Source organism: Hypanus sabinus, unplaced genomic scaffold, assembly GCF_030144855.1.
Source record: "Hypanus sabinus isolate sHypSab1 unplaced genomic scaffold, sHypSab1.hap1 scaffold_140, whole genome shotgun sequence".
Taxonomy (NCBI): domain Eukaryota; kingdom Metazoa; phylum Chordata; class Chondrichthyes; order Myliobatiformes; family Dasyatidae; genus Hypanus; species Hypanus sabinus.
Window position 1 is genome coordinate 228,768 of NW_026779472.1, and position 144,179 is coordinate 372,946.

The following is a 144,179-nucleotide window of genomic DNA, read 5'->3' on the forward strand; positions in this document are numbered from 1 at the left end:
GCTTTCTAATCCTGAGGTCAGCTTCCTGAAGCTTCTTTCTTCCTCTTGACCAGATGTTTCACATTTCTTGTCAACCATGGTACCTTCACCCTACCGTCCTTCCCCTGTCTGAATGGGGAAAACCTCTCCAGAACCCCATGTAAGTGCAGCCTAAAATATATTCACATTTCCGTTGTGTATTTTACAGGACATATCCGTTCCTGATTTATGCTTTGATGTTCCAGCCTAATATCTTCATAATTCCACTTACACAGTTAATTACTTCGGGAAATGACACAGAGCCATAGGACGAGAGTGGATAGAGTGATTAACTTGAACACTGACAAGGGGCAGTGGGCTGAGAGTGAGGCAATGGGATAGTTATGGGGAATAACACGAGGTTGTGGGGACACAGCGGGCCATTCCGATTACTTGATGACTGACGCGGGCTTGTGTCATTAGTATATATAACCCTTTTACGAAAGGAGGGGGCTGGACCCCTTATGATTTGCCTAACGACACAACCGATCCACAGACAGTGCAATAGCCACTGTTCTACACACCGTCCTTACACATCTGGAGAATTGTGCTTATGTAGGAATGCTGTTCTTGGACTCCAACATCATAATCCCCTCCAGGCTCGGCAGGAAGATCAGAGATCTCGTCCTTGAACCTGATTCTCAGTTCGCTAGCAGGTTGTAAGGGTGGGCTCCCTCACCTCCACGCCTCCGACTTTCATCACAGGAGCCCCTCAAGGTCATGTACTGAGAACCGTCCCTTACTCCCATTATACCCATGATGTATCGCTACTCACAGCTCCAATCTGTTAACTAAATTTGCTGACGACACTACATTTATTGACCAAATATCAAAAAATAACGAAGTGGCCTACAGGGTAGAAGTTATCTCTCTGACACAGTGTCGTCAAGTAAACAACCTCTCCGTCAATGTAGCAAAAACGAAGATGGTTGTGGATTTCAGGAGGAATGGAGACGGGCGAACCCCTATTGAAATCAATGAATCTGCGGTTGAGAGGGTAAACAGCTTTAGGTTCCTGCCATTTACATCACCGAGGACCTCACGTGGCCTGTACAGAACAGCGCCTCTTTCACCTCAGACGGTTGAGGAAGTTTGGTATGTCCCAGAAATCCTGAATTTTCTGCAGGGGCACAATTGACAGCATCCTGACTGGCGGCATCACTGCCTGGTATGGGGACAGTACTTCCCTCAATCGCAGGACTCTACGGTGAGTTGTGTGGACAGGACAGCAGATCTGTAGATGTGAACTTACCATGATTCCGGACATTTGCAGGGACAGTTGTGTCAAAAGGACTAGAACGTTCATTGGAGACCCTGGTCAGCACCACCACAATCTATTCCAGCTGCTACCATCCGGGAAGCGGTACCGCAGCATAAAACCCAGGACCAACAGGCTCCGAGACAGCTTCTTCCACCAGGCCATCACAGTGATTAACTCACGCTGATTTGTTTGTACTCTATACTACATTGACTATTCTATTTACTATAAATTATTATAAATTACTATGATTGCACATTTAGATAGAGACGTGACATGAAGATTTTTACTCATGTATGTGAAGGATATAAGAAATCAAGTTAATTTTAATTCATTTCAGACTGAAGCACGATGAAATATTAGTTTTATTATATTTTCTAAAGAGTTCTTTTTTTATTACTGCATAAGTAGTTAAATTGATGTATAGAACTACAGTAAATTAAAAACATCTAAGAGCTCCCACTAGAGGCGTAACCCGGTATTTCCGCGCTCTCGCAACACCCTTCCTTTGACCTCAGGACCGTGGAATCCCCGAGCCTAGGAGCACGAACAAACCCACCAGTGCCGGAACTACGGAGCTTCCAGCTACCGGGTCGCCGCTCCCCCATAGATCAGACCCACAGAGACGAGGAAAGTCCCCAACTTTCGCCCATCATTCCACAGCCCCTTCGGTCTGAAGAGCCTATCGACTCGAAACGCCTCGCAAGCGAGCAGCAGCACCTCACTCTCCGGGGAGAGAAACCCCACCAGCTACGATTGCGCCGGACTGGGAATGGGAGAGAGTCCCGCCCCCTCCTGTATTTAGCAGACTCTGGAGTGGTGGTGGCTGTTCTACTGTGCAGTGACAACTGCACAAATATGGCCTTTATGGAAGAGTCATCAGAAGAAAACTTTTCCTGCGTCCTCGTCACAAAATTCAGCATCAGAAGTTTGCAAAGGAACATCTAAACAAGCCTGAAGCATTTTGGAAACAAGTCCTGTGGACTGATGACGTTAAAGTAGATTTTCTTGCTCTCAATGAGCAAAGGTATGTTTGGGTGCAGAATTTCATGAGCACAGGGGTGGACCGATCACGCTTTAGGCTTGTGTTGTAGGCAAGTGGCACAGGAAACATTTCCCTCTGCCTGAAGGGAAGAACGAATTCAATTAAATACCTGCAAATTCTGGAAGCAAACATCACCCCGTCTGTAACAAAAGTGAAGATGAAAAGAGGATGGCTTCTGCAACAGGATAATGGTTAGAAAGACTTTGGCGGAGGAAGGTTGGTTGGAGAGAGACTGGGAGTGGGTGATAGAGTTATAGAGTGAGTGAGGGGGCAGAGGAAAGAGACTAGGAGAAAAGAGAGACTAGTGGACGAGAGTCTTGCAGAGATGGGGAGAGACACGGGGAGCGAAAGAGAGAAGCGCCGGAAGAAAGAGAGAGACTGGGAGAAAGACGGGAGAGAGGGAGAGATTGAGAAGGAGCGAGTGACAAGTACGGGGCCTGAGACAGGAGGGGGATACGTGTAGAAGGAGAGTGACGAGGAGAGAAACCGGAAGCGTGGCACCCTTGATGGAAGAATGATGGGCGATGACAGACTGATAGGGTTGGAGACGTCACAGTTCAGTCTGAGGTGTACGGACGCTGTGTTGTCCCATATCTTGCCCAGTCCCACAGTGAAACTCTGAGAAGTATCACTTTGTTGAGCGTATTATAAATAAACACAATGTATCCGACGTTTACACTATAGGCGGAACTAATTGCGGAAAACTAGTTAACACCGTCAACACCGTCGGCAGTAGTCATCTTGACTAAAACAGTGGTAAACACCGTCGGCAGGACCTTTCAAAACATCTTGTCCTCTCTGACCACAATCGTAAACTAGACTAATCTTATCTGTTCGCACCGTCTATTTAATTCTATTCTGAGCTTCTCTGAAAAACAAACACCTCCCTCTAAACAGTAGCAGCAAGCTGAAAAAGAGTTTCTTTTCTCCGACCTCATCCCCGGAAACTTGAAAGCGCATTAATCCTTTGCTTGGCTGAAGTAGTGAAATTAACCACAAGATCATCCACACGGCCAGGATAGATTAGTGGCCTAAGTTTTTGTGTTAAGGTCGCAGTTTCCACTGGAGAGGTAGTTTCCAGTCCCGTCCATGACAATTCGGCATTCTTCCTCCCTTTCGTTCTTTGTTTTCTTCATTCTACACCCAGTTTTGTTGAAGGAAAGTTTCTGTCATTGAGAAAATATCCATATCCTGTTGCCCTTCACCATCTTCTCCTTTTCCCCTCGGCTGTCAGCAAGATATGAATCATCCTTTACGCACACTGTCTCATTCCATCTCCATACCAGTTTTTACCCAAACAGCAACATGGTGATGTCATCGGTGATGTTGTGGAATGTGAGAATGTGGATGGTAGATTTTACAGTTCGAATTGGAATCCTCTTGTGAGTACACCGAAAAGAGGTAAATGCAGATAGTAAATTCGGAAGGTGACGTGACATGAGTTCGAAGGTCACGTGACGGAACAATGCTTGTCAGTGAAAGGATAATCAGCAGAATGTTAGACGAACTTGCGAAACACACACAACATGCTGGAGGAACTCAGCGGACCAGACAGCATCGACGTGTGAAAATTTGTCCTGAATAAAGTTCTTATTGTGTGCCGTTTATCAAACGCCTCCGCTGTTCATGGAACAAAATACTTCTGTATACGCGCCTGAATAATTCTAATTATGCACCGTCCACCTGCCGCCGGGACAGGAAATTTCTGAGAAGCATCACCTTATGTGAAAAAACTATGCTTGGAATTTGCGTTTTGAACTAGTGTACTTTGATTGGCTCCTTTCCATTGGCAAATGTATTCTGACGTGCAATACATCAGGGTCAGTTATATTCTTATTTAGACTGAATCAAGTTACGAATATACTTGTAATCTCAAAGGAATACGGGCTCAGCACATTTCGACATCAGACTCTCCTCTCAACAACGGAAAGGACAATGGGTTTTCCACCAATTAAATTTAAATGGCTTCGGAGTTCAGTTGTGACGCAATCTGCGAATGCGGGCTCGTTGGTCTAGTGGTATGATTCTCGCTTCGGGTGGAATAGCACATGCGAGAGGTCCCGGGTTCAAATCCCGGACGAGCCCGCTATTGGAAATTATCAGCGATTTGCTTCACGACTTTTGCATTGACTCTCTGGATAATTGGCAATATCAAACAGAAACACAAGAAGGAATTGGAAATACTTTTCAAGGCAGGTAAGTTTGAAGTGTCACATTTTGGAATGTCAAACCAGCTGAGTATTTATTCGAGGAATGATAGAGCACCGGAGAGTGCCAATCAGCAGGGAGAGAGTGAGGTAAAAGGGCATAGTTTGCTGAAACCCGTCTCATGTGCAGAGAGACTGTGGGAAAGGTGTTCGGCGCGCTGGCCTCAGGAGATCAGTGTAGGAGTTGGGAGACTGTGCTGCTGTTGAACTCTGTTGTGGAAATACGTGTAAAATGGTAACAGCGCAGCAGATTTTGGAAAACGATGGGTCTGCATGTTCATGAGCGCTGTAGACATTAATGCCAAAGAACGAGAAACTGGCAAGTGAACTTACATAGTTTAACCACTTCCCTTTTCCAGACCAGGACACAAGTGCCTCTAACTTGTATACAATATCGGTTTATATATCTCATAGGATAGAATAAACATTGCATACAATATCGGCTTATACATTTCATAGGGTTTCGAATCGGTGCGGGCAGAAATTAGGTGACAAGCGAAACTGCTCACTCCGGTCACGTTGTTGTGCCAAACGCTTGGGATTTCGAGAGCTGGAATCTTCCCACTGAACTCATTTTCTGCTGATCCGGATTGAGAGTCTCAGTTCCGAACTACACCAGCATCTGTCTTACGGATGTGACTTACTTCAGAATCAGAATCAGATTCGGGTTTAATATCTGGAACATTTATCGAGAAAACTGTTAAATTAACGGCAGCAGTACAATCAATACGTGAGAAATATAGAAATAAAAATCAATCAAATATTGAATTAGAGTAAATATATGTATATTAAATTGTTAAATTAAAAATAGAGCAAAAGAGATAAAAGAGTGAGGTAGTGTTCATGGGTTCAATGTCCATTTAGACACTGGATGGCAGAGGGGAAGAATTGGTTCCTGAATCGCTGAGTGTTTGGCTTTAGGCTTCTGTATCTCCTTCCTGACGGTAACAGTGAGAAGAGGCATGCCCAGGTTGATGAAGTCCTTAATGACGTTCGCCGCCTTTCTGAAGCACCGCTCACTGAAGATGACCTGGTCACAACGAAGGCTTGTCCCCAGGGCGGAGCTGACTGATTTCATAACTTACTGCCAGTCTCTGGCCTTTCGGGGCAGCAATGAAGACCCTCCATCCCTGTCAGTCGGCGACGTTCAGGGATTCATTCATCGTGTCAGTAGCTTCCGCTCGGTTTGCGCAATTGCCTGCCAAGTCCCGGGTAGCGATTCAGAAATATCGACAGATACATATGTAGACGGACTCTTGATTTTCGTTTCATTGAAGTTTTCTTTGACCAGTTCAGCTTGTTATCTCTGAGGTAAGCCCCCTAAACTCTAGGGCCGGTGGACAGTCTCCATCTGCCGTCTTCCATTTGACTTGTTTGGCATGAGTGACCGTTCCAAGAGCCAAAGCATTAACTCCTAACTCCAGCCAGCTTCGTACAGCTTCCCCCATCCTCATCACATTCTACAGTGGTTGCATTGAGAGCATTCTGAGCAGCTGCATCACGGCCTGGTTCGAAAATTGCAGCACCTCAGCCCGCAAGTCCCCGCAGCGGATAGAGTGGTCAGCTAAGAAGATCATCGGGGTCTCTCCTCCCGCCATTACGGACATTTACATCACTCGCTGCACCGGCAAAGCAAACAGCATTATGAAGGACCACACACCCCCTTCATACGAACTCTTCTCCCACCCGCCATCTGTGAAAAGGCACCTAAGCATTTGCGCTCTCACGACCAGACTATGTAACAGTTTCTTCCCCCAAGCTATCAGACTCCTCAATACGTAGAACCTGGACTGACGCCTTACTGCCCTATTGTCTTGTTTATTATTTATTGTAATGCCTGCACTGTTTTGTGCACTTTATGCAGCCCTGGGTAGGTCTGTAGTCTAGTGTAGATTGTTTTTCTGTGTTGTTTTTTACGTAGACTTGTCTAGTTTTTGTACTGTGTCTTGTAACACCATGGTCCTGAAAAACGTTGTCTCGTTTTTACTATGAATTGTACCAGCAGTTATTGTCGAAATGACAATTAAGAAGTAACTTGACTTGATATTCTAGAATAGATCCACTCTGAAGGAAGTTAGGCTAAAGAAAGGAAAATTTAAGAAATATAGCCTTACTTCAACGTGTTCAAAAACTCAAAAGATTCAAAGCACATTGAAGATCAAAGACAGTTGAGGAGAAAGATTTGTCAAGAAGATTTGTCAAATAGATCATCGTGTGGTACGGTGATGCACATTGGAAGAAAGGATTAAAAAATTCTCTACATGGGGAAGGCTTCAGAATTCAGAGTTGCAAAGAGACCTTGTGCAATATTACCGAAATGTTTACTTCTAGGCCTAGTCAGTGGTAAAGGAAGGCAAATGCATTGTTAAAATTCAGTCCAGGAGGATTAGAATATAAAACGACAATGTAATGTTGACATATGTTCGTCATTATAGACCAAATTCCGATCCTGTTCTTTATCCCTAATACTGGAAATCTCCTTCATTTATGATACTGACGGCAGTGTTACCCCTCCATACTCCCGTTCTGACCTAACGGTGTTGAAACAAATTCCAGAGCTGTCCAATTATACTATTCGTGTTGGAATAATGATTCACCTTTTCCATTGCTAAACAGAAATCAAGTAAAACCCTCACTTCAGGGGCAGTGCTACGGTGGGTGCTGAACATTGATGCGATGCTGAACATTCTTTAGCTGCGATGGCCGAGTGGTTAAGGCGTTGGACTTGAAATCCAATGGGGATTCCCCGCGCAGATTCGAACCCTGCTCGCAGCGCTCACACCAGCAATCCCACTGCCAATAAAATTTAACACCCTTGATGCTGTCTGAGCGCAGCACCCTCTGTGTTCAGTTGAGAACTGCGTATTTTTACACTCTTCAATACAATTCAATACAATACATTTGTACTCATTGTGCAATGTTAATTTCTATTCCGACTCTGATCAATCCCCTGGAAGCAGCTTAAACTCTCTGCAGTGCGGAATTTTACTGTCTTGTTAAACTAAAAGAATCAAACCCGGAGAACGGATATTTCAGCGTCAGTGTCAAGAAGTGGACATCGTCCTTTCGCTCTACGATTCGCATGGCGACGTATTTTCATCCTCTGTCAGATTCTAATCTCACTCGATTCCTGTGTTATTGTAGTTGTGGCAGAGACCACCGGAGGTCATTATATTCTATATCCTGTAGTGAACAGTTTTAACTTCAGTTGTTCGTCAGAGGATGTAAATTCATCACCGGAGGTGAGTCAGTTCAATTGTTCCGAGCTTCTCCAGTGCTACTGTACCCTTCAGCATATATGGGGAGTGAAATTACCGTCACCGCATCAGAGCCAACCTCAGAAACCTGTACAGATGTATCACAATGTTTCCTCTATTTCTAATTTCCAATCGAGTTGCAATGAACTACAATCTGCAGTGGCCTTCCAAAATACCTGATCCACCCATCGGCTCGCCATCTCTCTTTCGTGAACAGTTTCCTTTGACAGTCTCACCCCAACAGATCGTCCTTTATTTAATACCAATCTCAACGAAGTACATGACCTCACACATTCCAGCAACAAACACTTTTGTCCAGTTTGCGCCCTCACTGAAAGACCCAATTGCAGCCTAAATATTCTCCTTGCAACCCGCTGTCCGGCTACGTCACGTCATCAGCCTGACACAGTAAGGACAGCTCATTAATGAGGGACGATAATAGACCGTCATGACACTGCCGATAAAAATTCCTACAGTCTGCAAAGGAGCAACGTTGACACAGATGGCACCGGATATCAGGTTTGAACCTGGGTGTCTAAGGTTATGAGACAGAAACGCTCTTTCAGCGGTTCAGGAACAGCTTCCTCCCCTCTGCAATAAGAATCACGAATGGACTTTGAAGTTTTGGTCACGACCTCACTTTATTAATATACAGTATTTCTGTTTTTGCATATTTTTCATAATCTATTCAATAGAGGTAATTGATTTTCTTCTGTATTTATTATTATGTTTTATTTCATTTGTTGTTATTATTATTATTTTCTCACTCTGCTAGATTATGTATTGCATTGAATTGCTGCAGCTAAGTTAACACATTTCCCGTCACTTGCCGGTGATAATAAACCTGATTCTAATTCTCTGTTCAACGCGGTACTTTCCCGATTCGATTTTCATTAACGACATGGATTTCGAGGTATTGAGTTCTGGTACCGTATCCAGCACAGATCTGGAACCGGTAACACGTTCTTCAATAAATCCTGTTCCTTCGGCTGAGGAGATTCGAGAATTTGTGGAGTTGACATCCAAGATTTCTGTCAGTTCAATTCTCGCAGCATTTTTAGCTGAGAATATGTACCAGATTAGAAGGCCCTGATTCAGCATTTCAACGCAAAAGTTTGAAAATTTCTTCCACCACAAACCCACACACCCACATATGCTGGTCGACGTCTTGAATTTCTACTACGGGAAAATAACGGACAGTGATTCAATTCATCTGTATCTGGTGACGGATCTAACCGACGGGATCATACATTATACGTAATTGGTGATGACCTCAAAATGAACTCAAATTTATATTTATGCGAACATCTATATGTACACACAAGCGCAATGAAAAATGTACGTGCTGATGGGTGAAAACAGGTGGAAACTAACCAAATCGACAGGCCAATGCAGTTTATTTATCTACAATATTTTTACTTTGCAACCGGGTGTCTATGAATAGATTGTGAGTAGAAACAGGGCGATTGGTGCCGGTGTGTTGTACAACTGTACGGATGCAGAGCGTCTCGCTTCGTTCACCGACGTATTTCCTTAAGTTAGACAGCGGACGATTTATCGCTCGAGGCAGAACCCTTGCATCCAAATCAAAACTAACATTGGAGTTTTAAGAATTAATGACACTAAAATAATGTTAATTGCATTTATAATTGAAGTAACGGAGAATGGCATCAAGCAGTACAGAGTGCTCCCTCTGTTGAATGTGGTCAAGAAAACACTGTAAGGAAAACAGTGGCCGAAAGTGAACATGAAATTGGTAAACTGCCGTGTAACGCTCTCTCTTGAACTGCCTATCAAACTCCACGTTTATCTCGCTTGTCCTGCTACGATGTGACTCTCTTCCCTGCCTCACTTCCATGTCCCGCTCCTTCTCTCTCTCTCTCTCTCTCTCTCTCTCTCTCTCTCTCTCTCTCTCTCTCTCTCTCTCTCTCTCTCTCTCTCTCTCTCTCTCTCTCTCTCTCTCTCTCTCTCTCTCTCTCTCTCTCTCTCTCTCTCTCTCTCTCCAGATCTCCTCACTCCCACACTTTCCTCACAAGTTGAAGCGAACGCTTATCTATCAATATTCGTGTTTAGTGAAAGGACTGCGTGAATGTGGTGGGACATTTATATATTTTCTTTTACTAGACAGCTCGGGTGGAGCGTAAGGGAGTGGGTGTAAACTGTTGCTGAAATGTCGGGGCGAACAGGTAATATGCCATGAAGGAGAACCGATTTTTTAAACAAATCTGCTCCTGGACTTTGGTTCAGTGCTCCACTAAGACACGACCACCATGTGAAATTTCAGTTAGCTGAAAACACTTGAATTTTCCACTGATAAAAATATTTACATATCCGATAAGAAATGTTTTTCAGCTGCGGCTGGAAGAGGGGAGATTGAGATTGTGACTGATTCACTGAAGTGGGCAACATGGTCTCTGAACGCGAAAAGCTTTCGCCGTTTCATATCACTCACTGTACAAACTCCGCATTGCTCTCTGGTCTACCGAGCGACCCCGCCTATTGCCATAGACAAATCGGTTCGCTGACCTTCCGTCAAGATCACCCGCGCCAATTGTCACTGACGTGGTGTAATTGTCTGACATCAACCAATCTCGTCAAATGACGTGCAACCTACATAGCTCCCATTCGTTTATGCAGATGTCAATCCAATGTGTTATCCAATTGCAAAAAGGTTTTCACCCAAGAGCTGTTCCCTCCCATAGACCCTGACTGCTTCTGCCTCCCCAAAGTCCCGTCAATACTGAGCAAAACTCAGAACAATTTCCCATTATATAACATTCATATCCATATGCTTCTGATCGCTGCTGCGGGCGCTGTCACGGCGTCGAAATAAAGGCGGGCGACAGAAGTATATCTCCTCTCACCGGGGGAGACGGTTGAAGATTTAGTGGAGGACAGCGGCCGACTTTTGACCGGCAACTGCAGTTTTGGGCGGAGGAGGATTGAGAAAAATTCTGGGCCAGCCTGATCCTATTGAATGCCAGGGCTGGCTGAAGAGGACTAGAGACTCTCCCTTCTTTCTGTTGCCTGTCTGTTTAAAGAAAATGAATAAACAGGCCTTTCTTGGGTCTGCATGCTACCTCGTGGATATAATAGATCGAAATCTTTGTTATCAGTTTGCCTGAGGAATCATTTCGAAGACTGAAACTGGCACAAGATTTATATCTATCTTTTGTTAATGATGCAGAATTGTACAATTTATGTTCTGCGTACTGTCTGTCTTTTCGAGCCTGCAATGACGCTGCAAGTGTTTCATTGTACCTGTTCCTCACCGTCCCTCTGCACACGGCAATAACCCCGACCGGACCTGACAATACTTACTGAGATTTGAGCAGAGATGACCCCGGGCAGATGAGTCAAGGTGATGTTAGCAAACTGAGTGAGTAGGACCAGAGTCCAATATGGGAAATGTATGGTTACCCTTTTCTACAGAGAGACAGCATCTCTGAGTGGTTTGAGGTACAGTGAGGAGTGAAGAAGATCAAATCTACACTGTATCCATTGAAAGTTATTGTCTGTAAGACCTCGCAAGTTATTTCCAGCTTTATTGAGACTGCAACTGCGATATTTTTTTTCAAAGTCATGTTCTCCTTGTTCATACAGAACAAATAACGAATAACTGCAGAAACAGTGGACAGCGGGTCAGGCAGCATTTGTAGACGGAAAGAGATAGTACAAACAAAGTACACTACAGATGCTGTGGTCAAATCAACACGTACAAACAAGCTGGATGAATTCAGCAGGTCGGGCAGCATCCGTTGAAATGAGTAGACAATGGTTTGATGTTCTTTGGTGAGGTTCTGTTCCTGGGGTAAGTACGAGGAGGTGTCAGAGAGCTGCCGTTTGGCCACAGTGAGGTAGTAGTCCGTCCGCCAACTACTACGGCACCACCTTTGTCTGCAGGTTTGTTGGTGAGGTTAGGATTAGTGCGGAGAGAGTGGAGGGCAGTGCGTTCAGAGGGAGTGAAGTTGGAACATGAGAGAGGAGTGATGACAGTTGTCGCTTTTCACCCGATGCTACCCGACATGCTGAGTTCATTCAGCGTGTTTGTACGTGTTGAAGAAATTCAGAACAATAATCACAAGAGCACGAAGAACAGACAAGGTGGTCGAGAGGATAAGGCGATGGACTATTGATCCATTGTGCTTTGGACGCGTGGGTTCGAATCCCATCCTCGTAGCGAGGTGTTTATCTGGGAGACCATCTTTGAAACGATCACTTTAAAATTTCTGAACCTCCAACTTTTGTCTCAGAGGCGCCAGACAGGTTGGTATGTTGGGGCATGAAAAGCAATATTCACCATTAGTCCCTCATCAAATTTGGCCACAACGCCACAAGATATAGGATTTGAATTAGGCTATTCGCCTCATCTCATCTATCCGCCATTCCATCATGACAGATATATTAACCCTCTCAACCCATTTCTCCTGGCTTCTCCTCGCCAGCTTTGACAAATAACGGCTCGCTGAAGAAACAGTGGACAGCGGGTCAGGTAGCATTTGTGGACGGAGAGTGATAGTACACTTTTCTGATCCACACACTGACGCTGAACAGAACGTGGAGAGCAGATGACCGGTATGGGGAGTTAAGAAATGGGCAAGAGTTGGGCGGGTGCAAGTGAAGATGTGTGGTAGTCAGCTCGATATGGGAGACTTTGCTATGAAACCACTCACCACATGCAGATTTTTCAGTGCGAAAAGAGCAGTAAGTCCTTCTCGGAGATAAAGAGGCTACAGAAGGTTGGGGAATGGAGAAGTAAATGGCAAATGAGATGCAGTGCAGGGAGATATATGGCCAGACACTTTGATATAAGAAATGGAGGAGCAGACTTTTTAAGAGGAGAGAAAATGCACACAAGAAGACGGAGGTGCTAAGAGCCTCGGGAGTCCGTATACAGGACTCCCATTGTGACGTACACACCGACACCATTACGTCCCAAAGGTTATTTTGCAGGTTGAGTCTGTGATGAGGAAGGCAAATGCGATGCTCGCATTTATTTCAGGAAGACCGGAATATAAAGCAAAGATGTGATTCAGAGACTTTATAAAGAACTGGCGAGGCCTCGCTTGGAGTATTGTGAGTAGTTTTAGTTCCCTTACCTGAGAAAGCATGTCTGAAGCTGGAAAGTGTTGAAAGGAGATTCAGAGGAATGATGCTGGGATTTAACGGCTAATGATATGAAGAGCGCTTGATGGCGCTGGGTCTGCATTCACTGGATTTCAGTAGATTGCGCGGGACCTCATTGGAAGCTATCGAATGGGGAAAGGCCTTGACAGGGCAGATGTTGAGAGGATGTTTCCTGTGGTGGGAGAATCTAAGACCAACGGACGCAGCCTCGAGATAGACTAGCATCCTTTTAGAACAGAGATGAGGAGTGAATTGTTCAGTCAGCGAGTGGCGAACCTGTCGACTTCGTTGCCACAGGCCCCTGTGGAGTCCGAGTCTCTTTGCATATTTGTCAGAGATCGATAGATTCCTGATTGATCAGGGCATGACATGATATCAGTAGAAAGCAGGAGAATGGGGCTGAGAGGAAATGTCGTAGCAAACCCGATGGGCCAAACGACCTAATTCTGCTCCTATATTTTGTGGTCCTATGCTGCTGAATCAGGCGGATGCGGGTTAAGCATAGACAGGAATGGGGTGTCTGTGGCAGCAAGTTAATACAGACGAAGATTTAAAATAAACGCATTAAATTACAGCTGACAATATCTTAATTCCCTGACCGGGAATCGAACCCTGGCCGCCGCGGCGGTGAAAGCGCCTAATCCTAACCTCTAGACCACCAGCGAAGCTGATGATGTGCTGTACACAGAAATAGATACTATCAAATCAGAAAAATACAAAACAAAATCAATGGATAAATAATAATAATGAATGAATGTGATAAATAGTGCCACAAATCTGTTTCTTAGCACTTTGTAAATCACTTGTTCATCCAGTGCTTCTGGATATGGAACACTGGACTCTGAATGAATCGATGGGAAACACTTCTTCTCCGGTGTCTTTATAAAGATGGTATCATTCAGATTCTCTTATGAGCCCCGGGTCACATTTGTTTATGTCCATCTCCTCGAAGCAACTCAGCGGTCGGCCCTCCGATTCCCGCGATATCGTTGCCGATACATCTGCAATCTTGTTCCTCCCCATCCGCCTGGATCCCTGGGTAGGCAGTTCCTTGTTTACTGGTCGCGGCACTCAGTACATGGTTTGCTTGCTTAACATCTGCTCTGGCGGTATGTGAAGTGCCGTCCGGATCAATGAGGAGAACCTCTCGGTAAGCAGCACCGACAGAACTCAATCATTGGATGTTGTGATTGGGCGAACAAGGGTGCGACAAGACCGCTATGTACGGAGAGCATGAGGAGTTAGTCATGAAACAACACCGCTGTTCAACATCCACCATCCACCCCACCCCCAGCACCACAATACCGTCTTATCTTCTCCGAACGGTGGATCGAGAAGCCTTCCGGCTGTTCCACCGAACTGAGCCATATCTCCATGAAACAGGGAGGACAGCAGCCCCTCATTTCCTTCCGAAACTGCAATGTTGCGCTTACGTAATGTATCGTGTTTTCAAGTCATTGGCCGTTGGCTAAGAAGATGCCGGGCAGGGGATGCTTCATAGCCCGTCGATTTAGCCTGGCTTGAGGTCTTCCGAACCGACCTCTTTTCCGGCAATGGTAATGGCTGACCTTCGCTGATCGCTGAAAGGTGCCGCACCTGCATTCCCGAGAGTCAAGTCCACCTGGTCTTTCAGCAGCTCGTTACACTGACGATTAATTTAGACAGATCAACAGTACGTTTCTTAAAGGGAAATTATGTGCTTCAGATTGCAGCTACAGTGGGTCAGCAGAAATACATCCAGACATTTTGCGAGCTGTCGGCAATACGCCGCGTGTATCGCCAGTGCCATCGTGGGTCTTTGGATTTATAAAGAAATCTCAAAATTCCTAAAGCCGTATCAATAATGTAGACATCCCGCTCTTCCTCGAGCCTACAAAATGCATCACCTCGCACGTCATCTCTCTCCAGTCTATCCCCCTCCCGCTTTCTACCGACACCAAACACCAGACTCCGATCTCTCTCCCCATCTGAAAATCTTTCACCAACCCAAATCTCTCGCCACACCAGATCCCTCGACTTCCCCGGCGTCCCTCCCCACGGTCTTTCTCTACCCTCCTCTATCTCTCGCTACCTCACCACTCTCTGTCTTCGTTCTTTCTCCGCAGTACCACTACCAGTATCAGGGACTGATACACCCAGTATCACATTATCAGGGAGTGAAGATGGTGTGTGAACCTACGTGTTTTTTTTAGTTGAAATAATATAGATTACTTGTTGGCCAATGCATATTCTCTGTACTTCACTGATCATTATTTCAAGGGGTGATTCTTGTAACAGTGGCGTCCATCATTAAAGTTGCCCACCAACAGGACTCGCCCTCAGCACAGTGTTACCACCGGGATGGAGATACAGAAGGCGGAAAGGTCACGATCAGCGATCAGGAACAGACACACCCTCTCCACCATCTGCAACTCAGGTTTGTTTTCTCTAAATTTATTTATACTTTATTTCATTGTACTGCTGCAGTAAAGTTGACAAATTTCACCACATATACCGATGATAATTAATCCGGTTCTGATTCTGATTCAGATGCAGCAGGGATGTGTTAGTTTGAAATTAAATTAGTTGAAAGGCTGTCAGAACCTTGTGAGACGAAGGGTTGTACTGTGCTGTAATATTCTATGTTCTGTGCTCTATCTAGTGTACCGCATCTCACTATTTAAATCCAATCGATTAATTATTTAAAGCTACGACGCCTTCCTTTTCCAGATTACTTTCAATGCGTCTGATAATACTGCAGGAGAACTTAACAACAATAGGCCATAAATGTGAGTGCCGATCGCTGGATGTTGTCGATAGTTTTGCTTGGAAAGGACTCGTCAGGAACTGCAAAATGAGGAATTGCCCTCGGTGTTCAGACTACGCTGGTCATGGGGTATGAAGGGAAGTATCTGGGCAAACAGGGAAATGAGCGATAGTCAGGATGGGCCAGTGAGTAGTAGGTCATGTCTAGCCAATCTCACAGAGCTTTAGGAGATAGTTACCAGGAATGGTGTTGAAGGCAAGGCGGTGGATGACGTCTAACAGGGACTTCAGCCAGGAATTTCACAAGGTACTGTAGTGGAGGATGCTCGAGAAGGTTCAGTCGCTTGGCTTTCACAATGAGGTTGTAAATTGGATTGGCCATTGGGTTTGTTGGGGAAGCTAAAGTGTGGTAATGGATGGACGTCTCTCTGACTGGGGACCTGTGATGAGTGGAGTGTCCCAGGGATCGAGGCTGTGTCCGTTGTTATTTGTAATCCATATCAGCGATCTGTTTAATAATGTCGTTAGCTTTGCCGATGACAACAACATTGCCCGTGTAGTCGACAGCGAGGAAGACTACCGAAACATGAAACGGGATCTGGGACAGCTGGAGAAATGGGTCAGAAAATGTCAGATCGCATTTAGCATACAAAACTCTGGGCGGACCAGCCAGGGTTGGTCTGACACAATGAGAAATAGGGCACTGAGGAGTACGATAGAACAAACGAATATGGAAATTCAGGTCCACAATTCAATGAAAGTTGCAGCACATTTAGACAGGGTCGTAAAAACAGCTTTTCTTACGTCGGCCTTCATAGACCAAACTGTAGGAGTTGGGATGTTATGTTGCTATGGTTTCAGACTTTATTGGAACCCAAGTTGGAATATTGTGTGCGGTTGGGCTCAACCACCTGCAGGACAGATGCAAATAAGATTGAAAGATTACAGAAAAAAATCTATACGGCTATTGCCGGGACTGGATATTTTGAATTGAAAGGGATGATTACATATGTCAGCACGTTATTCCGTGCGGGTAGAAGACTGAGGGGAGAATTGATAGAGGTATACATCATTATGAGGAGTACAGAGAGTGTAAATGCAAGCGGGCTTTCTCCACTGATGTTGGGCGAGAATACAACTGGAGATCAAGGGTGAAGGGTGAAATGTGAAATGTTTAAGGGAAACATGAGGGAACACTTCTTCACCCAGAGAGTTGTCAGCACAAATGGTAATTGAGATTCCGATGTCAACGTTTCAGAGATGATTGGGGAAGTACACGGATGAGAGGGATATGGATGCCCACCGTCCGGGTGAGGTCGATGGCAGCAGGCAATTTAAATAATTCCTCAATGACCGGATGGGCTGAAGACCCCGTTTTTATTCTGTGGTATCCTATGGCTGACTGACTGCATGTCTGGGTTAGAGCTTTGGTGTCTCACAGCAACGACCAATCTGGAAAGTCGTTGATACTCTTCGATCTCTCCGTCTTTGCACAAACTGAAGAATGGAGACTGAGTTAATGGGTGGTTGCAGCATGAGAAGATGGAAGATTTGGAAGTTGTTTATTCTGTATTCTCCAACTGTCTGCGATGGTTTTCAAGGAAGAGAAGTGCGAGCCCGGATATTTGCTTTGCCTTCGCTGCCTTTTTACTTTGTGTAGTTTTGCATGTTTCATTCATTATTGATTTGGGAGGGAGACAAGGATCCCACACCGGCCATATGGATTCAGGATTAAATTGATCGAAATATGAGCGTATCTACACCCGGTATGATAAAACCACGATTCAGAGGTGAATTGACATTAGGATAATTTGGTGTGTACTTGAATTGGGAATTTGGAATTGGCATTTTGGAAGGCTGGTTCTCTTAATGTGCAGTACAATCTGCTGCAGAACACTTTGAAATGCTGGTTTTAAGTTGTAGAGCTCCATTGGAAAAGATGCTTTGACGTCATTGGAACATTTGCCCTGTAATATGTAAATGAGAGGTCAGTTCAGAAAACGCCCTGGTGTAATCAATCGCTCAGCGATTTGCTTACGTCGTCAGCCCTAATTCTATTAATTATCCAGGTGCTGTTGTGTGATCAGATTAAATCGGTTATTTCCTCAGCCCTATTTCTGATAGCACTGGAAACTGCGGACTCGCAATAGAGTTGTACAGTGTACCAGAGTTTCAACTCTCCATGCGGAACACGGCTGCCCTTGGTCTTCCAGCCAGAATTCACTCTGTCTACCACTTCATCTGCCTTCTGTCAGGAAGCCAATTCTGCTTCAACGCAGCCATCCTTCCGTGGATCCCCTGCCTCCTGACTTTCTGAATGAGTCCACTATAGGGAACTGATCAAACGCCTGAACAAAATTAACATATGCACATCGACTCTTCGGATTCATCTGTTTGTTTTATTTTCACTTTTTCAAATAATTCAGCCTGACTCATAAAGGACAACATGCCACGTTGTCTCCAAGTAGCCAGACTACGTCTCTCCAAGTACTCATAAATTCCTTCTTCAATAATTCCCTCCAGTAGTTTACTCACGACTGACGTAAGACTCCCTGGTCTGTAATTCCAAATAGTATCCCTATTATCTTTCCTCAACAAATGAATAATATTTTCCACCCCACAATCATCTCGTTCTACTTTCGTGGCCAGCGAAGACACAACTATCCTGTCCAAAAGCGTAACAATATCCTCGCTCGCCTTCCAAAATTAACTGGAGTATATCCCTTCCGGTATCAGGGAATCATCTATCATAATGTTTTCAAAGCTTCTATCGCATCCTCTTTCTCAGCGTCGGCACTTTCGAGCATATCTGCCTTTTGACGCTGTGTTCACATTCATCAAATTATTCAGTGAGCAACTTCACCGCCTCCTTGGGCTCCAGATACAGGTTTCCTCTTTTATCTCTGATCTGCCCCAACACTCTAGTCATCTATCATTTCTTCACATCTTAGTGCATCTCTGCTCGCCTTCTAACTTTGAAGTCCATTGTTGAATTCCTTTTTGTCTACATTGCGACTCGCTATAACCGTATCTGATCCTTTCTTCCTGAAACTTAATTATCCTCCTCTTGAAAAGCTGTTCCATATTTCTTGTCAGCAAGGGTTACTATACACTATCACCGTTTGCCTGCCTCAATGAGACAAGCTTATACGAAAACCCCATGTAATTGTTTTCTGAACAATCTGCCCGTACCTGTTGCACAATTCCCCGAATATATCATTTCCATATTTAACTTCCCAAGTTATGGCCAGGTGGCACCACACATCGCAGATCTCCGGTTAAGTACATCCCATGCTCCGTGGTCATATCCCCGTGTAAGGTAAATGTAGGGGAGTTCTGCCCTATTGTTCTGACATGCTGACCCGCGGAGAGATCTGTCACCCGATCCGTTCTCTTTTCTAATATTAGATCCGGTCTGGACTGTTCGCTAGACCGCCTTTCTTTTTATATTTACATGAATCCTTCCAGCACGCAACTGCGAGATTATGCCAGACCTTTTACGCTGGGAACATACCAAAGAATATTGTAGAAGTTTCACTGACCCGTGCCGATACCATTGCACGTGTCCAAGATCCGCTTCCCGATCGGTTACTCACTGTTCCCGTTGCAGATTTTGTTTAGTTAATCTGGTGGGCGGCTGCACAGAATACTCCAAATGGGAGCTTCATGTTTCTGTGTTCGTCTCACAGTCTATTAACAAACGAACGCTCCACGTTGTCCTCCCTTCCCTCTAAAGTCTGTTACCCGGCCCTGTCCATTTTGAAACATCTGAAACCCGAAAAGTCCTGAAGCCATTCCTGCCCTTGTGACAGTCGTGTGTCTGTGATAGTTTGAAACATACTTCAACCAAAGTGACAGTCACACCAGCAGCATTGAGCGTTTGTATTGCTACCTACCTGAACTGTATGTAGCAAGCAATCTTCCGCCAATTCTGCAATTTCCGGATGACCAGACATGTGATTGTTTGAATTTATGACATATTTGGCAAAGCGATTCATTGTAAAACGGCTCTATTTGAAAACTCCGCTGAATTGTATTTGGACATGGGCGTTATCGACACAGATGGCCATTTAATGTAAACACATACTTCATTCCATTCCTCAGTTCTTCTCTGAATTTCCTCTGTGTCAGTGTATAGATACAAGTATTGGTGCACATGCTGAGAAATTGTGACATGAACCCAAGTTGTTGGAGGATGTATACCGGGGAACTCAAATATCTGTCTTGGTAAAGATAGTTTTGCACTTGCCATTTCAGAGAATGGGCTACAATGGGCATCCAAAACAATATGAAATTAGCTGAGATAGAAAACAGCAAAATCATCGATTTTCTCCACCTCGGCATCTTTCTGAATGTCGCTGCTGTGCCGAAGCCTTCTGCGGACTCTATTTGCCACAACGATATGTCTTACAGTTAACCCGTTAAACACCAGGATTAATCCGATTGGTATCAATGGTGTTGAAATGCTCTGCAGTAATGCGTATACTCTCCACACGGGTGAAGTAGCATATTCATATGAGCCGGTGCACCGCCACGGTGTGTTGTCAATGATGACGTACGGTTCAATGGCAAAGTATAACGGGACACATTTCTCGCAGCTCACTATAACCACGGTCACGATAACCACCGTTGCTGTTCTCTCGGTGCAATATCGCTCCCGCAGCTTTCGGCAACATATTGCGATGAAGCGATCGAAGGTAAAACTGACCGTGAACCAAACGAAACAGTCCGTCACTAAACCGACAAATACAAGAGTCAGAGCGCATACAGGAGTGATGAGCAGGGATCTGGAATAAATGTAGATATTGTTGGTCTGTTCCACTAAAGCAACAACGATAACCACCATCAGATCCGTTGTTGCCATTCCAACCAGGTAACGGGTGATGCATTTGGAGAGTCCGCATTTTCACCGAGAAAGGATCACAATCGCCGTTAAATTAACTGCAAGAAATTTGGAAACAAAATAGAAATATTGTCAGCACCCAGAAAGCCCCCATTCTACCAACGCTATGCAGGGTATGGTCTGTTTGGAAGTGGAAAGCGGGAATCCAGTGTGTGCGGTCTCGGTCGCTGCACTCCGGCTGGAGGACAATGACGGATGTGAGTGTCAGTGGACTGGCGACCTTCCCACAGTTTAGAGCGAGGCATCCGAGTTCCACGACTCACGGACCGGTGAGCAGTCGGTCGCTCCTGTAAACAACACCATTTCCATTATTAGAGGTGAACGAACAGACAGGATTATTTGTAGCGGTGTCAAAGTGGCATCCTGGAGATATAAAGCACGAGTTCGCATTTACAGACTTACAGAAGAACAGACCTATGTGTTGAAAATAGACTGGACCGTCATTTAAATAAGCTGCTCCGTTGTTATAAGATCGAAGTGTCTGCACTGATAGAGACTCGGACCTAGAAAAGCAGAGACCAGCATCACTTCAGAAAGCCTAGCGAGGTGAAATTATGAAACATGTCAATATCGGCACCAACTTCATTATCAATAAAAGAGAACACTATGATCAAAGTATGGAAAATGGAAATAAAACCATTAGATGCCTGAATCCTCCATTCCGGAAACACGTTTCAGCATCTGTGCTCAGTAACAGTGCGGATACCGCAGCAGAGTAACGACGGCACCATACATAAAGTAACCAGCTCCGGCATCTTACCGGGGACACCAACCGCTACAAGTTTGGGATAGAAAATGGCCGCGATGTAGTAAATCGCCGGATATCCCATATTCCGTCAGAAGCAGCGTTCAGTTGTACGGAGCGTTTCAGCTGCTCAGATGGACTGTTGTTCGGTTTAGCGGACTTTTATTGAGGTGACAGCAATTCCCCTGAGGCAATTAGCGTGGCTGTCACGTCAGGGACATTAGTGACAACCAACTGCAGAAACATCTACGCTAAACTATTTTTACTCACTGTTCCCGGGTCATTAATTTGACTGCTCAACGGATATTGCAATCTATTTACTGAAATAAAATTTGATGTAGACTTTCCATGGCATTTTTTCATGATACCCGGCTTCTGCTATTTAAATAGGATTTTTTTAATATCTGTGTTGCTGTTAAAGTAAGCATGCATATTGAAGTCGATTTATTTTGTAATATTTGACAGAGCACAATCGCTTCTGAAATTGAGGGAAGAGGTTTCTTCTGGCAGGGGAAATGAAGAACACCTCTTTATTAAAGGCGAACATTCGTTCATCTTTTCTTTCTTTCGTTCCAGTCATTCCGGGCGGTTTGAGTGATGAAAATCACAGTGACAGCTGACATGTGTTACAATAAAATACACTACACATATTCCTCCAAACACTTTAAAAGCGCACTTGCGCAGTTTGGCACGAACCTGGCCTCCAGCAGTGAATGACCTGACCACCTCATACCCGTGACGTGCGGTGCAGCCTGTTTCACTTTTTAGATATTCTCAAACCTGCCACAATTCTACCACTATTTGGCCATCCATTTGCTCTTTGATCAAAAGTAGCAAATGAAATCTCTGAACTCTTCGCAGGTTCCCAGGCTGTTCTATTATTTGCCACGTAGTTGTATTTTTTCTCCTGATTTACTTTCAGATATATTGCCTTTTGAGTGTCACCATATGTATGTGCAGAACAGCGGATGTGCTGAAGCTCATCTTTCAATCACTCTTCATCCTGCTCCTGCAGTGCCTATTGTGGTACTTCCAGCGATGGCTTGTAGACGTCGGTTTATGGGAGAAAGTCTTAATACTCTGTTTCCATTATGAAATCTGTTGTAATTTGCGGCTTAATCGAAAGTATCACCTCTGCTTTCAAGTTTATTCTTCCAAAGTGAATCACTCCGTAATATTCTTGGTTGAACTCCATCGGTAACTTTTCAGCATTGTTCTATGTCCTGCTGTAATCTGTGATAATCTTCTATGCTCTCCATAATTCCACCAAATTCTACATCGTTGCTAATCCAATAAGCCACCATTCCACTTCCTGATTCACATCATTTTTAAAGCACAAAAATCCGGGGGTCTCAGAACAGATCTCTGCAGGACTCCACTGGCACCGGCATCCAGGGAGAAAACGCTCCATCCACAACGATCCCCTGCCTTCTGGGGCGTCAGTCCTGAATGCACAAGACAACTTTCAACAACTTTCACTTGATACCAAGTCTTCTGAAAGGTCCTGTCATGGTTAACCGTAAGTATAACCGTCACATCCTCATAAATTGATCCAGGCTTGTGAGACATGATATGCCCCTCACAAAGCCATACCGATTCTCCAAAATCAGTTACTCCTTCTCTTAAATCCTGTTTCTAAGAATGTTCTCCAATAACTTGCCGGTCACTGAAGTAGGACTCACCGCTTTCCGCAGTCAACCAGGATTCCGCCTGATCACACAAGAGGAATTGTTTATTTTTTCAAACGTTCCAGTACATTTTCTCTCATAACCTCGATATGTTGTCGCACATCGGCCTGTTCAACGCACTCATCACAAATGTCCCTCTGACTGGTGAATACTGAACTAAAGTCTTCTTTCCAGATTTGCCCTTCTTGTCCCGACTTGTTTCATCTTCTATCCCCGACCGGTCCTACACTAATTCTAGTCACCTTTTTCTTCACATACATCTAGAATGGCTTGGGTGTTTTCTTACAGTCACTGCAGACCTTTTGTAGTCGTTTCTAGTTATCATAAATTCCATTCTTCAGTCTGTCCTCGGCGACTTTGTAAATCTACGGTCATGTGTGATCCTTGCTTTCTAACCCTGAGGTCAGCTTCGTGAAACTTCCACTGTTAATAAATTTGGGAACTGACACAGGGCAGTGGGATAAGACCGGATAGAGTGATTAATCTGGACCCGACTTGGGGCAGTGGGCAGAGAGTGGGGCAATGTGATGGGTATGGGGAATGACACGAGGTTATGGGGACACAGCGGGGCATTGAGATTACTTGGTGAATGACCCGGGCCTGTCTGATTAGTGTATGTAACCCTTTTAGGAAAGGAGGTTGCTGAACCCCTTATGATTTGCCTATCGACACAACCGATCGACAGACAGCGCAATAGCCACTGTCTACACCCCGTCCTTACACATGTGGAAAAGAAGGATATTTATGTCAGAATGCTAATCTTGGACTACAATTCAGTATTCAACACCATATTTCCTTCCAGGTTTGACAGGAAACTCACATATCTCGTCATTGACCTTGCCTTTCATCGTCAGTAGGTTGTAAGAGTGGGCCCCCTCACCCCCACCTCTCCAATTTTCAACACATGAGCCCCCTAAGGGCCATATACCGAGTCCCCTCCCTTACTCCGTGTATACCCATGACTGTATCGCCACCCACAGCTCGAATCTGTTAATTACATTTACCGACGACACTACATTGATTGACTTAATCTCAAAAAATAACGAAGTAGCCTGCAGGGAATAAGTTATCTCTCTGACACAGTGGTGGCAAAATAACAACCTTTCCCTCAACGTAACAAAAACAAAAGAGCTAGTTGTGGATTACAGGAGGAAATGTGACGGGCTAACCCCTACTGACATCAATGGATCTGCGGCTGAGAGAGTGAATAGTCTGAAGTTCCTGGAAATCCACATCACCGAGGACCTCATGTGGTCTCCACACACCAGCTGTGAAGTGAAAAAAGGCACAACAGCGCCTCTTTCAGCTCAGACCGTTGAGGAAGTTTGGTATGGGCCCCGAAATCCTAGGAACTTTCTGCAGGGACGCAGGTGAGTGCATCCTGACTGGTTGCGTTGCTGTATGGCATGGGAACTGTACATCCTAACAACTCGAAACGTCACGCAAGCGAGCATGAGCAGCTCCCTCTCCTGGAAACGTAAGTTCAGCGGCTACGGATCTGGCGGACTGGAAGACGGAGAATGTCCCACCCCTTCCTGAAAAGCGTCCGTTACCACTCAAGAATCAGAGGCTGTGAACGCCTAGACCTGACTCTGCCCCTGCGGGGTCCCGAGATGTCCCCGCTCCTATTGGCCTCTTAGCACCTGGGGCAAACCCATGCGGCAGGTCCAAAAGGCCAGGCAGGACATTGAGACACTTTTGGGTCCCAAGACAAGGCTAGGTCCCGGGGTTTCTCCCCTTTGAAGAGGAGGTAGAATTGAGCAGAGTGATTAGTCGGTTCCTCCAAATTATGGGCGGGTTCGTCTCTGGCGTTCTTCCCGCGCAGGGAGGGAACAATTCTTTTCATAACCTCTCGACCTTAAGTCCGACAAGCCTTCACGCTCTCATGAGCTTCCGCTACGACTGGAATGGGGAAGAACAACTAAACAGGAAATAAAGAAAGGGAAGATAGAATATGAAAGTAAATTAGCACAAAATAATAAAAAAAATAGATAACAGAAGTTCTTTGATTCGGAGCAAGAACGCTAATTTCGGGAGCAAAGGCAGTTTTTACTACACGGAGTAAAAGAGAGGCAGGACTGCTCAGCGGCGTGACGTCAACCAGTTGAGCGCGAAGGGTTTAAAGGGATATGGGATCGCCATATCCAGCGGGCAGCGTTGGAGTGAGCAGCGGATTGACAGGCAGCAGAGTGATAGGGCTCTGGCTGAACGGAAGAGTCGAGGTAGGTTTAACTGTGTTACCTGTAAAGGAGGAAGTATGTGTGTGAGGCCGGTTTTCTGTGCTCGGTGTCAGATGTGGAAGGTCCTGGAGTCTCCCAGCCTCCCGGATGGCCATATCTACACCCGGTATGTCGAGCTGCAGCTCCTATGGGAACGTGTTAGGGGAACGGAAATGCAACTCGATTACCTTTTCTTGGTCAGGGAGAGCGAGTAGATGATAGAAAGGAGTTACAGGTAGGTGTTCACACCGGAACCACGGGAGACAGGCAAGTGGTTCACAGTCAGGAGGGGGATGGGGAAGAGTCAGGTACTAGAGAGTACCCCTGTGTCTGTACCCCTTGACAGTAAGTATTCCTGCTTCAGTACTGTTGGTGAGGGATCAGCCTACCTGGGGGAAGCGACAGTGGCCGTGCCTCTACACAGAGTCCGGCACCGTGGCTCAGAAGGTTAGGGAAAGGTAGAGGAAGGTATTAGTGATAGGGGGCTCTCTAGTTTGGGCGTCAGACAGGGGATTCTGTGTACGCAGGAAAGAAACACGGATGGCAGTTTGCCTCCCAGGTGCCAGGGTCCAGGATGTTTTTGATCACGTCCAAGATATCCTGCGTTGGGAGGGAGAAGAGCGAGAGGTCGTGGTACATATTGGTACCAACAACATAGGTAGGAAAACGGAAGAGGTCCTGAAAAATAGACTACAGGGAGTTAGGAAGGAAGTTGAGAAGCAGGATAGCAAATGTAGTAACCAGGGGAACTGTCTGTGCCACGTGACAGTGAAAATAGTAATAGGATGAAGTGGAGGATAAATGTGTGGCTGAGGAATTGGAGCAGGAGGCAGGGATTCAGATCTTTGGATAATTGGGACCTCTTTTGGAGCAGGTGTGACCTGTCCAAAAAGGACAGGTTGCACTTGCATCCCAGGGGTACGAATATCCTGGCGGGGAGGCTAAGGGTAAGGGAAATTTTAAACTAGAATTGTTGGAGGCTGCAAACCAAACTGAGGAGACTGGGAAGAGCAGCTGGCTCACAAAAGGAGACAGCGGGGAGTCAGGAGACAGGGGCTATATGAAGGCATTGGCGGGAAGGATTAAGGAAAACCCCAAGACATTCTACAAGTATGTCAAGAGCACAAGGGTAGGACGTGATAGGGGGGAATTGTTTATGGAACCGGAGGAAATAACAGAGCTACTTAAAGAAAACTTTGCTTCAGTATTCACTATATAAAAGGATCTTGGTGATAGTAGTGATGACCTGCAGCAGACTGACAAGCTTGAACATGTTGATATTAAGAAAGAGGATGTGCTGGAGCTTTTGAAAAGCATCAAGTTGGATAAGTCGCCAGGACCGGATGAGATGTACCCAGGCTACTGTAGGAGGCAGGATGGAGATTGCTGAGCCTCTGGCGATTATGTTTGCATCGTCAATGGGGACGGGAGAGGTTCCGGAGGATTGCGAATGTTGTTCTTTTGTTCAAGAAAGGTAGTAGAGATAGCCCATATAATTATAGACCAGTGGTTGATAACATGATTCGGAACATCTTGAGAGACAGGATTTATGAACACTTGGAGAGGTATAATATTATAAGGAATAATCAACATGAATTTCTCAAGGGTAGGTCGTGCCTTATGAGACCGTTTTTTTGAGGATGTGACTAAGCCCATTGATGAAGAAAGAGTGGTAGATGTATTCTATATATAGATTTCAACAAGACATTTGATAAGATACCCCATGCAAGGCTTATTGAGAAAGTAGGAAGGCATTGGATCCAAGTGGAAATTGCTTTGTAGATCCAGAACTGGCTTGCCCACAGAAGGCAAAGGGTGGTTGCAGATGGGCATATTCTGCATGGAGGCCGGTGACCAGTGGAGTGCCTCAGGGATCTGTTCTAGGACCCTAGTCTTCGTGATTTTTATAAATGACCTGGATGAGGAAGTGAACGGATGGGTTTGTAAGTTTGCTGCTGACACAAAGGTCGGAGTTTATGTGGCTAGTGTGGAGGGATGTCAGAAGTTACAGGGGGACATGGATAGTCTGCAGAACTGGGCTGAGAGTTGGCAGATGGAGTTCAGCCTAGAAAATGTATGAGGTGGTTCATTTTTGTCGGTCAAATATGATGGCAGTATATAGTATTAATGGTAAGTCTTTGGCAGTGTGGAGAATCAGAGTGATCTTGGGGTCCGAGTCCATAGGACTCTTAAAGCAGCTGCGCAGTTTGACTCTGTGGTTAAGAAAGCTTATGGTGTATTGGCCTTCATCAATCGTCGAATTGAATTTAGGAGCCGAGAGGTAATGTTGCAGCCTCATAGGACCCTGGTCAGACCCCAGCTGGAGTACTGTGCTCACTTCTGGTCGCCTCACAACAGGAAGGATATGGAAAGCATAGAAAAGGTGCAGAGGAGATTTACAAGGATGTTGCCTGGATTGAGGAGCATTTCTTATGAGAATAGGTTGAGTGAACTCGGCATTTTCTCCCTGGACCGACGGAGGGTGAGAGGTGACCTGATAGAGGTGTATAAGATGATGACAGGCATTGATCTTGTGGATAGTCAGAGGCTTTCTTTCCAAGGCTGAAATAGTTGCCGCAAGACGGCACAGGTTTAAGGTGCTGGGGAGTAGGTACAGAGGAGCTGTCATGGGCAGGTGTTTTACTCAAAGAGTAGTGAGTACGTGGAATGTGCTGCTGTCAACGGTGGTGGAGCGGATACGATAGGGTCTTTTAAGAGACTTCCGGATTGGAGCTTTAATAAATAGAGGGCATGGGAAGCCTAGTAATTTCTAAGGTAGGGACATGTTCGGCACAACATTGTGGGCCGAAGGGCCTGAATTGTGCTGTAGGTTTTCTATGTTTCTATAAATATATAAAGAGGAAAAGGGTGGCTAAAGTCAACGTAGGTCCCTTGGAAGACGAGAAAGGGAAATTGACATACGGTGGTGAGGAAATGGCTGAGGCATCGAGCGACTATTTTGTGCCAGTCTTCAGGGTGAAGGACATGTCTAATATGTCAAAGGAGGATGTTATAAGCGAAATGGGAGGTGAGGAGCTCGATAAAATGACTTGTCACCAAAGAGATAGTGATGAGCAAACTAGAGGGCCTGAAGGTTGATAAGTCCCCTGGTTCTGATGGGATGCATCGCAGGGTGCCGAGGGAATTGGCGGAGGTTATAGTCGACGTGTTCGTAATAATTTATCAAATCTCTTTGGACTCTGGGCAGTTCCCGGCGGATTGGAAGACAACGAATGTCACGACACCTTTTAAAAAAAGGATGAAGACAAAAGGCGGGCACCTGCAGGCCAGTTAGCTTAACATCTGTTGTCGGGAAAATGCTTGAATTTGTCATTAAGGAAGAAAGAGCGAAAAGAATAGGTTCCATTTGACAGACGCAGCACGGATTCAGAATGGGCAGGTCCTGTTGGACAAACTTGCTGGTGTTCTTTGAGGACGTAATGAGTGCAGAGGTTAGAGGGGAACAGGTGGATGTCGTATAATTGGATTTGCAGAAGGCGTTCCATGAGGTGCCGCACAAGAGACTTGTAAATAAGATACGGATGCATGGAGTCAGAGCAAGTGCATTGGCATGGATAGTAGATTGGTTAACCAATAGAAGGCAGAAAGTTGGTATAAATGGATGTTTCTCCGGTTGGAAGTCTGTGGTGAGTGGGGTGCCGCAGGGGTGGGTACTGGGCCCACAGCTCTTTACCATTTACACTGATGGCTTGGAAGAGGGGCTGAGTGCAGAGTAACAAAATTTGCTGATGACGCTAAATTGAGTGGAAAAGCAAATTGTACAGAGGATGAGGAGTGTCTGCAGAGGCATATAGATGGGTTAAGTGTGTGGGCCAAGGTCCGGCAGATAGAATCCAACGTTGGTCAATGCGAGATCATCTACTTTGGAAGGAATAATAGAAGAACAATATATTATTTAAACGGTGAAAGATTGTAGCGTGTTGTTGTTCGGAGGGACTTGGAAGTGCTTGTGCACGAATTGCAAAAAGTTTGTTTGCATACACAACAGTTAATTAAGAAGCTAAACGGAATTTTGGTCTTCATTGCTAGAGTGATTGAATCCCAGAGCAGGGAGGTCATGCTGCAACTATACAGGGTACTGGTGAGGCCGCACTTGCAGTACCGTGTACTGTAATGATCTTCATACTTGAAGAAGGATATACTGGCATTGGAGGCAGTGCAGGGGATGTTTAGCAGGTTGATTACAGAGATGAAGGATTAATTTATGAGAGAGATTGTATCGCCTGGGGCTATAGTCTCTGGAATTCAGAAGAATGAGAGGGGTTTATTTAGAGCGGGATAGATAAGATTTCCATTTTTGGTGACTCTACATGTAGGGGACATCGGATCAAGATTCAGGGGAGAAAATTTAGGACGGAGATGAGGAGAAACTGTTTTTCCCCCCGGAGAGTGGTGAATCTTTGTAATTCTCTGCCCAAGAAAGCAGCTGAGTTTTTTTTTCACTAAATATAGTTAAAATACAGTTAGATAGATCTTTACCTAATAGTGGAATTAAGGGTTATTCAGAAAAGACAGTTAGATGGAGCTGATTTTGCGGACAGACCAGAATTGATCTTATTAAATGGCGGTGCAGGCTTGATGGGCCGGATGGCCTATTCCTGCTCCTATTTTTTTATTTCTTACGTTCTTCTGTTCTTATGATAGCTGTCTTCCTCAGGGTTCTTTTACGTTAGCTTCCTAATAAGATCTGGATTATTTCACAACACCCAAACTAAGATAGCCTTGTCCCGAGTCGGCTCAAGCACAAGCTGCTCTAGAAAGCTGCTCAGAGGCAGTCAGCATATTCTCTTACGATCCGACACCAACCTGCCTTTCCCAATCTCCTTGCATAGTGAATTCCCCATTACAATGTTATCATTACCCTTCTTACATTTATTGTGCAGCATGTTTTTTTTCTATGTTCTATGTTTCAATGTATCAGTATGTGCTCGTGTGTGTGTGTGTGTGTGTGTGTGTGTGTGTGTGTGTGTGTGTGTGTGTGTGTGTGTGTGTGTGTGTGTGTGTGTTTGTGTGTTTGTGTAACTGGTGCATTGTTGGTAAGAGAGCGTCTAACTATATATCTGCAAAGTAGCTGCTGAATCAAACGCCATGTACAGGAATGTGTTACGTTCTACTTTAAGGGATTCAGCAACATCATGAGCTTAGTTGCGCAGACAACCGAACTCGCAGTGTGCATACCGAACAAACATGAGAAGATTGAACAAGGAATGGGAAGGGCCTTTGGCTGTGGTGAAAATGCCATTCAAGGAGCGAGGGAGATAATAGCAGCAGCCACTCCATGTCATAAACACAATTTCCCACAAAACTGACTGTCCGGATTAGCCCATTGTCTCTGCTTGCTTCTGTCCGGCTGGACTCCTGACCGTACTCCTCGACTTCTTTTACCGCCCTTGGAAAAGTCCCTTCCCATCTACATCCACGATAGGTCATATAATCTCCATCGTTTCAGCAACTGAAAATTCCTGACCCTGATCGCCTCATTTTGCCCAGTCACCTATATATTTCTCTTCCCCATCAAGAACGCTTCTCACCCACACCCAGCCAGGTAGCCTCCAACCACCCTTGGTTTAGAGTCACAGAGAACTACAAAATGCAATCAAACCCAAATCCAACAATTCCGCTGGCAGCTCGTCCCACTCCCGCACCACCCTCAGAGTGAAGAACTTCCCCTTAAATGTCACACCTTTCACCCTTAACATATGACCGCTAGTTCCAGTTTCTCAAGCTCCAATGACATAATTTACATCAGTATTCTGTTTCCTTTGAAGTATATGTTTACAGTGGAAGCACGTTGTAATTGACAAGACACCTTTGACGGCTCAGACACTTCTGTTAGTTCCAATTAATTCACACCTATGGCCGAAAAGCTTTTGAGACCCTAAAACACAGAAGCCCAAGATTACTGCTGTGAGGGTTGACACACGGACAGCCGGGAATGTAGGGAGACTGATCAAGTATTGCTAAGTAGGATACATTTAATATGGAGACATGGATGGGACAGATTGTTGCCCGAAAGGTCTGTTCCTGTGCGTTACCTTTCTCTGTTCTATGTAGGAGGAAGAGAAATAGACGGTCCAACGTTTATTCTCAGCGTATACTTTACTGTCAGCGGTGATGAACGTAGACATATTTTGAACCAGGACAACGTTTGGTACACATCAGACAAACAAGCTGAGAATGGTTGCTGGCAATCGGTAGTGGGAGATAAGGTTACAGTGAGATGCGATGTGATTACAATTGGTGAAGAATCGGAGTGGAGCGGCCGGTTTACTCTCGGCGTGTCTGCTCAACTGATGGACAAAAGTCGAACCGACACGGGATAAGGTGGAGAGCTGGGTCTGATGGTATTTGAAACAATATCCCCACTGCTGGAAGAATGCTTCTCATAATTTACAGCCACTACTACATCACAGTTTCCATTGTTTGCAGTTACACAATTATTTCACTAAATTAATCACAATGTTACACCGCGGGGAATACACCTCTCTGACGTAAGGGTTTGCAAACCTTTATTTTTAAGTCTGTCCCCCTGGAGTCACTAAATGGTAATAAAAATCGCAGGCATCTACCGCCTCAACATTTCATTCCGTGAGATCGCCTGTAGCACACGGCGACACATCACTGAAGAGAGGAGATGTCTACAGTGTTGGATAGATACCTGAGCGTGGATAAAATATTGAATGTCGTCATTTCCTTCACGGGAGTTCTTGGTAAGTGACCAGAGCATTTCATGATTGATATTTCTGTGTGTTAACCGGTGTGAAAACTGTGAAGATCATTTTGCCAGCTTCAAAATTGAGGATCATTACGCAAGTATCGGTCAGTGATATCGATACTTCAGTTGAATATTCTGATTTTTCATTTGATTCATGGGTTTGACTCGAACGTTAATGGTATCTTGTCCACAGTGCTGACAGTGTTGGAGAGAGGTAGCTGTCCGGGAATGTGTGACTGGGACAGTGAGGCAATGGGATGTTGACTGTTTCTGAGTTATTGATCAGAGTGAACACCTGCTCCTTTAGTGACACCTGGACAGACTTGTACCAGTGCTGAACATAGGCAGCTCTCCGGGAAGGTATGTCTGGGATGGGTTTTACATTGTGAACGTCGCTGTTTCTGAGTTATTGATCAGAGTGAACACCTGGTCCTTTAGTGACACCTGCACAGACTTGTACCAGTGCTGAACATAGGCAGCTCTCTGGGAAGGTATGCCTGGGAAGGGTTTTACATTGTGAACGTCGCTGTTTCTGAGTTATTCAACACAGTGAACACGTGGTACTTTAACAACAACATGACCAGTGCTTTCCCAGATCTGGGGACGAGCAGTTCCGGCAAATGAAATTGCGAGGGGACCAACTTGACATTGTTCAGAGTTGTCTCGGATCTCTGGAAAGACAGCTCTCCGGGAAAGTGTGGTGCGCAGGGTATGATGATATATTGATCTGAGTTGCAGTGCTAGAGACAGGCAGGTCTCCGGAAAAGTGAGACTGACAGGGTATTAATGGGAGTTTGCCCAGGTTTGTACCAGCGCTGGGAACAAGCAGGTCTGCGGGAAAGTGAGACTGACAGGGTATTAATGGGAGTTTGTCCAGGTTTGTACCAGCGCTGGGAACAAGCAGGTCTCCGGAAAAGTGAGACTGACAGGGTATTAATGGGAGTTTGTCCAGGTTTGCACCAGCGCTGGGAACAAGCAGGTCTCCGGGAAAGTGAGACTGAAAGGGTATTAATGGGAGTTTGTCCAGGTTTGTACCAGCGCCGGGAACAAGCAGGTCTGCGGGAAAGTGAGACTGACAGGGTATTAATGGGAGTTTGTCCAGGTTTGTACCAGCGCTGGGAACAAGCAGGTCTGCGGGAAAGTGAGACTGACAGGGTATTAATGGGAGTTTGTCCAGGTTTGTACCAGCGCTGGGAACAAGCAGGTCTCCGGGAAAGTGAGACTGACAGGGTATTAATGGGAGTTTGTCCAGGTCTGTACCAGCGCTGGGAACAAGCAGGTCTGCGGGAAAGTGAGACTGACATGGTATTAATGGGAGTTTGTACAGGTTTGTACCAGCGCCGGGAACAAGCAGCTCTGCGGGAAAGTGAGACTGACAGGGTATTAATGGGAGTTTGTACAGGTTTGTACCAGCGCTGGGAACAAGCAGGTCTGCGGGAAAGTGAGACTGACATGGTATTAATGGGAGTTTGTCTAGGTTTGTACCAGCGCTGGGAACAAGCAGGTCTTCGGGAAAGTGAGACTGACAGGGTATTAATGGGAGTTTGTACAGGTCTTGTACCAGTGCTGGGAACAAGCAGGTCTCCGGAAAAGTGAGACTGACAGGGTATTAATGGGAGTTTGTCCAGGTTTGTACCAGCGCTGGGAACAAGCAGGTCTGCGGGAAAGTGAGACTGACAGGGTATTAATGGGAGTTTGTCCAGGTTTGTACCAGCGCTGGGAACAAGCAGGTCTCCGGGAAAGTGAGACTGACAGGGTATTAATGGGAGTTTGTCCAGGTCTGTACCAGCGCTGGGAACAAGCAGGTCTGCGGGAAAGTGAGACTGACAGGGTATTAATGGGAGTTTGTCCAGGTTTGTACCAGCGCCGGGAACAAGCAGGTCTGCGGGAAAGTGAGACTGACAGGGTATTAATGGGAGTTTGTCCAGGTTTGTACCAGCGCTGGGAACAAGCAGGTCTGCGGGAAAGTGAGACTGACAGGGTATTAATGGGAGTTTGTCCAGGTCTGTACCAGCGCTGGGAACAAGCAGGTCTGCGGGAAAGTGAGACTGACATGGTATTAATGGGAGTTTGTTCAGGTTTGTACCAGCGCTGGGAACAAGCAGGTCTGCGGGAAAGTGAGACTGACATGGTATTAATGGGAGTTTGTACAGGTTTGTACCAGCGCTGGGAACAACAGGTCTGCGGGAAAGTGAGACTGACATGGTATTAATGGGAGTTTGTACAGGTTTTTACCAGCGCTGGGAACAAGCAGGTCTCCGGGAAAGGGAGACTCACATGGTATTAATGGGAGTTTGTCCAGGTTTGTACCAGCGCTGGGAACAAGCAGGTCTCCGGAAAAGTGAGACTGACATGGTATTAATGGGAGTTTGTCCAGGTTTGTACCAGCGCTGGGAACAAGCAGGTCTGCGGGAAAGTGAGACTGACAGGGTATTAATGGGAGTTTGTGCAGGTCTGTACCAGCGCTGGGAACAAGCAGGTCTCCGGGAACGTGAGACTGACAGGGTATTAATGGGAGTTTGTCCAGGTTTGTACCAGCGCTGGAGACAAGCAGGTCTGCGGGAAAGTGAGACTGACAGGGTATTAATGGGAGTTTGTCCAGGTCTGTACCAGCGCTGGGAACAAGCAGGACTCCGGAAAAGTGAGACTGACAGGGTATTAATGGGAGTTTGTCCAGGTTTGTACCAGCGCTGGGAACAAGCAGGTCTGCGTGAAAGTGAGACTGACAGGGTATTAATGGGAGTTTGTCCAGGTTTGTACCAGCGCTGGAGACAGGCAGGTCTGCGGGAAAGTGAGACTGACAGGGTATTAATGGGAGTTTGTCCAGGTTTGTACCAGCGCTGGGAACGAGCAGGTCTGCGGGAAAGTGAGACAGACAGGGTATTAATGGGAGTTTGTCCAGGTTTGTACCAGCGCTGGGAACAAGCAGGTCTCCGGGAAAGGGAGACTGACAGGGTATTAATGGGAGTTTGTCCAGGTTTGTACCAGCGCTGGGAACAAGCAGGTCTGCGGGAAAGTGTGATGAGCACTTCCTCACGGGACCTTGTCCAGAGCTTTACCAGTTACCTGGGGGGCAGCCGTCCGGGACTGTAATACTGGCAGACATTTAACAGTACAGGGACAGACTGCCCTCCGGAAAAGTAAGAACGGCAGGTTTTTAATGGAACGTTTTCCAGAGTTGTACGAACGGGGACAGGCAGCACTCCGCGGAAGAAAGACTCGCGGTGTTTAATGGCAGCTTGTCCAGAGATTTTCCGGTGCTGAGAACAGGCATCTCTCCGGGAAAGTGAACGCTGGCGAGGCTTTAATGAGACCTTCTGCTAACCTGCCCCAGTGCTTGGGAAGGCAACTCTGAGTGGAAGGACTGGCAGAGTTTTAATGAGACCTTCTGCTAACCTGCCCCAGTGCTTGGGACAGGCAACTCTGAGTGGAAGAAGGACTGGCAGAGTTTTAATGATACCTGTTGCAGGCTTGTCCCATTGATGGGGTCAGGCAGTTCATCGGGAAAATGAGATTGCCAGGGTTTTTAATGAGACCTTGTCCGAACTCGCCCAGTACTGGAGACAGGATCGCTGCGGGAACATGTGACTGGCAGGGTTTTAATGGGACCTTGTCCGAACTCGCCCAGTACTGGAGACAGGATCTCTGCGGGAACATGTGACTGGAAGGGTTTTAATGAGATCTTGTCCGAACTCGCCCAGTACTGGAGACAGGATCGCTGCGGGAACATGTGACTGGAAGGGTTTTAATGAGATCTTGTCCGAACTCGCCCAGTACTGGAGACAGGATCTCTGCGGGAACATGTGACTGGAAGGGTTTTAATGAGATCTTGTCCGAACTCGCCCAGTACTGGAGACAGGATCTTTGCGGGAAGATGTGACTGGGATGGTTTTAATGGGACCTTGTCCGAACTCGCCCAGTACTGGAGACAGGATCGCTGCGGGAACATGTGACTGGAAGGGTTTTAATGGGATCTTGTCCGAACTCGCCCAGTACTGGAGACAGGATCTCTGCGGGAACATGTGACTGGAAGGGTTTTAATGAGATCTTGTCCGAACTCGCCCAGTACTGGAGACAGGATCGCTGCGGGAACATGTGACTGGAAGGGTTTTAATGAGATCTTGTCCGAACTCGCCCAGTACTGGAGACAGGATCTCTGCGGGAACATGTGACTGGAAGGGTTTTAATGAGATCTTGTCCGAACTCGCCCAGTACTGGAGACAGGATCTTTGCGGGAACATGTGACTGGAAGGGTTTTAATGGGACCTTGTCCCTTGCTGTACCAATGTCAGGGACGGGCATCTTTGCGAGGAAGTGCGTCAGGGAATATTTTAGTAAGTTCACTGTCTCTGAGTTATCAAACAAAGTGAACACGTGCTCCTGTGTTTCACCTTTGACTTTCGAGTTTGCCAACGTCAGATTCCTCGGCTTGTTGGTCAGTAATTGAGCTGGATCACTGGAACCCGTGTCCATGGATCTGCTGACGTGTGTTATCGAGTTGAGCTGCGCTGCAGGATTAATCCATTAGGCGAGCCACCGGGCTTCTGGTTAATAAGTTGACCCTTGCTTTGCTTCTGAGACCTGTCGTAAATTGGAGCACCATTTAGTCCTAACAAAGGCTCTCGCCCCGAAATGTTGTGGCTGTAACTTTCCTTATATGACGCCAGAGCTGCTGATTTTCTCTTGTATTTTCCGTGCGTTGCGTCCCCCTGGATCCCTTCTCAGCTCCAACAGATGCGGATTTTCCAGAGGCCTGATCAGACACGGTTAAATCAGTGAAACCGGCCCCATCAGCGACTGGAATCGGGATCAGCACGGACCGTTCGTCATGCAGATCGTTTCTGTCGCCCACGCTTCCCCACAAATCGTTCTAACACCGCTCTGAAGGTGGCAGGTCAAAGACAGTGTGACCCGTGTCTGATGTTAAATTAGCAGCCGTAACCGACTCTCGCACTCTTGATCACGTGTTAATTGCCGGGGAATGTGTTCAGTAATGCCCAGTGTTTGTTCTCATCTTTACTTCTTTCTCTACAGTAAATTTAGTGGCGATTGTGATCCTGTCCCGGGGGAAGTGCGGCCTCTCTACCTGCACCTCCCGCTACCTGGTGGCCATGGCAGCGGGGGATCTACTGAACGTTGTCATCGAGGTAATTTTGTTTCGAATCAAAGATTATTACTTCCCGTGGAGTTTTCTGAACATTACACCTGTGTGCAGGGTTATCGAGGTACTGAGGTTCATAGCCACATACTGTTCTGTCTGGTTCACCGTCGCTTTCACTGTTGATCGCTTTGTAGCGATTTGCTGCCAGAAGCTGAAAACAAAATACTGCACAGGGGAAACTGCGGCTGTGATTCTAACAACAACTTCCGTACTGTGCTGTCTGAAAAACATTAACCGCTATTTCGCATGGGAACCCAGAGAGACAATCGACAATGTACCGTGGTTCTGTATAATCATGGACTACATTTCCAATGACCCATGGTGGAGAGCAAATGGTTGGCTCGATACGGTTTTAACTCCGTTCATCCCTTTCGCTGTGATTCTGCTGCTCAACGCTCTGACAGTCAGGCACATTTTAGCGGCCAGTCGAGTCCGTAAGGGGCTGAGGTGTCAGAGCAACCAGGAGAATCGTAGTGACCCGGAGATGGAGAGCCGGAGGAGGTCTGTGGTTTTACTCTTCACCCTCTCCGGCAGCTTCATCCTCCTGTGGATGACGAACGTTGTAAATTTCATGTATTATGAGATCAAAGGAATAGGATTCAATTTCAATGATTCTGAATGGATCTTCCACCGCGTCGGAGTTTTGCTGAGGAATTTCAGCTGCTGCACGAACACATTTATTTACGCGGTGACTCAGTCGAAATTCAGGGAGCAGGTGATCAGCGCGGTGAAATATCCGGTGATCGTGGTGCTTCACTTCATGAATAAAGCCAAATCCTGAGCGCAACCCAGATTTACCGCCTGCTCACAGGTGTTTATCCCGGGCGCATCGTCCCATCGATCGGCAGCACCGGGACAGTATGAACAGCGGGGAGACATGAACGCGGTTGCGAGGGAAGACGTGAAATTGTGACTGAATGAGGTGTCGAAACGAGAGTGGGGTACGTGTGGGGATGGTGAGATAGAGAGAACGAGATAGATATTGTGTGTGTGAGTGTGCGTGCGTGTGGGAGAGAGAGAGAGAGAGAGAGAGAGAGAGAGAGAGAGAGAGAGAGAGAGAGAGAGAGAGAGAGAGAGAGAGAGAGAGAGAGAGAGAGAGTGAAAGAGAAATGTCAACCTGGAAAAAATCCATAGGGAGTAGGCAAGGATGGCTCTTTATTTCTTGGAACTTAAGAGAGTGGGAGGGAAACGAATGGAAACGATTAAAACTACCAGAGGTTCAGGTAGTCTCAATTTCACGCTGACTGCTGGAGTCTATTATGCAGCTCCACTGGAGTGACACATCCTGTTTCTAACTTCTACCCACAATCACTGTGCTGCTGGAGGTAAGGGAGGGGAGGAAATTCACATTCATTTTTGTAGTTTTACCGACTGCACTGTGCGACTGCGGTGGCGGGTGGCCCGTCCGGGAGCAGTGCACATTTGCTGTGATTTCGTAGGATTTTGTGAATAGACCGTGGTCGAGTCGTTTTATGTGCTAAATAAAATCTGCAGACCTTTACTTAACTTATGAAGAAATCAAAAACAATCCCCTTACAGTCTCGCCATTATGTCAGGCACTACCTCTTGCGGCGAACACATCATCTTAAAGAAAATGTTTGTGAATTATGAACCATTTGTGCTATTTGCCACCTTTAACATCACCCTACAATTGGATTGTGACAGTGGGGTCTGTGCTGGAGGAATGCAGAATCAGTGTTGCATCGCCATCAGTACTGGGATCATTGCACAGTCACTGTCCAGTCACCTTTTGATTCCAGTCCTCCGGTCCCGGCAGCAAAACTCCTGTCTCATTTCTGTGCCTTTTCAGACTAATCACATCCTCCGTGAGGCGGGCGACCGGATATGCACACAACACTCCAGCTGTGGTCTCAGCAACATCGAACTGTACATCAGGGGACAGGGGAACAGGCCCTTCTGCTCAGTGCGTTGTTGTAAACGACTTGATCCATAATGCATGCCTAACTGAACCAATCCCCTCTGCCTAAACCAGGTCCACACCCTCCATTCTCCACACATTCATGGCGGCTTCTATTTCATCTGGCTCCACCAACACCCCTGGCATTCACGCTGGACACACACCACTATGCGTATGAAAGAAAATCTTGCAATACACATCTCCGTTAATTATTCTGAATCAGATTCAATATTGGTGTCTTATATAACTTGATTCCTACAGTAGCTCTGTAAGGCAAAGAGAAAACATTAGACGAAATTAAACAATACATGAATGGTGGTAAAATGACAAACGATGCAGTGTTCTCCCTTTCACCTGAAATACATGCACTCTGGAATTAGATACTTTCTCTGTAATATCGCAAGTGTATTGATATCTTTCCTGTGTTGGGTGACCAGAGTTGAACAGATTACTCCAGGTATGTCCACGGTAAATCCCTAAACAAGTTCAACATAACATCACAATCTTTGTCCTCAGCCCTTTGATTTATGAAGGCCAATGTCCCAAGAGCCTATCTCGGCATTACGGAACTGTATTCTCAGATCCCTCCGCTCTCCCGCACACCTCATTTCCCCACCATTCGCTGTGTGAGTCTTAGTCTGGCTGGTCCTCCCACAAGGGAACACATGACACGTGTCAGATATACTCCTCCTCAACAGATATACCTTCGGATACTGTTGGGGGCGATATCCCATCAGGGGAAGGCAGCAGCAACCGAGTTTATTGCACCATGGGTGTCTCTGCGGCACAGGAGGGAAGGAAAAGGAGTGGGAGAGCTATAGTGATAGGGGATTCGATTGTAAGGGGAATAGATAGGCGTTTCTGCGGCCGCAAAAAAGACTCCAGGATGGTACGTTGCCTCCCTGGTGCAAGGGACAAGGATGTCTCTGAGTGGCTGCAGGACATTTTGGGATGGGAGGGTGAACAGCCAGTCGTCGTGGTGCACATACGTACCAAGGATATAGGTTTAAAAAAAAACGGGATAAGGTCCGACAAGGTGAATTTAGGGAGTTAGTGGGTAAACTAAAAAGTAGGACCACAAAGGCAATAATCTCTGGATTACTACCAGTGTCACGTGCTAGTCAGATTAGAAATAGGAGGATATTTCAGACGAATACGTGGTTTGCAAATGGTGCAAGGGGAAGGGATTCAAACTTCTGGGGCATTGTAACCAGTTCTGGGGGAGGTGGGACCGGTACAAATAGGACAGTCTGCACCTGGGCTGGACCGGAACCAATGTCCTAGGGGGAACGTTTGCTACTGCTGTTCAGGCGGATTTAAACTAATGTGGCAGGGGGATGGGAACAAGTGCAGAGAGACAGGTGTGTAAAATGATGGTAGAAGCAAAAAGTAGTAAGGTGAAAAGTAAAAGTGGCATGCTGGCAAATCTAGGGCAAAAAGCAAAAAGAGCCAATTTTCAACATAATTGTGTAAGGGCTAAGAGTGTTGTAAAAACAAACCTGAAGGCTTTGTGTGTCAATGCGAGGAACATTCGTAACAAGGTGGATGAATTGAATGTGCAGATAGTTATTAATGAACATGATATAGTTGAGATCACAGAAACTTGGCTCCAGGGTGACCAAGGATGGGAGCACAACATCCAGGGATATTCAATATTCGGGAGGGATACACAGGAAAGAAAATGAGGTGAAGTAGCATTGCTGGTTAGAGAGGAGATTAACGCAATAGAATGGAAGGGCATTAGCCTGGAGGATGTAGAATCGATATGGGTAGAACTGCATAACACTAAGGGGCAGAAAACGCTGGTGGGAGTTGTGAACAGGCCACTTAACAGTAGTAGTGAGGTTGGGAATGGCATTAAACAGGAAATTAGAAATGCGTGCAAAAAAGGAACAGTAGTTAAAATGGGTGACTTCAATCTACATATAGATTGGGTGAACCAAATTGGTAATAGACAAAAGACAATAGACAGTAGGTCCAGGAGGAGTCATTCGGCCCTACTAGCCAGCACCACCATTCACTGTAATAATGGCTGATCGTACGCTATCAGTTCCATGTTCCTGCCACTCCCCTTATCCCTTGACCCCACTATCTATAAGAGCTCTATCTATCTCTCTCTTGAAAGCATCCAGAGACTTGGCCTTCACTGCCTTCTGGGGCAGAGCATTCCACATATCCGCGACTCTCTGGGTGAATAGGTTTTTCCGTATCTCTGTTCTGAATGGCCTACCCCTTACTCTTAAACTGTGGCCTGTAGTTCTGGACTCACCCATGAGGGGGAACATGCTTCCTGCCTCCAGTGTGTCCAATCTCTTAATAATCTTATTTGTTTCAATCAGATCCCCTCTCATCCTTCTAAATTCCAGTGTATACAAGCCCAGTCCTCCAATCTTTCAACATATGACAGTCCCGCCATTCCGGGAATTAACCTTGTGAACCTACGCTGCACGCCCTCAATAGCAAGAATGTCCTTCCTCAAATTTGGAGACCAAACCTGCACACAATACTCCAGGTGGGGTCTCACCAGGGCCCTGTACAGCTGCAGAAGGACCTCTTTACTCCTATACTCAATGCCTCTGTTATGAGGGCCAGCATGCTATTAGTTTTTTCACTGCCTGCTGTACCTGCGTGCTTGCTTTCATTGACTGATGTACAAGAACACCTAGATCTCTTTGTACTTCCCCTTTTCCTAACTTGACTCTATTTAGATAGTAATCTACCTTCCTGTTCTTGCCACCAAAGTGGATAACCCTACATTTATCCACATTCAACTGCATCTGCCATATATTTGCCCACTCACCCAACCTGTCCAAGTCACCCTGCATTCTCATAACATCCTCCTGACATTTCACACTGCCACCCAGCTTTGTGTCAGCAGCAAATTTGCTAATGTTACGTTTAATCCCTTCATCTAAATCACTAATGTATGTCGTAAACAGCTGCGGTCCCAGCACCGAACCTTGCGGTGCCCCACTGGTCACAGCCTGACATTCCGAAAGGGACCCGTTAATCGCTAAACTTTGTTTCCTGTCAGTCAGCCAGTAAGGGTACTGAGGAAGAGCATTTCTTGGAATGTATGCGGGATGGTTTTCTGAACCAACATGTCGAGGAACTAATTAGAAAGCAGGCCATTCTACTCATTGGGTATTGAGCAGTGAGGAAGGGTTTGTTAGCAATCTTGTCGTGCGAGGCCCCTTGGGTAAGAGTGACCATAATATGGTGGAATTCTTCATTAAGATGGAGAATTACATAGTTAATTCAGAAACAAAGTTTCTGAACTTAAAGAAGGGTAACATTGAAGGTATGAGACGTGATTTAGCTAAGATAGACTGGCAAATGTTACTTAAAGGGTTGACGGTGGATATGCAATGGCAAGCATTTAAAGATCGCATGGATGAACTACAACAATTGTTCATCCCAGTTTGGCAAAAGAATAAACCAGGGAAGGTAGTACACCCGTGGCTGACAAGGGAAATTAGGGATAGTATCAAGTCCAAAGAAGAAAGATAAAAAATTAGCAAAAAAAAGCGGCACACCTGAGGACTGGGCGAAATTCAAAGACCAGCAGAGGAGGACAAAGGGCTTAATTAGGAAAGGGAAAAAATATTATGAGAGAAAGCTGGCAGGGAACATAAAAACTGACTGTAAAAGTTTTTATAGATACGTGAAAAGAAAAAGATTGGTCAAGACAAATGTAGGTCCTACACAGTCAGAAACAGGTGAATTGATCATAGGGAACAAAGACATGGGAGACCAATTGAATAACTACTTTGGTTCTGTCTTCACTAAGGAGGACATAAATAATCTTCCAGAAATAGTAAGGGACCGAGGGTCCAGTGAGATGGAGGAACTGAGAGAAATACATGTTAGTAGGGCAGTGGTGTTAGGTAAATTGAAGGGCTTAAAGGCAGATAAATCCCCAGGGCCAGATGGTCTGCATCCCAGAGTGCTTAAGGAAGTAGCCCAAGAAATAGTGGATGCATTGGTGATAATTTTCAAAACTCCGTAGATTCTGGATTAGTTCCTGAGGATTGGAGGGTGGCTAATGTAACTCCATTTTTTTTTAAAAAAAGGAGGGAGAGAGAAACCGGGGAATTATAGACCAGTTAGTCTGACATCAGTGGTGGGGAAAATGCTAGAGTCGGTTATCAAAGATGCTATAACCGCACATTTGGAAAGAGGCGAAATCTTCGAACAAAGTCAGCATGGATTTGTGAAAGGAAAATCATGTCTGACTAATCTTATAGAATTTTTTGTGAAGATGTAACTAGTAGAGTGGATAGGGGAGTGCCAGTGGATATGGTATATTTAAATGTTCAAAAGGCTTTGACAAGGTCCCACACAGGAGATTAGTGTGCAAACTTAAAGCACACGGTATTGGGGGTACGGTATTGATGTAGGTAGAGAATTTGTTGGCAGACAGGAAGCGAAGGGTGGGAGTAAACGGGACCTTTTCAGGATGGCAAGCAGTGACTAGTGGGGTACGCAAGGCTCAGTGCTAGGACCCCAGTTGTTTACAATATATATTAATGATTTAGACGAGGGAATTAAATGCAGCATCTCCAAGTTTGCGATGACACGATGCGGGGCGGCGATGTTAGCTGTGAGGAGGATGCTAAGAGGATGCGGGGTGACTTGGATAGGTTAGATGAGTGGGAAAATGCATGGCAGATGCAATTTAATGTGGATAAATGTGAGGTTATCCACTTTGGTTGCAAGAACAGGAAAACAGATTATTATCTGAATAGTGGCCGATTAGGAAAAGGGGAGGTGCAACGAGACCTGGGTGTCATTGTACACCAGTCATTGAAGGTAGGCATGCAGGTAAAGCAGGCGGTGAAAAAGGCAAATGGTATGTTGGCATTCATAGCAAAAGGATTTGAGTCCAGGAGCAGGGAGTATCTACTGCAGTTGTACAATGTCTTGGTGAGACCGCACGTAGAGTATTGTGTGCAGTTTTGGTCCCCTAATATGAGGAAAGACATTCTTGCCACAGAGGGAGTACAGAGAAGGTTCACCAGATTGATTCCTGGGATGGCAGGACTTTCATATGAAGAAAGATTGGATCGACTAGGCTTATACTCACCGGAATTTAGAAGATTGAGGGGGGATCTTATTGAAACGTATAAAATGCTAAAAGGATTGGACAGGCTGGATGCAGGAAGATTGTTTCCGATGTTGGGGAAGTCCAGAACGAGGGGTCACAGCTTAAGGATAAAGGGGAAGCCTTTTAGGACCGAGATGACACACAGAGAGTGGTGAATCTGTGGAATTATCTGCCACGGGAAACAGTTGAGGCCGGTTCATTGGCTATATTTAAGAGGGAGTTAGATATGGCCCTTGTGGCTAAAGGTATCGGGGTTATGGAGAGAAAGCAGGTACAGGGTTCTGAGTTGGATGATCAGCCATGATCATACTGAATGGCGGTGCAGGCTCGAAGGGCCGAATGGCCTACTCCTGCACCTATTTTCTATGTTTCTATGTCTGCATTGAATTCTATCAGCAATGACCACAGGCCGCTATGCTCTGAATCTCGATGGCTTCTGCAAATGCAGTACACCGCAGTACCAAGGAAATCCATTTTTTTTCTATATCCAATCCCTTCGAAGGCCTGCCAACAATTTAACCACGACTGATGTTAGGCTGAGCTGCCTTTAATTCCCCTGCTTACCCGAACGGGACTTTTTTGAACAACCGAACAACATCAGCAATCCTCATCACTTTTGGCTATAAGCATTTGAAATATTTCTGCCACGGTCCCTGCAATTTCTGCGCCAGCTTTTCACAAATGCGGAGATGACACCCGGTCAGGATGTGAACATATATCGCCAGAATTTCCCTGAAGTCAGCAATAATCTCCTTGTACAACACAGAACACGGAACAGTACAGACCAGGAACAGGCACTTCCGCCCACAATGTTGTGCCGAAACAGATAAAAGGTAAGTAAACATACCAAAATCTAATCACTCCTACATATACAATCTCATATTCCTCATATTAATGTGCCTATCCAAGCGTCTCTAAAGAGACTCTAACGTAGCTGCCTCTGTTACCACACCCGTCAGCACATTCCAGGCACCCGCCATTATCTGCGTGGTTAAGCAGAACTCTCTGAATATTAGACGGTGTTTAACATGGCGCGAATGTGGAGTGTTGGACTTTGACAGATCAAATGTCAAGGGACAACTTGCTGTTAATAGCAAGTCCCTTAGCAGCGTTGGAGAGCAGGTGGATCTTGGTGTCGGAGTCCGCATCTCCCTCAATGTGGCTGCAAAGGAGGAAAGCGTGACGTCAGGAAGCATATGACATTCTTGACCTTATCAGCTGAGGGGCTGATTTCAGGAGTCGGGAGGTTATAAAGCTGTCACAGCATAAGATGTTGGAGCAGAATTGGGCCATGTAGATCATCAAGACCGTTCCGCCATATCATCATGGCAGATCCATTTTTTTCTCTCAGATCCAGTCTCCTGTCTTCTCCCCGTTTACCTTCATGCCGTGTCGATCAAGAATCTATCAATGCTGCCTTAAATATACCTAAAGAATTGTCCTGCAAGCTACGTGAGGCAAAACATTTCACAGGCTCGTCGATCTCTGGCTAAATAAATTCCTTCTCACCTCCTTTATAAAAGGATGTGAGGGTGTGTCCTGTGGTTGACTCTCCCACCATAAGAAATATCTTCTTGACATCTACTCTATCAGGGCCTTTCACCCTTCATTCTTATGAATTCTTGTGAATTCATGCCATCAAATGTTCTTCATACGACATGCCATTCAGCCCTGGAGGTACTTTCGTGAACAACCTTTCAACCCTCTGTGATTACATTACATAACTGCTGAGCTAAGGCGTCCAAAACTGCTCACAATACTGTAAGTGAGATCTCACCGATGCTTTATAAGGTCTGTACTCTAACAAATGAAACGTCAAACAGGCGATGTTAACACATCCAAGAACGACGAAGTCACCTTTCTGAGCGAGATCCTTACCCCTCTCCACCGGGAGGAATCTCAAATGGATTACGAATCACCACTGACATTGATCGTGTGGTGTGTGAAGCTGGAAGCTGCGTCTACCAGCCGCTCTGCTGGTTTGAATAAACGACTAGAGTCAATCATTCTCTCTTGCTGTTTGTGTGAAGCGACTTAGCTGGTATCCAGACTGTGGAACAACCTCTTTATTTTGTGGACTGACATGCCTGATTACATCCTGAAGCCGGGGATCTCGTGAGACAGTTTATCTGAAGTCATTTCTTTATATTTTCTGTGAAGTCTTTGCCTGACTATTTTAGTGTGAACCCGAAGAAGTGTATGTGGCAAGAGCGCCTCGGACTATTAAAGTAACGGTTGAAATCATTTGACCCATACTGTCGCTGTCTCTGTCTGCAAACACATCAACATTACATCCTTTTTTATAGTCAATTCCCCTTGGAATGAATGCTAACCTTATATTTGCCTTCCCCACTACATACACAACCTGAAACTTAAACTTTAAGGAATCCTGCACATGCACTCCCAAGTCTCTTTGCGCCTCAGGTTTTTGTGTTTTCTCTCTATTGAGAAAATACCCTATCCTTTCATTTCCTCTACCAATATACACTCCCCAACACCGTATTCCATCTGCCATTTCTTTGCCCTTTCACCTAACCTGTTTGTCCTTCTGTAGCCTCTCTACTTCCTACAACCTACTTTCTCCTCCGCTTGTCGTCATATCGTCTGCAAACGTTGCAACAAAGCCATCAATCTTATCACCCAAATAATTGACATTTAATGTGAAAAGAATCGGGCCCAACACAGACCCCTGTGGGACGCTACCGGCAGCCAAACAGAAATATTCCCATTCTTTCAGCCATTGCTTTATCCACACTACATTCGTTCCAGTTATACCATGAGACCGTAGCCCGGGGGTCGGCAACCCGCGGCTCCGGAGCCACATATGCCTCTTTTACGTCTGTGCTGTGGCTCCCTGTTGCTTTGGGAAATAATTGGTCAGTATTTAATTAAAATGTATTTTATGTTAGTTTGTTAGTTTTTGAAATGTAATTCTAAATTTGAAGATTATGGTGATCTTGTACAACCTAATTAAGACGTTGTGGCGACCCATTTCCTGACACATCCGAACCGGCTCACAATTAGCCAGCGTTCAGGCTAAGGGAGATAGCCTACGGGGGTTTGTGAGTACGTGTCTTTTGCAGCATCCGCGCCCATGGGGGGCGGGTTGAGGGAGGTTTAAAAGCAAGGCTGTTTAGTTCGAATAAAGCTATCTTTGACTGCAGTTTACTGACTGCGTGTAGCACACCGCTACAACGTGCTTTTATCGCTGGCTGTCCAGAGGGGAGGTGCTGAAACGCTTTGTCGCGTGTCTGGAAGAAGTGAAAACTTTCCTGGGCAGCAAAGGGCCCACCTTTCCTGAGCTGGAACAGCCAGAGTGGCTGGAAAAGTTACACTTCATGGTAGACATGAGAGCGCACCTGAACACGCTGAACACAGCTCTTCAGGGGTAAGGACGTACAGCCCTGCACATGTTGGAGGATGTTTTGGCATTCGAGCGCAAGTTGAAAGTGCTTGCCAGAGATTTACAGAAAGGCACATTGTCTCACTTCCCCAATTTGAGAGAGTTCAAACAAGGTCATGACATGATAAATTCAGAGTATTTACATTCTGCAATCATCGCAATGCAAACATCGTTTGGGAAACGCTTCTGTGAGTTCAGAGAGGAAAAAAAACACATTATCCTTCCCGGTCACTCCCCTAAGCATCGATCCATCCCTACTGAATACGACTGCATTGTCAGGTGTGAGTCAACCTGACCAAGTATGATAAATATTTTAATTGCCTATTATTTTACGTATATTCATATGTTTTCATTATTCAGTGAAATAGTCCTTTTATTTTTCAGGTTGACAGCTGGCTGACGTTATTTTTGGTTTGCTGCTGGCGGCAAATTTAAGTTTGGCGTTTTTCATAAATACAAGAAGGACTCAAATAGACGTTGAGTATTTTACTTAAAAGTAACCTTCAACCCAACGTCTTTTTTTCGGAGTTCAAAATGTTTTTGTTGCATGCAGAAATGTAATTTCGTTTTCTCTGCAGGAGTTCATCAATTTCATAAATGCAACACATTATAGTTTGTTTATACAAAGCATAAAGGCAAAACAAAACGTTGTATGCAGTGTTATTTCATTTTAAATGTCAAACGGGTTTTGCGGCTCCCAGTGTTTTCTTTTCTGTGGGAAACGGGTCCAAGTGGCTCTTTCAGTGGTAAAGGTTGCTGACCCCTGCCGTAGCCTGTTAAGCAGGATCGTGTGGTACCTTGTCAAAGGGCTTCTGAAAATCCAACTACACGGGGATTGGGATCCAGTCCCTGGGAAATTGCGGTCCCTCCACGTGCTCTACTCGGTACTTCATGTCCATGCAATCGGCGATCTACCTACAGCCATCCTGGAGATCATACCTTGCAGCTCAGCTATTATTACTGACCCGGGACTTTCTTGGAAATCACCCCGCTATACAGTGTGGTCTCTGTCCTGAGAGTTGTAGCCACTGAATATTCTGTCCGGTTCACTATCACTTTTATGTTTGATCGATTTGACGCCATTTGTTGGCAGCAGCTGATAGCAAAATATGGTACCAAAGATACTGTTGCGTTCTGCTCTGTTTTTAGAAATATTCCCAATTTCTTCAATATTCATTCTTCGAAACTGATTGACGATTTAGCTTTGGACTGTTTTATAAAGCTGGGGTACTATGCAGATCGCGAGTGAAGTTGGATATGACTGATTACTACCATTCAAACAACATTACCCGCATTCGTGTTAATACTACAGAACAGAAGGGGAGGGAGCAGAAACTGTACTGGGTGTCTTTCATATATACCCCAATAGTAACAACATACCGAAAAGCTTCGAAAAGCGGTAAGTCAGAGCATTCGCCAGAACCGGACAAGATATTGTTCAGGCTACAGTGCGAATTGAGGGAGCTGATTGTTGAGCCTCTGGTTATGATCGTTTCATCATCAATAGGGACGGGAGAATTACCGGAAGATTAGAGGGATGCAAATTTTCTTACCTTGTTCACGAAAAGTAGAAGAGATAACCCAGGAAATTATAGACCAGTGAGTCATACTTCAGTGGTGGGCAAGTTGTTGGAAAATAACCTGAGAGGATCTTGGAACATTTGGAGAGACATAACCTGATAAGGAATAGTCAGCATGGCTTAGTCAAGAGCAGACCGTGCCTCACGAGCCTGTTTTAATTCTTCGAGAATGTAATTGACATATTGATGACGGTAGAGCAGCAGATGTAATGTATTTGGATTGCAGTGAAGCGTTTGATAAGGTTCCCGATGCAAAGCACATTGGGAAAGTAAGGAGAGATGGAATCCAAGGAAACCTTGCATGGTGGATCCAGAATCAGCTTGAAATTTGCCTCCAACTTTCACCCTGCCCTCAAGTGCCAGGAGGGAGATCGGTGGGAAGGGATGGGGGAGGGACGAGTGGACAATGTAGTGGCGTAGGGAGCGATCCCTGCGGAAAACAGAAAGGGGAGGGGAGGAAAAGATGTGCTTGGTAGTGGGTCCCCGTTGGAGGTGGCGGAAATTACTGAGAATTATACTTTGGACCTGGAGGCTGGTGGGGTGGTAGATGAGGACAAGGGGAACCCTATCCCGAGTGGGGTGGCGAGCGGATGGGTTGAGGGCAGATGTGCGGGAAACGGCAGAGATGCGTTTCAGAGCAGAGTTGACGGTGGAAGAAGGGAAGCCCCTTTGTTTAAAATGAAAAACATCTCCTTCGTCCTGGCATGAAAATCCTCATCCTGAGAGCAGATGCGGCGGAGACGGAGGAATTGTGAGAAGGGGATAGCATTTTTGCAAGAGACAGGGTGGGAAGAGGAATAGTCCAGGTGGCTGTGAGAGTCTGTAGGCTTATAGTAGATATCAGTAGATAAGCCGTCTCCAGAGATGGAGACAGAAAGATAATGAAAGGGGAGGGAGGTGTCGGAAATGGACCAGGTAAATTTGAGGGCAGGGTGAAAGTTGAAGGCAAAGTTAATGAAGTCAGCGAGCTCAGCATGCGTGCAGGAGGCAGTGCCAATGCAGTCCTCGATGTAGCGAAGGAAAAGAGGGGGATGGATACCCGTACAGACTTGGACATGGATTGTTCCACACAGCCAACAATAACGCAGGCATAACTGGGACCCATACGGGTGTCCATGGCTACACCCTTGGTTTGGAGGAAGTGGGAGGAGCCAAAGGAGAAATTATTGAGAGTAAGAACTAATTCCGCTAGACGGAGGAGAGTGGCGGTAGAGGGGAATTGGTTAGGTCTGGAATCCAAAAAGAAGCGAAGAGCTTCGAGACACTCAGGTTGGAGGAGCAGCACCTGATATACTGGCTGGGTAGCCTCCAACCAGATGGCATGAACATTGACTTCTCTAAATTCCGTTAATGCCCTTCCTCCCCTTCCTACCCTATCCCTGACATAGTTAGTTGTTTGCCTGTTCTCCATCTCCCTCAGGTGCTTCCTTAACCCCTTTCTTTCTCTCGAGGCCTCCCGTCCCATGATCCTTTCCCGTCTCCAGCTCTGTATCACTTTCGCCAATCACCTTTCCAGCTCTTAGCTTCATCCCACCCCCTCCGGTCTTCTGCTATCATTTCGCATTTCCCCCTCCCCCACTACTTTCAAATCTCTTACTATCTTTCCTTTCAGTCAGTCCTGACGAAGGGTCTCTGCCCGAAACGTCGACAGCGCTTCTCCCTATAAATGCTGCCTGGCCTGCTGTGTTCCACCAGCATTTTGTGTGTCCTGTTGGTAGTAGGGATGCGTTGCTTTTTTAGTAAAATATTAAATAAACTCGTCAGAAAGAGGTTGTATCGGGGTGGAGGGTGTAGAATCTCCAGGTAGGGGATTCTACTTCTGTGGTGGGGATTTACGGACATTCATCTCCTTCGGAGTGGAGACATTTCCCCTCATCTCAGTCCCGGACTGTACACCCCCTTTTTCAGAGACTGGGATCCCTGGTTCAACCGTTAATGATGTTGTGCATTTCAATGTGTTCACCTCTCAGTCCTCGATTCTCTAAATGAAAGGGTTATCGCATTTGATCTTTCTTCATATGATGACCCACCACTCCAGGGATCAGTCTGGTGAATCCTCATTGCACTCTCTATAACAAATACTCTCTAACCTCTTTGTTAATCCTCTGTGGAATTATTTTCAATCTTCTGCAGCCCCGTGTTGCCCCAACCACTCACCTCCCACCCCTGTCACTATTTCCACCTTCCAACCTCCCCCCTCACCTGGATCCACCTCTCACTCTCCAGCTCTTGCCCATCCCCACACCACACCTCTTTTCTCTGACTATTTCCCCTCCACTCTCAGTCCAGAGCGACGGTCTCGGCCTGAAATTTTGACGGTCCATTTCCAACCGCAGATGCTGCCCGACCCACTGTAAAGTCCCCTGTTATGTGTCCGGCTGTGCCATGTTGTTGGTGGAGTGGACAGCGTGGTGTTTGTCTCTATTCGGGTCACAACACCAGAATTGCCAGCGTGGTCCACACACAGTGTATTAGTCAAAAGAAAACCTCTCGTCCCTGCAGTCTTTGTCTCCTGGTAAACCCAACCCTCTGACAGTGTGAACGATAGTTATCCTTCCTCACCCACCCCGTTTTTATTCACTTTATGAACATGCAATCAAACCGTGCACAGTATGTAAGCTGTGGAGATATGTTTTAACTATTGTGTTGTTGTGTTGCATTGGTGCTGGAGTAAGAATTATTTCGACCTCCATCACATTTGTCTGCTGAAAATGGAATTAAACAACCCTGAATCTTGAATAAACATTTCAGCAGGCTGAAGCGTCACTTTTCTGTCTCTCAGAATTATTGCGGCAGAGCGCCACCTGGTGACAATGGAGTCCACAAATCAGGGGCTCCTGTTATTGCGGCAAATCACCGCCAAGGGGCAGTGTTGTCCACAAAAGTGAGAGGTTTGCGGCGATAAGGCGGGGTGGAGAGTGCTGGAAGCCAATTCTGCACGTGGATGAAGTACTAGACCTGCCCCAAACTACACTCCTCACCAAGAGTTAGGGTCCGAAACGAACCTTCCATCTGAGGCAACTTTTCAACATCGTGCCTGTTGGGGTCATCTGCTGTTTCCAGTTTTCCAGGTTTTCCTCGACATCAGTGAGACCCGATGTAGTCTCTGCATTCTGCTCTCCATCCCGATGAGATTCTGCAGATGTTGGAGATGCAGAGTCACAGACACAAAATGTTGGAGGAAGTCAGGAGGTCCGGTAGCTTCTATAGAGGGGATAAAGCAAAGCAGAGATTTCCTGCCGAGACCCTTCATGAGGACTGGAAGTGGGGAGAAGCCAGAATAAGATGGTGCGGGGACTGGAAAGAGCCCAAGCTGGTAGGTGATAGGTGAAGCCAGATAAGAGCGAAGGTGAGTGGGTGGGCGAGGTGGGAGATGAAGTGAGACGCTGTGAGGTGGTAAGTGGAAAATGTAAAGGACGGAAAAGAAGGAATCTGATCGGAAATGAGAGCGGACAATGGGGAGAAAAGGAAGTAAAAGAGGAACCAAAGGGAGTCGATCCGCAGTGGAGAAGAGAGAAGTGAGGAGGCAGAATGGAGGAGACTGGCATGTGGGTTGATGAAAGAAAAGATGGAGGTAGTGGTTAAAGATACCGATGATCCTGCCATCAGGTTGTAAACTACCCGGATGTAATATGAGGTGTTGCTCCTCCAACCTGAGAGTGCACTCATCGTGTTAGTTAAACAATGAACCGGAAGAGAGAGTGGGTTAATAATTTTCCCCTGGGATCCCTATTAAATCAATTCCCTCTCACCTTAAGCTGGTACCCTCTGGTTGCTGATTCCACAAAGGTGGGGAAAAGGACTGCACACATTCCCCATTTCTGTACACTGATAGTTTGGAACACCTGCATAAGGTCACCTCAATCTCCTGCACTTCAAGGAGTGAAGTCCCAACCTGTCCAACCTCTCTCCAGAACTCAGTCCCTCGAGTGCCGGAACCATTCTCGTAAATCTCCCCTGCACTCATTCCAACTTGACGTCCTCTCTCCTATAGCAGACTGACCAAAACTGAATACAATAATCCAGGCGTGGATACCCTAACAATATGCGAACCCAAATGCAATTTCACTGGCCTCTTCTTCAGACCATGAGCCATGAGATATCATACAGGGGCTGCTCAGCCAATCAAGTCTGCTCCGCCATTCCTTCGTGTCCAATTGATTATCTCTCAACCCCATTCTCCTGCCTTATCCCCATAACCCTTGAACATCCATTTAAAATACACTCAGTGACCTGGTGTCTACTCCGACCGTGGTAATGAATTCTAAAGATTTACCACTCCCTGACTAAAGAAATTCCTCCTCATCTCTGCTCTCAGTGGGTGCTCTGTATATTGAGGCCGTGGCCTCTGGTCCCAGACTCACACAGTACAGGGTGCATCTTCTTCATGGCCACTCTGTCGAGGCCTTTCAATATTTAATAGGTTTCAATCAGATCCCCTCTCTTTCTTCCAGACCAGCGAGTACAGGGTCAAAGCTATCTATCGCTCCTCATTCGTTACTGGAATCATTCTCGCGAACCTTCTCCGGATCCCCTTCCAATACGAGCACATCTGTTTCTCATATAGAAGGCCGGAAACTGTTCACAAAACACCAAGAGCGATCTGACCAATGCGTTTTAAAACAATAGTGTCACAACCTTGATCTGATATGCTGACATTACAGTTGTCATCCTTCAACACAATCTGCAAGCAAAACTTTAGGGACTCCTGCTCAAGGATTCCCAAGCACCTATGCCTCTCCGATTTTTGAATTTACTCCCATTTAATTGTCTTACTACGCCCTTATTCCTTCTAACAAGTGTACATGACCGTACACCCGCATACACTGTATTTCATCTGCTACTTCGTTGCCTGTTCTCCAAACCTACCGAAGACCTGCTGCAGACTCCTGCTTTGCTCTAAACTACATGTCCCGTACCTATCCTTGTATCAACTGCAAAGTTCCTCACTAAGGGATCAATTCCGTCATCCCTATCATTCAGATTTAACATGAAAAGAAGCGGTCTCAATACCGACCCAGCGGAACGCCATTCGCCACCGGCAGCAAATAGAATCGGTTTGCATTGTTCTGGCCATCTCCTGCCAGTAAACCAATCTTCGACCGATGCTAGTATCTTTCCTGTGATACCATGAGGTGTGATCTTGTTCAGCAGCTTCATGTGGAAGACCTTGTCAAAGACCATCTGAAAATCCAAGCAAACAGCATCCACTGTATTTCTTTTGTCTATCCTGCCTGTTATTTCATCAAAGAACCTCTAATGAGACTCAAGTCCAACACCAAGACAGGAAGTTACAGTGGTTTATTGATTTCATCAAGACAAATGTAATTAAACAATGTGTGAGCTGCTGACGTGCGGGAATAAATAAGCTGCTCCCGACTCACTCACAGTCAGACACAATTAACTGACCGGCGACAACGGGTGACCGGTTGAATAATCAGTCCCGTTTCTCACCGTCACTCTGCATCGGGGAACCGATGATTATAAAATCACACTTCAGGGCCGTGTCCGGGATCGCTGCAGATCCAGGGTCACTGCCGAGGGATTTGTCCATTTAACATCATTATATGGGCCAGGCTGCCGAATGCACCGTCCTCAGCAAAGGGGGCAAAAGGATTCTCTCCCGGGATCATCCCCCCCACCCCGGGACACTGGAGTCCCAGACTGAGCCCCGGACCCCCGGGCTCTTCCCGTCCGGGTAATTCCCCGGGGTGCCACGTGGGGAGTCTCGTACACGCACTTCCGGCGGAAGCTGCCCCGCCGGACAACAGGCGGAAACACGTCACTGCGGGACCTCTCCGAGCGACGCACACAGCGCGAGGCTTGAGCCGGTCCAGTTAAAACCGTTGGGAATCAGCCCCGGCGCGCGGCCGTTAAAGGCGGCGTTAAAGGTAAGGGCGGGAGTTAAAGGGGAGGGCGGGGAGTCGGCCAAATGTCCCCATCCCGCGGGCGGGGATGTTCACACATTCGGATGTTCACAGATCCACTGTCAGTCCGGGTCTGGGTTCCTGCAGAGATCTCAGTTCCTTCTTCCCGGTCTCACTGAACTGATTCACCACATTCAGATGTTCACAGATCCACTGTCAGTCCGGGTCTGGGTTCCTGTAGAGATCTCAGTTCCTTCTTCCCGGTCTCACTGAACTGATTCACCAACAGCCTGAAACAGATGGGAGAATAAAGATGAAATAAACAGATTACACAACAGTGTCAGTAACAGGGGACCGGGGTTAATGTTTCAACAACACTCACAGACAAATATCACCAGAAAACCCGCGGATCCGCTGATATTTTATCACATTGAACATTAACAAAAACACTCACCAGATCCACTTCAGACTCGGGAGGGTCAGTATGAGGCGGCGGAGACCGGGGACAGATCGGTCTGTCAGAGAGTTTTCAGTCAGGTTCAGCTCCGTCAGTGATGGGTTTGTACTGAGAGCGGAGACAAGATCCTCGGCACCAGAATCTGTGAGACCGACATAGTTCAGCCTGGAGATGAGAGAGAGTGAGGGTGAAGGACATAGAAAGACAGGAGACAGTACAAATCCCCAATGTTTATCAGTAACACAATTACTAATCACATTAATATTCAGTGTCAGACACCCAGTGACTGTAAACACGATCTCCCACAGTCTGGTACTTACCACAGTTTCTGTATTTTACACTCCCGGTTCCTCAGAGCCGCAGACACCAGTTTCACTCCTGAATCTCCCAGTTTATTATCACTCAGGTTCAGCTCCGTCAGTGATGGGTTTGTACTGAGAGCGGAGACGAGATCCTCGGCACCAGAATCTGTGAGACCGACATTGTTCAGCCTGGAGATGAGAGAGAGTGAGGGTGAAGGACAGAGAGAGACAGGAAACGGTACAAATCCCCAGTGTTTATCAGTAACACAATTATTGATCACATTAATGTTCAGTGTCAGACATCCAGTGACTGTAAACACAATCTCCCACAGTCTGGTACTTACCCCAGTTTCTGTATTTTACACTCTGACTTCCTCAGAGCCGCAGACACCAGTTTCACTCCTGAATCTCCCAGTTTATTATCACCCAGGTTCAGCCCCGTCAGTGATGGTTTTGTACTGAGAGCGGAGGCGAGATCCTCGGCACCAGAATCTGTGAGACCGACATCCCTCAGCCTGGAGATGAGAGAGAGTGAGGGTGAAGGACACAGAGAGACAGGAGACGGTACAAATCCCCAGTGTTTATCAGTAACACGATTACTGATCACATTAATGTTCAGTGTCAGGCACCCAGTGACTGTAAACACAATCTCCCACAGTCTGGTACTTACCCCAGTTTCTGTATTTTACACTCTGACTTCCTCAGAGCCGCAGACACCAGTTTCACTCCTGAATCTCCCAGTTTATTATAACTCAGGCTCAGCCCCGTCAGTGATCGGTTTGTACTGAGAGCGGAGGCGAGATCCTCGGCACCAGAATCTGTGAGACCGACCTCCCTCAGCCTGGAGATGAGAGAGAGTGAGGGTGAAGGACACAGAGAGACAGGAGATGGTACAAATCCCCGTTGTTTATCAGTAACACAATTACTGATATTTTTTCTTCAGCACGACTGCGCAAGTCGGCCAGTGAGAACAGCGAGAAGAGTTTAAAAGGAAGACAGATTTACAGAGCGAGCGTCAGAGGAGCGGGAGACAGAGTAGGAAGGCTTTGGCTCAACGGGGCTTTGGCGATAAAGGGTCGAGGCGAGGTAGGTTATCTGTTTACAATACAGACAGAGAGTATGTGTGTGAGGCTGGGTTTCTGTGCTCGGTGTCAGATGTGGGAGATCCTGGAGACTCCCAGCCTCCCGGACGGCAACATCTGCACCCGGCGTATCGAGCTGCAGTTCCTTAGGGACGGAGTTAGGGAACTGGAGATGCAGTTCGATGACCTTCATCTGGTCAGGGAGAGCGAGGAGGTGATAGAGAGGAGTTACAGGCAGGTGGTCACACCAGAGCCACGGGAGACTGAAGAAGTGGGTCACAGTCAGGAGAAGGAAGGGCAACAAGCAGGCACTAGAGAGCAAGAAGGAGATACTAGAGAGTACCCCAGTGGCTGTACACCTTGACAATAAGTACTCCTGATCATGTGCTGCTGGAGGGAGGGACGGCCTCGGGAGGGGGGGAGGGTGGTATGGAAGCAACAGTGGACTTGTCTCTGGCACAGAGTCTGGCCCTGTGGTTCAGAAGGGCAGGGAAAGGAAGAGGATGGCAGTAGAGATAGGGGATTCTGTAGTTAGCAGGTCAGACAGGTGATTCTTTGGATGCAGGAATGAAACACATGAATGATGGTAGTTTGCCTCCCAGGTGCCAGGCTCCGGGATTTTCAGATCGCATCCAAGATAGCCTGCAGTGGGAGTGAGAACAGCCAGAGGTCGTGGTACATATTGTTCCAAATAACATAGGTAGGAAAAGGGAAGAGGTCCTGAAAACAGACTACAGGGCGTTAGGATGTAAGTTCAGAAAAAGGATTACTGCCTGTGCAACTAGACAGTGTGAATAAGATTAGGATGAGGTTAAGGATAAACATGTGGCTGAGGGATTGGAGCAGGAGGCAGGGATTCAGACTTCTGGATCATTGGGACCTCTTTTGGAGCAGGTGTGACCTGCACAGAAAGGACGGGTTGCACTGGAATTCCGGGGGGGGAGCAATATCCTGGCAGCAAGGTTTGCTAAGGCTGTTGCGGAGAGTTTAAATAGAATTGCTGGGGGTGGGAAATGAGCTGATGTGATGGAGGAGAGGAAGGTTGGCTCACTAATAGAGAAAATTTGGAGAGAATGCGAAAGGGAGGATAGACAGGAGATAGAGAAGGGACACATTCAGTCCAATCATTTGAGATGTGTCCATTTTAATGCAAGGAGTATGATGAATAAAGTGGATGAGCTCCGAATGTGGATCTGCTCTTGGAGCTATGATGTTGTGGTCATTAGGGAGACGTGGATGGCTCAGGGGCAGGAATGGCTACTTCAAGTGTCAGGCTTTAAATGTTTCAGAAAGGACAGGGAGGGAGGCAAAAGAGGTGGGGACGTGGCACTGTTAACCAGAGATAGAGGCACGGCTGCAGAAAAGGAGGATGTCATGGAGGGGTTGTCTACGGAGTCTTTGTGGGTGAAAGTTAGGAACAGGAAGGGGGTCAATAACTTTACTGGGTGTTTTGTATAGACCACCCAACAGTAACAGGGACATCGAGGAGCAGATAGGGAGTCAAATTCTGGAAAGGAGTAATAATAACAGGGTTGTTGAGGTGTGAGATTTTAATCTCCCAAATATTGATTGGCATCTCCCTAGATTGAGGTGTTTTGATGGGGTGGAGTTAGTTAGGTGTGTTCAGGAAGGTTTTGTGACGCAATATGTAGATAAGCCTACAAGAGGGGAGGCTGTACTTGATCTGGTATTGGGAAATGAAACACGCCAGGTATCAGGTCTCTCAGTGGGACAGCATTTTGGAGATAGTGATCACAGTTCTGTCTCTTTTACCATACCCTTCGACAGGTATAGGATTAGGTAAGTTAGGAAAACCTTTAATTGGAGTAAGGAGAACTATGAGGCTATCAGGCTGGAACTTGTAAGCATAAATTGGAAACAGATGTTCTCAGGGAAACATACCGAAGAAATGTAGAAAATATTCAGGGGATATTTGCGTGGGGTTCTGAGTAGGTACGTTCCAATGAGACATGGAAAGGATGGTAGGGTACAAGATCCATGGTGCACAAAGGCCTTTGTAATTCTAGTCAAGAAGAAAAGAGCTTACTAAAGATTCAAAAAATGAGGTAATGATATGAATCTGGAAGATTATAAGGCTAGCAGGAAGGAGCTTAAGAATGAAATCAGGAGAGCTAGAAGGGGCCATGAGAAGGCCTTGGCAGACAGGATTAAGGAAAACCCCAAAGCATTCTGCAAGTATGTGAAGAGCAAGAGGAAAAGACGTGAGAGAATAGGACCAAACAAGTGTGACAATGGAAAAGTGCGTATGGAACCGGAGGAAATAGCGGAGGTATTTAATGAATCATTTGCTTCAGCATTCATGATGGAAAAGGATCTTGGCAATTGTAAGGATGAATTGCAGTGGACTGAAAAGCTTGAGAATGTAGATATTAAGAAAGAAACTGTGCTGGGGCATTTGGAAAGCATCAAGTTGGATAAGTCACAGGGCCATGAAGGATGTACCCCAGGCTACTGTGGGAAGGGAGAGGGGAGATTGCTGAGTCTCTGACGATGATCTTTGCATCATCACTGAGGATCTGAGAGGTTTCGGAGGATTGGAGGTTTGCGGATGTTTTTCACTTTTTCAAGAAAGGGAGTAGGGATAGCTCAGGAAATTATAGGCCAGGGAGTCTTACTTCAGTGGTTGGTAAGTTGATGAGAAGATCCTGAGAGGTAGTATTTATGAACATCTGGAGAGGCAAAATATGATCAGGAATAGACAGCATGGCTTTGTCAATGGCAGGTTGTGCCTTCCGAGTCTGAATGATTTTGTTGAGGATGTGACTAAACACATTGATGAAGGAAGGAAGAAGTTGCAGTGTATATTGATTTCAGCAAGGCATTTGATAAGGTACACCATGCAAGGCCTATTGAGAAAGTAAGGAGGCATGGGATCCAAGGGGACATTGCTTTGTGGATCCAGAACTGGCTTGTCCACAGAAGACAAAGAGTGGTTGTAGATGGGTCATATACTGCATGGAGGCCGGTGACCAGTGGAGTGCCTCAGGGATCTGTTCTGGGACCCCAAGTCTTTGTGAATTTTATAAATCACAATAAATGAGGAAGTGGAGGGATGGGTTAGTAAATTTGATGATGACACAAAGGTTTGGGGTGTTGTGGATAGTGTGGAGGGCTGTCAGAGGTTACAACGGGACATTGATAGGACGCAAAACTGTGCTGAGAAGTGGCAGATGGAGTTCAAACCAAATAAGTGTGAAGTGGTTCACTTTGGTAGGTCAAATATGATGGCAGAATATAGTATTAATGGTAAGACTTGGCAGTGTGGAGGATCAGAAGGATCTTGGGGTCCGAGTACATAGGACACTCAAAGCTGCTATGCAGGTTGACTCTGGAGTTAAGAAGGCATACAGTGTATTGGCCTTCATCAGTTGTAGGATTGTTTAAGAGTCGAGAAGTAACGTTTAAGAGTTGAGAGGTTTTAAGAGGGATAGATCGAGTTGACGTGGATAGGCTTTTTCCATTGAGAGTAGGAGAGATTCAAACAAAAGAACATGATTTGAGAGTTAGGAGGCAAAAGTTAAATGGGTAACACGAGGGGGAATTTCTTTAGTCAGAGAGTGGGAGCTGTATGGAATGAGCTTCCAGTAGAGGTGGTAGAGGCAGGTTCGGTATTGTCATTTAAAGTAAAATTGGATAGGTAAATGGACAGGAAAGGAGGATTATGGGCTGAGTGCAGGTCGGTGGGACTAGGTGAGAGTAAGCGTTCGGCACGGACTAGAAGGGCCGAGATGGCCTGTTTCCATGCTATAATTGTTTTATGATGAAATGTTGCAGCTATGCAGGACGTTGGTCAGACCCCACTTGGAGTACTGTGCTCAGTTCTGGTCGCCTCACTACAGAAAGGATGTGGGAACCATAGAAAGGGTGCAGAGGAGATTTACAAGGATTTTGCCTGGATCGGGGAGCATTCCTTATGAGAATAGGTTGAGTGAACTCGGCCTTTTCTCTTGGAGTGACGGAAGATGAGAGGTGATTTGATAGTGGTGTACAAGATAATGAGAGGAATTGATCATGCAGATAGTCAGAGGCTTTTTCCCAGGGCTGAAATGGCTAGCATGAGAGGGCATAGTTTTAAGGTGCTTGGAAGTAGGTACAGAGGAGAGGTCAGGGGTAAGATTTTTTACACAGAGAGTGGTGAGTGTGTGGAATGGGCTGCTGGCAGCGGTGGTGCAGGCGGAAACGATAGGATCTTTAAACTCCAGGATGGTTACATGGAGCTTAGAAATATAGAGGGCGATGGGTAAAACCGAGGTAATTCTAAGGTAGAAACATGTTCAGCACAGCTTTGTGGGCCAAAGGGCCTGTATTGTCCTGTATGATTTCTATGTTTGTTTGTTTCTACTGATCACAGTAATGTTCAGTGTCAGACTTCCAGTGACTGTAAACACAATCTCCCACAGTCTGGTACTTACCCCAGTTTCTGTACTTTACACTCCGGGTTCCTCAGAGCCGCAGACACCAGTTTCACTCCTGAATCTCCCAAGTCGTTCTCCCCAAGTCTAAACACAAACAGACAGATTGATGAACAAAGTGATTCAAACCGTGGATCTGAGGGAATTTCTCTCACTCGGATATTTCAGGAAACATTAAACTGTCCAGTAAATCACTGATCGGAGTTCCCATCACTGTCAATGACCCTCACTGCCCAGCTCCAGGGTATTCGACGAATGTCGAAAATGTAGTCTGTCAGTGTGACCCTGTAAAGTCCACATATTCTCTCTCATTTCCAGATGGCTCAACAAAATGTTCCACACAGAAATGCAGAAATGTCAATGGGACACAGTGAAATAGACTGACCCCAGCTAAAGGGATGGTGAAGAGAGACCCCACAGAAGGAAGGGGGATGGGGGAGAAAGATCCCACAGGAGGAAGGGGGATGTTGCAGAGAGACCCCACAGGAGGAAGCGGGATGGGGAAGAGAGATCCCACAAGAGGAAGGGGGATGGGGAAAATAGATCCCCCAGGAGAAAGGGGGATGGGGAAGACAGATCCCCCAGGAGGAAGGAGGATGGGGAAGAGAGACCCTACAGGAGGAAGGGGGATGGGGAAGAGAGATCCCACAGGAGGAAGAGGGATGGGGAAGAGAGATCTCACAGGAGGAAGGGGGATGCAGAATAGAGACCCCAAAGGAGGAAGGGGGATGGGGGAGAGAGACTCCATAGGAGGAAGGGGGTTGGTGAAGAGAGACCCCACAGGAGGAAGGGGGATGGGGAAGAGATATCCCACAGGACGAAGAGGGATGGGGAAGAGAGATCCCAACGGAGGAAGGGGGACGGGGAGGAGAGATCCCACAGGAGGAAGGGGGACGGGGAAGAGAGTTCCCACAGGAGGTAGGTGGACGGGGAAGAGAGATCCCACAGGAGAATCGGGATGCAGAAGAGAGAGCCCACAGGAGAAAGGGGGATGGGGTAGAGAGACCACACAGGAGGAAGGGGATGGGGAAGAGAGACCCCACAGGAGGAAGGGGGATGGGGAAGAGAGAGCCCACAGGAGGAAGGGAGATGGGGAAGAGAGATCCCACAGGAGAAAGGGGGATGGGGTAGAGAGACCCCACAGGAGGAAGGGGATGGGGAAGAGAGACCCCACAGGAGGAAGGGGGATGGGGAAGAGAGAGCCCACAGGAGGAAGGGAGATGGGGAAGAGAGATCCCACAGGAGTAAGGGGGATGGGGAAGAGAGACCCCACAGGAGGAAGAGGGATGCGAAAGAGAGACCCCACCAGAATAAGTTGGACGTGGAAGAGAAACCCCACAGGAGGAAGGGGGATGGGGAAGAGAGATCCCATAGGAGGATGGGGAAGAGAGATCCCTCAGGAGGAAGGGGGATGGGGAAGAGAGAGCCCACAGGAGGAAGGGAGATGGGGAAGTGAGATCCACAAGAGGATGGGGGATGGGGAAGAGAGAACCCACAGGAGGAAAGGGGTTGTGGAAGAGGAATCCCACAGGAGGAAGGGGAATGGGGAACGGAGATCCCACAGGAGGAAGAGGGATGTGAAAGAGAGACCCCACAGGAGGAAGGGGGATGGGGGAGAGAGATGCCACAGGAGGAAGGGGGATGGTGAAGAGAGACCCCACAGGAGGAAGGGGGATGGGGTGGAGAGATCCCACAGGAGGAAGGGGGATGGGGAGGAGAGATCCCACAGGAGGAAGGGGGATGGGGAAGACAGATCCCTCTGGAGGAAGGGGGATGGGGAAGACAGATCCCACTGGAGGAAGGGGGATGGGGAAGAGAGATCCCACAGGAGGAAGGGGGATGTGGAAGAGAGACCACACAGGAGGAAGGGGGATGGTGAAGAGAGATCCCATAGGTGGAAGGTGGACGGGGAAGAGAGATCCCACAGGAGGAAGGGGGATGGGGAAGAGAGACCCAACAGGAGGAAGGGGGATGGGGAAGAGAGATCCCACAGGAGGAAGGGGGATGGGGATGAGATCCCAGAGGAGGAAGGGGGATGGGGAAGAGAGATCGCAGAGGAACTAGGGGGATAAGGAAGAGAGATCCCACAGGAGGAAGGGGTATGGCGAAGAGAGTGTTCCCAGATTAGGAAGGGGGATGGGTAAGAAAGATCCCACAGGAGGATTGGGGATGGGGAAGAGGGATCCCACAGAGGGAAGGGGGATGGTGTAGAGAGAACCCACAGGAGGAAGGGGGGTGGGAGAGAGAAATACCACCCGAGGATGGGGGATGGGGAATAGAGATCCCAGAGCAGGATGGAGGATGTGGAAGAGAGATCCCACAGGAGGAATGGGGATGGGCAAGCAAGATCCCACAGGAGGAAGGGGATGGGGAAGAGAGATCCTACAGGAGGAAGGGGGATGGGCAAGAGAGATCCCACAGGAGGAAGGGGATTGGGAAGAGAGTTTCCACAGAGGAAGGAGAAAGGGGAAGAGAGATCCCAGAGGAGGAATGGGGATGGGCAAGAGAGATCCCACAGGAGGAAGGGGATGGGCAAGAGAGATCCCACAGGAGGGAGGGGTTGGGGAAGAGATCCCACAGGAGGATGCCGGATAGGGAAGGGATATCGCACAGGACGAAGGGGGATGGAGAAGCGAGTTCCCACCGGTGGATTGCTACCCGTGCCATGTGCTACTGAGGCTAGAAGTAGGAAGATAATGCAGCTAAATACATGGCTGAGGGGATGGTGCATGAGGGAGGGGTTCATGTTTCTGGACAATTCGGCTTTCTTCCAGGGGATGTGGGGCCAGTTTGAATTGGATAGTTTACACCTGAACTGGAGGGGAGTAACATCCTTGCCGGTAGGTGAGCAAGTTCTGCTCCGGGGGTTTTATACTAGATCACAGTGGGACGGGAACCAGATTGTTAGATTAGATCGTGAGGTGGAGGAGGATAAGGGTCATGCGAGGACTGCTTGTATAGACAGATATCAATGAATCGTATGTGACAGAAATGTTCTCAGTTGCATCTATTTCAATGCAAGGAGTATTGTGTGTAAGGCAGATGAGTTTCGGTTGTGGATTGGCACATGATGATTTCGACATTATTGCTATTAGTAAGACTTGGTTGCAGGAGGGGCAGGACTAATAACTACATAACCATATAGCAATTACAGCATGGTAACAGCCCATTTCGGCCCTTCTAGTCCGTGCCGAACGCATTTTCTTACCCAGTCCACTGACCCGCACTCAGCCCATAACCCTCCATTCCTTTCCTGTCCATTTACCTATCCAATTTTACTTTAAATGACAATACTGAACCTGCCTCTACCACTTCTACTGGAAGATCGTTCCACACAGCTACCACTCTCTGAGTAAAGAAATTCCCCCTTGTGTTACCCTGAAACGTTTGCCCCCTAACTCTCAACTCATGTCCTCTTGTTTGAATCTCCCCTATTCTCAATGGAAAGAGCCTATCCACGTCAACTCTATCTACCCCCCTCATAATTTGAAATACCTCTTTCAAGTCCCCTCTGAACCTTCTAAGCTCCAAAGTATAAAGACCTAACTTGTTCAATCTTTCCCTGTAACTTAGGTGCTGAAACCCAGGTAACATTCAATTAAATCGTCACTATACTTTCTCTATTTTGTTGATATCTTTCCTATAATTCAGCGACAAGAACTGTACACAGTATTCCAAATTCGGCCTTACCAATGCCTTGTACAATTTTAACATTACATCTCAACTCCTATACTCAATTCCCTGGTTTACAAAGGCCAGCATACCTAAAGTTTTCTTCACCACCCTATCCACATGAGATTCAACCTTCTGGGAACTATGCACCATTATTCCTGGATCACTCAGTTCTACTGCAATCTTCAATGCCCTATAATTTACCATGTATGTCCTATTTGGATTATTCCTACTAAAATGTAGCACCTCACACTTATCAGCATTAATCTCCATCTGTCATCTTTAAGCCCACTCTTCTAAGTGACCTAAATATCTCTAAAGAGTTATTAAACCTTCTTCAATATCCACAACACCACCTACCTTAGTATCATCTGCATACTTACTTTACCCAATTTACCACTCCATCATCCAGATCATTAATGTATATGACAAACAACATTGGACCCAATACAGATCCCTCAGGCACACCACTAGTCACCGGCCTCCAACCTGACAAACTGTTATCCACCACTACTCTCTGGCATCTCCCATGTAGCCACTGTTGAATCCATTTTACTAATTCAATATTAATACCTAACGATTGAATCGTCTTGACTAAACTTTTGTGCAGAACCTTGTCAAAGGCCTTACTGAAGTCCATATAGACAATATCCACTGCTTGACCCTCGTCAAATTTCCTCGTAACCCCTTAAAAAAAAATCAATCAGATTTGTCAAACATGACCTTCCACGCACAAATCCATGTTGACTGTTCTTAATCAGACGCTGTCTATCCAGATAATTATATATACCATCTCTAAGAATACTTTCCATTAATTTACCAACCACTGATGTCAAACTGACAGGCCTTTAATTGCTAGGTTTACTCTTAGAACCCGTTTTAAACAATGGAACCACGTGAGCAATACGCCAATCCTCCGGCACCATCCCTGTTTCTAATGAAATTTGAAATATTTCTGTCAGAGCCCCTGCTATTTCTACACTAACCTCCCTCATGGTCTTAGGGAATATCCTGTCAGGATCCGGAGAATTATCCACTTTTATATTTTTTTAAAGGGCCAGCTTCATGTTCCGTTGTTTCAGAGGTGATGGGGGTAGGGATGAAAGGGGAAGGAGTGGCATGACGATTCACGGAGAATATGACAGCTGTGCGTAGATGGAGGGATTGTGTACAGAGGCCATATGGGTGGAGCTGAGGAACGGGAAATGTGTGAGCACACTAATAGGGTTGTATAATAGACCGCCCAATAGTCAGAGAGAATTGGAGGAGCAAATCTGTAGATAGGTAGTACATCAATATAAGAAACAGAAAGTTGTAATCGTTAGGGGATTTTAACTTTCCACATATTGACGGGGTCTCCCACTCTGAGAAAGGGTTAGATGGTGTGGAGTTTGTCAAATGTGTTCAGGAAAGTTTTCTAAATCAATATGTTGAGGTACCAACGAAAGAGGGTGCAGTACCTGATCTCCTATTACGGACCCAGACAGGTCAGGTGACAGAAGTATGTGTAGGTGAACATTTTGGGTCCAGTGACCATAATGTTATTAGTTTCAAGATAATTATGGATAAGGATCAGACTGGTCCACCAGTTAAGGTTCTGAATTGGAGAAGGGCCAATTTTGTGGAAAGGAGAGAGGATCTGGGAAGAGTGGATTGGGATAAGTTGTTTTCTGACAAGGATGTGTTCAGTAAGTGGAACGCCTTCAAGGGTGAAATTTTGAGAGTGCAGAGTTTGCATGTTCCTGCCAGCATTAAAGGTAAAGTTAACAGGCAGAGGGAACCTTGGTTTTCAAGGGATATTGGCGATCTACTTAAGTAGGTGTTTAGCAGCTATAGGAAACAAGGAACAAATGAGGTACTTGAAGAGTATAGAAAATGTAAGCAAATACTAAAGAAGGAAATCAGGAAGGCAAAAAGAAGACATGAGGTTGCTTTGGCAGATAATGCTAAGGTAAACCCAAAGGGTTTCTACAAGTATATTGACAGTAAAAGGATTTTAAGGATAAAATTGGTCCCCTAGAAGATCAGAGTGGTCGTCTATGTTGGAGCCTCACGAGATGGGGGAGATCTTAAACAGTTTTTTGCGTCAGTGTTTACTCAGGAAACTGCCATAGCGGATATGGAATGAAGGCAAACAAGCAGCAGTGTCATGGAACATATAGAGATTAAAGAGGAGGAGCTGCTTGCTGCCTTACAGCGAATAAAGGTAGATAAATCCCCCGGAACTGACATGATATTCCCTCGTATCTTGAGAGAGACTAATGTAGAAATTGCAGGGGCCCTGGCAGAGATATTTAAAATATCCTCAGCCAGGGGTGCGGTGCCGGAGGATTGGAGGGTAGCTCATTTTGTTCCGTTGTTTGAAAAAGGCTCCAAATGTACACCAGGTAATTACAGACCAGTGAGCCTGACATCAGTACTAGGTAAATTGTCAGAAGTTGTTCTGAGAGATCGGATATACAAGGATTTGGACAGCCAAGGGCTGATTAACGATAGTCAACATGGCTTTGTATGTGTTAGGTTGTGTTTAATGAATCCTGTAGTGTTTTTCGAGGAGGTTACCAAGAATGCATATGAAGGAAAGGCTGTGGATGTTGTCTACATGGACTTTTGTAAGGCCTCTGACAAGGTCCCACGTAATAAGTTAGTTCAAAATGTTCAGACACTAGGTATCCATGGAGAGGTTGTAAACTGGATTCAAATTGGCTGTGTGGGAGAAGACAGAGAGTGGTAGTGGATGATTGTTTCACAGACTGGTGGTGTGTCTCAGGGATCTGTGCTGGGACCATTGTTGTTTGTTGTCTGTATCAATGATCTAGAAGATAATGTGATAAATTGGATCAGCAGGTTTGCTGATGACACTAAGATTGGAGGCGTTGTGGAGAGCGAGGAAGGCTTTCAAAGCTTGCAGAGGGATCTGGACCAACTGGAAAAATGAGCCAAAAAATGGCAGATGGAATTTATGACGTATGACATTTAACAATATAACAATCACAGCACGGAAACAGGCCATCTCAGCCTTTCTGGTCTGTGCCGAATGCTTACTCTCACCTAGCCCCACCTACTTGCACTCAGCCAATAACCCCCCATTCCATTCCTTTCCTGTCCATATACCTATCCAATTTTTTTTTTAAATGACAAAATTGAACCTGCCTCTACCACATTGACTGGAAGCTCATTCCACATAGCTACCACTCTCTGAGTAAAGAAGTTCTCCCTTGTGTTACCCCTAAACTTTTGCCCTTTCACTCTCAACTCATTCCCTCTTGTTCGAATCTCCCCTACTCTGAATGGAAAAAGACTATCTACATCAACTCTATCTATCCCCCTCATAATTTTAAATACCTCTTTCAAGTCCCCCCTCATCCTTCTATGCTCCCAAGGATAAAGACCTAACTTGTTCAATCTTTCCCTGTAACGTAGGTGCTGAAACCCAGGTAACATTCTGGTAAATTTATTCTATACTCTCTCTGTTTTGTTGACATCTTTCCTATAATTAGGTGACCAGAACTGTACACAATACTCCAAATTTGGCCTTAACAATGCCTTGTACAATTTTAACATTACATCCCAACTCTTATACTCAATGCTCTGATTTATAAAGACCAGCATACCAAAAGTTTTCTGCACCACCCTATCCACATGAGATTCAACCTTCTGGGAATTATGCACCATTATTCCTGGATCACTGTTCTACTGCATTCCTCAGTGCCCTACCATTTACCATATATGTCCTTTTTGGATTATTCCTACCAAAATGTATCACCTCACACATATCAACATTAAACTCCATATACCATCTTTCAGCCCACTCTTCGCAGTGGCCTAAATCTTTGAACAACAAGATTTGAAAACCTTCATTATCCACAACAACTATCTGAGTATTATCTGCATACTTCCTAATCCAATCTACCATTCCTTCATCCAGAACATTAATGTATATGACAAACAACATTGGACCCAGTACAGATCCCTGAGACACACCACTATTCACCACTTTAATACAGAAATGTGTGAGGTGTTGCATTTCGGAAGGACAAATCACGGTAAGACATACACAGTAACTGGTAGGGCACTGAGGAGTGCGGAGGGTCAAAGGGATCTGGGAGTTCAGATACATAATTCCCTGAAAGTGGCGTCACAGGTGGACAGGGTTGTAAAGAAGGCTTTTGGCATCCTAGCATTCATAACTCAAAGTACTGAGTATAGGAGTTGGAATGTTATGTTGAGGTTGTATAGGACATCGGTAAGGCCAAATCTGGAGTATTCTGTGCAGTTCTGGTCACTGAACTATTGGAAGGATATCAGTAAGATTGAAAGAGTGCAGAGAAGATTTACTAGGATGTTGCCCGGTCTTCAGGAGTTGAGTTACAGGGAATGATTGAACAGGTTAGGACTTTATTCCTTGGAGCATAGAAGAATGCGGGAATATTTCAAAGCGGTTTACAAAACTCTGAGGGGTATAGACAGGGTAAATGTGAATAGGCTCTTTCCACATAGATTAGGTGAGATAAATTACAAGAGGACTTGGCTTCGGGGTGAAAGGGGAAAGGTATCGGGGGAAATTCTTCACTGAGAATGTGGTGAGAATGTGGAACGAGCTGCCATCTGATGTAGAAAATGTGGACTCACTCTTAAGCTTTAAGAATAAATTGGATAGATACATGGATGGGAGAGGTCTGGAAGGTTATAGACTGGGTTCAGGTCAATGGGACAAGTGGAATAAAGTTTCAGCACAGAGCAGAAGGGCCGAATGGCTTGTTTTCTGTGTGCTGGTGTTTTATGATTTTATGATTCTATGAAGGGGTGTGGGGAGGAGAGTTCACTCAGGCGGGAAGATGCGGAAGGGATATCCCACAGCAGGATGTGGGAAGGGGAAGAGAGATCCCACAGGAGGAAAGGGGAGGGGGAAAAGCAATCCCACCGGAGGAAGGGGGATGTGGAAGAGAGATCCCACAGGAGGAAGGGGGATTGGGAAGAGAGGTCCCACAGGAGGAAGTGGGATGGGGAAGAGAGATCTCACAGAAGGAAGGGGAATGGGGAATAGAGATCCCATAGGATGATGGGGATGGGGACGAGAAACGAAACAGAAGGGTGGGGAAGCGGGATCATACAGGAGGTTGGGGGATGAGTAGGAGAGATCCCATAGGAGGGAGAGGGATGGGGAAAATAAATGCTACGGGAGGAAGTGGGATGGGGAACCCACAGTAGGAAATGGGATAGGGAAGAGAGATCCCACAGGAAGAAATGGGTGGGGAGGTTAAATGCCACAGGAGGAAGGGGGATGCGGAAGAGAGATCCAACAGCAGGAAGTTGATGGGGAAGTGAGATCCCACAGATGGAAGTGGGATGGGAACAGAGGCCCCAGAGGGTGAAATGGGATGCGGAAGAGAGATCCTACAGGAGCATGGGGTGTGGAGAAGAGAGATTCCACTTTAGGAATGGGGATGGGGAAGAGAAATTCATCAGGAGGAAGGGAGCTGGTGATGAGAGATCCCACAGGTGGAAGGTGTATAGGGAACAAAGAGCCCACAGGAGGAAGGGGTATGGGGATGAGCGATCCCACAGAAGGAAGGGGGATGGGGAAGAAAGATTCCACGGCAGGAAGGGGGATGGTAGTGAGAGATCCCACAGAAGGAAGGGGGATGGGAATGAGAGATCCCACAGGAGGAAGGTGGATGCTGAGGAGAGATCCAACTGTTGGAAGGAAGGGGGAGTGGGAACAGAGAGCCCAGAGGATGAAAGGGCGTTGGGTACGCGAGATCACACAGGTGGATTGCTAACTGTGCCGTGTGCTAGTGAGGCTAGAAATAGGAAGATAATGCAGCTAAATACGTGGCTGAGGAGATGGTGCATGAGGGAGGAGTTCATGGTTCTGGACAATTGGGATTTCTTCCAGGGGAGGTGCGACCAGTTTGAATTGGACAGGTTGCATCTGAACTGGAGGGGACTAATATCCTTGCCCGTAGCTTAGCAAGTTCTGCTCCGGGGGTTTTAAACTAGATTGTAGGTGGAGGGGGTAGAGTGTGAGAGCAGATAGTGAGGTGGTGGAGGGTAAGGGTCATGCAATGACTGCTTGTATAGGCAGATATCAAAGGTGTGTACGTGATAGAAATGTTCTCAGGTGCATCTATTTCCATGCAAGGAGTATTGTAGGTAAGGCCGATGAGTTTAGGGCGTGGATTGGCACATGATAATTTTGACATTATTGCTATTTTAAGACTTGGTGTGCAGGAGGGGCAGGACTGGCAGCTTCATGTTCTGGGTTTCCATTGTTTCAGATGTGATAGGGGGGAGGGATGAAAGGGGATGGAGTGGCATTACCAGTCAGGGAGAATATCACAGCTGTGTGTAGACGGGAGAGCCCAGAGGGTTCGTCTACAGAGGCCATATGGGTGGAGCTGAGGAACGGGAAAGGTGTGACCACACTAATAGGGTTGTATTATAGACCGCCCAATAGGCAGAGAGAATTGGAGGAGCAAATCTGTAGAGAGGTAGCAGACCAATGTAAGAAACAGAAAGTTGTAATAGAAGGGGATTTTAACTTTCCGCATATTGATGGGGACGCCCAGTCTGAGAAAGAGTCAGATGGCGTGGAGTTTGTCAAATATGTTCAGGAAAGTTTTCTAAATCAATATGTTGAGGTACCAACGAGAGAGGGTGCAGTACCTGATCTCCTATTAGGGAACCAGACTGGTCTGGTGACAGCAGTATCTTTAAGCAAACATTTTTGGTCCAGTCACCATAATGTCATTAGTTTCAAGATAATTTTGGATCAGGATAGGACTGGTCCACCAGTTAAGGTTCTAAAATGGAGAAGGGCCAATTTTGTGGAAATGAGAGAGGATCTGGGAAAAGTGGATTGGGATAAGTTGTTTTCTGGCAAGGATGTGTTCAGTAAGTGGAACACCTTCAAGGGTGAAATTTTGAGAGCGCAGAGTCTGCATGTTCCTGCCAGGAATAAAGGCAAAGTTAACAGGCAGAGGGAACCTTGGTTTTCAACGGATATTGGCGATGTGGTTAAGCAGGTGTTTAGCAGGTATAGGCAACAAGGGACAAATGAGGTACTTGAAGTGTATAGAAAATGTAAGGTAATATTAAAGAAGGAAATCAGGAAAGCAAAAAGAAGACATGAGGTTGCTTTGGCAGATAATATGAAGGTAAACCCAAAGGGTTTCTTCAAGTAAATTAAGAGTAAAAGGATAGTAAAGAACAAAATTGGTCCCCTGGAAGATCAGAGTGGTTGTCTATGTTGGAGCCTCACGAGATGGGGGAGATCTTAAACAGTTTTTTGTGTCAGTGTTTACTCAGGAAACTGGCATAGCGGATATAGAATTAAGGGAAACCAACAGTAGTGTCATGGAACATATAGAGATTAAAGAGGAGGAGCTGCTTGCTGCCTTACAGTGAATAAAGGTAGATAAATCTCCGGGCCTGACTTGATATTTTCTCGGATCTTGAGAGAGACTAATGTAGAAATTGCAGGGGCCCTGGCAGAAATACTTAAAATGTCCTCAGCCACGGGTGCGGTGCCGGAGGATAGGAGGGTAGCTCATGTTCTTCCGTTGTTTGAAAAAGGCTCTAAAGTACACCAGGCAATTACAGGTGTTATGTACTCGTGACACATGACAGTGGAGCCCTTGTCACGTGACTGGGTTTGAAGCTGTGCTGGTCTTGAGGTGATGGTCTTGTGATGGTGGAATGACGTCATTTTCCCGCCAGTAGAGATCATGTGATGGTTTTTTTTTACAGGTTATAAAAGGTAGACCCCACCCTGTGAGGAGGGGCAGTTCGTGGCTGGATTTGCCAGGTTGATTTCATGCCACTGCGTGTTTGAAGTGATGACGCAGTTTAGCTGAAGGATGAAGTTTTTATTTAATGCCTAAAGTTTAAGAGGTCATTGCCAGCAGGTTCTTTACGATTCTGCTAGTTCGGAATTAGTGGAGAGTGAAGATCGAGGAGAATCGCTTTCTACGGTGAAACGGGGGCGACCTTTGTTTGATCCTTATTTGAAAGGATTTCATTGACTATCTTCTTGTTAATCCCTAGGTTTAACTAGAAAGGATTGAAGGTACTGGAGAAGGAAAGGTCAGTGCCTTTAAGCCGTTCTGTTTCGTGAATTCTTCGTGGGAAGTTCGACGTCGGGGATCGAAGCAAACGACGTGAAAGAGAACCTAAATCGTCTTATAAAGTCTCTCCTTTTAGATGGACTGTGAGCATATCGAACTTTTGGCAATACCACTTTAAAGAACTGTTTCTGGAATATCACTTTACGAACTGTTTGGACTGCCGCTCAGCAGCTGTTTCCGGTTACGGTAGTGTTTGTTTACTTTTGGGGTGTTTGTTTTCTGTGTTTAATAAACGTGTTGATTGTTATAAGAAACCCTTGCCGAACTCATATATTTATTGTTGCCTGAATACGTAACACAGGCCAGTGAGCCTGACATCAGTAGTAGGTAAATTATTGGAAGGTTTTCTGAGAGATCGGATATACAAGGATTTGGACAGCCAAGGGCTGATTAAAGATAGTCAGCATGTATTTGTGTGTGGTAGATTGTGTTTAATGAATCCTGTAGTGTTTTTCGAGGAGGTTACCAAGAATGCATATGAAGGCAAGGCTGTGGATGTTGTCTACATTGACTTTTGTAAGGCCTTTGACAAGGTCCCACGTAATAAGTTAGTTCTAAAGGTCCAGACACTAGGTATCCATGGAGAGGTTGTAAACTGGATTCGAATTATCTGTGTGGGAGAAGACAGAGAGTGGTATTGGATGATTGCTTCTCAGACTGGAGGCCTGTGACTAGTGGTGTGTCTCAGGGATCTGTGCTGGGACCATCGTTGTTTGTTGTCTATATCAATGATGTAGATGATAATGTGATAAATTGGATGAGCAGGTTTGTGGATGACACTAAGATAGAGGTGTTGTGGACAGCGAGGAAGGCTTTCAAAGCTTGCAGAGGGATCTGACCCAACTGGAAGAATAGGCCAGAAAATGGCAGATGGAATTTAATGCAGACAAGTGTGAGGTGTTCCATTTTGGAAGGACAAATCAAGGTACGACATACCCGATAAACAGTAGGGCACTGAAGAGAGCGGAGGAACAGAGGGAGCTGGGGGTTCAGATACATAATTCCCTGAAAGTGGCATCACAGGTGGACAGGGCTGTAAAGAAGGCTTTTGGCATCCTGGCATTCATAAATAAAAGTACTGAGTATAGGAGTTGGAATATTATGGTGAGGTTGTATGAGACATTGGTGAGGCAAAATTTGGAGTATTGTGTGCAGTTCTGGTCACTGAACTATAGGAAGGATATCAGTAAGTTTGATAAAGTGCAGAGAAAATTTACTAGGATGTTGCCGGGTCATCAGGAGTTGAGTTACAAGGAAAGATTGAACAGATTAGGACTTTATTCCTTGTAGCATAGAAGAATGAAGGGAGATTTGATAGAGGTTTACAATATTATGAGGGTATAGACAGGGTAAATGCGAATAGGCTCTTTCCACGTAGATTAGGAGAGATAAATATGAGCAGACATGGCTTCAGCGTGAAAGGGGAAAGGTTTGGGGGGAGCATTAGGAGGAACTTCTTCACTCAGAGGGTGGTGAGAGTGTGGAACGAGCTGCCATCTGATGTGGAAAATATGGACTCACTGTTAAGCTTTAAGAATAAATTGGATAGATACATGGATGGGAGAGGACTGGAGGGTTATGGACTGGGTGCAGGTCAATGGGACTAGCAGAATAAGGTTTCGGTACAGACTAGAAGGACCGAATGGCTTGTTTTCTGTGCTGTAGTGTTCTATGATTTTATGATTCTATGGGGAGGAGAGTTCCCACAGGCGAGATGGGGATAGGGAGGAGAGATCCCAAAGGAGGAAGGGGGATGGGGTAGAGAGAACCCACAGGAGGAAGGGGGATGGGGAAGAGGGATCCCACAGGACGAAGGGGAATGGGGAAGAGAGAGCCCACAGGAAGAAGGGGACGGGGAAGGGAGACCCCACAGGAAGAAGGGGACGGGGAAGGGAGATCCCACAGACCGCATGGGAGTGTGGAAGATAGATCCCACAGCAGGATGAGGCATGGGAAGAGAGATCCCATGGGAGGAAGGGGGATATAGAGAGAGATTAAACAGGATTAAGGGGGAAGGGGTTGAGAGATTGGCCAGGAGTAGGAGGGATGTGGAAGAGAGTTCCCACAGGAGGATGTGGGATTAGGAAGAGAAATCTCATAGGGGGAAGAGGGTTGGGTAGAGAAATTCCACAGGACAATGGGGCATGCCAAAGAGAGATCCAACAGGAAGAAGTCAATGGGGGAGAGAGATCCCATAGGAGGAAGGGGGATGGGGAAGAGAATCCATAGAAGGAAGGGGGATGGGGAAGAGTGATCTCAGAGGTGAAAGGGAGATGGGGAAGAGAGATCCCACAGGTGGATGTGGGATGGGGAGGAGAGATCCCACACTGGGAAGGGGGTTGGGGAAGAGAAATCCCACGGGATGAAAGGGAGATGTGGAAGAGAGATCCCACAGGAGGAAGGGGGATGGGGAGGAGAGATCCCACAGGAGGAAGGGGGATGGGGAGGAGAGATCCCACAGGAGGAAGGAGGATGGGGAGGAGAGATTTCACGGGGTGGGGTTGTGTGGAAAAGACATTCCACAGAAGGATGAGAAAATGGGAATGGGGGCGAGATTCCAAAGAATGGAAGGGGGTTTGGGATGAGAGGTCCCACAGGAGGATTCCAAGGGTAAACGATAATCCTGCAAGATGAGAGGATGCAGAATTTTTTTGTACGTGTGTGTTGGGTCTGAACAGAGGCCCAGAGGAGATGCACCCTCGCTCTTTGCGTATCTGGAAGTGAGCAAAGTCACACACGGGGAATGGCAGTGGGAGGACAATCTCACAATGGTATTTCTTTCCTTCTCACTGGGACAGTCTGCTGACGGTCTCTTTTCCCTCACCGGGAAGGGGGTGTGAATCTCTGACCCACCTGCTGCAATCAGTGTCGGTCTGGGTGTCAGTAACAGTGAGAAGGAACATTGTCAATGGACGTGTCACAGGCAGCGAGAAACACGGCCATTCCTGTGATTTACTACCATTAAACCAATAGTCGTTGTTCATTGATCTGATGAAGTCTCCAACATCCCTTCACAAGGAACCTCAGAACCCTCCCGTCCTTGGGGAATTACTGACCGATCCCCTGGGCATTTGTCACAATTTTTCACAATCTGATTTACTACAAATTTACCGAAATCCCTTTACATTGAAACAACACAATGAGACAGTCTCACAGTTCAGAGTGAGAGATAAACCAAGTTACCTCAAATCCTGGCACTTGTGCAGCCCGGGTCCCAGCCGCTGGATTCCTTCACACTGAATGTGGCAGATCCCCAGGTACAGGTGTTTTATTGCATCACAGAGTCCGATGACATGAGACAGGACCGCGCAGTCCATCGGGGTCAGTGTCATTCCACTGAATGAAAGCATTTCCACAGATTCCAGTGCGGCCTGAGCCAGTCCACGATTCTGAGACTCAAACAGGTAGTGCAATGTGTTCAGGAGGCTCCTTTTACCAGCTTCACTCTCTGTGTTTCCACTCTGGCGTTGAACCTCCTCCTTCACCCAGTCAATCACCCGGCAGGTTGTTTGATGAGGAAATGGACCCAGAAACTCCTCCAGGCCCCGAGCTGTCATTGGGGAGGAGAGACCAGCAACAAAACGAAGAAATACCTCAAATCGTCCATCTGTCGTGTTGTGGGCTTCAGTGAGGAATTTCAGGATATCCCCGGGATGTGGATTCAGGAATTGTGCGACTGCAGCTACAAACTCTTGGATAGTGAGGTGTGGGAATGTGTACACCACGCTCCGGGCAGAATCCTCTCTCTCCAAAAGCTCCATCAGGAACCCAGACAGGAACTGGGAAGGCTGCAGATTGTAGTTGATCAAATCTCCATCTGTAAACACAATCTTCCTCTCGTGCACTCCTCTGAAGGCCATCTGACCAACCCTGAGTAACACATCACGCGGGTTCTCAATCTCACGGCCATGGTTTTTCAGGATGTTGTAAATATAGTAGGAGTACAGTTGGGTGATGGTCTTGGGAACACGCAGTGGGTCCCTGACTCTTTGTGTGAAGAAGGGGCCCAGTGCCAGAGCTAGGATCCAGCAGTAGGAGGGGTTGTAGCTCATGGTATACAGGACCTCGTTCTCCTTCACATGTTTGAAAACAGCTTCCGCCACCGTCTGATCTTCAAAATACCTGATGAAATATTCCTTCCGTTCCTCACCAACAAATCCCAGGATTTCAGCCCAGACACTGATGTCTGCCTTTTCCAATAAATGTAACGCAGTGGGACGGGTGGTCACCAGCACTGAACACCCTGGGAGCAGCTTGCCCTGGATTAAACTGTACACAATATCAGACACCTTGCACTTGAATTCAGGATCTGTGTACTGTGATTCTGTGTCTCTCCGACGATCAACAAAGTTGATTTTGTCCTTGAATTCATCCAAACCATCGAATATGAACAGCAGTCCCTCTGTCTGTTTCCAGATCTCTCCCAGCATATTCCCAAAGTAGGGGTAATGATGCAGAATCAGTTCTTTCAGGTTTATTCTACAGTTAATGGTGTTTAAATCCCGGAATTTGAAACTGAAGACAAACTGGAATTGTTGGTATATCTTCCCCGCGGCCCAGTCATAAACAATCTTTTGTACCATTGTTGTTTTCCCGATCCCTGGGACTCCGGCCACTACTGCGGATATCCCTGATTTGTTTCCAAAGAAATATCTTTGCAATTTTTGAACAAAGCTCTTCTTGAATAACTGATCAGTACGGATTTTTTCCAGCTTACCACGGAGATCTTTTTCTCTCCACTCCTCGTGATCTCTGCCTCTTGCCAGCAGCTCATGTTCCACCAGTTTCCGATCTCGAACAGTAGAAATGACCGTGAGCTCAGCGTATCGATCATCCAGCTGGAAAACCTTCACCTTCTCCCTCATCAGGATCGTGTTCACTCTCAGTGTTTCAGTTTGTGTCCGCAAAGTCTCCATGTGTTTCCTTCGAACATCTTATGACGGAAAGAAATAGATTGTCAATGCCTGATCTGATGTACATGGAGCATACAACATATACTCGTTAAAGACACTGTTCGGGTGAAATCGGGTGATCAGAGATTAGAGTGTCTGAAAATGAACGACGGCCCAGGAACATTTCTGATCTGACTCAGATCCTCTGTTAAAGGCTCCACTCTCCCCTCTGTTGGTAGTTTGCTGATTCCCCGGTGTTCCAGCGAGGACCAAGTGCACACGTGATTCTGGAGAGGAGAGTGTTGTGTGGAGCGGGTGGTTTCACTGCTTTCACTGCTCAGCTTCTGCTGAACTGTGCAACCGTACAGAGGGTAACGGGGGGGGGGGGAAGGGGGCATTTACTTGCTCTAATGACTTTTATTTCTCTCACAATGGAACCCATGTTCTTGACACTCCTTTAGGATTAAGCTGTCAGTACTGAGCCACAGAAAAGGAACATAATTTCTGTTTCCTTTTCCAGGCTGAGCCAGTCACGGTGTAACACACCCCGCACTGGTCTACAGTCTCTTATTCTCTGAGGAGCTGGTACATGAACCCAGGCAATTCCCCGATGATGTGCAGAAGAGCAGGAAGCTGAAGAGGATGGCAGTGGTAATGGGGAACTCTGAAGTCAGGAGGACAGGCAGGCGATTCTGTGGACACCGATGTCACTTTGCCTCTCAGGTGCCATTGTCCGAAATGTTTCCGGACGCGTCCACAATATCCTGAGAAGGGAGGTTGAGCAGTCAGAAGTCATAACAAACATTGGTAACAACGACATAGGGAAGAGAAAAGGGAGGAGGTCTGGAAAACAGAACACAGGGGTTTAGGAAAAAAGCTGAGGAACAGGACCTCAAAAGTAGTGATCTCAGGATTGCTGCCTGTGCCACCCGACAGTGGCAATAGGAATAGAATGAGGTGGCAGAGAAATGTGTGGCAGAGCATTTGGAGCAGAGGGCAGGAATTCAGATTTCTGGATAATTGTTACCACTTCCGGGGTAGGTAGGACCTGTACAAAAGGCACGGGTTGCACGTGAATCCGATGAGGACCAATACTCTTATGGGCAGATTTACTGGAGCTGTTGGGAGTCTTTTAACCTAAAATGGCCGGGGGACTGGACCTAGGATGACAAAGCTGTGGATGAACCAGCAGTTTTACAAGTAGATGATGGTTTTAACATGAATGTTAGGGTGGACAAGCCAATGACTGGGTTCAAATACAGATGGAGCAAACTGTTAAATTGTACCACATCGACAACATTCAAAAGGGTGGAGATGCAGGACTAAACGCATTATATTTAAATGCACGCAACATTCAGAATAAGGTGGACGAACTTTTGGTGCAATTAGAGATTGGTTGGTATGATGTCGTGGGCATCACTGAGTCGTGGCTGAAAGAAGACCATAGCTGGGAGCTTAACGTTAGAAGATTTACATCTTATCGAAAGGACAGGCAGGAAGGCATAGGCGTTGGTGATGTGGCTGTGCTGGTTCGAGGTGGAATCACATCTGCAGAAAGAGGTGACATAGTCTTAGAGAATGATGAAGCTTTGTGGGTGGAGGTAGGAAACTGTAAGAGTTAAAAAAAAGCTTTATGGGGATCATATATTGGCCTGAAAATAGCGAATGTGTGGGGTTGAGATTGCAAAGGGAGTTGGAAAAGGCATGTGTTAAAGCCAATGACGCAGTTGTAATGAAGGACTTCAATGTGCACGGAGAATAAGAAAATCAAACAAACGTCAGGAATCAGATTGCAAGAGAGGGAATTTATTGAATTCCCACGAGATAGGGTTGCAGAGCAGCTTGTGCTTGAGACGACTTCTTTGATTGGGTGTTGTGTAATAGCCCTGATCTGATGAGGGAGCGTAATGTAAAAGAACCATTAAGATATAGTGATCATAATATGAGTGAATTCATAATACAGATTGAGAGGGAGAAGCATAACTTACAGTATCAGTATCGCAATGGAATAAAGCGAATTACAGAGGCAGGAGAGAGAAGCTTTCCCAGGTAGATTGGAGAAGGATACTAGCGGAGATGGCTGAAGCTTCTGGGAATAGGTCTCAAGTTGCAGGATGGATACGGCCCATGGAGGAAGAAGTTCTCAAGTGACACGTGTAGGCAACCATGGGTGACAATGGAAGTTAAGGATTGCATAAAAGCCGAGGAAAGGGCATACCAGATAACAATAGTCAACTAAAGAAGCTATAAGTAGGGAAAAGATGAAATATGAGAGCAGAAAAGCCAATAATATAAAGCAGGATAATAAACACTTTTTTTCAGTTATATAAAGATTAAAAGAGAGGTGAGAGTCCATGCTGGAACACTGGATAATGTGCACTCTGCATATATCTTCACTGTTCCAGACGCTAGCAGTCTGCGAGTGACAGGCAGTAGCAGTGAGTGCCATTGCTATCACAAAGGAAAAACATCTCGGCATACTGAAAACTCTTAAGGTGCAAAGTCACCTGGGCCAGATGGACTGCATCCCAGAGATCTGAGAGAGGTTGCTGAAGAGATGACAACTGGATTGGTCATGATCTTTGAAGAATCACTTTATTATGGCATGGTCCGGAGGACTGGAAGATTGCTATTGTCACTCTACTCTTTAAGAAGGGAGGAAGACAAAAGAAGGGAAATTATAGGCCAGTTAGCCAATCCTCAGCGACTGGGAAAGAGTTGGAGTCTCTTATTAAGGTTGGGGTTTCGAGGTACTTGGGGACTAATGACAATATAAGTTAGCATGGTTTCTGTTGGAATTCATCCTGGAAATAAGAAGCAGGGTGGACAAAGCAGTCAGTGGATGCCATTTACTTGGATTTTCAGAAGGCATTTGATAAGCTGCCACACACGAGTCTCCTTAACCAGATAAAAATCTATGGCGTCACATGAAAGATACTGGCACGTGGAGCGGAATTGCTGACAGGCAGCAGACAGCGAGTGGGAATAAAAGGGGTTTTTTCTGGTTGGCTGCCAGTGACCGGTGGTGTTCCGCAGGGATCAGTATTGGGACCGCCGACTTTCAGATTTCTTGTCAGTGATTTAGATGATGGAATGAATGGATTTGTGGCAAAGTTTGCGGATGATACAAAGATAGGTGGAGGGGTCGGTAGTGCGATTGCAACAGGACTGAGGCAAATTGGAAAAAATGGGCAAAGAGGTGGCAGATGGAATACAGTGTTGGAAATGTATGATAATGCATTTTGGTGAAAGGAGCGGACTATTATCTAAATGGGCAGAAGGTCCAAGGATCAGATGTGCAGAGCGACTTCAGAGGGACCTCGGAGCCTCGAGCAAAACACACAGAAGATTAATTTAGAGGTCGAGTCTGTGGTAAAGGCGGCAAAAAAGAGAATCGAATATAAATGCTGAGCCTGTACAAGACTGTGTAGTCAGGCTGCACTACAGGAGTGTTGTCAACAGCTTTTCAGTACCTCTGAAAAGATGTGTGGTCATTAGAGAGAGTCCCGAGGAGATTCAAGAGGATGACTCTGTGAATGAAGGGGTTAACATATGAGGTGTGTTTTGGCAACTTTGGGCCTGTACTCACTGGAATTTTAAGGAATGCAAGGGAATCTCTTTTAAACCTGCAGAATGTTGAAAGGACCAGATAGGGTGGATATGGAAAGGATGTTTCCTGTGGCAGGTGCATCCAGAACAAGGGGCCAAGGCCTCAAAATTGAGGGGCGATCCTTTACAACAGGTAAGGAGGACTCTTTGAGCCAGAGAATAATGACCGTCTGTAAGGCTCTGCCTCAGACTGCAGTGGAGGCCGAGTCCATGGATGTAATGAAGGCAGAAGTTCCTGATCGGTCAGGGCATCAAAGGATATGGCGAGAAGGCAGGTGTATGGTGTTGCGTGGAATCTGGGATCAGCCATGATGGAATGGCGGAGCAGACTGATGGGCTGAATGGCCTAATTCTGCCCCTATGTCTTATGGAGGAATAACAGCAAATCTCAGCTCCACTTTGGATCAGATGTGTGAGATTTCCCTTGCTGGAGTTGGATGTTCTAATTGGAATGGTTTGGCTTCAGTTTTGTCAAATCTCCAGATACTCGGCCCCACAGAAAAGGTGTTGTGACAAATGCAAATTGCTTCCTGTCCTCCAGGCACAGCAACAAAAACCTGTCTCCCAGACTCTGACAGTCACTAAACAGGCCTCTAAAGAGACGTATTCAGACTCTCAGCGTGAAATACAGACTTTCAGATTTCCGTTCCATCACTTACCTTCCAGATGCTTGGGCACTTCAGAGAAACCCCGCTCAGTGTCCATGTAGGCGAACTGGCCGTTACCTGTTCAAACAGATTAACCTGCATGAAGTCGGTTCTGTGTAATACTGTAAATTCATCAGCATTTACATCTGTAACACACAGTGTATTGTTCACCGTACCTCGCTCCCGTATTTCATTCAATATTCTGCTCAGCTTCGGTAAATGGTGATGTAGTTTCACAAAGGATTCCCACATCACTTTCCGGGCCCCGGAGCCCTTCTCCATCACCAGATCCAGGAGGAGTTTGGAAGCGCCCGCTCGGTTTCCCTTCTCCGCAAGCTCAGTCAAGCTCTGTAATGAACAATGGGAAATATATTGAGGAACGGAGGGATGGGTTCAAATCTACCCTGAACATGGACAGACCCAGCACATTCTGCTCGTCGCAAATCACTGACAGCAATTGTTCGCAGCAGGAAAAAGAAATTAAAAGATGATGGCCAATGATGACTTTCTGAACGCCACAGATTGCGGGGTACTTATCCACTTGGCAATGTTTAAGCAAAGCAGTCATAGTGTGAGTAAGCCAGAGATAGAGTAGGTTACTGATGCTTTGTGTCAGAGAGGGTTCATTGAGGAGAGGCGGAGGCTTGGGTTGATCTTGGGTAATATTTCCCTTCTCTTTTTCACGGTTAGAACAGTGGGAAAGCCAGGCAGGATAGTGGGATGCTCTTCCTACAGGGTGCGGCAAGACAGGGAGACGTTCAGTGTCCCCGATAACTACACCTTCAGGAATTTCATCCAGCTGCAGCTTAATACAGACTGTGCTGAGGAATCGGAGCTGGAGCTGGGTGAACTCAGGATCATTCCGGAGGCTGAGAGATTGACTCAGGCTATACAGGGAGGGAGCTGTACACAAGGCCCGGAACACAGGGAACTGGGTGACTGTCAGGAGGGGGAAGGGAACAGGCAGCCACTACAGGAAACTCTTTGTAACAGGGATACGGCTTTCTGTTTCGGGGTATGGCCTCGCAGAGGAAAGCCACGGTGATTATGCCTCTGGCTCTGAGTTTGGCTTTGTGACTCGGAAGGGATGAGAAGTGCTGAGATGCACTGACGGGGAATACAATGATCAGGAGAATAGACTGGAGAGTCTATTTACGAGAACAGGATTTTTGGATGGTGTGTTACCAAGGTCAGTGATATCTCGTATCGACATTGAAACTTCCTTAAGGGCAGGATGAGCAGGTCTTGGTCCACGTTGGTACCAATGACAAGAGTAGGAAGTGTGATGAGATACTGCAAAGTGATACAGATCCAAAATTTCTTGAAAGTGTTATCGAAGGTAGATGGCGTTGTAAAGCTTTTTGGACATGGGGCTTCATAAATCAAAATATTGAATACAGACGTTGGGATATTATGTCGAAGTTGATGTTTCAGAGGCTAAATTGAAGCAATGTGTACATCTACCTCCTGAAAGGATATCAATAAGATTGAACAAATGCAGAATAAAATACAGATTGTTACCAGGAGTTGAGGATCTAAGATATAGAGGAAGTGTGAATAGGCTAGGACATTATTCCATAGAGTGTAGGAGGACCATGAGAGATGTGAAAGAGATATGCAAGTTTATAAAAGGTATACAGAGAGTTATTGCGAAAATGCATTTATTACTGAGGTTGAGTGAGACTGGAATTAGAGATCATAGGGTAATGATGACAGGTGAAAGGCAAAATGAAGGGGAACCTGTTCACTCAGAGGTTGCTGAAGAGCGCGGAACGTGCTGCCATCTTAATTAGTCGATGTACATTCGAGTTGATTATTTAAGATCAGTTTGGATAAGTTCATTCAATGGGGGAGTTTTGGATATCTCCAGTCCGGGTTCAGATCAATGGGACTAAGCAGATAATAGGTCGGTGTGGGCTAGATGGGCAGAAGAGCCTGTTGCTGTACTGTAGTGTTTGATGACTATGACTAGGTGAAACTATGGCCGGGCCACTGTTGATTTTTGCCAGGGTAATCCCTGGTGAACCGCAGCAGCTTCACCCTTCACTGCCAGGCTCCACGAGGGGTCCAGTGCCAGCCAACAGCTGGAAACTGGCAGTGAGGAGCAGCCAGCAAACTCAGGACTATTGTGTATGTGTGACAGACCAAAGCCGACCGGTGGTAATGTTGAGTAAGAAGTTTAGACTGAAATTATCAGCTGCCTCACGTGGAATGTCGTGTTCAGTATGGTGTCTGGCTCTTCACTAATATTAATTCTGGGTGGTAATAGGTGAACGCACTCCAGTAGCACTGGGACCATTAGAAAGCTGTTTTCTTGTAATTCTATGTTAGCTGTAGATGTTTGGAATATTTTCAGTGGCACTAATGTTGCACTTCCCATGTTAACAGTATATGCTATGGTAATTACAAACTCAAATTGGAAGTCACAAGGAACAGAAGGTAACAGAACCATGAGGCATGTTGGGATATTGATCAAAAAAAGGGTCAGCAGTTCAAATGAGAGACGACAGTCAGTGTTGAACTGACGATGGGGTTGAAGGTAGACTGAGAATGAGCTGAGAAATAAGTCACTATATATTTGATTTGTGGGAAACCCGTGGGTCATCAGGAGAACGTAGACTGGTCAGTGGCCATTAAGGTCGAACATTGGGAACATGATGTGATGAGTGGTGTTGAGTGGTTATCTGTCCACTTGCAATGTCCGTCAAGTGTCACATTACTAAATTCACCAGTCAATCATTGCCTGTATCCTAATCTGTCTGTAAATGAATGTGATCAGAAAACTGGAGAGAAGGTTGTGTTGGTTAATAAAAGTTCAGGGTTTTTCGCAGATGAAAACTCTTTTCTTGATGTTGACCACAAGCAGTACAGGATTTTTACAGCCCAGAGGTGTCGTTACACCCGTTCTGTCGGTTTGTGATAGATTCAGTAGAATATACAGTCAGTGTATGTCCCTTCCACTTACGTGATACTCCTGCCCGGTGAAGTGATCCTCGCCCATTAACATGAAGCTGACTCCCTCCACGCCCTCCTCAATCGCCTGCTCCAGTCGCTCCATGTAGAATCTCGTCAACCGAAACAGTTGGTGATCGTCACAATTTGACAGGAAGGCGGAGATGGCGGAGTTCAGATCTGTAGTCGGTCATAGAACATAAAATAGTAGATGTACCATGCGTATGCGGACACGATGCCATTTTAAACCAATCCCATTTTCAGGAACACGGTCAATGTCCCCCGTTCCCGGCCTACTCATGAGTTCAAACGCCTCTCAGACGCTGCTGAGTATCTGTTTCCAGTCCAACCCTCGGCAGCTCATTCCAGACACCGATCACTCTCTGTGGAAAACCTGCATCGTAAATCCCCTTTAAACTTTACCATCTAAACAGACCTGTTACCTCAGGTTTTTGTGGTGAAACTCGTCTACACCCTCTACAGACCCTCCACATCATTCTCGATTTGCGCACAATACTGAAATTGTCTCTTAACCAACGCGTATCCAGTTACAGTCTAACTTTAACAAATACCTCAACTCATCGTTAGCACACTACCAATTGTGTTGCCACCTTAAGGGAGCTGTGCACACCCATCACAGGACCCGACAGTACATCAATCTTATTATCAGTCCCAACATTCACCGTGCACATTGCTCGCGAATTTGACCTCTCAAAATGCAACTTCTCACATTTGCCTGAATTATCTGTACTTGGTGACTCTCTGTTCCTATTTCTAACTGGATGCCGAACACTTTAACAACAGTCCCAAATTTATTCATCTCCTCCAACTCTGTAAATCAACGAATAAGTCCACCCAGTACATCATATGATTAACCTATTTGATTCACACACAAGACGCATGGCGAAACAGTGATCCTTGCGAACACTACCAGTCGCAGACCTTCAGCCAGAACAACGCTCCTCTCGTGCTGACTCCATTTTATGTACCCAAGGCGACTTTGAAATCAACTTACAGATTCTCAGCCCGAAACATTGAAGGTTATTTTTTCTCTGTAGGTGCTTCCTGACCTGCTGAGTTCCTCCAGCATTTTGTACGATGCCCTCTCCACTTATTATTTTGTTTTACTTTAATCCTATTCACCAAGAGCATTTCATTGCTTCAGTAGCCACCCCCCCCCGGCCCCAGATTCCCTGTGTACAATTTCTCTTGTTCACTGTCTTCTGCCCCCAGCCCGTCCTCCCTCAATATAACGTCCTTTAATTCGGCCACAGAAAACAAACACCGGGAACTCCCCTCACCTCCATTGTACAACAACCCGTTAATCTGGGGAGAATTCACCATTGCCCTTCCAAACAGAAAACACCTTCTGTTTCTCTCACTGGCTGTCGGAGGCATTTCCCACATCAGGGCGTACCAAATGCTGACAGAAATTCTATCTGTTCCTTTGACTGTTACATTGCCCGCTGTTGTATTCCTATCTGAGTGTTACCCACTCCCACCTTATTCAGGGGCTCCTTCTCCTTTCACTCAGGTGAAGATCTGTGTGGTGAGCAGAGCGATTCGATCATTCCCCTCGTTAGGTCCCTGCGCTGGACCTAGTGAATTGTTCCAATGCTCATGGACTCCTTACCAGTTGGAACAATGACTCCGTTTGATGGTACTTTCTTTCTGCCCTTTTATCGGCCAAGTTTATCCCTCTGAATTATTGATGATTTGACTACACGTGTACCATGATGACAGATTTAATGAGAAAGAGCCCAGTGAACATACCTGTGTCCATTCTAACTCTGACTGACTTTGGTTGATTGTCGTTTGCTTGTCTGACGTCCGGGTGGAAGAAAGCCTCACCTGCTGGCAATGACCTGAATTACACAAATAAAAACGTAAGATTCAGTTCCTCTGTCCTTCAAATTTAAAACATTTTTGTAAGGTCACTGCTCACTCTCCAACATTCCAGACAGTAAATGGAGATTGGTACAAAGACCTTCAACTGAACACAAATTTCAAGAAGATAGCAAGGAAATATAAGGAAACTTACTTAAAGGAGCGATGCATTGAAGCTGAAGAAGCCAACAGAATTGGAAAAAAGAAGAGATCTGTTGCAGAAGAATTGAGATATCATAGGAACATTTCATGTAAAATGAGCATAGGAAAAGACAAAGAAGGGAAGGACCTTACAGAAGCAAAGGGCATCAAAGGGAGTTGGCAGGAACACACAGAAGAATTGCAAAAAGATCCAACAGTGAAGACATTAGCAATGACTCCCTCATCGATCTAGAGCCAGACATTCTGGAAAGCGAAGTCGAATGGGTGATAGAAAACATTGCCAATAATAAGGCTGCAGGATGTGACAGGATTTCAGTAAAATTGTTGAAATTTCTAAAAGGTGATGCTGTAAAAGTGTTGCATGCAATTTTCCAGCAGATCTGGGAAAATATAAACAACAATGACTTTTAGGCTGGATTAAGATCCGTTTTTATCCCAAAATCCAAGAATGGAAATGTCAAGTATTCACGTGCTAGAAAAGTAATGCTAAAGATTATGCAAGCAAGACCCTAGCAATATATGGAACACGAACTGCCAGATAGAAGCTGCTTTTAGAAGAGGCAGAGGTACCAGAGACCAAATTGCTAACCTATGCTGGATAATGGAGAAATCGCGAGAATTTCAGAAAAGTATTTATCTATGTTTTATTGACTACTCTAAATCCTTCAGCAGTGCGGTCCATAATATACTATGGCAAATACTTAAAGAAATGGGAATACCTGGACATCTGTTCTGCCTTATGAGAAATTTGTACAAAGATCAAGAAGCAACAGTTGCCAGACACAGAACAACAAACTGGTTCAAGATTTGGAAAGGAGTATGACCAGTCTGCATACTGCCACCCAGCTTATTTAATCTATATGCTGAACATATGAGGAATGCTGGTCCAGGCGACTCAAAATGTTGCAGTGAAAATTTCCAGACAGAATATTAACAACCTCAGATATGCAGGTGATACGATTCTAATGGCTGAAAGTGAGGAGGATCTGAAGAAGCTTCTAATGAAAGTGAAAGAAGAAAGTTGAAAGCTGGCTTCTTGCTCAATATTAAGAAGACCAGCCAGTCCTATTAACTTTGTGGTACTAAATGGAAAGGAAGTGGAAGCAGAGACGGATTTTTTCGTCCCTGGTTCAAAGATGTCTATAGATGGTAACGGTGATAGCCTTTTCAAATTTATTGGGTAGGAGAGCTATTTTGTTGCATTGGAAGGATCCTAATCCACCTACTGCTTTTTTCTGGCTCTCCTCCATTATGTTTTGTTTAAACCTGGAGAAAATTAGAAGTCGGACGTTCGATACATCTTTCAAATTTGAACAAACCTGGCCACCTTTCATTCAATATTTTCAGAAGATCTAATTTCTTATCTTTTTTAATTTTTTTTTAGTTTTTTTCTTTCTTTTCTTTCTCCCTCCGTGAAGTTTCAGATTTGACCAGAAGGACGCTTTCTTCTTTTTTTGTAATCTTGTCCTCAAGTGGACTGCCCAGTTCCCCCCTTTTTTTTGTTTTAGTTTTTAGTTTGTTTAGTGTTTTTTTTTTCTCTCCTATAAAGAGAACATTTCCAGTCTTTTTTTGTATGAATTGTCAAGAGGAGTTGTGGTTCTCTGTTTATATATAATAGCCTAATATTATATTACACATGATTTTGACAGTGTATATCATTTTCTTTGTTTGTACGTTTATTCTATAATGTATTTGATATAACTTCACCTCTGATTCGTATCTATTCATATAAATTTTTTAATCAATAAAGAAAGATTGAAAATAATGTTAAATGCAGCGTATTAAACGGCGCTTACTTCTGGGGAGGGTAGCAATGGCAAATTTAGATAAAATACTGAAGCGCAGAGACATAACATTGTCTACGAAGGACCGTAGAGTCAAGTATATAGTATTTCCAGTTGTGATGTAAGGCTGTGAGAGCTGGACAATTATAAAGGCTGAATACAAAATAATCGACGCTTCTGAACTTGGATGTTGGGGGAAAGTGTTCGCTGGACAGCAAGAAGATCCAACAAGTCAATACTTGGAGAAATACGCCAGACTGCTCACTAGGAAGCTTGAAAAGCTCAGCTATTTTGACCACATCATGAGGGGACAGGATTCCTTAGAGAAGACTCTCATGTTCGGGGAAACAGAAGGCAAAAGAAGGAGAGGATGACTGAGGCTACGATGGATAGATAATATTAATCAGAAAATGCCTATGCCCTTGGGGTATCTTAGAGAGGCAGTTTCCAGCAAGGAGGCTTTGTGTGCATTAACGCGGTTGTATTTGGCTGTGTTCATGTGTTTTCATGTATGTTTTGAATTACTATTAAACTTGAACATAAATTGGACAATGATTGTATCATAAACAAAAAAAAGAATGGATATAGATGTTTTCAGTCAATAACAGACTTGTTGCATTTTGTCCCTAATGCAGACAGGGAGCAACCATACTCCAAGCATCTGACCACACAACACCCACTGAGACAGCCTGCTGGCCCGAGGTGGGTCTGTTTACTCCGCCGTTTAAACCCAGACACCTCAAACAAAAGGCAGCCACCGGGTCCCTCCAGCCCACCGTGTCAGATAGTAAGATCGTGACTTGCTGTCAAAATCACCCCGACTCCGCACTTGCAGGCAACACTTTATCGGTGTCCACTAAAAATATGCTGAAGTCTTCTCCATCCTTGCTCATACTGAGGAGATAAACCCCCTGAACTCCCATTTCAATCCGTCGCCCTTACAGCTTCGCCTTGTTAAGGAAACCCCTTAATGACGAAACCCATATCCCCATTGGTTGGTATACTAAATTGGTATTTGGTGTCACCAATGAGAGACAAGTAAATGTCACGTCACTTCACGAGAGATACCGGGCACGCGCAGCATGCTGAAATCGTCTCAACATCAGCCGAAACTGACGAAGCTCCGCGAGAGGGCGCGCGGTAGATGGGGAGACTGTAGAGTCAGTAACAGGGAACGGGGAGCGCGTCCCTCGGTCCCGTACCGTGCGGACCAGCTCACCGATTGGGTCATGGTCGATCTGCAACCTGCTGGGATACAACATTAACACACAAATCTTGATGTATATACTTAATCAATGTATGATTTCTTTTCACTTGAACTTATATTGGCTTACACTAATTAAACTGTCAGAATTTTTCTAATCAACACACCAAGTGCATAAGTAGACCACTCGGCCTACCGAACATGCTGCTGATCTGATTTAAACTTTCGTTACGCATTCTCCCATGTTCATTTCGATAATACTTCAAAGCCACTCTTTATAGACAAACAGAGCTTTGAATGGAATCAAAGGCTTTAATTTCTCTGGGCAGTGAGTAGAAAGAGTTCCTAACTCCCGCGATCAATACTGGCAAAAGAATAGGAGGGTGAGAGGGTGAGTGTGGGGGGGGGGAGGGGAAACTGTTGCTGCGATGCCCTCTCCACAGCCAATCTTTCCACAGTCTCTCTGAACATTGCATCTACCTTTATATCAACTCCTCCATCATCTGATCCAACACGCTGCTTCCCTTACTGAGTTTAAACCGACTCCGGCAGCTCTAGTAGTCCTGGCTGCAAGTACATTCGTTCAACTCAAGTACAGGTATAACCCATGGCTTTGATACAGGATTAAATGGGAACATAACTTAATTATAAAACCTATTTCTGCTTAATCACAGATTCATAGGTTCTGAGAACTTATTAGCAGAAAAGTGTTTGATTAATTTAAGTATATGTAAATTATTGGTTGACATTTGCTAGTTCAGACTGAATGAAATGCGGTGCCAGGACATCTGACTTCCAGAGGGTTTGCTCTTAACAGAGGCTTGCAAGGCGATATACTCGAGGGCAAGTATATCATTGCAGCTTGCAATAGACAGAGGAGTCAACGACATGTTGCTGCAGTTCATGGTAATTCCACAGTTCCGCAATCACTACAGCAGGAAACGACTGCGGCATCTTATAAAGGGAGGAAATTCTCAAAGCATGTTGAGATTATTATGACGTAACACAGAAAAGCAAGGAAACATGAGGAGTGACAAGTTTAAATGAGCAAACGATATGAGGGAATGTGTGTGGCTTCACAGAGCTGATGCTGACAGCTCACTAGCAGATCTGTGATTATTGCAACTGGCATAACTGCTATTTCTCGGTGTATTCAGTCTCACTCCAGCTATTTCCTATCTTCCTTGGTACAGAAATGTTATGTCTAAAGGAACAGTGTTTGGTTAAGTGAGACTCACCAAACTTTCTCCTGACTGAGTCAATGGAAACTCCGAGTCAGAAGAGTTCTGTTGAATTGATGATCTCAGTCCTCGGGCTGGTTCACTTGTTGCTGTTCACTCGTTTTCAGTTGTGGGCGTTTCTTCCAATAAACCTCTCACCGCAGGTCTAACTTCAATGAAAGAAGGAATGAAGTATGTTACTAAAACAAACGAGAACAAAGCATTAACCTGAAATTTCAATTTTGAACGCATATGTCATGATCCGAGTGAAGAAATCTGTAACTGTCCCTCAGCCTTTACAAAGCCTGACATGGGGTACAAAGGAACACAGACAAAATGCTGGAGGAACTCATCAAGCCAGTCAGCATCTGGATGTCAATGTTCCTCTCTTCCAGCTGCTTAGTTCCTCCAGCATTTTGTGGGTGTTGCTTGGATTTCCAGCATCTGAAGATTTTCTCTTATTTGTGATGGAATACAAGGAAGTCATCATTCAGTCATGATATAAGATACAAGTCATAATATATAACAGGAGAATTATCTGATAAAGTCATTCTAGTCTGTTCCATAATCAATCATGGAGGATTACTTTCCAACACCGTATTCTTGCTTCCTGCTATAATTCTCAACCTATTTAGCAAGCCAGAACATGAATATAACCAGCGATCGCCTCCATCACATTTTCAAATTCCACAGATCAAACAACCTTTGGCTGAAGTAATGTCTCTCATCTCAGTTTTAAAGTGAAGCTTCTTTATTCTGAGGTGGCACTCTCAGATCCCAGACTCTCCGTCTAATCCAGACATACTCTCCATTCCCAATGTATCCGGGCTTGTTGTAATTCAGTTGGTAAATAATCACCCCCGCCCTAATTTCAACCCCACCCCCCCACCAATCCTAGATTTTGAGGGAGGGGGTTGATTTACTCTTCAGCTGGTGTAGCACACCATTGTGGCCGAAGGGCCTGTTCCTGTGATGTACTGTTCCATGTTCTGTTCCATCTTCAGCGTCTTGAGTTTCTGTTCGACTCCCACTGGCCGATAGACAGTGAGGCGAAATTTCCAAACATGGATGGGACAATGAAGCCCCGGCTCCATTTCTACTGATGGAACCACAAAAGAGCGTATTTAAAAACTTTTTCCTGTGAATGACGGAATGGAAACTCATTCTCTGTTTTGCTTCCCAAGGAACACTGGAACCAAACGTCTGAGCACAGAACAGAAATACTCGTTCAACATCTCATAAACCGGGGCAACTTCATCCCCACATCTATTTTACCTGGGTCAAAACGTGTGGTATCCCAGGCTCCAACCTCACAGGGTCACAGCTCACACAGAGATCCATGCTCACCTTTCCCACATCTCACTCAGGGTGGTGTAATCAGAGATATATATCACTGGGGTGGCTGGAAACAGGTTCTGGAGGTGCAACTGAACGGATGCATTGAGTCCCGGCATCACCACCTCAACCCCTGCTGGAGCCAGACCAACGGTTCATCTGAGGTGATTCGGTGTAATATTTCCACAATACTGAGCAACCCTGGCCGGATGTATCTAGGAAGCGGGACAAGGCCATCAGTTCGGGGAAATTAACGGGACTCACTGCCCAACATCAGGTCTGTCCCCTCACCGATGGAAAATTGTCGTTCGCGTTTTCCTCTCCGGACTGAGCGATGGAAACTTGGTCTATTTGCCGCAGACAGCAGTCCGTCCCGCGGCTCCCCGCCGGCAAACCGTTTCAACACGAACGGAAAGAAAGCCACCGCTCATCTGGAGACTGGAGTATCTGCAAAGTGATAGTCATCAGAGCGGGGCGGGGCCTCTGAAGGAAAAACCCGCAGATGCTGCAGATCTGCATTTGAAATGGGAGTGACAAGCTGGAACGCATGATGTGGGGGGGGGGGGGGGTCTACCACCTGAACTGGTGACTCAGCTCCTCGCCCCTCACAAGCTGCCTGACACTTTTTCATATTATTTCATATTTACACCAACTACATTTAAAGCTTCCCTGTGTATCTTCCCCGTCCCTCTAGCTCCACACACGCCATCGCCCAGTGTCAGAGTTATGTGTTCATATCTCATTCCTGTCTGACACACAATTCAGACCAAAGCAGGAATTGTGCAAGTTTCATTCAAACCACTTCTATATTTATAAACACTAATATCTATTCACATTCCTCTGGAGACTTACTGGACAGGAACACTGAAACATCAGGTGAGAAACACCAGGAGGTGCTGTTTCTCACACAATCAACATGATTACGGCTGCTCTCCAATCTCAGCCATATGTTCCTCCTCGATTTCTTCGGTCGCCACACATCTGTTGATCTCTGTTTCCATCCAGGAAACAGGCTGGTGAATCTCTAAAACAAATACTCTCCAAGCACTTTGTTAATCCTCTATATAATTAATTTCCATCTTCTGCAGTCACGTATTGACAAAACCACTCACTTCCCACCCCCCGATACTCTTTCCAACTCTCACCTCCCCCGTTATTTGTATCCACCTCTCACTCCCCAGCTCTTGCCCCATCGCCACCCCTCACCTCTTTTCTCTGACTATTTCCAGTCCACTCTTAGCCCAGAGGGAGGTTCTCGGACCAAAACGTTGACGGCCCATTTTCCTCCACAGATGCTGCCCGACCCACTGAGTTCCTCCGGCAGTTTATTATTTGGTTTGTATAACCCGTGTGTGTATGGGGAGCTGGATTTTACACCATATTCCAGGTACAATCTCAATAAAGCCCAAATGTTCAACTCTCCTTGGAGCTCTGGTGGTCTGTTACCCTGGTGATGAAGGAAGCAGAACTAACTGAAAATTGGAAATAAGGAACTCAACCTCGCATGCTCTGTTTCATTATGACAAAGATGAATACGGAGCTGTCAGCTATTTTGTAATATGGAAGCTAAAATTCCGTGGCTGGTTTAACCTGGCCTCGAAGTGCATCAATTAAATCTGTTGGTAGTCCCATATCTACAGAACTTCCAGCAGTGCAGAAACTGGTCCAAAAATCGAAACACATTTGTCAGCTTTGGGATATTTAAAAATGGCATCACACAATGCATTGTGGTAATAGCCATTAAGTTTCCTTCCTTGTTCAGTTAAGTGGTTAAACGTTTCATCATATTCCTGTGTCTACAAATATCTTACAACTTCGATCATCCCCCGGCATTGATACAGGAGGAATTCAGATCCTGATGCTGGACAGTATGATGGAAGGGTGGGTTCCCAGATACAATTAAATGGATTGAGATTGTGACTTCAGGTTCTAGGCTCCCCTACTGTTGAAAAACATCTTGTCATCATCGACTCTATCCAGATCTCAGGATTTCATTGAGGTTCCTGTTCCCAGGGTCACCACCCCTCCATTGAGAACAGGCCCAGAGACACCAAAAGTTCGACATAGATAAAGGATTGCAGACCAGAATCACTTGCAAACAATAACAAAATTTTCACGAATAACAGACAAAGTGGGAGTAGGATAAATTATTGAGAAAACCCGTTATTTCCTCCCCGCCCCGCTAACAGTTAGGAAGTATCTTCTAAAGATCAGCGTGCTCACCTACGCATTGAGCTGTAAGCGATGGGAGAGATCGTTTATGATATCTTTGCGCCTGTGTTTACTTGGGAGACAGATAGAGACTATAGAAATGAGGAAATCCAGTCAAGTCATGGATTGTGTACGGATAACACCACAGGTGTTTGCTGCCTTGAGGAGAATTAGGATGGATAAATCCCCAGGGCCTGACAAGGTCTCCCTCGGACCCTGTGACAGGCTGGTGCAGGAGGACTGGCAGACACAGATGTTGCTGTCATTTAAGAAACTGGGTTACAGGGGCAGGTTGAACCGATTACAAATTGATAACTTGGAGAACATGAGAATCAGGAGAGATGCTCGCAGGGGTTCTCAGCCTTTTTTATGCTATGTGTCAACGGTGGGGCCTCTGGACCCCAAGTTGGGAAGCCCTGCTCGAGGTATACAAACCTATTGTGGTATAATTCGGGTGAATGCATGTAGGCTATCAGCCAGCATAAGATCCCCCTCACTTCTCAGTCTCCCATTCTTTATCGAAAATAAAATAACACTGAAACGTAACACCAGGCTCAAGGACAGTTTCCGTTCTCCTGTTAGAAGCGAAATGAATGTTCCCCAGTGTGATGAGATAGACCCCTGACCTCACAGTCTAACTAAATGTGACTTTGCACCATATATCTACCTGTACTCTACTTTCTCTGTGAACGTATTTAACCATTTATCACCTCAATGTACTGGTGTGATGTATTGATCTATATGGGTGATGGCAAAGACAGGATTTTCACTGTCCCTCGGTTCGTTTGTGAAAAAAAAACGAGATTCCCAATTTTAACCGTGTGCGACAGCCTGGGTAGCTCCTTTGGAAATTCTGGAGGGAGTGTTCACATTTCCGGGAAACTCAGATAAATGAAAAAAGTCTTAATTCTCGCATTAATAGGGCCATATATCGGGAAACATTGGCTGCATGTCGGCTAGCCGTAGCAATGGAAAGAAGATGGAAATAAACTTCCCAGTCCCCCGGGAGGACGTGAGAGATCTGGATCTCACTGTCCTGTCTGAACGGGGAAAGATGGAACTACTGATACACGTGGAGGGGTCTCCCGAGGGTGCGATTACTCTGGTTAAACTTCTCTGTCTGAAAGACTACAAAAAGGCCAAATGGCCGCTTTCAATGTGCTGTAAAACTATTGTCGACCCCAGGCATCGATCCAGCTGAAGTTTGGTTCCGACACCGGGCCGGGTGATGGAGATAAAGTTCCCCAGGTACAACTGACCGGATGGACTAGACCCGGCATCACCACCTCATCCCGCTCCTGTGACCCGAGCAACAGGGACTGAGCGGCGGCTCATCTCATGCGGTTCGGCGTGGAGGTCCCACAACCCGGACCAACTCCGTTAGGGTTGCTTCAACACAGAAAGGACAGAAACCCCCCGCCCATCCGGGGACTGTGAAAGCAGGGACGGGGCCACGAAAAACTACGTCCGGGACTTCACTGGACAGGAACACTGAAACATCAAGTGAGAAACAGCAACAGGTGGCCATTAAGCCATCTACTAGATGACGGCTGCTCCTCAATCTCAGACACATGGCCTGATTACCATTTCTTCGATCCCTTGGGTCTCCACTCATCTGCCGGCCTCTGTCCTTCACTGATCTTCATCGTCCTCCAGGAATCTGTCTGGTGAATCTCTATAACAAATACTCTCTAACCTCTTGGATAATCCTCCAAGGAATTAAATTCATTTCTGCAGCCCCGTGCTGCCCCAACCCCTCTCATCCCACCCCTGTCACTATTTCCACCTCCCCACATCCCCCCTCACCTGTATCCACCTCTCACTCCCCAGCTCTTGCCCCATCCCCACCCCTCACCTCTTTTCTCTGACTATTTCCCGTCCACTCTCAGTCCAGAGGGAGGGTCTCGGCCCGAAATGTTGACGGTCCATTTCCCTCCACAGATGCTGCCCGACCCTCTGAGTTCCTCCAGCAGTTTGTTCTTTGGTCTGTATAACCCGTATTTACGGGGAGCGGGATTTTACTCCAACAAAGTTACTATCTCCAGTCCAAATAATTACCCTAATCACGAGAACGCCTGCAGATGCTGGAAATCCAAAGCAACACACACAATGCTGGCGGAATTTAGCACAACAGACAGTATCCTCGGAAAAGAGTAAACATTTTGGGCAAAGAGTCTTCATTACTGCAAAGGGAGGGGGAAGATACCTGAATAAAAAGTTTCGGGAGGAGAACGAGGCGAGCTTGGATGTCACAGATGAAGTCAAGTGATGGACAGGTCATGAGCTGGTGAAGAAAGAATAGGAACATTGTCAATAGAAAAAAGGGAAAGAGGAGACCCGGGGGGAAGTAATAAGCTGGTGAGCAGAAAGGGAGGAGGGATGAATGAGCAAGGCAATTGTTGAGAGAGTGATCCCTCTTGAAACAAGAGGCTGGGAGGGCGAGAAAGGTTAAGGTATGTTTAGTTGTAAGATCTCTTCGGAGATGGTGGAAGTTGCACAGTCTGAAGGTGTGGTAGGTAAGGACAAGCGGAACTCTATCACTATTACGGTGGTAAAAGATGTGGTGAGCACGAACTACGGGGAATGGAGGAGACATGAGTGAGAACTACACCAATAGCGGAGGGAGGACAGCCACATCCTGGCAACAGAAGCGGCGGAAGCAAAGAAACTGGGAAGAGGAAAGAACACTTTACGGGTGTTTGGTTGGGAAGAGGTCCGGTCGAGATTACCAAAGGTATCTATAGGTTTATAAAATAAGTTGGTTGAAAATCTATCTCCAGAGATGGAGACAGAGAGCGAACAGGAAAGGGAAAGGATTATGAGCTGGTGGATTAAATTATACTCAATAACGCTTACAATAAATACAATGTACCTTTGAATTCTCTCTCTACCCACTGCAACTCATTCACTCACCATTAAAACACACTCTGCATTTCTGTTTCGCCGAGAGAAGTGAGTGATCTCGTTTTCCACAATGGGCTCCAGTTGACCTGCTGATCCCACTCACTGTTTTGCCTCCATTACCCCGACAAGAGACACAGAACCTAGAACAGTACAACACAGGAACAGGCCTCCAGTTGACCTGCTGATCCCACTCACTGTTTTGCCTCCATTACCCCGACAAGAGACACTGAACCCAGAACAGTACAACACAGGAACAGACCCTTCGACCCCAATGTTGTACCGAACCATTTAAGTTCGTCATCAAATGTCCAAATGTCTGCCTGCACAATGCCAATCGTTTCACTTACCTCACATTCACGAGTCAATCTAAACACACCTTACAAATCCCCAATATATCTGCCTCTACCACCAGCGCAGGAAGCACATTCCAGCCACACCACTCTCTGTGTGAAAAAAATACTTGCCTCTCATACCTCCTATGAACCAATCCTACATTTTAAATGTATACCATCCGGTATCACAGATTTCAACCCTGGGATAAAGATATTGTCTATCTACACTACCTATGCCTCTCATAATCTTATAGAAATCTGTTAAGACTCACCACAGCCTGCATCACTCTAGAGAAACAACCCAGGTTTTATATCGGAATATTTCCTGGGAAATGGACCTGAGAATTACTCTCAGTTTAAATTTATTTCTCTGTAGCACAGTGCTTGTCCAACCTCTCATTATAGCTCATGCCCTACAACCTATATCCACCCGCCCGACTGGAAAACTGCTTTATTGCAGAAGGAGAAACATCTAGCCCCATCTGTAGAAGCTCAATCCTGGGCCAACGCCAAACCCTAACACTGCCAGTTTCATATCATCTCACGTTATAGCCCGAGCAACAACTCTCCCAGGACACTTTCCTGTCGGTAATATACTGCAGTGTCTTGGCTATCCCCCGTTCTGATATTAACGCACCCTCCAGCTCAAAACAGAATGGGAACCTGATGATGCTTTAACTGGGCAGGTGTGAATATGCAGTATCTTAACTTGTCTCCAGCAGGGAAATTGGGTACATTTGTTCACTAAGTTATTGCTGAGCGGGATCTGGAGCAGCGCAATTCGGCGCCACGTTTCTCGTAGAAAAGATAATAACAAAATGCTTTTAATATAAAATTGGAAATAAATCACTGGAAACAATGCAGGTTTTTGTTTTCTTTTTGATGCACAAATATTGACTGACTGAAAGATGTTTGTGCTATTCTGAACAGATTTACATAAATGCAATCCCTACTTCCATCCATTAGTCAGCTCTCCATTCCAACACAGACATCATATACTCCATACAGTGAATGCTCAAGGCTTCCTCGCATCCACACCGGCTCCTAAGGCCACTGAAGGACGGTGACCAGAGAGCGATAAAAATCTCTGTAGCTCTGGTGGGCTGTTACCCTGGTGATGGAGGAAGTGGCTCAGCAGAACTAACTCAAAATAGGAACTAACAGACTCAACCTCACATGCTCTGAGTTTCATTATGAGGAAGATGAATACCAAACACTCTGCCATTTTGTAACGGAGAAGCTAAAATTCTAGTGGCTGTTTCAACCCTGCCTCGAGGTGTATTCAGTAAATCTGTTGGTATTTCCATCTCTGCTGATCTTCCAGCAGCGCTGAAACTGTTCCGAAATCAAAATACATTCTTGGAATCGTTCTGTCTGCTCCAAATGTCAACTATGGGATATTTAGAATGGTCCTCACGCAATGCATTGTGGTGATAACCATGAAGTTTCCTTCTTTGTAGAAAAATGTTGTTAAAATTTCATCATATTCCTGTATCTGTATTAATCCCAGGAATTGAAACAGGTGCAATTCAGATCCCGCTACTGGATAGAATGATGGAAGGGAAGGTCCCCAGATACAATTGAATAGATTGAGATTGCGACCGTAGATCCTAGACTCACCTACAGTTGAAAACATATTGTCCCCATCCACTCTATGCAGACCTCAGGATTTCATTGATGTTTCTGTTCCCAGAGTCGCCACCCCTCCATTCAGAAGAGGCCCAGACACACCAAATGCTCCTCATATATAAAAACTTTTCCATTCCAGAATCATTCTTGTGAACTTTGTAAACAACAACTGTAATGAGCAAATTTCTACAAATACAGACAATTTGGTGGCAGGATAATTTATTGAGAAAACGTTTGGTTCTTTTACTGTCAATTAACTGTCAAACAAAATCTCCTGAAGATCAGCGTGCTCATCTAGACAAGGAACGAAAGGGATCGAACTCTGGCAGAGACGTATGGGTGATATCCAGAGGATGGGAGGATAGCTAGTTGTACTCATGTGTGTAAGAAAGGCTCGGAAAATAAAAAGGGATACCGTAGGCACGTGATCCTGAATTCAGTTTTGGGTATGTCTTTGGAAGGAAATTTATGAAACGAAATCCATAGGATTTCGGAAGACTGGGCTTGATGAAGGATAGTCAACTTGACAGATCATGTCTAATCAAGTTATTAAGATATTCGAGGAAGTTATCAAGAAGCCTGATGAAGGAATCTGGCGGTCATTGACATTAACAGGGCGTTTGACAGGGCTGTCGGGTCCAAAAGGTAAGTGTGGTTAGATTTCAGGATGAAGCAAGTGGAGAAGCTGGGGAGTGCTTGCAGATGGTCGTCTCTCCCAATGGAGGCATGAGACTCGCGGGATGCAGCAGGGAAAGAGACTGGGTGCTTGGTAGTGATGTTAATGATTTAGATATCAGATGAAATTGTGGCAAACTGGAGCAGCAAACATGTGGATTAAACCGAGATGGGGATGTAGTAGGCAGAGGGAAAGACTACCAAATGTACATTGTGCTCTGGAGCAGCTGATAAGTTAGGTTACACTCTAGTAGAGGGAATTTACTGAAGCAGTGGGCTATTGCAATTTGAAAAAAAATTGAAAAAAAACAGGGTATGACATTTTGACCGAGAAACCGTTGCAGCAGGAACAGGAGGAGTGAAGGAGCTCGTAAGATAATTGGCAGGAACAAATAAAACGAAGGGTATCTGAAGAGGAGCGGCCAGTGTATCAGTGGCTCAGCGTAGGAGTGGAGCTTTGAAGCTTTGGCTCGAAAGGCTTCGGAGAGCAACTGAGGACGAGGTTGCTGCCAGTGAGGTAAGGCCGATTAAGTTCCATTAATTAAATTAGGAGTAGGTAATGGAGGCAGCAGTTAGGGCAGTGGAGTGCTCCGTATACAGGATGTGGGAAGTCAGGGAGAGGGCAATTGTCCCTGATGACTACACCTGCAAAAGGTGCATCCAGCTGAAGCTCCTGACAAACCGAATTATGGAACTGGAGCTGGAGCTGGAGCTGGATGAACGTCGGATCATTCGGGAGGAAGAGGCAGAAATAGACAGGAGTTTCAGCGAGATAGTTATCCCTAAGCGTCAGGAGGCAGGTAGCTGGCTGACTGTCAGGAGAGGGAAGGGGAATAGACAGGAAGAGCAGAGCACCCCTGTGGCTGTTCTCATCAACAGTAAGGAAAGCGTTTTGGATACTGTTGGTGGGGACGACCTACCATGGACAAATTGAAGTGTGGCCTCTCTGGCACCGAGACTGGACCCTCAGCTCAGAAGGGAAGGAAGGAAAAGAGGAGAGCAGTAGAGATAGGGGATTCGATAGTTAGGGGGACAGATACGAGGTTCTGTTGGAGAGATCGATATTCTTGGATGGTCTGTTGCCTCCCCAGTGTCAGGGTCCAAGATGTCTCGGATCGAGTTCTTGGTATTCTCAGGAGGGAGGGTGAGCAGACAGATGTCGTAGGATGTGGATAGGAAGACGGAGGAGGACGTCTTGCAAAGAGAGTTTAGGGAGTTTTGTGCAAAGTTGAATGACACAATCTCCAGGGTTGCAATTTCAGGATTTCTCCCTGTGTCAAGTGCTAATGAGGCTAGAAGTAGGAAGATAATACAGCTAAATACGTGGCTAAGGAGATGGTGCAGTGGGTGGCTTCATGTTTCTGGATAATAGGGCCTTGTACCAGAGAAGGTGGGGCCGTCCCGACGGGACGGGTTACACATGAACTTGAGGAGAACTAATATCCTTGCGCGTAGGTTAGCTAGTGCTGCTCCGGGATGTTTAAACTGGATTTGCAGAGGGAAGGGAAGCAGTGTGTTAGAGCAGGAAAATAAAAGTCATGCGAGGACTGCTTGTGTGGACTGAAATCAAAGGTTTGTATGTGATAGAAATGTACTCAGGTGTCAAACTGAAAAGACTGGGGAAGAGGCGTCTGGCTCTCAAATAGAGAAAGATAAGAGCAGCAGAAGAAGTTCATGGAGTAAAGCCAGATCTAACATATTGATAGACTTTGAGGACAGAGAAGCAGAATAAAGGATATAAAGGTAGTAAGGGCGAAGGGCCAAAGTGTGTGTACTTCAATGCAAGAAGCATCAGGAACAAAAGTGATGAACTGAGAGCTTGGATACCCAGATGGAATTATGATGTAGTGGCTTTTACGGAGATTTGGCTGGCACCAGGGCAGGAATGGATTCTCAATATTCCTGGGTTTCAGGGTTTTAAATGGGATAGAGAGGGGGGAGAAGGGAGGAGGGGTGGCATTACTGGTCAGGGATACTTTTACAGCTGCAGGAAGTGTAGGTTATGTAGGAGGATCCCCTTTGAGTCAGTATGGGTGGGAATCTGGAACAGGAAGGAAGCAGCTAATCCAGTGGGAGTATTCTGTAGGCCCCTTGGTAGGAGCAGATTGGAATGCAGATTTTGGAAACATGTAAAAATAACAGGGTTGTTATCATTGGTGACTTTAACTTCCTTAATATTGATTGCCACCTGATCAGTTCCAATGGTTTAGACGGGGCAGAGTGTGTTAAGTGTGTCCAGGACGGATTCCTATCACAGTATGTTGACAGGCCGACGAGGGCGAATGTTAGATCTAGTATTAGGTAACGAACGGGGTCAGGTCACAGTTTTCACAGTGGGTGAGCATATGGGTTCAGTAATCACCGTTCTCTGGCTATTACCATTATCATGGAAAAGAATAGAATCGGAGAGGACAAGTTTTTTTTTTAATTGGGGAAGGACAAACTGTGAGGCTATAAGGCTAGAACTTGCGGGTGTGAATTGGGATGATGTATTCTGGCAGGGAAATGTACTATGGACATGTGATCATTGTTTAGGGATCTCTTGCCGGATGTTAGGGATAAATTTGGCTCGGTAAGGAAGATAAAGGACGGTAGGGTGAAGGAACCATGTGTGACATGTGAGGTGGAAAATCTAGTCAGGTGGAAGAAGGCAGAATATCAGAGCTTTAGGAAGCAAGGAACAGACGGGTATATTGAGGAATGTTTTTATTAACTACCTGGATGAGGGTGTAGAAGGGTGGGTTTACACGTTTTCGGACGACACAAAGGTTGGTAGAGTTGTGGATAGTGTGGAGGACTGTCTAAATTTGAAGAGAGACATTGGTAGGATGCCGAAGTGGGCTGAGAAGTAGCAGATGGAGTTCAACCCGGAGAAGTGTGAGCTGGTACACTTTGGAATGACAAACTCTAAAGCAGAGTATAAAGTAAATGGCAGGATACTTGGTCGTGTGGAGGAGCAAAGGGATCTGGGGGTACATGTCCACAGATCCCTGATATTTTCCTCACAGGTACATTGCGTAGTTAAGAAAGCTTATGGGATGCTAGCCTTCATAATTCGAGGGATAGAGTTTAAGAGTCGGAAGGTAATGAGGCAGCACTATAAATCTCTGGCTAGGCAGCACTTGTGTCCAGTTCTGGTCTCCTCACTATAGGAAGGAAATGGAAGCATTGGAATGGGTACAGAGGAGATTTAGCAGGATGCTACTTGGTTTAGAGAGTATGCATTATGATTAGACATTAAGGGAGCCAGGGCTTTACTCTTTGTAGAGAAGGAAGATGAGAGGTGACATGATAGAGGTATACAAGATATTAGGAGGAATAGATAGAGTGGACAGCCAGCGTCTCTTCCCTAGTGGACTACTGTTCAGACAAGAGGGCATGGCTTCAAAGTAAGGAGTGGGAAGTTCAAGGGGGATGTAGGAGGAAGTTTTCTCACCCAGAGAGTGGTTGGTGCGTAGAATGCACTGTGAGTCAGTGGTGGAGGCAGATACACTAGTGAAATTTAAGAGAATACTGGGCAGGTATAAGGAGGCATTTATGGTGGAAGATTTATGGGAGGCAGGGCTTAAGGGTCTGCACAACATTGAAGGCCGAAGGGCCAGTACTGCACTGTACTAGTTTATGTTCTATGTTCGATAACTGATATTGTGAATCCCAATGGTCTGTCTAAGTGACAAAAGAAACTGACATGGAATACAGATCCACAATTCTTTGAAAATGACTCCACTGTTAGCTGCTTTCAGAAGCTACAAATGCAAGGCACAGTCAGAAGATAAGGAACCGAAAATAAACAAAAGGCGAAGTAACAAACTTCACATCATGTGTTGTGAGTTTCAATATCACAAAGATTACCACAGCAGAAAATTTGTAACTGTGAAACAAGTATTGTAATGTCTGATTTACCTTGCTTTGTGTTTATTCCATTAAAACGCTGGTAGTTCTAGCTAACAACAATCGAGTCCGGGATGATCCATTGCTATGAGAGGTGCAAAACTGTACTTCACAATGAAAGGAAAGATTGGAAGAAATATTACTGATATACATCATTTAGCTGGTGCTAATAGGTGGTGGGATATTATTGAGGTGGTGGGATACAGACTGGACAGAGCTTGAACAAGATGACTGATATATATCATTGTGGTGGTGGGATACAGGCTGGACAGAGATTGAACAAAATCGGCATGGAATATACTGAATGAAACAGGTGGGAGAAGGGATCAAGCTCAATCACAAGTGGTCCTCCAGCAATACACAGTCAATAAATTTACAACACCTACTATTGCATGGAAAAGATTCTAAAATGACAGAGATGGAACTAACAAAAGGAAATTTGGCATGTAACTATTTTCGTTCACTAAACTTCATCAACCTACCATAGAAAGTATCCCAAGAGGGTACTTTACGCGTTCATACTGCCACTGTTTTACTCATGACTGCCAGGAACTGCAGAGAGCTGTCGACATCGCGAAAACCAGACTGCCCACCATGAGGTGTGTATGAACTTCCTGTTGTATCAGTAAAGCAGGCAGAATAACCTCACAGTCTTGGACATTCTCGCTTTCCACCTGGGACGAAGATTAAGCACTCACTGGAAAACACAAATCACCTTACTCAAGAACGGCTTTCATTCTGCTGCCTTAAGCATACTGAATGGACCCCAGCAGGATAAGATGCACTTTAACCTCACAATGTAACTTACTATGACCTTGCACCGTATGCCAAAGTGCACTTTGGTTTCTCTGAAACGATGATGCTTTGTTACACTCTGTAGCTCCACTTACCCTATATAATCTCAATGTTCTGTTGTGCTCTATTGATCAGTATGGATGGTATGCAAAACAATATTTTAATTGCGCCTCAGTACAAGATAAAAATAAACAGATTTCCCATTTTAATTGTGTGGAGATCATGGACAGGTTGGGCCAAAATTTCGAAATTAAAAAAAAAATACCAAGGCACAAAGAGACTTGGGAGTGCTTGAGCAGTTTTCCCAACAGGTTATTATACAGGCGGTGCCAGTGATGAAGAAGGTAAACGTGATGTTTGCATTTACTTCAAGAGGACTATAATAAAAAAAAGGAGGTACTGTTGAGAATTTATAGAGTCCTGATGAGGCGACACTGAGAGTACTGTGCGCAGGTTCGGGCCGATAACATGAGAAAGGATGTTTGGAATGGGGAGGGTTAAAAGGTGTTTCAGGAAAATGATTCCAGATTTGATTCCAAAGAGCGTGTTCCGGTGATGTACTATTCTATGTCCTAAGTTATGTCCTATCTCCATTCGACCATACAATAGAAGAGCAGAATTAGGCCGTTTGGCCCATCGAGTCTGCTCCACATTTTCAGAATGGCTGGTCCAGTTTGCCTGACATTCCCAATCTCCTGCCATCTCATCAAATCCTTTCATGCCCTCACCATTCAAGAGCCAATAAACCACTGTCTTAAATATATATAAAGATATGACCTGCATAGCTGCTTGAGGCAAAAAAAAACTTCCACAGATTCAACATTCTCTGGTAAAATAAATCCCTGCTCGCCATGTTCTAATAGGGGGCCCTGTATTTTGAAATAGGGTTATCTGCTCGTATAGTATCCCACCAGAGGAAACATTATCTCCACATCAACTCTATCAAGGCTATTCAACATTCCATATATTTCAATAAAGTCACCAATGTTTCTTCTGAATTCCAGTGAGTACTGGCCCAGAGCCATCAAACGCGGTTCACATGACAAGCCATTCAATCTTCGAATCGCTTTTGCGAACACCCTTTGAACCCGTTGCAGTTTCACCACATTCCTTTCGAAATTAAGAGGCCCAGACCTGCTCAGAATACTCCAAGTGCTGCCTCAGCAGTGCTTTATACAGATTCAACATTACATCGTTGCTTGATATTCTCGTCCTGTTGAGATGAATGCTGACATCGCATTTCCCTTCCTCACCACAGACTCAACCTGCAAATTAACCTTCAGGGAATCCTGCACAACGACCCCTAAATCCCTTGACACCTCAGTTTTCTTTTGTACTTAGAAAATAACTAACCCTTTCGTTCGTCTGCCAAAGTGCATGACCATACATTTCTCGACACATTATTCCATTTCCTTGCTCAATTTCCTAACTGTGTAAGTCCTTCTGTAGACTTTCTAATTCCTGAAAACCGCTTGCCCCTCTACCTATCTTCGTTCTGTCTGCAAACTTTGCAACAAAGCCATCAATTCCATCGTCCAAATCATTAGCATATGACGTATAAGAATCGGTCCCAACACAGACTCCTGTGGAAAATCACTGTCACTGGGACCAATCCAGAAAAGCTTCATTTTATTCCGACGCTTTGCCCCTTTGCAATCAACCACTGCTATATCAATGTTAGTATCTTTCTTGTAATACCATGATCTCATAGCTTGTTAAGCAACCTTACGTGCTGAAGCGTAACAAAGACCTTCTGAAAATCCAAATACACAGCATCAACCGATTCCCCTTTGTCTATCCTGCTTGTTATTTCTTCAAAGAGCTCGATCAGTTTTGTCAGACAAGACTATGGCCTATTTTATGACGGGTCTCCAAGTACCCTGAGACCACATTTTGTCGTACCCGCCATGAAGTCCAGGTGACATATCTAATGTCAGACCTTTCAGTTTCCCAAGAAACTTCTCTCTGGTCTGGTAACTTCACACACTTGATGCCCCCTGAACTTCCAATATACTGCTAGTGACTTCCTCAATGAAGATCAGTGCAAAATACTTCTTCAGTTTGTCCGCCTTTCCTTGTCCCATTTACTATATCCCCAGTTTGCAGCGTTCTGATATCCCGTCGTGCCTCTCTTTTACAACTTATGTATCTGAAGAAACGTTCAGGAACCTCTTTAATGTTATTGGCTCATTTACTTTGGTATACTACCTCTGCTTTTTTAACAACTTTTGTTGCCTTTTGTTTGTTTTTACAACCACACCAATCCTCCAACTTCCCACAAGTTGCTGCTCTGCTGCCATCCCTGCGAGTGATTCTGGCCAATTCCCCTCTCCTGCCTCGGTAATTCCCTGTACACCACTGCAAAGCTGGTACTTCTGTAATATCAATGCGTCTGTCTTTATCTTCTCCTTCTGCAGTTTCTATTTGAGTCCCACTAGCTGCCTGTAGGGGACAGTGAGAGGGACTTCCCAAACACGGATTGAACACTAAACCCCGGGTTTACTGCTGCAAACACGGAACTGCCCATTAACTCACAGCCTGTCACTGTGAGGGAAGGAGTGGCAAATTATTCCCTTCTTTGCTTCCAAAGGAACTCCAGAACCAAACATCTGAGCACAGAACATTAATACTAACGCATCACCTCATACTCCTGGGCAGCTTGAACGACGGGTCCATTATACATGTATCAAAACGTGTGTGATATCCCAGGACCCATCCTCACAGGGTCCCAACCTACCTCAAGATGATCACACATCTTTCCCCTGTCTCACACAGTAATCAGAATTCCCTGCAACCTGTGACCCGTCTGCTTCATCGCTGAAGGAGGAATGTCCAGTCCAGATGTAGAAGCAACAAGATCGGGCGAACACCAAACATTGGCAATTCCATGTTCCTGGACTCCTCATCCCAGGATGATAACGAATGGCCCAGCCCTCCCAGGGCTTTTCTGCCGTGCAGTGCCTCAGCTATTCCCAGTTCAAAAAAAAAAAATAAATAACACTCCTACACCAACCCATGACAGAATTGTAACCTGAGGAACCCATTGTCTGGACGGGGGTCGAGTTGACTTTCGTTCCGTGATTTACAAAATGGCCCCGGATACATTTCATCATGTCTCTGGGCATATTATTGATTATTATATTGTTGAGTGAAATCTACACCAAATCAGCTGGCCGCCACGTTTCCCCTAGTGGAACAGGAACAATATATTTCAATATTAAATCGTAAATATAGGCCTGGAAACAGAGTATAGAGATTTATCTATTTTTTTTTGATTCACAAATAGTGACCGATTACAAGATGTTTGTGACATTCTAAAAAAGATTTGCATAAATACAATCCCAACATTCATTAGTCATCTGTTCATTCCAGCACAGACATTATATATTCCGTACAGTAAATGCTCAAATCATCCTCGGATCCACACTGGATCCTGTGGCCACTGAGTTTCTGCTAAAGGGCTGTGTAGAGTGATAAAGATCTTCAACACTCCTTGAAGCTGTGCTGGGCTGTTTCCCTGGTGACTGAGGAAGAGGCCCACCAGATCTAAACAAAAAAAGGAAGTTACATTCTCAACATCACATGCTCTGAGTTCCCTTATGACCACAATGAACACTGAACACTCTGACATTCTGTAACGGTTAAACTAAAATGCCAGTTGCTGTTTTAACCCCTTCGAGGTGCAATAAATCTGCTGGCAGTTCCAGTTCTGCAGATCTTCAGCAGTGCAGAAGCTGTTCCATTGTAGGCACCGGATATCGATCCAGGTGAAGTTTGGACCCGATGTGGGGCCGGGTGATGAAGGTAAAGTTCCCGGGATAAACCCCAATGGATGAGTGCAGTCTCGGTATCACCACCCCATCACACTCCCCGGACCAGGGCAAGAGGGGCTGAGCGGCGGCTCATCTCAGTCGGTATGTTGTGAAGGTCCCACAATACAGACCGACCCCGGCAGGTTCTGTCCAGCAAGCGCAGAGAGGCCGCCAGATCGGGGAAGTTAACTGGGTGCATTACCTTACATCAGACGTCCACACTCGGGACGGGCCTCGGTACTCACCGATGAGAACTTGTTTTCACGCACGGACAGTGAACCCTCCCCCGGATTCCCGACTCTGGGGGTGATGGTCGTCTCCTAATCCGGACCCTACAGACGATCCGCCGCCGCCGCCGACCCGCTTCAACACAGAACTGAAGGAAAGTCCGGACTGTAATTTATGTCATCAGAGCTGGGGGCGGAGCCTCGGAAACAAGGCAGATCTGCGGTAAAATGGGAGCGGGGAAAGGTTCACGTGACTTACACATACATGTAGGTCCATGAAATTTTGCAAATATTTGCAATTTCCGCCGTCAGCTGAGAATATATAAACAAAACTTTCTTAAGAATTTGCGAATATATCACAGATCTTGTAGCTATGTTTAGACTGTGACGAGATCTGAAGGACTATTCTAAAGTGGACTGTTCCTTTAAACGAGTGAGAGAGGGGGAGCGAACAGCTTGTTTGATAATTCAGCAGCAGGGAGACAGAATGTCTGTGAGTTGCCTTGGAAACTGAAAGGCGGAGCAATGTGATGGACAGCTTGCGTTCAGCACTTGGAGATATATACAAGGTCAGTTCACATTTTAATCAGAAACACATCACAGGAGACACACGACTCCAGAGGCAAGGAGGACACTGGTGAGCTTTGTGTGCCCACGACAAGGGTGGGGTTTTTGCTCACAGTGTGACAAAGGAGTGGCCGGTGGGGAGATATCGGTGTGTTTAATCCTGGCCTGGGTGGATTGCGTTACCGTGGAAACGGTCCCCTTTCTGTGGCCACAAGTTGGTGACTTTAAATAAGTTTTGGAAGCAAGTAGGACGACGTGAAGGATCAGTATCGGCAGTGAAAGACAAACCAACACTCGAACTCTCTCTCTCCAACTCTACTCAAACCAAATTCCAGAACTGAACTGATTACTTACCATCCCACCGTGAGACTGTATCACCCAATCACCTGAGCTGGGGAAGCTTATTTACTCACCTGTATACTTTGCTAACCTGTTCACCTTATCTTGTTTTATATTACTTTATTCACGTAGTTACTGATAAAATAGAGTTTATAACGGAAGACTCAGAATCCAGGTGTGTCCATTTCTGCTGATTGTTTAACCCGTTACGCGGTATGTAACAACTCCATCCCTCCCTGTCAGATTGATCCGCTGCTCCACCCCATCTCGCGATCTGCTTCTCTAACCCGCCTTCGCGACGACCCTCCCTTCCTCTCCCGCCTACCCTCTTCTGCATGACGCCCTCCCTTCCCTTCTCCGACCTGACCCTCACTGTCTCTGCGACCCTCCACTGAAATCGACTTTCCTGCCCTCTTTGGCGCCCCTTCTCCTTCCCGATCGGGACCGTGTCCGCCTGCCGGCGAGAGGTGGAGTGCCCCGGGGGGGGGGTGAGGTTGGACGCGGATGGGATACAGCCAGCCCTCTTTCCAGTATGCAGTCCTGTTCCAGGCGGTAAGGGTGCTGAAGGAGCGGGAACATCCCTAGTGTGTATACAGAGGGGCCTCGCTTGCGAAGTGTTTCGGGTCGATAGGTCCTGAGGCCGAAGAAACTGTAGAAAAGATGAGGGAAGATTGGAGATTTACCTCACTTCGTGATCCACGGGGGAGAGCCTGTCCGGTGGGTGGGAGATCAGAAGTCAGAGCACTCGTGTGTTTGGCCGTGCTGCTGGGCTCGGGGATTCCGTAGCCTGGAGGTCAAAGGAAGGCTGGAGTGAAAGCATGGGAATGCGGGGCTGGGCCGTTAGGGGGAGCTACTGGATGGAGGGATGAGGGGGGGGGGGGTGGGGTTAGCTCGATTTGTCATTTTAGCTATTTATGGAACAACACAGAACCTAACACTTTTGATAAATACTAAAATTTTTACAGTAAAATTCGTATTTTAGTGTGCTTCACTCTGTACTAGCACCCACCTTTCGTAAACGGGGACACGCACTAATCCTAGAGGCCTGTACCAGTACCAAAGTAATGCCACCATCTAGCTATCTCCCCAGCCTCGTCACCCCAAACCAACCCCATTGCCGCGTTAAGTCCCAGCTTATTCCCCAGAGCCCTGTCAGTCCTTAAACTAATCCTGCTGCCCTGCTCTCTCCCCACACCATCTTGTCAGTTCCCAAACGAATCCCGTTACCCCGATCTCTCCCCACAAACTTATGTCATCCCCGAAATAATCACATTGCCCTTCTCTCTCCCCACACCCGCGTGTCAGTCCCCAAACGAATCCCGTTACCCCGATCTCTCCCCACAATCCTATGTCAGTCCCCGAACTAACAACACTGCCCACTCCCAACAGCCCGAAGTTTCCAAATTAATGAATTGGCTAAATCGAATAATAATGTTTTAGGCTGGAATCTCAGAGCTGAAACTGGGAACGGAAGCACCCTGGAAAATGCACAACGGAAATGAGAAGTTATTTTAGACAGCACTTGCATAGGGTTCAGGATAGATGAAGGAGCCATGTTTGACAGAGATGTGGATCATCTGGTCAAGGGAAAGAAAGAAGCTGACCAGGTTTAGAAAGCTGGGATCGGACACGGCTGTAGAGTTACAAGGCAGCCAGGGACGAACTGAAGAATGGAATGAGGAGAACTTGAAACCTCTACAGAAGGCCTACAGCAGGATTAAGGAAAACCCCGCGACATTCTAGATGTGTGTGAAGAAGAGAGTGACTAGAGTGAGAGTAGGATCGGTCAGGGGTAGAGATGAAACATACGGGAGGAGCCGGTGGAGGTGGGACCGGTCTTTCATGAGGACTTCACTTCAATTTTCACCGGTGAGAGAGATCCTGGCGTTTGTGAGGAAGCGTTAAACGGGCTTACGTGCGACAACAGGGCGAGATTAAAAAAAACAGAATGCACAGGAACCTTTGGAAAACATTCGGATAGATAAGTCCTCTTGTGCTGTTGCGAGAAACCCCAGATTACTGTGGGAAGCGGATGAAGAGACTCCTGCGCCTTTGGCGATTACCTTTACGTTATCACTGCCGCACTTGTAGTATCAGGGGACCTACTTCAGTGACGGGCAAATTATTGGAGAACATTCTTAGAAATCGAATTTGCGAGGTTTGGGAGAACCTGATTTGGGGGAGTCAAAATGTCTTTGTGAGAGGCAGGTCATAGCTCACTGCCAGGTTCAATTCTGTGAGGATATGACAAAGCACATTGGTAAAGGTAGAATAGTTTATCAGGTATAAATAGATTTTAATAAGTCATTTGATACGGTTAACCGTGGTAGGACCGTTCATAGCGTCAGAAGGCGTGGTATCCAGAGAGAGATGGCTGGTGGATTCAGGACTGACGCCCACAGAAGGCAGACTGTAGTTGTGGATGGAGCGTTTTCTCCCTGGATGTCGGTGACCAGTGGTGTCCTGCACTGATCAGTTTCAGACCCCCGGCATTTCTTTTTATATGAATGATTTGGATGAGGAGCTGGAAGGGTGGATTATTGTATTTAGAATGATGTGGAGGTTGGTGCAATTATGGATGGTGTAGTAAGTTGTCACAGATTACAAGAGGACAGAGAGCAGCGCTGAGAAGTTACAGATGGAGTTCAACTCGGAAAGGTACGAAGTGATTCTCTTTGGGAGAGTGGATTTGAAGGCAGAGGGATTACTTGCTCGAACCAACCGAGGGCCGCACATTAGTACGAGTTCCACAATGGAAACAGAGTGGTGAGACTTTCTCCAATAAGCTGAGGCCCGCTCATCGGTACGAGAACCACAATCGGCACGGAGCGGTGCACTGCAGGAGCAGAAGGAAGTGTGATTGACAGGTGAGCTTGAACACATCCGCTGTTCTGCACGTACATATAGTGGCAATTGTATTATGAATACAGTTGAGTCATTTCGGTCTTTTCTCCTTGGAGCGACGGAGGATGAGAGGTGACATGATAGAGGAGCACAGGCGTGATGAGAGGCATTGATCATGTGGATAGTCAGAGGCTTTTTCCCAGGGCGGAAATGGTTCCCACAAGAGGACACAGGATTGAGGTGCTTGGCAGTAGGTGCAGAGGACATGTGAGGGGTAAGTTTTCTACGCAGAGAGTGGTGAGTGTGTGGAATCGGCTGCCAGCTACGGTGGTGGAGGCGGATACGATAGGGTCTTTTGAGGGACTTTTGGACAGGTACATGGAGTTAGAAAAATAGAGGATTATGGGTAACCATAGTAATATCTAAGGTAGGGACATGTTTGGCACAACTTTGGGACAATGTGCCTAAATTGTGCTGTACGATTTCTATGTTTCTATGTTTGTATGAAAGACAATATACCGGAAAGCAAATCGGGAGAAAAACAGACAACCTCGTGGCAAATAATAGCATGAAAACCGGCGGAATGTTCACAGATTTTACTTGTTACTTTTGTTCAAACATAGAATGGATAGCGAAGTACTGGTAGAATTGTGGCTGGTTGAGAAAATCTTTAAAGTTAAATCGACTGCATGGCGCGTCACGGGTATGGGGTGGTCAGGTCATGCGCTGGAGGAGGTCAGGTTCCTGCCAAACACCCCATGTTTGCGCTTGAAAACATTGTTTGTCAAACTGCCCACAGCCTTCGCTAATCTCCCGAGGACACTTTCCATTTTTGATCACAGGCATCTGGAATATCGCTGTGGATCTTTTACAGTGTTCGGAGGAATATAAGCGGAGTGTAATATAATTGGATTGTAATACACGTCAGCTGTCATTGTTCATTCCATCACTCAAAACTCCCGGAATGACTGGAATGAACGACAGAAAAGAATGAACGAATATTCCCCTTTAATAAAGAAGTGTTCTCCATTTCACCTGCCAGAACAAACTCTTTCCCGCAATTTCAGAAGCGAATGTGCTCCGTCAAATGTTACAAAATAAATCGACTTCAGGATGAATGCCGACTTTAAAAGCAACACAGATATAAAAATATCCTATTTAAATAGCTGAAGCCAGGTATCATGGAAAATAACATGGAAAATTCACATCATATTTTATTTAAAGTAAATAGATTGCAATACCTCTTAAGGAGTTAAATTAATGACACGGGGACAGTGAGTAAAAATAGTTTAACGAAATTGATTGTGCAGTGGTTGTCACTAATGTCCCTGACGTGATAGCCACGCTAATTGCCTCAGTGGAATTGCTCTCACCTCAATAAAAGTCTGCTAAACCGATCCCCAGTCCATCTGAGCAGCTGAAACATTCCGTACAACTGAACGCTGCTTCTGACGGAATATGGGATATGCGGCGATTTACTACATCGCGGCCATTTTCTATCCCACACTTGTAGCGGTTGGTGTCCCCGGTAAGAAGCCGGAGCTGGTTACTTTATGTATGATGCCGTCGTTACTCTGCTGCGGTATCCGCACTGTTACTGAGCGCAGATGCTACCGTCGGCTGAATAGTGTTTCCAGAATGGAGGATTCAGGCATCTAATGGTTTCAATTCCATTTTCCATACTATGATAGCAGTGCTTTCTTCTTTTATCAATTCAGTTGGTGTCGATATTGTCGTTGTTTCATAATTTCACCTCGCTAGGCTTTCTGACGTGACGCTGGTCTATGCTTTACTAGTTCCGAGTCGGTATCAGTGCAGACACTCCGACATTATAGCAACGTGTCAGCTTATTTAAATGACGGTCCAGTCTATTTCCAACACATAGGACTGTTCTTCTGTGGGTCAATAAATGAGAACTCGTGCTTTATATCTCCATGATGCCACTTTGACACCGCTACAAATAATCCCGTCTGTTCATTCACCTCTAATAATGGAAATGGTGTTGTTTACAGGAGCGATCGACTGCTCACCGGTACGTGAGTCCTGGAACTCAGATGCCTCGCTCTAAACTGTGGGAAGATCGCCAATCCACTGACACTCACATCCGTCATTGTCCTCCAGCCGGAGTGCAGTGACCGAGACCGCACACACTGGACCCCCGCATTCCACTTCCAAACAGACCATACCCTGCATAGCATCGGTAGAATGGGGGCATTCAGGGAACGGCTGCTGACCATATTTCTATTATGTCTCCAAATTTCTTGTAGTCAATTTAGCAGCGATTGTGATCCTATCTCGGGGAAAATGCGGACTCTCCAAATGCATCACCCGTTACCTGGTTGGAATGGCGACAGCGGATCTGATGGTGGTTATCGTTGTTGCTTTAGTGGAACAGACCAACAATATCTACATTTATTCCAGATCCCTGCTCATCACTCCTGTATGCGCTCTGACACTTGTATTTCGGGTTGCAGTGAAGGACTGTTCTGTTTGGTTCACGGTCAGTTTTACCTTCGATCGCTTCATCGCAATATGTTGCCGAAAGCTGCGGGAGCGATACTGCACCGAGAGAACAGCAACGGTGGTTATCGTGACCGTGGTTATACTGAGCTGCGGGAAAAGTGCCCCGTTTTACTTTGCCATTGAACCTTACGTTATCATTGACAACACGCCGTGGCGGTGCACCGGCACACATGAATACGCTACTTCACCCGTGTGGAGAAGATACGAATTACTGGAGAGTATTTTAACACCATTGCTACCAATCGGATTAATTCTAGTGTTTAACGGGTTAACCGTAAGACATATCGTTGTGGCAAATAGAGTCCGCAGAAAGCTTCGGCATAGCAGCGACAATCAGAAAGATGCCGAGGTGGAAAAACGCAGAAAATCGATGATTTTGTTGTTCTCTATATCAACTAATTTCATATTATTATGGATGCCCTCTGTAGCCCATTCCCTAAAATGGCAAGCGCAAAACTATTTTTACGAGGACAGGTATTTGAGTTCCCCGGTATACATCCTACAGCAGTTTGCGTACATGTTGCAATTTCTCAGCATGTGCACCAATACTTGTATCTATACACTGACACAGAGGAAATTCAAAGAGGAGCTGAGGAATGGAATGAAGTATGTGTTCACATTAAATGGCCATCTGTGTAGATAACGCTCGTGTCTAATGGCAATGCCGTGATGTTTTCAGATAAAGCCGTGTTACAATGAACAGGTTTGGCAAATATGTCATTAATTCAAACAATCATATGCCTATACATCCTGAAATTGCAGAATTGGCGGAAGATTGCTGACTTCATACAGTTCAGGTAGGTAACAATACAAATGTTCAAAGCTGCTGGCGTGATTGTCACTTTGGTTGAAGTACGGTCCAATCTGTCACAAACACTCGACTGTCACAAGGGCAGGGATGACTTCAGGACTTTCCGGGTTTTAGATGTTTCAAAATGGAGAGGGTCGGGTAACAGAGTGTAAAGGGAGAGCGATGGGAAACCAGGGACAGTATCGCAGCTGCAGAAAGGGAGGACAACGTGGAGCGTTCGTTTGTTGATAGACCGGGAGACGAACACAGAAACATGAAGGTCGCGATCTCCCTATAAGGAATATTCTGTACAGCGGTCCACCAGTTTAGAAATAATACAGCAAGGGAACAGTGAGGAACGACCCGGAAGCGGAACACGGACATGTGCAATGTTATTCGAACGGAAAACTAAAACTCCCGCAATATTATTTGGCACTTCCCCAGGTTTAAAGGTTTAGGTATAGCATAATTTCACAGTTCTGTCCAGGAAGGATTCAGGTCACTATATGAAGACAGGTGGACTAGCGAACAGTCCATACCGGATCTAATATTAGAAAAGGAAACGGATCAGGTGACAGATCTCTCCGCGAATCAGCGCTCCAGAACGACAGGGCAGAACTCCCCTCATTTACCTTACACAGTGATCGGGGGGGTTGGAATGTATTTAATAATGGTTCTGCGATGTATGGTGCTACCTGGCAGGAACTTGGGAACGTACAATGGGAAATGATGTACTCAGGGACATGAGCGACAGATACCTGGAGATTGTTTAGGGTGCACTTACCTGGGGTTCGGTATAGGCTTGTCTCTGTCAGGCAGAGAAAGAATGACGGCGTGAAGTTACCATGGGTGACAAGAACTTTCAAACAACTCGTCAAGAGGAAGAACGATACTTAAGGTTTAGGAAGGAAGGAACAGGTGGGGTTATGTCGAGTCAAAATGTAGACAGAAAATAATTTAACAATGTACTTTAGAGTCAGAAAGGGAGTAGGGAAGGTCTGGACGAGATGCACTGTGCAGAACAGGAGGAGACTGGAGAGAGTGTGGATAGATCAGAGGTAAAAAAGGAAAACTTAAGGCTGGAGTCCAAGGAGTTGATGAAGCTCTTCACTGAATTCATTGATCAATGTGAACACAGCGTCAAAAGGCAGATATGCTCGATCATGCCGACGCTAAGAGAAAGGATGCGGTGAAAACATGGAAAACATTATGATAGATGATTCCCCGTTCTGGAAGGGATATAGTCCAGGTGATTTCGGAAAATGAGTGAAGATATTGTTACACTTCTGGACAGGATATTTGGGTCTTCGGTGGCCACGGAAGTAGATTTAGAAAACAGAAGCATGGCAAATGTTGTTCCTTTGTTGACGAAAGATAATGAGTATACTTCCTGGAATTATAGACCCGTGAGTCTTCCACCAGTAGTTGGGTAAACTGTTGGAGAGAATAATTGAGGGAGGAATTCATGAGCATTTGGAGAAACGTAGTCTGGCTACGAAGAGACAATATAGTATGTTGTCCTTTATGAATCAGATTGAATTATTTGAAAAACTGAAAATAAAACGAACATAATAATCAGATCAGTCGATGTTGGTGCATTAATTTTGGTCAGGCGTTTGCTCAGTTCCCCATAGTGGACTCATTCAGAACGTCAGAGGCATGGGATCCAGGGCAACAGGGGAGCGTGGATTCAGATTTGGCTTACTAACTGAAGGCAGATGATGTAGTCGACAGAGTGAATTCTGGCTGGAAGACAGAGGGCAGCCGTGTTCCGCAAAGAGGGTCGAAATTGTGGTACATCTTACAACTCTATTTGAACTCTGCAGTTACAGTGCTCCGAGAAATGGGGCTGAGGGAAATAAGCGACATAATCTGATCACCCAGCAGCAGCTAATCCATCTCACTACCTCATCGTGAAAGCCAAGCGACTGAACCTTCTCGAGCATCCTCCCATACGGAACCTTGAGGAATTCCTGCTGAAGTCCCTGTTAGACGGCATCCACTGCCTTGAAAACCATTCCAGGTTACTGCCTTGTAAAGTTAGACATGACCTGCTCCGCACTGGCCCATCCTGACTATCGCTAATGTTCCTGTTTGTGCAGAAACTTCCCTTCATACCCTATGACCAGCGTACTCTCACCACCTAGGACAATGCCTCATTTCGTAGTTCTAGACGATTCTTTTGCAAGCAAAACTATCGATATCATCCAGAGGTCGGCACTCACATTTATGGCCGATTGTTGTTAAATTCTCCTGCAGTATTATCAGACACATTGGGAGTCATCCAGAAAAGGAAGGCGTCGTAGCTTTAAATAATTAATTGATTGGAATTAAATAGTAAGATACGGTACACGAGATAAACCATTGAAGAGAGAATATTACAGCATAATACAGCCCATCATCTCACGAGGTTCTGACAGCCTTTTAACTAATTTAAATTCAAACAACCATAACCCCACTCCCCTGCAACTGAATCAGAATCGGAACCAGATTTAGTATCATCGGGATACGTAGTAAAAGGTGTTACCTTTACTGTACAATACAGTGAAATAAAGAATAAATAAGTTTAGAGGGGAAAAAAACTGTGTTGCAGGTGGCGGAGGGGGAGTGTCTGTTCCTGAGTCGCTGAGCGGGAGCTTTCCGGCTTCTGTATCTCCATCCCGATGGTAACACTGTGCTGAGGGCGTGTCCTGTTGGTGGGCAACTTTAATGATGGACGCCACTGTTACAAAAATCACCACTTGTAATAATGATCAGTGAGGTACAGAGAATCTGTGTTTACCTGCAAAAACTTTTATTATTTCAACAAAACGAGCACGTAGGTTCATACGCCATCGTCACTCCATGACACTCCTTGACAGTCAATGGAGTGAAAAGGTATTATCCGGGAAAGGAGTCGACTCTGGCCACAGAGACGGGAGAGAGGAACTGGGGAGAAAGAAACGGGGACAGAGACTGGGGCGGTAGCGAGAGAAAGAGGAGGGTAGAGTAAGACCATGGGGAGGGAGTCGGGGGAAGTCGAGGGATCTGGCGTGGCGAGAGAATAGGGGTTGGAGAATGATATTAGATGGGGAGAGAGATCAGATTTGGGAGCTTGCTGTCTGTAGACAGCGGGAGGGAGATAGCTGGGAGGGGAAACGCGGATGGAGAGTGGGACTGTACAGAGACAAGGAGCGGAAAAAGTGACTGGATGAGAAACAGAATGGCAAAGGGAAAGTCCTGGGGAGGGCGGGGGGTTGGGGTAGGTAGAGAGAGAGGCCGGGTTAGAGAGAGATGGGGTAGAGAGAATGTGAGAGACGGGTGGGAGAAGAAATAGAATAGGGAATGTAGAGAGACGGCAGCGAGAGTCTGAGAAGAAGACGCGGGAGAGAGACGCAGCAGAGATTCTAGGAGAGGAGAAACGGCAGAGGGAAACGGAGGGAGACAGAGTGTGGGCGGGGTAGAGGGAGAATTGTATGACAGAACTAGGGTAGAGAGATGAGGCAAAGACTTGGGACGGAGGGTCGGGGTGAGTTTCGAGGTGAGACGGTGAAGTTGAGAGAGATCGGGGTTTAGAGAAGACGGGGGAGGGGGTGGGGGGAGGGAGGCCTGGGAAGTCCAGACACCTGGTGTGAGGAGAGGCATTTGGGAATCGGGTGAGGAGGGACATTGGAAGAGAACTCGGGAAGGGGAGACCCCTAGACGGGGGTGCGTGATGGATGGGGTAGCAGTGACGGCGGGTAGGGAGAGAAACTCGTGGGGGGGGGAGAGACAGGGATTGGGGAGCCAATGGAGGGAGAGAGGTGGAGGTTCAGGTACTGGTGGCCTGAGGGGTTGGAGAGAGGGTGGATACAGAAGGGCGGGAGATTATAAGACCTGGGGAGGAAATGTCAGTCAGAGAACTGTCCATTAATGCACCGAGCGATTACAGGACTGTCCTTCCTGCAGTGCATTCTGGGATTACAGAGCTTCCATTCTAAATCTCTCTGAGACAAGCATCTCGCTGACTTCTCCTACCCCGCCTGATTGACCACACTCCTTCCCACACCGTATCAGCGATCTCTCGTTTCTCAACCGGTCTTCGCGATCTACCCCCTCCCTCCCCATCACGGAGACAGCATCCCCCGCCTCACGTTACGTATGAGCGGAGCTGTCGATGAAACTCTTGGAATGAGTTATGTTACTAGTAGGACTAGGCAATTTAGAGTGTGGGAGCGAATCGAACCCACCCGAGACGAAAAGCAGGGCACTGAAAAACCCGCGCGAAGAATCCGCCTCATACGCGCAAGAGATCCAGTCGACACACCCAGCGCTATCAAACAGCCGCATGCGCACCTCCCGCATTGCCGGCAAGTTTCGGATATTCATCTCGCATTCAGATTGCCGGCAGGTGGCGGAGACTTTTACGGGAGGGTGTGCGACCATCCAGACGAACGGAGGGGTCAGAGCAGGCTCTTGCTTCCTCTGCCCCGGCGAGAGGGAGGAGCTGATGGTCCGGGCAGATAAAAGTCCTGACGCCAGAGGGGTCGAACAAAGTGGGTCGAAGGATGTAGATATATCTGACCTCCGTGGAGCTAATTCATGGCGCCAGCAGCGACAGGGAAAGTAGTGAGTGGGGTAGGGATTCCCAGATTCCCGGCACGTGGCTAGCCGGTGCTCCTGGGCTCGGGATTCCGTTGTCCTGAGCTCAAAGGGAGTGTGGAGTAAGAGTGCGGTAATGCGGCGTTGGGCCATTAGGGGGAGCTGCACGATAGTGATGAAGGAGTTCGCTGTGTGGTCTTAGGTTAACTCGATAGATCACTTTAACTATTTATGGAATAACACAAACAGAAGACTTGTGAAGAATATAATAATAATATTTTATTGTGATTCACTCTGTTCCAGCAGTCTCCTTTCATAAATCGGGAAAACACTTTGAACCCGCAGTACTGCGTCAGTCCGCCAAATAATCCGCCAGACATGTGTCGGACCCAAAGTATTCTCAATGTACCACCAGTGCCCCATAGCCTCGTGTCAGTCTCCAAACTAACACCGTTGTCCTGATCATTACCTACAGGCTTGTGTCAGTCCTCAAATTAATCACACGATCTCACTCTTCACACAGCCCCGAACTAATCGCAGTCACACCCTATCCCCACTATCCATCGCAGTCTCCAAACTAGTCACAGTACATCTCGCTGTATTCTTTGACAGTTATCTTTGCTTTCCATACCCATGTACATTTTCAGCCAGATCGTTTATATGCATCACAAACTGCAGAGGTGATAGTACTGATCCCTGCAGAACATCACTGATCAGAGAGCTTCAGCAACAATAGATCCCTTCAACCACCATCCTCTGTCTCCAATGGGCAGGCCAGTTTGAATACAAACGGCCAGTTCATCACCGATCCCAGGCATCTCACCTTCTGGATGAACCTCCCACGTGGGACCTTGTGAAATGCCTTTCTGAAATGTGTTGAAACAACAACCATAGCTCTGCATTCATCAATCTTCACCGGCACGTTATCAATGAAGTAAGACACAATTAGCCCCACTAATTCGACTCTGATTTTCCAAATACTCATAAATCCTATCTCTCAGAATTGTCTATGGCACCTTCCGTACCACTGACGTGAGACTTATCGGTCGATAGTTTCCAGGAATATTCCATGTTTCTTTCCCGAATAATGGAGCAACGTGAGCTTCTCACCAGTCCTCCAGGAACGCGCCTGTGTCTATGGAGGACACAAAGATTTTGGTCAAAGCCCCAGCAATCTCTTCACATTCCTCTCAATTGCCTGGGGTGTATCCCATCAGGCTCTAGAGACCTATCTAACTTATTGCTATTTAAGTTACCCAGCACTACACCCCTGCTGTACTTTAAAATGCCTGACCATTAATCCTCATGACACTGAACTCCACATCCTGCACATCAATCACTTTGGTAAATATTGATGTAAAGTAATCGTTATGGACATCACCCTCATCATTCGCACCCAAGCAGACTTCCCCACACCTCCCACTTTATTTCATTCTCCATCTCCGGTCATTGTCTGACATTCCCCATCTCTAAACCCACTGATTCCCATAACTACCTTGATTATACCTCTTCCAAACCAGCCAAATGTAAAAATACTATTCCCGATTCCCGGCTCCTCCGTCTCCGCCGCATCTGCTCCCAGGATGAGGGTTTCCGTTCCAGGAAATCTCAAATGTCCTCTTTCTTTAAGGATCGGGGCTTCCCTTCCGCCGTCATCAACGATGCACTCATCGCATCTCCTCCATTTCCAGCACTTCAGCCCTCACCCCATCCTCCCGTCACTACAACAGGGACTGTGTTCCCTTAGCCCTCAACTACCACCCCACCAGCCTCCGGATCCAGCATATTATCTTGCGCAACTTCTTCACTTTCACCTTCAACAGGAACCCACCAATAAGCACCTTTCCCTCACTACCCCTCTCTGCTTTTCACAGGGATCGTTCCCTCCGCGACTGCCTGGTCCACACGTCCCTCCCCACAGATCTCCCACCTGGTACTTATTGCTGCAAGCGCAAGTGCTACACCTGTCCCTAAACCTCCTCCCTTACCACCATTCAGGGCCCCAAACAGTCCTTCCAGGTGAGGCATCACTTCCCTTGCGAGTCTGTTGGGGTAATCTATTGCATCCGGTGCTCCCGGTGCGGCCTCCTCTGCAACGACAAGACCCGACGCAGATTGGGGTACCGGTTCGTCAAGCACCTTAGCTCCATCCGCCTCAAGAGACAGAACCTCCAGTCACCACCAACTTCAACTCTCTTTCACATTCCCATTCGGATATGTCCGTACAAGTCCTGCTCTACTGCCATGATGAGGTCAAACTCAGGTTGGAGGAGCAACATCTCATAGACCGTCTGGGTAGTCTGTAGCCCCTTGGTATGAACATCAAATTCTTCAACTTCCCGTAATTCCCTCCCTCTCCCTTCCCCTATCGCACTTTCACTTTGGCTCCTCTTCTAGCTGCCTATCACCTCTCTCAAGATTCTTCTTCTACTACCCGTAGTGCTTTCCCCTTACATTCCATCTTCACCTCTCCTGTCTATTCCCTCCCTGCTTCCCACCCCTCACCCTTTGATTTTTCTTCTGATTGGTTTTCCAACTTGCCACCACATTCTTTATGGGACCCCTGCCCCCTCCTTCCTCAGTCTTGACGAAGGGTCTAGGCCTGATACGTTGGCTGCTCATTTCAACGACTGCTGTCCGACCTGTTGAGTTTATCCAGCTCGTTTATACACAGAAATCGTAGCCAGAGACTCAGCAATCTTCTCCCTCGCCTCGTGGAGCAGCAAGGGGAATATCCCGTCAGGCCCCGGGGACTTATCCGTCCTAATGTATTTTAACAACTCCAACATCTCCTCTCCCTTAATATCAATATGCTTCAGAACATCAACCTCACTCATATTGTCCTCACCGTTATCAAGTTCCCTCTCAGTGGTGAATACCGAAGAGAAGTATTCATTGAGGACCTCGCTAACTTCCACAGCCTCCAGGCACATCTTCCCACCTTTATCTCTAATCGTTCCTGTCTTCACTCCTGTCAATCTTTTGTTCTTCACATAATTGAAGAATGATTTGGGATTTTCCTTCACCCAACTTGCCAAGGTCTTCTCATGCCCCCTTCATGCTCTCCTCAGCCCCATATTAATCTCCTTTCCTGCTACCCTATGTTCCTCTGTAGTCTCATCTGATCCTTTCTTCCTAAACCTCACGTATGCTGCCTTCTTCCATCTGACTGGATTCTCCACCTCACTTGCCACCCGTGGTTCCTTCATCCTACCATTCTTTATCTTCCTCACCGGGACAAATTTATCCCTAACATACTGAAAGAGCTCCCTAAACATCGACCACATGTCCATAGTACATTTCCCTACAAAAACATCATCCCAATTCACACCCGAAAGTTCTAGCCTTATAATTTGCCGTTCCTCAATTAAAAGTGTTCCTGTCCTCTCTGATTCTATCCTTTTCCATGATAATGTTAAAGGCCAGGGAGCGGTGGTCACTCTCCCCCAGATGCTCACCCACTGAGAGATCTGTGACCTGACCCGGTTCATTACCTAATATTAGATCTAGTATGGAATTCCCCCTAGTCGGAATCCATCGCATTAGACAAACTTTGCCCCATATAAACTATTGGAACAAATCAGGTCTCAACCAATATTAGGGAAGTTTAAGTTACCCATGATAACAACCCTGTTATTTTTGCACCTTTTCAAAATTTGCCTCCCAATCTGCTCCTCGGTATCTCTGCTTTCACCAGAGGGGCTATAGAATACCCCCAATAGAGTAACTGCTCCCTTCCTGTTTCTGACTTCCACCCATACTGACTCAAAAGAGGATTCTGCTACATTACCCGCCCTTTCTGTAGCTGTAATAGTATCCCTGACCAGTAATGCCACCCCTCCTCCCATTCCCCCACCCCATCCCTTTTAAAGGACTGAAATCCAGAAATATTGAGAATCCATTCCTGCCTTGGTGCCAGTCAAGTCTCTGTAATGGCCACTACATCATAATTCCAAGTATGTATCCAAGCCCTCAGTTCATTAACTTTGTTCCCGAGGCTTCGTGTATTGCAGTACACGCACTCAAGCCCTTCTACCTTACCATGATTACACCATTTTTTCTGTTTCTCTTTCTTCAAAGCCTCTTTTTCTGCCAGTCACACCCATCAGTACCTTTCCGTTCTTCTTTCGGGTCACTACTATTGGGGACGCATAGGGGCTTCGGGACTTGGTGATGGTCCTAGCTTTCTTCAACATAGTATAGAACATCCTCCACTTCTGCAGGGCTCAGTCGCCGCGACCTTTCTGAAGGGGATATCCCCGGTAACCTGGATATTGTGATTCGTGCTCTTGGAACAACCCACATCAATCTCATCAGTGGGAAAACACCTTCCAGCTTCAACATCCTCTCTTCCAAACTCCTTTTCCAACCCACCGGCACCAGTGAGTCCCGAAATTTTGTAATGGGATGGTCCAGTGTGAGATATTCTCAATATCTGACCCTGAGAGTCTATCATGCAATGGTGTGGCGGGAATTCACTCTTTCCGAGGCTGTGAGTGTCTGATCCAACGGTGGGGCGGGAGCTTCGTTCAATGTCTGATCCTTGGAGTCTGCATTGGGACGATGTGGAGGGAGCATCACTGTGATGAGACGTTGTGCAGTGAGATTCACACCGTGTCTGATCTGGGCAGAGTGAGGTAGGGTAGTGCGGTGGAAGATTCTCTCAATGTCTGAACATGTGAGGTGTGATGTGACGGTGTGGAGGGAGCTTCACTTTGTGTCTAACCCCGGGAGTGTGCAATTGGACGGTGTGGAGGGAGCCTCACTCTGCGTCTAACCCCGGGAGTGTGCGATTGGACGGTGTGGAGGGAGCTTCACTGTGTGTGATCCGTCGAATTTGTGATGGGATGGTCTGCAGGGAGCTCCACTTTGTGTCTGACACCTGTAGTGCTTGATGGGAAAGTGTAGATGGAGCTTAATACTGTGTCTGATCCGGGGTGTGTGACGTCGGTTGGTGCTGTGGGAGATTTTCTCAATATCTGGCACTGTGACGGTATAAAGAAATGGCGTGGAGGGAACCTTATCCTGTATCTAACACCGGATTTTTGCGATGGATCGGCCCGGAGTGAGATTTTCTCAATGCCTGACCCTGAGAGTGAGAGCGAAGTTGTGCAGTGAATTCTCTGTGTATGACATTTTGAATCCGTGAAGAGGCGTTGTGGAGAGAGCTTCATTCTGTGTCTGATCCCGGGAATATGTGGTGGAGCGGTGTGGAGGATGCTGCACTCTCTGTCTGAGTAGGCTGGGTGATGGAACATTGTGGAAGGAGTTTCACTCTGTGAACACGAGTATGTGTGATGGGACGATGCGGAAGGAGTTTCGCTCTGATTGTGAACCCGAGTGTGTGTGATGGGACGATGCGGAAGGAGTTTCACTCTGATTGTGAACCCGAGTGTGTGTGATGGGACGATGCGGAAGGAGCTTCACCCTGTGTCTGTTACAGGAATTCTGTAATTGGACGACGTTGAGTAAAATTTTCTCAATGACTGACACTGGGAGTGTATCCTGCGATGGTGTGATGGGAATTCTGTCTCTCTGCCCCCGTGACTGTGTGATGGGAATTGTGTCTCTCTGCCCCTGTGACTGTGTGATGGGATGATACGGATGGAGCTTCACTCTGTGTCCGATCCGGGGAGAGTGTGATGGGATAGTGTGTAGCGGGCTTCACACTGTACCTGATCTGGGGATTGTGTGATGGGATATCAGTTTCAAAAGAGCTTCACTCTGTGTCTGATCCAGGGAGTGTGTGACGGGAGGACGCGGAGGGAGATTCACACGGTGTCTGATCCGGGAAGTAAGTGGTGGGACGGTGTGGAGGGAGCTTCACTGTGTCTGGCCCCAGGAGTGCGTGATGCAAAGATGCATGCGGAGATTCAGTCTCAAGGAGAGCATGCAGAATGGTGGGGGTCACGAGAGTGCCCGTATGTGGGGTGGAAGGAGGCGGTGGGCAGCCTGGATAGGGATGGGAGTGAGGAGATTGTGGAGACCAGGCACACTCTCAGAATGACATCCGTCCGCCTGGAGCTGAGACGCTGCTGTACCAGTATGAGTCGCTCAGACCCATTAGTGTAGTACACCGGGTGCGGGGGGGGGGGCAGGTGGGGCAGTAACCCCAAGTATCTTTTCTCAGAGCAAACATTCCTCTCAGTCGTGATGTATGTAGACATGTTTACGACCCAGCACAAAGTTTGATACATTTAAACCGAACAAGCTGAGGATGGTTTCATGTATCGGGAGTAGGAGATGAGTTTACAGTGAGGTGAGCTGTGATTATAATTGGTGAAGAATCAGAGTGGAGAGTCCGCTTGACTCTCAGTCTGTCTGCTCAGCCGACGGACAAGAGCCACACTGACACAAGGTGAGGTGGAGAGTTGGGTCTGATGGGGTTTGAATCAATATCCCCTTTGCTGGAGGAATGACACTCGGAATTTACAACCCGAAATCACATCACAATTTCCAATGTCAGTTTCACTGAGGTAATCACAGTGTTGCAACACCGGTTGCAATTGACTGACGTAATCGCATTGTCAATAAATTTTTAAAAAATGTTTATTTTTAAACCAGTTAAATCCTGTCCCCGTGGAGTCGTTAAATGCTATTAAAATCCCAGGTATGTGCAGCCTTGACATTTCATTCCGGCAGATCGCCTGTGGCGCACGGGGACAAACCGCTGACCAGAGAAAATGCCTGCATTATTTGAGAGGTACATGCGAGTGGACGGTATACTGAACGTGTTCATTGTCGCTATTGGAGTTCCTGGTGAGTGAGCACAGCTGTTCGCGTTTGGCCTTCTGTCTGTAAACCGGTGTGAGCCTGTTTGAGGTCATTTTACAAGCCTTCCCCTTGATCCTTGGGGCAGAAATATCTGTCAACGACATCGATCCTGATTCTTCAATACTCTGATTTTTCAGATTTAATGACAAACTGAACTAAACCCCTGTCTCTCCTCTAACTCACGGGATTGACGTGAACGTTGTTCTCGCATTTGATGGAATTTTGTTCAGAGTGGTACCAATGCTGGGGACAGGCAGCGCTCCGGGAATGTGAGACTAGGAATATTATTGACCGGAGTGAATACTTGGCCCTTTAATGCCGCCCTGTCCATTTTATCCCAGTGTTGGGAGCCGTGAATCCTTCGGGAAGGTGTGAATGGGAAGTTATAATGGCACCTTGTCCATGTTGTTCCAGGGTTGGGGACAGACAGCTCTCCTGGAAGGAGAGAAGAGAAGACTTTCAGTAGCACCGCCCCAGAGTTGTCCCGGGACGGTGTGACTTGGAATGGTTTGCATTTTGAAGTTCTCAGTCTCTGTGTTACTGATCAGATTGAACCCCTGGTCCTGCATTACACTTCTCCCTGCGGAATATGTCACAGTCGCATTCTATTGCTTATTTTTCAATAATTGGGCCTGATCTCCTGAACCTGAGTCCACGGATCTACTGACGTGGGTTGTCGAAATGAGCTGCGCTGTAGAAGTAATCCATTAACGGAGCCACTCGGCATCTGGTTACTATGTTGTCCCGGCTTTCCCTCAGAGACCCGACGTAAACGGGAACCCCGATTTGCCCTGAAGGAAGGTCTCGGCCGGATACAATGAGTGACTCTTCAGTGTGGCGATTGTTGCTGAGTTCCCACAGCATTTTCTGTGTATTGTTTGCCTTTGGACACCATAAGACATCGGAGCAGAAATAGGCCATCTGGCCCATCGAGTCTGCTCCGCCATTCAATCATGGCTGATCCCTTTTTCCCTACACCTCAACCCCAGCTCCCGGCCTTCTCCCCGCAATCCTGATGCCATGTCCAATCAGGAACCTATCAAACACCCAAGGACCTGTCTTCCACAGCTGGATGTGGCAACAATTTCCACAAATTCACCACCCTCTGGCTAAAGAAATTAGTCCACATCCCTGTTTTAAATGGGAGCCCCTCTATCAGGCAGTGCCCTCGTCCTGCACTCTCCCACCATCTTTTCTACATCTTCTTGTCTCGGTCATTTAACATCGAAGGGTTTGAATGAGATCCCCACTCTGATCCGCGGACACTCTTTCGGCCCCGTCAGATGCTGACTTTCCAGAGGTCTGGGCAGTCACGGTTAATGGAAGCGGGATGAGTACCGATCGTTGTTGTTCATGCCGTTCGTGTGTAACCCTGACAATTACCGTCGCATCGCCTTAACTCCGCATTGAAGAAGGCAGGTCAGAGACAGTGTGACCCATGTTTGGTGTTGGATGAGCAGCCGTTCACCGCATCTAGTCTCCTCACATCTGGCTGAAACCTGAACCTGTGTCCATTCCCGGAAAATGAGTTTACTAATGCCCTGTGTCTGTTCTCTTCCCTCTCCCTGTAGTGAATATATTGGCGATTGTGATCCTGTCCCGGGTATTGTACGGCCTCTCTACCTACACCACTCGCTACCTGGTGGCTATGGCAACGGGGGATCTGCTGACTGTAGTCACAGACGTCCTTTTGCGTCGTCTTAATTTACTACTTCCCGTGGAATTTTCTGAGGATTACCCCTGTGTGCAGGGTTATCAAAGTACTGATGGAAACGGCCACAAATTGGTCTGTCTGCTTTACCGACACTTTCACGTTTGATCAGTTTGTCGCCATCTGCTGTCAGAAGCTGAAAACAAAATATTGCACCGGGAAAACTGCGGCTGTGGTTCTGACGACAACCGGCGTGCTTTTTTTTCTGAGAAGCGTTCCCCGCTACTTCCTCTGGGAACCCGGACAGGTAATCAACAATGTACCGTGGTTCTGTGAACTCAAGGCCAATACCTTCACTGACATACGTGATATACGATTGGCTCAACATCGTTTTAAATCCGTTCATCCCTTTCGTTGTGATTCTGCTGCTCAGCTCTCTGACGGTCAGGCACATTATTGTGGCCAGTCGTGTCCGTAAGGGGCTGAGGAGTCAGAGCAAGGGGGAGAACAGCAGGGACCCGGAGATGGAGAGCCGGAGGAGGTCTGTGGTTTTACTCTTCACCCTCTCCGGCAACTTCTTCCTCCTGTGGATGACGATCGTTGTAAATTCCATGTATTCTGAGATCTCAGGAAAAGGAATCAATTTGAATTATTCTGAATGGATCTTTCACTTCGCCGGAGCCTTGCTGAAGAATTTCAGCTGCTGCACGAACACATTTATTGACGCGGTCACTCTGTCAAAATTCAGGGAGCAGGTGATCAGCGCGGTGAAATATCCGGTCACCTCGGTGATTCAGATCATCAATCAAGCCGCGAAATGAGAGCGACACGTGTTTAAGTGGGAAGAGTTTCGACAAGATTAACGAGGATGTTGCCAGGAGGAGGGGAACTGTTTTACCCGGAGATTGGTAATGCTGGGGCTTCATTACCCAACTGGACTGGCCTGTTTTGTTTCATCGCGGGCTGGAGTTGGGAAAGGGAAGACAATTGACATGCTTTTTCATAGTTTTCCAATTCATCATCCGCCTGCGGTGGCAACTTCCGAATTCTGGAATTCGGAATTAACATTAACGATTGCACAGTTAATGTATGCTCGTTGGATTTTGTGTATAAAGCGATTTCCTGCCGTTTTAATTGTAGTAGAACTGGAGACCGATCGCCAACCTCCAACCCCACTGCCCTGCGGAAAAGAGAACAAAAATATCGACCCAAACCCCACTCCCCAATGAAATCCAAAGGGAAAGAAATGGGCGAAAGTCACGGATCATAGAAACCTTAGTGCGAGATCGCCACACTTCATAAACACCATTACATCCAACACATAAGGCAGATACACGAAAACATCTTCCAGCGTCAACGAGAAGTGAGACACCACACGATAAGCCGACACGCCTGGCACAGCGAGAGGCGTGTAAGTCTCAATTAACTTGACCAGATTAATTAGAAGGCCCAGTACTTAACGACACTCGTTAAGAAAATAATTAGTAAATGCAGGCGCTAGAGAAACGGAGAAGCCCAACGCTCTTCGACACGTGGCAGAGACCCAGGAACGGTAGGTGGCGCTGTATCAATGGAAAAAGTCTGCCTGGATGTTATTGCAGTGCGGAGCAGGATCGACAGGAAAGATGACCCACTCCAGCTCTTCCGTTCATTGTGGAAGGGAGTAAGAGGACAGAAAGTGAGATGCTTGGGAGAAAGTGAGTAATAGGGAGCGAGGACAGAGATAGGCAAAGAGACTGGGAGCTTCGGAGGGGATCGGAGCAGAGGAAAAAGAGAAAGAGAATCAGCCGATCAGGTCCCGAGACAGCAGAGAGACTCTGCAGATTAACGACAACAAACCGCTCAGCAGTAAACCAAATCCCGCAAATCCAACCCCCATGCAGCCCATCCGCACAGGAAACACTGGCCATCCCACAAAGGTTACCCCCAACATCCAAGGGAGAAGAAATAAAAAATCCAATCATATGAATGCAATTTGATTAGAGCGAGGATTTTGCAGTCAAATAGCCATTGCACAGGTTTCTCCGGTATTCCCTCTCGCTCTGTTCCCCACTCTCTCTCAGCCCTTCTTCCCACTCTCTGTCTCGCCTCTCGCATAAGACACTTTCTCCGTCTCCTTTCCATCGATTCTCCCATTCTTTCCCACGATTCTTCTTTCCCAGGCCCTCCCTCCCCGTGTTTCCGACACCTCACTCCCTCCGCTGCCTGTCTCTCACTCTGGTCCCCGCTCTTCATTACCTCCCCTCCATTCTCTCTATCACACTCTCACACTCTCACTCCTCACTTCCTCACGCAATCTCTTCTCTACTTCCCTTGGTCTCCTTCTGCCACACCCTTTCTTCCCACTCCATTCTCCCTCTGCTCCTTCATTACCTCTCTCTCCTTTCCCGAACCTCCTTCCCTCTCTCTTGCTCCCGCCGCCCTCTGCCTCCTTTCCCACTCTCTCCCTCCACTTCCCTTTGCCTCCCGCTGTCATTTCACCACTCCTTTTTTACCCTGCTACCTCTAGCATCCCTCTCTTGCACCCCTCTCTGCTCCCTCGCTAACTACTCCCAGTGTGTTTGTGTGTGTGTGTGTGTGTGTGTGTGTGTGTGTGTGTGTGTGTGAGAGAGAGAGAGAGAGAGAGAGAGAGAGAGAGAGAGAGAGAGAGAGAGAGAGAGAGAGAGAGAGAGAGAGAGAGTGTATGGGGAGACAGACAGGCAGACAGGCAAACAGGGAGAGATGGGTCAGAGCATGTGATTCCTTTTCTCCAGATGTGTAAGGATGGTGTGTAGCTGTGGCCATTGCGTGAGATGGCGATGGGGTAGTGTGTGCGGACAACAGTGTGAGTGAGAGAATGCTGATAAAGGGTATTTGAAAGAGCTATGGGACTTGGGCAGGATGAAGGCGGACTAAACTCAAACTGTGCGCCGCAAAACTAGGAGGTGTGTTTACAGATATTTATAATCTCTCCCTCTCCTAGTGTAGAATGCCCTCCTGCTTCAAAGCATACACCATTGTTCTTGTCCTTGAAATGTCTGAACGCCTATTGTCCTGTCGCACTCATCTCACTGTTTAGCAAATGCTTTGATTGTTCATGAACTACATCTGCATCATGGTACAACCCACAATGGACCCCTACAATTCACCGACCGACATAACCGATCGATAGCTGACGCAATAGCCACAGCTCTAAACATCATCCCTATACATCTTGAGAAAAGGAATGCTTATGTGAGAATGCCGTTCTTGGACTACATTCAACACCATAATTCCCTCCAGGCTTCACGAGAAGCTCAGAGACCTCGACCTTCCCGCGGCCTTGTGCAGCCGGATCCTGGACCTCCTGTCAGATGGCCGGCAGGTGGTAAGAGTGGGCTCTCTCACTTCTTACCCGCTGACCCTCAACAAGTGCCCCTCAGGGCTGCGTCCTAACCTCCTCCTTTATTTTCTGTAAATCCATGACATGTCGCCACCATCAGCTCCCATCTGCTAATTTAATTTGCTGACGGTACTACTCTCTTGGGCCTTATCACAGATAATAATGAGGCAACCTACAGATAGGTCATCACCCAGACACAGCTGTGACAAAAAAAACAACTACTCAATATCGCAAAAATAAAGGAGATGGTTGTGGACTATTGAAGCAATGAATGTTTCTGGAGTTGAGATGTTAAACAACTACGAGCTCCTCGGCATCCACATCACAGACGATCTCACACGGTCTGTACATACCGGCTGTGTGGTGAAAAAGGCATAACAGCGCCTCTTTCACCTCAAATTCCCAATGAAGTGTCGTCGTTGACTTTCATTCTTTATAGCTGCATCGATATGTCGGGAACAGCTCAGGTCCTCAGCGATCTTGACAGCCACGAACTTGCTCACTCTCTCCGCTTCTGATCCCTCTATGTGGATTGGTGTGTGTCCCTTCGTCTTCCCCTTCCTGAGGTCCACCATCAGCTCGGTCGTCTGACTGTCGTGGAGGGTAAGGTTGTTGCTTGCGACACCACTCCACTAGTTGCCATATCTCGCCCTCACGTCTCCTCAGCGTTCCTCAGGGCAACGGTGTACCCACAATACAATATATCACACACAGCACATAAAACAAGATATTGCCATAAATTGTTGGTGTTGACCATCGGTTTTCGTACAATGTACCTTGCATTGAAATATTCGCAACTCTGAACCTTCGTCTCACAATGATCGTGCTTCTGATTCCGGACCCTGTCCGAGTTCATCACAAAATCCGTCTTCTCATGCTCTCCACTATCAGTTCTGGCACTCCCGGGAAAAGAGCCCAATAATGCAAAATTCTGAAGCACTCCCTCCTGCACCAAATCCTTAACCACGTATTAAACTATCCGACCTTTTACTTAAAACGTCACTAGTGCGTAGCATGGGTAAAATCATGAGATCGCAATCATGGAGCTCCTGTCCATAAACTTTCCACTTGACTCCCTGACCTCACTTTCCAGAATCTCGTGGAGTGCCTGAAAGATAAATCTGAAAGTACAGTTGTGTGTGTGTGTGTGTGAGAGAGAGAGTGTGTGTGTGTATATGTGTGTGTGTGTGTGTGTGTGTGTGTGTGTGTGTGTGTGTGTGTGTGTGTGTGTGTGGGTGTGTGAGTGTGTGTGTGTGCGCGTGTGTGTGTGTGTGTGTGTGGGTGTGTGAGTGTGTGTGTGTGCGCGCGCGCGCGTGTGTGTGTGTGTGTGCGCGTGTGTGTTTTTGTGTGTGTGTGTGTGTGTGTGCGCGCGCGCGCGCGTGTGTGTGTGTGTGTGTGTGTGTGTGTGTATGTGTGTGTGTGTGTGTGTGTGTGTGTGTGTGTGTGTGTGTGTGTGTGTGTCTGAGTGTGTGTTGCTACCTGGGCCTGCATGTCTGTGTGCTGTTGTGTACATGCGTGTGTCTCTTTATTTTCATGTCTTTGTGTTTTTCTGTCTGGGAGTTAGTGTGTGACTGTGTTTCTGTGTGTAGCCTCAACGTGTGCAGCCGTGTGTGTGTGGGTGATAGTATGCGGGACTATGTGTGGGTGCGGGCATCTGTCTCGGGATGTATGTGTATTTGTGTGAGCGAGTGTGCCGGTGTGTGTCTGGGTTAATTTGTTTGTAAGAGGGAGGGAGACACATCAGCAGCCATTCCACGTCATCAACACAAGGATCCGCACACCTGACTGTCCGCTTTAGTCCATTGTCTCTGCCTGCTCCTGTCCGACCAAACTCGTGTCCGTATACTGTGACGCAGCAGGCTAGGCAGCATCTACAGGAAGAAGTACAGTCGATGTTTCGGGCCGAGACCCTTCGTCAGGACTAACTGAAAGAAAAGATAGCAAGAGTTTTGAAAGCAGGAGGAGGAAGGGGAAATCCGAAATGATAGGAGAAGACAGGAGCAGGAGAGGTGAAGCTAAGAGTTGGAAAGGTGATTGGCAAAAGCTCAGAGCTGGAGAAGGGAAAGGGTCATGGGACGGGTGGCCTAGGGTGAAAAAAGGTGGGGGGAGCACCGGAGGGAGATGTGAACAGGCAAAGAGTGATTGTGAGAGGGGCAGAGAGAGAGAAAAAAGGAGAGGGAGGTAATAAATAATTGTAAAAAACCAAGGAATTGGGTAAGAAGGCGAGGAGATGGATCAACGCAAGACAGAGAAATCAATGTTCATCCCATTAGGTTGGAGGTTACCCCGACGGAATATAAGATGTTGTTCCTCCAACCTGAGTTTGGATACATTTTGACAATAGAGGAGGCCATGGATAGACAAATGAGAATGGGAATGGGACGTGGAATTAAAATGTGTGGCCACTGGGAGATCCCGCCTACTCTGGCTGAAAGAGCGTCGGATTTCAGCGAAATGGTCTCGCAGACTGCGTCGCGTCTCACCAATATATAAAAGGCCGCACCGGGAGCACCGGACACAGTATACCACACCGGCCGACTCACAGGTGAAGTGTCGCCTCACATGGTATGTAAAATCGGACTTCATTTTATCTCCCTCGGTCCAGTGCAATCCCGTTCACATCTATGATCCTTCACATGGTATCGATTTCTTGAACAAATTAAAATTCCTGGACACGATCGCTTCGCTGGGCATGACTGCGCAGTACCCAAACACTTCAACCTCCATCCCTACCAACCAAGAAGGTTGTAAAGCTCTCCGCTTCCTTCTCGACAACAGAAACAACCGGTTCCCCACCAGCTCCCGTTATTCAGAGTCACAGAACACGACAATAACGAAAGAGACGCTTTTGCTCCTTCCCACCGTACCGAGTCTCAGGACTACACCTGGACCACAGCCCAACCAGACCCCTCTGATCCATGTGCTTATCCAAACTTTAGTTCGTCCCGCTGCCGCGCCACGCTCTGAGTGAAAAATTTGCCCTCAAGTTTCCTGGAAACTGTACGTCTTTTACCCAAAACGTGTGACCTCCTGTTCCTGTAGCACCCAAACTCAGTGGAAACAAAAAATCCTGCCTGCATTTTCCTTATCAAAAGCACTCAGAATAGGTGATGCAGTACAACTTCAATCGCACAACCCATTTCGATAATTTGGTGTCTGACGAATGGTACCTTTATTCGTCAGACATATTTACAGTGGCAGAACACTATAAATGATGTGACCCCTTTGATAGTTCGGACGCTTATGTTGGTTCCAACAATTCACAGAGATGGTCAAAAAGCTTCTGAGAAGAGAGAACCCGGAGGCCCGAGGTTACCATTGTGAGAGTTTACACGTGGACGGGCAGGGGGTGTAGGGAGAAGGATCAGGGGCCGGGAGATGAGATCCGTTTAGTGTGGCGACATGGTTCACGCAGACACAGTGGGCTGAAGGGTCTGTTCCTCTATTTACCGTTCTCACTTCTATGCAGGAGGAAAGATAAAAGGCAGAAACTTTTTTTTTATTTCAGAGAATTGGTGGACAACGTGGACATGTTGTTGAACCAGGACTGAGTGCGGTACACTTCACAAAAACAAGCTGACAATGCCCACTGTGGGAGATAAGGTCGCAGTGAGATGAGCTGTGATTGCAACTGGTGCAGAATCAGAGTGGAGAGGCGCTTTTACACTCAGTCAATCTGCTCAGCCGTTGGACAACGGTCGGCCGATACAAGCTGAGGTTGAGTGCTGAGTCAGATGGCATTGTTAACAATATCCACTCTGCTGGCAGAACGCCGTTAACAATTTACACCCCTTCAAATCACCACAGGATGGTTGCAGCAGTGAAAACCAGGAATGGTTCCTGCTGATCGGTAGTGAGATCCGCGAATGGTTACTGGTAATCGGCAGTGAAAACTGGGAATAATTATTGGTAATCGGTAGTGAGATGTGAGGACGGTTACTGGTAACCGGCAGTGAAAACTGGGAATGATTATTGGTAATCGGTAGTGAGATATGAGGACGGTTACTGGTAACCGGCAGTGAAATCTGTGGATGGTTGCTGTAAAACTGAGTCGGGCTGAACCGATGGCCAAGAGTCGAACCGACACAACATGAGTTGCAGAGATGAAACAGGTGGTGTTTGGAAAATTATCCACTTTGCGGGAGAATGCCAGGCGCTATTTGCCATACCATCATAATTTCCATTGTTAGTAGTTTCATAATTGATTATCTAACTTAACCACAGTAATGCAAAGTGGTGTCGCAATTGTGTGACGAAATCGGGTCGAAAATTATTTAAACATCTTTAATTTTAAATGTGTTGAACTCGGTCCCTGGGGAGTCGCACAAGGTATTAAACCCCGGGCAGGCGCTGCCACAACACCTCATTCCGAGAGATCGCCTGTGATACACGGGGACAAATCACCGGCCAGACAGGATGCCTGCATTGTTGGATAGGTTCTTGGCTGTCTATAAAGTATTGAACTTGTTCATTGTCGTTATCGGAGTTCCCGGTGAGTGAGCGGAGCAATTCGTGTTTTTTATTTCTGCCTGTTAACCGGTGTGAACCAGTTTATGGGAAGTTTACGGGATTCTCACTTGGGGATCGTTGCAGAAACACCCGCCAGTGATATGGAGTCTGCCAAATCAACATTCTGATTGTTTTTCTTATTTAATGACAAACGAGACTAAACCTCTCTCTCTTCTCCAACTCACGGGACCGACTGCAGTATTGTTGTTGTATTTGTTGGAATTTTATCCAGAGTGGTACCAGAGCAGGCGACAGGAATGTGGGACTGGGAGAGTTATACTTGGTAGTGCTGGGTGTTTCTGAGTGACGAATCCGAGTGAATCCTTGTTCCTTGACTGACACCCTATCCAGAGTTGCCCCAGGGCTGGGAGCAGACAAAGCTCAGCGAAGGGTTTGCATTTTGAATTTCACTATCTCTGTGTCACTGATCAGATGAATCCCTGCTCCGCGTTTCACTTCTCCCTGTGGAACCTGTCACCGATGGTCCTTCTTGTGCAAGTGCTGGGAGCCGGGAATCCTCCGGGAAGGTGTGACTGGGAAGGTTTAATGGCACCTTGTCCACGTTGTCCCAGTGATGAGGACAGACATCTCTCCAGGAAGGAGAGACTCGGAGACTTTCAGTGGCACCGTCTCCAGAGTTGTCCCAGTCTTGGGGACGGGCAGCACTCTGGGACGGTGTGACTGCGTCGGGTTTGCATTTTGAATTTCTCAGATTGTGTTACTGATCAGATTGAACCTGCGGTCCCAAGTTTCACTTCTCCCTTTGGAACCTGTCTCAGTCGCATTCTATTGCCTGTTTGTCAATTATTCGGTCTGATCTCCTGCACCTGAGTCACGGATCTGGTGACGGGGGTTGTGGAAATGAGCTGCGCTGTAGAGGTAATCCATTAACGGAGCCACTCGGCATCTGGTTACTGTGTTGTCCCGGATTTCCCTCAGAGGCCCGACGTAAACTACTGCCCCGTTTTGCCCTGAAGAAAGGCCTTTGCCGGATATTTCGAGTGTCTATTCAATGTGGCTGTTGTTGCTGAGTTCCCCGGGCATTTTGTGTGTGTTGTCTCCCTTTGGATACCAAAAGACCAAGTGGCCCATCGAGTCCGCCGTTCATCCTGGCTGATCCTATATTACTGGCCCACCATGGGAGGTATCTTTTCCACCTCGTTTGTATCTGGAAAGGTTTTAATAAGATCCACCCCCGACACCCCCACAACCCCTCTGATCCACGCAAAACCGTTTCGGCCCCGTCAGCTGTAAATCGCAGACTGGAACCGGGGTGAGCACCGATCGTTGCTGTTCATGCCGCTCGTGTTTAACCCCGACGATTAAAGATATCGCTTTATTTCCACATTAAGAAGGCAGGTCAGGGGCAATGTGGACCAGGTTTAGTGTGAGAACAGCAGTCGGTCACCATATCTACATCTCTGGATGAAAACACAAACTGTGTCCATTCCAGACAGCGAGTTTAATAATGAGCAGTGTCTGTTCTCTGCTCTCTCCCTGCAGTGAATTTAACGGCGATTATGATCCTGTCCCGGGGAAAGTGCGGCCTCTCTACCTGCACCACTCGCTACCTGGTGGCCATGGCAGCGGGGGATCTGCTGACCATAATCATAGAGGTCCTTTTGCGTCAAGTCTTAGATTATTACATGGCGTGGAATTTTCTCAGGATTTACCCTGTATGCAAGGTTATGGAGGTACTGAGGCACACAGCCACATACTGTTCGGTCTGGTTCACCGTCACCTTCACATTTGATCGGTTTGTCGCCATCTGCTGTCAGAAGCTGAAAACAAAATATTGCACCGGGAAAACTGCGGCCGTGGTTCTCACAACAGCCGGCGTGCTGTCCTTTCTGAGAAGCGTTCCCCGCTACTTCCTCTGGGAACCCGGGCAGATAATCAACAGTGTACCGTGGCTTTGTGAACTCACTGCCAATACTTACATTGACATCGGATGGATATTATACGATTGGCTCGACATAGTTTTAAATCCATTCATTCCTTTCGCTGCGATTCTGCTGCTCAACGCTCTGACGGTCAGGCACATTGTTGTGGCCAGTCGTGTCCGTATGGGGCTGAGGAGTCAGAGCAAGGGGGAGAACAGCAGAGACCCGGAGATGGAGAGCCGGAGGAGGTCTGTGGTTTTACTCTTCACCCTCTCCGGCAGTTTCATCCTCCTGTGGATGACGAACGTTGTAAATTTCATATATTATGAGATCAAAGGATTAAGATTCATATATTTCAGTGATTCTGAATGGATATTTCACTACGTCGGAGCCTTGCTGAAGAATTTCAGCTGCTGCACGAACACATTTATTTACGCGGTCACTCAGTCGAAATTCAGGGAGCAGGTGATCAGCGCGGTGAAATATCCGGTCACCTCGGTGTGTCAGTTGATTAATAATGCCGCGCACTGAGCGGAGTCTGGAGGCGGCAGCAGTGTCTCCAGTCCGGGCCCCAGGTACTCACATTCACCGCCTGATCAAACCTTGTGCTATTTCCGGGAGGACTGTGTGTGTGTGTGTGTGTGTGTGTGTGTGTGTGTGTGTGTGTGTGTGGATGATGCATGGAAGTGGAGTGTGGGTGGGAGAACTGTGTTATAGAGTTTGCCAGCCTGGGTCCTTATTCTCATTTAGGAGTGACCTGCCTTGATTGTAATTTCTACCCACCATCAATGCTGCGCTGGAGATGGGAAAGTTGGCCAATTCAGATGCATTTTTGTAGTTTTGAAATCGGGACATAGTGCACCGTGTTGTTGTAGTGGTGGGCCCGAATTCTGGGATGAGTGCGCAGTCAACGCAGCCTCGTAGGACTTTGCGAGTAAAATATGTCCGTGCTTTTCAGTTTATAACAAAGGTCGGAAACCAAAACCAGTCGCTCTGCACTTTCGGCATTGTCAGGCATCGCCTCGTAAAATGAACACAACAATCCTATGCTGAAGTTGTGAATTATGTCGAGTATTTCCTCTTACGAACAGCTTGCGTCATTTGCCTCAGTTTACTTTGCCCCACAAATGTTTCGTGACAGTGGGACTTGTTGTAACGGAGGGGACAATCATCGTTACACCACAGTCTTATCTGGGATCAGAGCACAGTCACGATCCAGTCTCCTCCTGACTCGAGTCCTCCCGTCCCGGTAACTAAAGACCTGAATCCTTACCGCGCCCGTCTATGTTAATTACATTCTTTCTGAGGCGGGCGTCCAGAGATTCACTCGGTTCTCCAGCTGTTGTCTCACCAAACCAGAAAGGGACAGAAGGGGAACAGGCCTTTCCGATCGCTGCGTGTCTGAACCAGTTGAACTGGTAATTTCATGCCGAGCTCAACCAATCCCGTCTGCCCCCACAAGGTCCACATCCCTGCATTTTTCTTATATTCCTGTGATTTCGAATATCCTCCATCGACCCTGCCTGCACCATCTTATGTGCGTGTGAATAAGAGTTCGAAATGTAGTTAAAGTGAAAGTGTATCGAAAAGATTAACGAGGATGTTGGCAGGAGGAGGGGAACTGTCCGTGGCCAGGCTGGGGTTTGATGGTCCATCTCGAATGACCTGGCGTGATCCGTATTGTCATAGTTTTGCAATCGGCAGAATGTGCACCGTCCGACTGCAGTGGATGAGTGCACAGTTTGTATATGCTCGTAGGATTTTGTGAATAAAACGAGTGCGAGTTGTTTGATGTGTTTAACCAGAGCCGCAGCCTTTCGATTCCGTTACGAAGAAACCAAATGTAGTCGTACTACAGTCCCTGCACCTTATCGGGGCCCGCTTCGGAAAGCGATCACAATTCAATGACGGAGTTTGTGAATAATGTCGAACACTTCCTCTTACAAACAGCTTGTGTCATTTGGCCCACATTACATTTCACTGAAAATGTTTCATGACACTGGGGCTTCTAGAGGGAGAGGCTAAAATCGTTTTCATGACGCTGAGATTTGGGATCAGCGCATAGTCACTATCCAGTCTCCTCCTGACTCGAGCCTCCGATCCCGGTAACAAAAGTCCTGAATCCTTATTGAGCCTGTCTCGTTTAATTACGTCCTTTCTGAGGCGGGCGTCCAGAGATTCACACTGTACTCCAGCCGCGGTCTCACCAAACCAGAAAGTGTTTCTGCTCAGTGCGTTGTTCTGAACCAAATGAACTGGTAATTTAATGCTTAGCTGAACCAATCCCTTCTGCCCACAGACGTTCCTCATCCCACCACTCTCCCCACATTCATGTGGATTCAAATGCCCTCCATCGCCTCTGCCTCCACCATGACTATGGCTATTCTTGCCAGACACCAACCACTACGAGCATGAAAAGAAAGATTTGCAACGCACATCTCATGAAAATATTATGGGTCAGGTTTGAAGTTACTGTGTCATATGGGTGGATCTTTTCCCAGCAGCAGATGGAGAAAATATACAAAATGACACTAAATTAAAAACAAACAAATAATTAGGAAATTAAGAGAGCCAGAAGGGTCCAGAATAAGGTCTTCGCGGGCAGGATTATGGAAAACCACAAGGCATTCTACAAGTATGTGAAGAGCATGAGCATTAGACGTGAAAGAATAGGAAAGCATAGGCCCTATCAAGTGTAACATGGAACCGGAGGAAATACCAAAAGTACTTAATGAAAATTTTACTTCAGTATTCACTATGGAAAAGGATCTTGATGATTGCGGTGATGTCTTGTAGCAAACTGAAAAGCTTGAGCATGCAGAGATTAAGAAAGAGAATGTGCTGGGGCATTTAGAAAGCATCAAGTTGGATAGGTCGACGGGACCGGATGCGATATACCCCAGGCTACAGTGGGAGGTGAGGAAGGAGATTGCTGAGCCTCTGGCGATATTCTTGCATCATCAAAAGGGACGGGAGAGGTTCCGAAGGATTGGTGGGTTGCGGATGTTGTTCCCTTATTCAAGAAAGGGAGTAGAGATAGCCCAGGAAATTATTGACCAGTGAGTTTTACCTCAGAGTTTGGTAAGTTGATGAAGAAGATCCCGCGAGGCAGCATTTATGGGGGCATTTGGTGAGGTATAATATGACTAGGAACAGTCAGCACGGCTTTGTCAAGCAGAACACGGGACTTCCGAGACTGATTAATTATTTTTCAGGATGTGACTAAACACATTGATGAAGGAAGAGCAGTAGATGTAATGTATATGGATTTCAGGAAGGCGTTTGATAAGGCATACAATACAAGGCTTACTTGGAAAGTAAGGAGACATGAGTTCCCAAGGAACTTCGCTGTTTGGATCTAGAACAGGATTGCCCACGGAAGGTAAAGACTGGTTGTAGACAGGTCATATTCTGCGTGGAGGCCGGTGACCAGTGGAGTGCCTCAGGGATCTGTTCTGGGACCCTACTCTTCGTGATTTTCATAAAGGACCTGGATAAGGAAGTGGAGGGATAGGATAGTAAATTTGCTGATGCCACAAAGGTTGGAGGTGTTGTGGGTAGTGTGGAGGGCTGTCAGAGGTTGCAGAGGGTCGTTGATAGGATGCAAAACTGAGCTGAGAAGTGGCAGATGGAGTTCAACCCAGGTAAGTGTGAGGTAGTTCATTTTGCTTGGTCAGGTATGATGGCAGAACATAGTATTAATGGTAGGACTCTTGGCAGTGTGGAGGATCAGATGGATAATGGGTCCGAGTCCAGAGGACGCTCAAACAAGCTGCGCAGGTTGATCTGTGGTTAAGAAGGCGTACAGTGTATTGGCCTTCATCAATTGTTGAATTAAATTTAGGAGCCTACAGGTAATGTTGCTATATAGAAGCCTGGTCACACTCCACTTGGAGTACTGTGCTCAGTTCTGGTCGCTTCACTACTGGAAGGATGTGGAAGCCATAGAAAGGATGCAGAGGAGATTTACAAGGATGTTGCCTGGATTGGGGAGCATGCCTTATGAGAATAGGTTGAGTGAACTCGGCCTTCTTCTCCTTGGACCAACGGAGGATTAGAGGCGACCTAATAGAGGTATTTGAGATTATGAGAGACATTGATAGTGTGGATAGTCAGAAGCTTTTTCCTAGGGCTGAAATGGTTGCCACAAGAAGGCACAGGTTTAAGGTGCTGGGCAGTAGGTACAAAAGAGATGTCAGGGGTATGTTTTTCACTCCGAGAGTGGTGAATTCGTGGAATGGGCTGTAGGCAACGTTGTTGAAGCAGATACGATAGGGTCTTTTAAGAGACTTTTGGATAGATACATGGAGCTTAGAAAATTGTAGTGCCATATGTAAGCCTAGAAATTCTAAGGTAGGGACATTTTCGGCACAACTTTGTGGGCTGAAGGGCCTGTATTGTGCTGTAGGTTTTCTGTGTGTCTATCTTTCTATGTTTCTAAGTTTCTAATAAATCATTCGAAAACAACTCCGTGCGTTTGACTCATCTCCGCTGGGACAGGAACTGGCTTGAATGTATCTCCGTTGCTTTGAACATGTGCTGGGGGGTCCTTTCCCGGCTGTCAGAGTGTATGTCCAAACCTTTACTACTGTGCAGGCATACAAACTTCTTCTGAATTTGTCTAAGTACAAGGGCACCAAGGAGGACGTGTCAAGTATCTTAAAGAGCATCAAGCGGGTTATGTTTCCAGCGCCTTGACGGGATTGTTTGCACATTATTGAGAGGGAGGACATGGATATACTGAGGATTTGACCAATATATTTGGGTTCACATTTTCCACAGGTAAGATCCAAAAGAGCCAATAATAAATATTATTGTTAATTCAGAAGCAGGATGGATCTTCCTGAAAAACATAGACCCACCTCATGTCAAGGGTAGGTACGTTACTGGAGAGGAATGTTTGGGAAAGGATGCAGAGGTACACGCAAATAAACAGACCTTCTTCCCCCTCCAGTCAGTGCCGACCTGCATTCTGGCCGAGTACCATAGACCGGTACCGGCACAACTGCCTGACACACTCTTTCCCGTCATGCACCTGTCCAGATGGTCAGACGAATAAAGGAGATGGAAGCCGTCCTGTGGGACCCACCCTCCTCCCCATTTCACAAATAGGAACGGCATCCCGATCAACGAGCCCCAAACGCCTCGCCA

The 144,179-nt window shown here is 46.4% G+C and overlaps 1 protein-coding gene and 3 non-coding genes across 5 annotated transcripts; 3 read left to right on the plus strand and 1 right to left on the minus strand.

The window, feature by feature from the left end:
- The first annotated feature begins 4,322 nt into the window (after positions 1–4,322).
- Positions 4,323–4,406, plus strand: trnap-cgg (transfer RNA proline (anticodon CGG)). The gene is given in 2 exon segments: positions 4,323–4,358; positions 4,371–4,406. It is a non-coding gene; the product is annotated as a tRNA-Pro (tRNA).
- Positions 4,407–7,221: 2,815 nt separating this feature from the next.
- trnas-uga (transfer RNA serine (anticodon UGA)) lies at positions 7,222–7,303 on the plus strand. The gene has a single exon. It is a non-coding gene; the product is annotated as a tRNA-Ser (tRNA).
- Positions 7,304–11,883: 4,580 nt separating this feature from the next.
- trnan-auu (transfer RNA asparagine (anticodon AUU)) lies at positions 11,884–11,967 on the plus strand. The gene has a single exon. It is a non-coding gene; the product is annotated as a tRNA-Asn (tRNA).
- A 42,442-nt stretch (positions 11,968–54,409) lies between these two features.
- LOC132386928 (NACHT, LRR and PYD domains-containing protein 3-like) lies at positions 54,410–91,538 on the minus strand. 2 transcript variants are annotated; one of them, XM_059959285.1, is made up of 12 exons: positions 91,435–91,538; positions 86,933–87,024; positions 85,173–85,339; positions 82,384–82,555; positions 82,220–82,285; positions 76,243–77,992; positions 61,259–61,345; positions 56,414–56,584; positions 56,088–56,258; positions 55,762–55,932; positions 55,439–55,606; positions 54,410–55,274 (listed from the first exon to the last, which is right to left on the minus strand). In XM_059959285.1, exons 2-12 carry the CDS (start codon positions 86,940–86,942, stop codon positions 55,187–55,189), a joined length of 3,021 nt encoding a protein of 1,006 aa, XP_059815268.1. In that variant the 5' UTR covers positions 86,943–87,024; positions 91,435–91,538; the 3' UTR covers positions 54,410–55,186. The 2 variants fall into 2 exon arrangements, with proteins under 2 accessions (XP_059815268.1, XP_059815269.1); XM_059959286.1 differs by lacking the exons at positions 56,414–56,584; positions 91,435–91,538 and having other exon boundaries at positions 86,933–89,897.
- Between the last annotated feature and the right edge of the window lie 52,641 nt (positions 91,539–144,179).

What these genes read in the sequence shown, in the direction of transcription:
- LOC132386928 (XM_059959285.1), bottom strand. An exon ending in AGTGCCCAAGCATCTGGAAG is followed by an intron (nt 77,993 to 82,219) that starts GTAAGTGATGGA and finishes TTCCGTCATAAG; the next exon opens with ATGTTCGAAGGAAACACATG. An exon ending in TGTAAAGTACAGAAACTGGG is followed by an intron (nt 56,585 to 61,258) that starts GTAAGTACCAGA and finishes TCTCATCTCCAG; the next exon opens with GCTGAGGGAGGTCGGTCTCA.